Source organism: Triturus cristatus, chromosome 8 (genome assembly GCF_964204655.1).
Source record: "Triturus cristatus chromosome 8, aTriCri1.1, whole genome shotgun sequence".
NCBI classification, from domain to species: Eukaryota; Metazoa; Chordata; class Amphibia; order Caudata; family Salamandridae; genus Triturus; species Triturus cristatus.
In genome coordinates this window covers 1,181,668,656-1,181,812,834 of record NC_140591.1, presented here as the reverse complement: position 1 = coordinate 1,181,812,834, position 144,179 = coordinate 1,181,668,656, and the positions used below count along the sequence as shown (strand labels likewise).

At 48.0% G+C, this 144,179-nt stretch overlaps 1 protein-coding gene across 2 annotated transcripts; it reads left to right on the top strand.

Annotated features, from left to right (window-relative positions):
- The first annotated feature begins 37,967 nt into the window (after positions 1–37,967).
- CHST7 (carbohydrate sulfotransferase 7) lies at positions 37,968–143,372 on the top strand. 2 transcript variants are annotated; one of them, XM_085622860.1, is made up of 2 exons: positions 37,968–39,945; positions 134,017–143,372. In XM_085622860.1, exon 1 carries the CDS (start codon positions 38,507–38,509, stop codon positions 39,854–39,856), a length of 1,350 nt encoding a protein of 449 aa, XP_085478986.1. In that variant the 5' UTR covers positions 37,968–38,506; the 3' UTR covers positions 39,857–39,945; positions 134,017–143,372. The 2 variants fall into 2 exon arrangements, with proteins under 2 accessions (XP_085478986.1, XP_085478985.1); XM_085622859.1 differs by having other exon boundaries at positions 37,968–40,327.
- Positions 143,373–144,179: the final 807 nt, after the last annotated feature.

Here is a 144,179-nt window from a genome sequence, read left to right as displayed (position 1 = left end):
CCCCGCGCAGCGTTACCTCTCCTGCGCAGCCCCTGGAGCGGTCCACATCCCGCATTCTGCGCAGCCGGCAATATCAACCACACGTCTCACATGAGTACTTCAAAGGCGGCCGGCTCCTGGATCACGCCACTGTTGCCTCACATAAACGCATCAAAGTCGACTGGCTCTCAGATCACGCCGCTGTCGCTCCTGGCGGTCTGCGGGCCGATCTCCTCCAAAGCCCGCAACGGCCCGCGGATTGGCTCGGTCTCAGTCCAGCCCCGCATTAATCACCAGTAGGGGCCCTGGCAAAGCGCTCCAATCGTTGAGGCAGTGGGGAGCCAATACCGCCATGCAAAGCAATTGCGCCCGCTCCCGTGTCCCGCGTAGCTTCTCAGCGGGTAGTGCTACGGGTCGTCAGAGGGCCGCCCATACCGCCGCCGCCGGGTCCCGATCAGGGAGGGGCTGTTAGCAATCCGCTTTTCTATCGTTCGGCCCTCAGCCGGCATTACTCTTAGAATGCGCGATTCACGGCGGCCCGGCCGCCATCTTGTCTCCTCGTCATCGCTTCGCCGCTGCCTCCCCAGCGGTTCCAGTTCCGCTCCCGGGCAACAGGAGTCCTGTCCTCTCCGCCGCTGGCCCCCAACGTCAGGAGGGCCCCCCACCAGAGTCGCCGGTGGAGCGGTCAGCGTTCAGACAGGTTAATTATCAAGGGCGGCGCGGAGCTCTCGGCTCACGCGACCGTCCTTATCGGTGTCCAAGCCATGCCCCCCCTACTTTTGATGTTATAAGTAAAGCGCGGGTGCCGCGATTATACCAAAAGTAAAGAAATAGAAAAAAACATCTATTTCTTTAATTTTGCTATAATTGCGGCACCCGCGCTTTACTTTTAACATTAAAAGCAAAGCGTCGGTGCCGTGATGCTTGTTTCCTCTTCACAGGAGCCTGTGCCTGCAGCATATTGAATCTTACACAGAGCAATTTAAGCCGCACCAGCGTTGATAGAGCTGTTGATTTAGATACGAATGACATCTGTTTCGGGAAAGAAAACCGCAGCCCCATCTGCATTGTCGAGGCAAGGGCGCGCTTAGACGAAATTAAGCATGGCCACGTGACTGCATGAAAGGAAACGGAGAGACGATAACCTGAGCCGAGGTCTGCTTTATTGAGTTTGTTCAATGTCTGAAATACCACTGGCATTCCAGGAATAGCTTTTCTTGCCATTATGCATGACTACGTGTTGTTGAAAATGCCGCTATCAGACATTCCAGATGCATGGAGACCTTTCAATAACTGATTCGATATCCAGAAGCCTCCTAAAACACAATGATTGAATGTACTTTGATGAGGAGGCTATGGAGGGTGCGGTGACTAAAGATCGTCCTCATAGGCCTGCTTCCGGCACGATAAAATGCTGAGTAACCTTTTGCCATAGTTTGTTATTAAATCAGGAAAAGTAACGCTGTGGTACAGGAAAATGCTGACCATATAATTTACTAGTAATCTACAGTATTCCGAGTCTGAGCATTCTGTGTTACTGACCTTATTTTGCAAGAGTAAGGCTTCAGCCTGGTGAAAGGCAACTCGGTTGCTCCCCAAAACATAGAATAACAAGCAATGGCATAGCCAATAGGTCTCGCCTTTGGGACCTTATAAGTGTTTAGCCATGCAACAGTTGCATAACTAAACACTTATAAGGTCCCAAAAGCGAGACCTATTGGCTATGCCAATGCTTGTTTTAACTGCTGCAATCTATTGAAGCCTCACGGAGAACATCAAAGCGGCCGCGAAAGTGATCGCGATCAAACATCAAAGTAATCGCGGTAAAGCGCGACACGCGCGCCCGTGCACATGCACTGTAGCTCTAGGCTGGCGTGGTAGCACTTTTTGGAGCCCTCACAAAATGTCTCGCCAGATCAGCGCATGTGCTGGGTCAGGCGAGACCTAAAAATCCTCCTGGTGCAATTGCCTTGGGAATGGGTTGTAAGAAATCCCGCCCGTTCCATCATGATCCCTGCTCAACCGACCTACCAAGGCACAGGGGAAGCATTTAGTGCTTCCTTTCTACCAAGCAATGTCATTTCCTTCCCTCTCCCACTCTCCCCTCACCCTCCCTCTCCTACTTTGCAATGACCCATCACTCCATGCAAGTGCTAAATGTGTTAATCCACATGGGAAAGTGAATACCGTGCATAATTCTGCCCAGTAAAACCGGGTTGCACAGGTATTCCCCTTCTGTGGAAATTGATTCATAATTGCATGTTACTGGTGAGGTGTTGCCGCCATGGTACCAGTGTTTGCAGGTGATGGTTTACCAGTTCCGTGCAAGAAGTAATTGAGGCCTAAACCTCTTCCGCCTTTTTAATTCCAGTCCTCAACAGGTTGAGGGCTACTATCAAGGAACTAATCTGAAGATATAAGGGTAATAAAAATTTGAAGCAAGCAATTGGCTCTTTAACACCTCATCCATTCTCCTCACCACAGTTCGTACCCTAAAAGACTGTATTGTAGCAAGCAAAGATGGTCCTCCTGTACATCTCGTGAAATAACGACCAATGACAGAGAAGCAGTTTTAAATAAGAGTTATGCTACTGCATAAAAAGAAATGCAAATGACGTGGGGCCGGATGTACAAAGCTTTTTTACGTCCTCCCAAAAAAGTTTTACATTGTACAAAAGGCAAATTGCAAACCGGTAACTTCTTACCTAATTGCAGTTTGCTACCAAATATGTATTAATGTTTTGTGATCAAATGCCGGTCGCAAAACAGTAATACTTTTCCACCAGTTTAAAACTGGTAGTAACCCATCGGCAAAGGGTAAGGGATCTCTTGTGAACCACTTTGAGAATGTTAAAAAAATATTTTTTATCAGCAGGCAGTAGTCTCATGGACCAATGCCTGCTCTTAAACAAGCATTTGCAATGCAATAGGTCTCGCATTTACGTGAGTTTGAGCTATTGACATTTCAAATAACAATGTCTTTTATTTATTTTTTGTTTTTAAAACATATATAAAAGGCATTATCATTTACAATGCCAATAGCTTAAACTCGGGTAAATGCGAGACCTATTGCATTGTAAATGCTTGTTATACTTTCATACAGATTCCAGAGCCATCCCTTCTATGCAAATTGTTGGTGGTAAAGATCGTCCCCTTAAGACAAGCATGGTTTTGGTTTAAAGATCGACTCTTAACCCATGATCCGCACTATACTGAGCGGTTGTATTAATTAAACGCTAAAGCCCAACCTTTGTATAGCTGATCAGCATAACATCATGAGCATACAACAATGTGAAACATGGGGGGCGTGGCCAAGCTCCGAGGCAAGATGGCCGTGTAGTGCCTCGGCTCCGCCGATAACCTCCTCCCGATCAACTATCCTGTTGCCTATCCTGACATCAAGCGATAATACCTGCTTCGTGGAGCCCCGGCGCTACCTCCGATCCGGAGATACGAGGCCCGTTACATCGGGGCCTAGAGGAGATTGCGTGGCCCGGGGGTGGAGTGATCCTGGACGCCGGCGCGCAGGTGTGGCCGACCGCGGCTCGCCGGAAGCTGCCTGGGAGCGGAGGGCGCTGTGACGCCGGCCCGGGTGTCGCCCCTGGATGGTGAGAGACGCGCCCCACATCGTACGGCGGTGCTGGGGGTTTCCCCCCCCCCGTGGTGCTGAGGCTCGGCGTACCTGGTGGAGAGGGACGCTCCCGGCCCTGAGACGGGCCCGACAAGCTGTGTCGCCTTCTGCCTTGGAGGGCTCTTTTGGAGGTCCCTGGTCCCCCCGGGCTGCCGCTGGAGCGGAGACTTTCCCCCCCCCTCCTGCGGACTCTCACCGAAGCTGCGCGTTGGACTCCGGAGACGGAACAGTGAGCCTGTGTGTGTGGTGCTGAGGTGGGGGGCGCTGCGGCGAGGGACTGTTGGGCGAAGCTCCCGGCTGTGCTTCCCTGGGGACTGTGGCGCTCTTCCTGGTCGCGCCGTGCCGGGGAGACCGAAGATCCTTGGTTGCCTGATCCGTGGGGGCCTTGAGCTGAAGAAGAGTAGCGCCCTTGGGACCCGTCACACTGGCGCAGCTGGATCACCAGATATAGGGCGGAGATGGCGAGGTGAGGGTGTGGAGGCGCGGCGGAGGGCAAGGTCTGCGGGGCTGGGGGCCAAGTATCCTGTCCCTGAACTGGACTCTCCCTTACTGGGAGTGAGCTGTGGATGCCCCGCTTGCCCCTCACGGCCTCTGCGCGGCGGGGGGACGCCATTTTGTGTCACATTCCCTGCGGCTCCTGGGTTGCCCACGTTTACTGAAATAGCGCCTGCCGAGACTGTACTGCCTGGGTGCCGCCCCTGCTCCTGCCCTGCCTTGCTCCCTGGGGGATACCAACAAACGGCTCCGCAATGTCCGGCGCCAAGGGAGCCAGGGCATCCCAGCAGAGTAAACTGGACTGATACACGTGTGCGAGGGCAGATCACCCTGACAAGAGAGCGCCGGGAGACGTTGCCCAGCATGGCGCACCACAGGACCCTACCGAGCCCACAATGAAGGACCTATGGTAGCTATCACCGGAGTCCGAACCTCTATAGACACTCTTTCCTCCAAAATGACGCTAATAAGGGCTGACCTTGCCAATTACCGGGAGAGAGCGCAGCAACTCGAGACTACCGCGGAGGGCCTGGCGGGCGACACCTCGCAGCTGCAGGCTGAGGTTGCTGAACTACGGGCCTTCCGCAAATCAACCGAGGATAAACTCGACGATTACGAAGGGAGGATGAGGCGCAATAACATACGCGTCCTCCCCTAAGAGATCCCTCAATGTCCTCCTGGACATCCTTGACATCTTTGGGAGATACTCGGGTTTCCAAGTTAACTGGCAGAAGTCACTCGTATATGTCCTCAGCGGTGACACCCCGCAACTGCCCCGGAACTGCCCTATCTCGATAGCCACCGACGGTTTCAAATACCTGGGCATATTTATCTCTTTGGATCCGACACTTCGTTATGCGCGTAACTTAACCCCACCCCTGCAACGCCTTAAAAGCGACATTCAGCATTGGAAGGCACTCCCTATCTCCTTACTGGGTAGAGCGGCGCTATTCAAAATGATGTCATTGCCGCGCTTCCTCTATGCATTGCAGAACGCCGCAGATCCCGTCCCCAATTCATACTTTGGGGAGATAGAGAGCTTACAGAGGGCCCTACTCTGGGGAGGCAGGCCACGCATAGCGTTATCGAAGCTCACGCTGGGCTGGTACGATGGCGGAATTGGGCTACCTGACATTAAGAGATATTATTGGGCAGCGCATCTAATTGCTATTAATCATGGCACGTACGGCCCCCCTGATGCCCCGGGATTCCGTATGGACCGCTGGCTCCTGCCCAGCGGACTGTACGGTCGATCATTGTACTCCACTCCGGGTAAACTCCCCCTGACAGGGCCTACCAAACACACGATCAAGATATGGCACACTGCGACACAGTCGCTAGGATGGGCCAACAGATTAACCCTCTCTACCCCGCTCTGGGATTCACAAAAACTTGGATACCTGGGAGACTCAAAGGGGTTTGACAAGTGGGACTTGATCGGTATCTCCACAATTGGTGACCTTTGGGAGGCGGGGGGAATAAAACCATATAGTGCTTTGCAGACCCAATACTCACTTGCCGACACCGAGCTATTCAGATACCTCCAGGTCCGGCACGCACTGCGGGCCGCACTGCCAGGAGACGTCTCACCACCTGTTAGCACCCCCCTGGAGGATAGACTCCTTGATGGATACCTGCCCGAGCGGGCCATATCTCTGACGTACAGAAAGCTGATCAACAACATGCAGGACCCCCTAACCTTACTGAGAGAAAGATGGACGGGGGACGGTATAGAACTAGATGACGAGGGATGGCAGACGGCGATTTCCTCCCCTAAAACAGTTGCAATATCAGCAAGGCTCTGACTAGTGCAACTTAAAGTATTACACAGGATATATCTAACTGGGCCGCAGCTTGTGCATATGGGGAGACAAACTGATGGGTCCTGCAGACGGGGATGCACCCAACCGGGTATCTTTATACACATTATATGGCACTGTGGGATCATTCAGGAGTACTGGCAGAAGATACATTCGATTCTTAGTGAAGTCCTCGAGGTTGAACTCCGGCCTGAGGCTCCCAGGTGTCTCCTTAATATCTGGGAGCCCACGGACCTCAACGCCTATGCCGTGCAATGGGTCACACTTGCCTGTATGATCGCCAAAAGAAATATTGCACAGCGCTGGGGGGCCACGCAGGCACCCAAAATCGCGGAATGGAAAAAGGACCTTGATTGGTGCATGCAACGAGAAAAATCTGTTTACATTGCGAGGGGATGCCCCCGGAAATGGTCTAACATTTGGACCCCTTGGAACTTGTACCGAGGTGAAATATGTGCCCCACCCAGACTGAGTGATCCAGATGTCTCCCCTTCCCAGTGACTCCAACGGTAAAAGTAGAGTGTGTACTGATGACACCTTGTGTATGCGATTACCTATGTTGTACCTCTGTGAATCTATGCCTTGTTGTTGCCGTGTTTCTAATAAAAAGAGTTTAAAAAAAAAAACAATGTGAAACATTAAAACCAGCCACCATATGCGACTGTGAATTAACACTATTTACAGCAGGAGAAATTCTGGCCAGATATAAATTAAATAAACGCAGAGTACACAGCCTTGTTTTAGGCAATTGTTTTTGGAATTTTTTTTAGAGGCCATCGTACCATTGCCCACCCTGACTCTTGTCCAAGTATCTGTGTGCAGCAGTTGGTTGGCTCTCAGGGGTAGAGAAGAAATTCTCCAGTTCAACAATTTTAACCATAAGATGTTTCTCTGCACCGCAATAAAATGCTGAGCGAAAGTCTGCGTAACACAGGTGTAGCTTTACGAGCGGTACCTTGACTGTTAAATTATTACGGCTAGCATCTGAACATTGGTAGTTGTGCCAATTCCCTTAATAAACCTTTTCTGGTACTTCGGCATCACTGAATTGGACTCAGCCCAGTCCGTTTATTCAGTTCACAGACATTTTGCAAAATATTTAGCCTCCCCATCTATTGGAGCAATCAGCCTATAATTGGATGGTAAAGAGGTTGGACCAGCTTTATGAATTGGAACCAGTATTTCCTCCCGCCAGCTGTCTGGAATCACTTGGTTGTGAAGGATATACTCAAATAAGGTGACCAGCTTATCTGCCCAGAATTGCGGATTCTCCTGGTAAAGCGACTGTGGAAGACCGTTGATAATTTTCTCCACTTCTCCCAATGAGATCGCTTTGAGTGAGGCTTCCCCCCTCCAACTTTAAAGTAGCAGCTTTGGTGGATCCTTTTTTGTATCAGCACCCCCATAACTTTCCTCTAAATAAGTAGACCAGGAGGCTTCTATGGATTATCAAGGTGGAAGGAAACATCCCCGGAATAAGTGGTTGATTCACCAACCTCCAAAATTAAGGGAGGAGAATTCATGCAGAAAGAATAAAGTGGATAGATAGAGACACAAAACACAAGTACAAAACACTCATGCACCATCCCCCTTCTTATCACAACACATACACACACACCCACACTAAACACAACCAACAAACCAAAGTACCATAATCATGCAAGCTGGCCAGGCAAACACAAGAACAGTACATGGGTGCCCACAACAAAAGTGTGAAGGAGAACCATCCAATCAGAGAAAAAAAAAACAGGGTGTGGGCATGGAAGATAGCCACACAGAACATAGTAACAACCATAATAATAGCAAAACTGCCCCCAACAACACAAGTTGGGGTGTGATGTGTGGAAGGCACTCCACATGGAACGAACAACACTTCCAGCGCAAACCTTGTAGTGCATGGAATGTATGAAAACGGACCATAAAGAAAATATGCACTTCCCCCAACAACAAGTTGAGGTGTGATGTGTGGAAGGGACTCCACACGGAACCAAAAACACTCCCAATACAAACCATGGCGTGCGAGGGAAAACACTTCCAACGCAAACCTTGACGTGCATGGAATGCAGAGAAAATACAAAGCAACCAGGAAATAAGAAGCAATAAGGTAAGAACATAAGCACTTCCCCAACAGTAAGTTGGGGTGTGACGTATAGAAAACACTACACAGAATCTAAGCAGGCGCACATGAGTTCACTCAACATGTAAAGAACGTCCCCCAATGCAAAATAGGGTGTGAAGTGTAGAAAACACTCTACACAGAATCTAAGCAGGCACACAAGACTCCACTCGACCCGTAAGGAACACCCCCCAACAACAAATGGGGTGTGATGTGTAGCAAAGACTACACGGAATCTAAGCAGGGGCCCAACACTTCACTGACCACGTAAAGTACAAGATCTGTAAAATAATATATGGCGAAAAGAAAGGCTCCTAGGACATAAAAGGGTGAGGAGTAACAACAGGAAGTAAGAGCAACAGCATGTAGTCATGTATATATAAACTGCCCAGAACATCAGCCCATACAGAGGTAACTTAATCATCCACAAAAGAAAAAACACTGGAGAAGAATGGGGAAGCAAGAGAAACCATGAATTAACTTGTGAAAACAACATAGGCAAACTGCCCATAAACGTTTATTGCAGATTGCAGGCTGAAGCTGAGTTGACTCCATATAGCGCAGCAGGGAACATTTTTTTTTTTTATTTATTTATTGGAAATTTTACATAATATAACCATCAGAGATAACAGTACATCTTTGGCAGAATCATATAGAATACATTGTGGCCAGTTAATAGAATATCATGCAAAGCAGGGTAGCAGTAAGATACAGGTACATCCGAAAGCAAGTAAATCATATATTTCATGTATTTGGAATGACTTTAATCAGCAGCGTTGGTCAGCATATAGGCAGTGAAGGGGGCCCAGATGTCCCGTGGGCGTGACGCACTCGGTAGTTCTTCCGTATAACAAGTGAGCTGATCACGACAGTATGTTATGTCCTGTAACCAGTGTGCCAATTTAGGTGCAGGCCGACCATCCCAGTGCAGTGAGATCCTACGCTTTGCCAAATGTAGCGCCAGCGCCACAAATTTACGATTGGTAGACTTAACATGGAGTACATGTCCTAGCAAGCAGATTTTCATAGTACATTCAATTGGTTTGCCCACCATTTCCGTTAGTGTTCCTGTGACCTCACCCCAAAAAGCTGCCACCTTTAAACAGGCCCATGCCAAATGCTGAAAGTCTTCGTTATCGGCCCCACATCGCTTGCAGCAGTGCGAGTCTCGCAATCCGTACTTACATAATTGTGCTGGTGTATAATATACCTGGTGGAGATACTTATAATAAATATGTTTAAGATTGCCATTCGGACCAAACTGACCCGTTAGCCGGCAGCACACCTCCCACTCCTTTTCTGTTAGCGGTTGTGGTAGGATAGCATTCCACTTGGCCAGCGAGCCTACATCCACGGATCCCTCATCTTGTTGCGAGGCAGTATACAATCGTGAAACCAACTTTGCACTAGTTTGTGTGGTGTATAGAAATTGCAAAGCGCCTAACGCCAGTGGTTTGTCCGGGAAGCTGGGATATAGTGATTTCAGCGCAGCCCTCAGTCTGCTGTAAATGAAGGTCAACATAGTGACGTGCTCCCTGTCCCCCACAAAATCCTGGAGGTGTAAAAACCGCCCACTTGGAAAGATGTCGCCCATGGTGCGGGCCCCAACTGTGTGCAACGCTTTAAGGGATCCAGCCTCACCCGTCACCGATATACCTATATGATGGACTAGTGTCATCGCTGTCGTATACAATGGTAGCCTCTTAGCCCGGCGTCCTAGTTCCTGCCAGGCATGATACGTACATTTCCCTGTGCCTATTTCATCCCTTTCAAGAACTGTAGTATTATTTACTATCATTGCCCTAAGAGGGATTGGGTGGACTGCACCCGCCTCCACCGCAACGTGCGGCGTAAAAGGTGGAGCGTTCTGCCAGTAATAGGCATACTGCACCTGAGCACACAAGTAGTACAAGTGCATGTCAGGTATAGCAAAACCTCCCATCTCATACGGTCACGTCAGTGTCTCCCACCTTATCCTTGGCTTCTTGCCCCCCCATGCTAATGTAATCAGCAATGACCGTAGTCTGGTAAAAAAATGTTGTGCGAGGCGAATAGGAACATTCACAAAGAGATATAAAAATTTCGGTAGGACCACCATTTTGATAAGTGCAACTCTGTCTGCGAATTTTAGTGGTAGCCTAACCCATCGTGATACCTGTTCTAGCCACGATATTGCTGCACCATAGTTGGTACTGATAACGACCTGAGGGTCTTTGTGAACCCAGATACCCAGGTATTTAACTGGCTCAACGGTCCGTTCTAGGGGATAGTCTAATTCAACTTGTGTAGTGCTTTCCGTCAAGGATAGTACAACTGATTTGTTCCAATTTATGGCGAGGCCCGAATACCATTCAAACCGTACATATTCTTGAATTAGTCGTGCTAGGAATAACACCGGCTCATGCACGTACAGGACCATGTCGTCCGCATACATGGACACTGCCAATGGCTGCAGTAAAAAACGTAAGGCGGCAGCAGCATGCCTTTGTCGTAGTATGCAGGCCAACGGCTCCATCACCACCGCGAATAGCAGGGGTGACAGCGGGCACCCCTGCCTCGTACCTCGTTTAATGAGTAGCGTGCCTGACGTATGACCGTCTGGGGCAAGAGCGTTATGATTAATGCCTTACGAAGCGTATCTGGGAGCCGCTGCTGTTCATACGCTTCGGCAAACATGGCCTGTAAGTGGGGCACCAGCATATCCATATACTCCTTATAAAACTCTGCCGGAAGCCCATCCGTTCCCGTAGCTTTGCCGTTAGGCAAAGCAGTGATAGCATCCCTGATCTCATCAGCCGTCAACGGGTGCATCAGAAAGTCCTGCTGTCTCTTTGACAGCCATACCAGAGCAATATCATCCAGGTACTTAGCGATATCTCCCTCATCAGCCGTTTGCCTAGCACTATACAGATCCCTATAGTGTTTTACAAATGCTTCAAGTATCCCTGGCGCATCACAGTGAACTTTCTCTCCCTCTACAATAGTGTGCACCATGCAACTTTTTGTCCATGGCTCTGTAATCCTGCTTGCTAAGGCGCGTCCAGACCGACCCCCTTCCCCATAGTATCTGGCCTTCCAGTGTCTAGACATATGCCCCACTTCTTGATCCACCAACTCATTGTATTCAGCAATTTTAGAGCGTATGGAAGCCAAGATAGCAGGTTCCTGCCTCTCATCATATTACCGCTCTAACTGCACCAGGTCCAGTTCTAGCCGCATCATGGAGTCCCGCAGCGACCTAAGCACTCCAGCCTGTAGGCCTATACACACCCCCTTATCGTTACTTTAAAGGCCTCCCATACAATGCCTAAGCTCTGCACTGATCCCACATTCTCAGTAAAATAATGATCAATAGCTTTGCGTACTCCTTCCCTAAAGACCTGATCTAGTAGCTCCGATGGCTGTAATCTCCACTGGAATTGGGGTGCCATGTATGTGGGTATGGACATAGTAAGCTGTGCCGGGGAGTGATCGGACAGTGTACGAGGAAGATGTGCAGCTCTAGTGATCCAGGCATTGACATCTCCGGTAGTCAACCAATAGTCAAGACGTGACCACGAGTTGTGAGTGTATGAGTGACAGGTGCCCTCTTGTGTTGCTGGGTGCTTTAATCGCCAAACATCCAGGAGACCCAGAACTTGCATACCATTTCTAATCGCTTGTGCAGCTTTTTTAATGGCAGGTTCTGCAGTGGTGTGCCGATCTAGTGCAGGGTCCAGTACCTCATTGAAATCCCCCACACTTATATACTTTGTTCCAAAGCTCTTCATAGAAGCCAGGGTCATCTCCGTTTGGCCCATATACATTAATTATGGTGACTAACATTCCGCACAACTTGCCCTGTATGATTATCTAGCAACCATTAACGTCAGCATCCTCATAGGTACTAACAAAGGGGACGTTCTTTTTCATCAAAATCATAACCCCTTGGGCATAAGATGAATATGAGGAGGCAAATCGAGCACCAGCCCATTTGGTGGCTATCGATGACGCAGCAGCTTTGGTGAGGTGTGTTTCTTGCAGCAATGCCACTTGTATAGCATGATGATCAAGATACGCCAACACTTGTCGTTTTTTTTTGGGTTGTTAAGACCTCTGACTTTCCATGTGATCCAATTCAGTTTACCTTCAGTTTGCGACATTTGCACTATTTAACTCAGTGTACACTATGATCGCGTTATACTGTTTGCATGCACAGACTACCCACCAGACCTGTATTCTGCTTGGAAAATTTGAACCCTGAACATTCCCCCAAAAGTCCCCCCCACCCACCCCAGCATCCCAATCACACTGGGGAGCCCCAAGTTACTGAACATCAGAACTAAAACCTCCCACCCATCACTCTGCAAGCGGCTAGTCCGCTCACAACATGCAGTTTCAGTCAACAACCGTGTGGGGTGCACCCTCATGGAGGACACCAGCTGCCCGACTACCGCCTCAGTGTAATAAGGGGGGTCAGGGCGTGTTCTGAGCTCTCTCCACAGCTCATCCCAATATGACAGGACCACTACCAGCACCTCCCAAAAGATCCCACAGGCATAGCACATCAAGTTGGGACTCTCACCGCACTGTTGCCCCACAAATTCTGGCCTAGCATTGTTGCCTATCATGTGCTCCATGACTGCGCAGGTACCAAAACAGTGCTTTACCTCAGGTGCTCAATGGCAGAATCGAACTAATATGTTAGTGATCGGCATTGCCCACATCCCTCAATGCACTCTCACCATGGTGCATAGAGCATACACAAACTTATCATTAAGATAGCGCATCAGAGTTTGTGAGCTAGAGAAACATCAAAAGAGAACAAAAACCTCATAGGAAGGTAGCAGGAGGCTCAATTATCAACGCAGATACCAGACTAGACAGGTCCGCTGCCGATTTCGTCAGTCCTCGTTGTCAGCTTCATCTCCAGCCTCTCTTGCCGTTTCCCTGCGTTCAAGCTGCTTTATGTAGTGCATAGCTTCCTTCGGAGTTGTGAACAGTCTGGGTTTACTGCCATGATGTATCCTGAGCCGTGCCGGGTATAGCATGGCGTACTGTATTTCCATTGCTTGCAGGTGCTTTTTAACTGGTTGGCATTCCCGTCGAGCCTGCTGCAGCGCTGCTGTGATGTCCGGGAAAAGCTGGACCTCAGTGCCTTGATATTTCGTAGTGCCCATTTCCCTCGCCATCCGGAGTGCCACATCTCTATCCCGATAGTTGAGAAGCTTAGCTATTATCGGGTGGGGAGGAGCCCCCGAAACTGGGCGCGGTGCAAGGGATCGGTGCGCCCTCTCAACCACTAGCATGTTGGAAAAGCTCTCCGCACCAAATAGCGTCTTAAGCATGTCTTCGATTCACAGCTCCATTTTCCCTATATTGGTGGACTCGGGCACCCCAATAATGCGCAGATTGTTGCGTCTGGACCTAGCTTCCAAGTCCTCATTCTTCGCATGGATCACCGATAGTACCTTCTCCATCTGTGCGCAGGATTTGGTGACACTCTCGACTTTGTGCTCTGGGTTGGAGTTGCGCTGCTCCGCCTCCGCTATTCGTACGCCGTGTTTGTCCAGCTTGGACGCCATGTTATCCATGTGGAGGTTGAATGCATCGATTTTACTATCTATGGCCTGCAAACTTTGCTGCATGGCAAGCATCATCCGTTCAAGTTTACTGGTGCCACCAGCCTCCATATCTATCTCCGTGTCCGATGCTGCTTGCGGAGTAGATTTTTTAACTCGCTTTTGTTCAAAGGACAGTTTGGGTTGCACTTGTTTATCTGGCTTGCCCATCTTGGCGGTGAACCTGCTGTGCGTAAGTGATTATTGCTAGTGCAAGCGCCTATGTACAGTCACAGTCCCCTTGTTATGACACCTTAAGGATCTGTAGGTAAGTAGCACGTAGAAATGCAGCTTGCGCTAAGGGGAGAGAGCGATGTATGACGGTCTCATAAGCAGGGTCACCCAAGGCACCGTGATCCTCTTGGGTATCGTGTGTTTGCGCTCCTTTTCACTGCACCTCCGTAGTACACCGCCATATCCCCTGCTGATAGCACTTTGCACCAACACCCTCAAGTATATGCCACTAGTGACAAAATGGCCGACAGCCTGTTGACAGATTCTGCAGATCAGCAAGCAAAGTCCTTGTTCCAGCTAGCATGCACCCTGACAGTGAGGAGTATACACTAAGGCCAGTCTCACCGGAGAGCCCCGTCAGCCCACAGATGCAGTGGTCATCCAGCGCCAGCATCCGCCGCAGCCCGTGCTCAATCTCCAAAATGGCAGGTGCAGAGCAGCCCAGCACCCCCGCCAAAGGGACAGCTTTAGCAGCAGAGCAGCAAAGCCACGCACATCCCGGCAGCGCGATAGCACCGTGAATCGTCCTTTTCAAGGTTGGTAATGTCTTTACCCCACTACGGGCACCAGGGCAGCCCTCCGCACCACTATGTTCCCGCAGCAGCACAGACCCCAGCACCGGCCACGAAGTCCACCAGCGTCGGAGCCGGGCCGCCGCTCACTCACCCGCAGAATGTATGCCGCCTCAGGACTGCGCACAACGCCGGCAGCGCTCAGATCCGCAGCTCCGCCACGTCCCGCTCCACACCGCAGGCTCGCACGCTGTCCCAGGCTCACCGCATTCCTGATATGTCACCTCCTGGGTCGTGATCAGCTCCAACCGCTCAGCAGCACATCCCGGTGGGCAGTCACAGTCACCACGGAGCCCACGCCGCCATTTGCTCGCAAGGACACGAGCGAAAATCCCTCAAGCCGGTTTTCAAATCGTAGAGCGCGACGATACCTCCCGCTTTCAAAGCAAGAATTACACAGTGAAAAAAAGAGAGAAAAAAAGGAAAAAAGGGAAAAAGAAACAGAACAAGAAGGACCCATATATATAAATGTATCAAAAATACAAATGTATTACACTTAATACATATTAAAAACACTGGAGCTCTATACAATACGTTGGTACAAAAAAATAATAAATACTTTACAAACCAAAATAGGTGGCAGACATAAAATGCGCCACACAAAAAGGAACAACATGAAACAAAATAATGTGTCTTCTATTAGTTTTCAGGCCACATGTGCGTCGACGGCGTTTCAACTGCTTTGTTACTATGCGGTCATCATCAGGACAAAGAGAAATCAACAGAGCATCCAAATTCTGTGTAAAGAAAAAACATACACATATATATAAATATTTTCAAGGTCACATAACAAAAGTACGCTTCCATCATTGAGAAAAAGGGAAAAGAAAAAAGAAGAAGAAAAAGAAAAGAAGAAGAAAAAGAACCAGAAAACGTCCCAAGTGAAAAGTGATCTTAAAAATTCCACACCAAAGTAACACAAACAAATGATTTTGTTTGTAAAAGTGATATGTACCTAATTTTCAAAGGCACTCCCACGTTGATTTAAATAAAATCAGCGTTTGGATCAGGTTCCAAAAGATATGCTACTATTTAAAAAAATCGGCAATTACAAAGCTGCACCAAGTCTGTCAGTTAAAGGGACAGTGTTACTAGTTTGAGAGACACTTATTGGATGTAAATTATGTCTGCACCTGGTATAGTTATACAACGGAAAAAAGATTAATTTCATGTACTACATCTGTGGGCCAATTGTTCCCAGATCGTATCGCACGGTCGATAATTAAATTACCAATCAAATTACACTGCCATAAAGCTGAAAAAAGAGAGGCAGTGCGTCCAATAAAATTTTTGTCACACAAGCGTCATGCAAGGAACGCAGCACCGGATGGCTCAAATACATTCGTTCATGCCGACGTCCGCAAGAAGGAATCCACTGCACCAGACAGGAACGTGAAAAGGGAAACCACAGTGACTTCATTGGACAAGGGGGGCTTGGGGGGGGGGGCAGGCGACCGCAGGGAGTCCCCACCCCCGGGCAGTTTGGGAGGGGGCCTGTGGGGGGGCGTGGCTGGCCTCGCGCGGCTATTTTCAAATTTGGGCTTCTTTTTGTAGCCCAAGTATAAATACTTTGGGCGCCTGCTCCCGGCCACCATTTTAGGTTTGGTGACCAGGTGGCTGGGAGCTAGGCTAGTGGTGTGTTTTTTGTCAGTGCTTTTAGTGGGTAATTGTCTTGTTAGCGATGGCGTCCCACGACTATCGAGTTCTTGAGGCCCTCCGGCTCTTGTCTGAGGCGGGCCGGATGGACCTGGTTGTGGGGGAAGTTGCGGGGCCGTCGCGCCCTACGCGGCAGGCCTCGGCTGGAGTAGCGGCAGCAGTGGCCGCTTGCACCTCGCCGAAGCGCGCGAAGCAGATGTCGGTGAGTGAGCGGGGCCGCCCGCGTTTGAAAAAGGCGGCCCCTGCTCGTTATGGCAAACTGTGTCGGTCGGGTGTGTCGGAGGAGGCGGGGGGGCGGGTGTAGCAGATAATGTGGCTGGGCTCGGGGCGGGTTTAGCGTTGACAGCAGCGCGTCGGTGCCGGAGGCTCCTTTATGTAGCGCGAGGGAGGGGGGACGCGTTCTGAGTGAAGCCAGGTCTGCAGGCTTGGGGCAGGAATTGTGTCAGGAGCGTGGGGATGTTTTTTCTGTTAGGCCAGCAGATAGTGAGGTGGGAGACAGTCGTTTTTTCGCTAGGAGTTTTGGTGGGCTTGAGGCAGGGGCAGGGTCTTCAAGGGTGCAGGTGTCAGGTACTATGGGTTTGGGGAGGTCCTATGAGGCGCGCATTTTGGACGAAGGGCACCGGGTTCGAAGAGAGGCAGAGCCTAGTAGCCCTTTGTTGTTTTCTCCTGGTTCTTCTGTGGGGGGCGCGGTTATCTCTGTGGGGGCAAGCTCCTTAGGAGAGGGGGAATGGGCGCAAGTGGAAGGGTGGGGTCCGTTGCAGGATTTGAGGTCACATGGAGAGCAGGGGGTTTTCGTGAAGTCACTATCTTCAGGTGGGGTGGGTTGGCATTCACCTAGCAAGGATGTTCAGTGGAGGGCTGGGGAAGGGGGGGGGGCAGGGGGGAGGGTTGGTTTTTGGGTGAAGGGGATTCAGCTGGGGGGGCTTGGAGGGAGAGGGTCTGGACATATTTCCTTCCTGGGCAGAAGGTGTTCGGGGTCTTGGTGGGGAGGGTGCATCGGGGTTGTCAGGCGTTCGGAGGCAGGACAAAGTGGTGGGGGGTACAGCGAGGGTGGTTTATGGGGCGAGTGGTCGCGAGCGTATGGGGTCGGGAAGTTCGCTGGTTCATGGTGAGGAGTATGGCGAGGTTTCTGCGTCCGCTTTGGGTCACGCAATGCTGGAATGGAGTGGGGATGAGGAAGGGATGGTTTCGCCGACCCCAGTGGGGACGAGGCTAGAGGTGGTCTCTCAGGCGAGGGTTTTTTGAGTGGTCTCGGGCCGCGGGTGTCAGGTAGTTTTCAAGGTCCCAGCACACCAGTCCAAATTTTTTCTTTACAGGATAGGAAGTGTAGCAGAGCAGCAGACTCGGTAGGGCGAGGTGCGGCCCATTATCGCCGAGGAGAAGGGAGGGTGAGGCCTTGCGCGGCACATTCCGTACCGGCGGGGGATCCCGTCGCGGCCAGCTCACGAAGGTCTGGCGCGACCTCGCTGGCCCCAACGTCACGACGGTCAAGGTGGACGGAGTTTTCAAATAAGATGGATTGTTATGTAAATCAACGAAGGGGGGAGGACCGGCGAGTACAGTCGGCTCCCCCGCAAGGTGGTTTTAAGGCCGTGGAGGCCGGTTGTGGTATTGCAGGGTCTGGTAAGGCCCGTGTGGTGGAATTTGCTGAGGAGAATTTGCAGGTGGAAGAGCCAATCCTGCTCGATTATGAGGAGGACAGCCCGGAAGAAGGGGAAATACGGGGTTATGAGGAGGGGGGACACTCATGTTTCTCGTGGTTTTTTGCAGGTTTCAGGTGTGGCACCCATTAAACAGTCTGTGGTGGTGCAATCCAAGCGAGAGCACGGCCCGTCGGTGAGGGCTCATCCTCCAAGGGATTCTTCTGAGAGGCCGGCGAGGCGGTCGGAGTCGGTCCGCACACCCTCTTTAGAGCCAGGTGAGAGCGCTAAAACACAGGCCAAACCTATTATGGTGTCTGTGGGGTCTGGGGAGGACGGGGGAGGGGGTGTGTCGGAGGGGAGATTGTATAAAGGGAAGTATGTAAAAGATACAGGGGTTGGCACGGGAACGAAGGGAGCGGTTCCAGGGGCCAAGGTGGAGAGTGGGACCAATACAGAGGCAGGGGATATTAAGGAGAAACCACAGAGTAAAGAGTTGAAAATTAAAAAGCTTCCTTATATGGGGGTGACTAAGCCTTTATGTCACTTAATGTTGGCAACAAAGGAGCGTATATGGAAGGGCGAATATGTGGAGATTTTGAAGCTATTACACAGGGAGGTGAGGTCTAAGGAGGGCTCTAAGGAGGAGGAGTATGAATTGGCTAAGCGCCCTAAGGTGCCGCTGACAATTGAGAATTGGACGGCGGCATTTCTAATTTATGCCAGCGTTTACTGTGAGAAGTTTCCCGAGCGCTGCGTGGCCATATTTAAGTATATGGATGTAATAAGGAAGGCCCAGATTACAGGTAATGGTTACGCTTGGGCACAGTATGACGAAGAGTTTAGGGCTCGTATGGCTTGGGATTCAGAGGCAAAATGGGGTGAGCTAGATACTGATTTGTGGCAACATACCATGGGTGCAGCGCCAGGGGGTAAGACGATTTTTACAGCTAGTGGTCTGCCGCTAGTTTATCGGCCCTTTCAGGGAAAGCCCACCCGGGGTGGGGTGGGAGGCTCAGCCGCATCACAAACTGGAGTTGGGGCATGTTGGGATTTCAACAAAGGCTTATGTAGACGGGAATTTTGCAAATACCGACATGAGTGTTCTAAGTGCGGGAAGCGGCACCCTCTCGTCAACTGCTGGGGCGTTAGACCATCAGGCGGACAGCAAGGGCAGCAGGCAGGGGCAGGGATGTCTGGCAATGCGCAGCAGTCACAGGGTGGACGGGGGGGCAGGGGAGCACAGGGTTCTGGGCCAAAAGGCTCCTACGCCAATTAAATTGGCTCAGCTTGAGGAAGCATTGAAGGGCTACAGGAATTTAGAGGCAAGACAGACACTTTTGGATGGTTTTAAGTGGGGTTTTCATTTGGGGTACCACGGGCCCCGGCTGAGAAGGTGGGCGGATAATTTGAAATCCGCACCAGAGCACAAATTGGTGGTGCGTGAGAAATTGAGTAAAGAAGTGCTTGAAGGGAGGATGGCAGGCCCTTTTGGAGAGTGGCCAGTTCACAATTTGATCATTTCCCCTATTGGTGTGGTGCCTAAAAAAGAGGAAGGGCAGTTTCGGCTGATTCAACATTTGTCATGGCCAGAAGGGTCGTCAGTCAATGACTTTATCGATGAAGACGCTGCTTCGGTGTCATATTCCTCAGTTGACGTCGCCATGTCACTTGTGGTGACCACGGGCGCAGCTGCAGGCATGGCAAAGTGTGATATCAAGTCGGCTTTTAGGCTGCTCCCAGTTCATCCGGACGATTGGCCTTTGCTGGGGATACAATTTGAGGATCAATGGTATGTGGACAAGGCGCTACCAATGGGTTGCTCTGTGTCATGTGCTCTTTGTGAGCTGTTCAGCACTTTTCTACAGTGGTTTTTCACGAATCGCTCTGGTCACAGATTGGTCACACATTACTTGGATGATTTCTTTTTTGTGGGTTCCCCGGGCTCCTCGGAGTGCCAGTATGCTCTGGACTCCTTCCACGAGCTTATGGAGGAGCTGGGGGTGCCGTTAGCACCGGAAAAGACAATGGGGCCTGATACTGTCATCTCCTTTCTGGGTATTGAGCTTGACTCAGTTGCAATGCAGGCTCGTCTGCCTGAGGATAAGAAATGCAAAATGTTGGCCTTGCTGGACATGATGTTGTCTAGGCGGAAAGTGACGGTGAAGGACATCCAAGTTTTGTTAGGTCATTTGAATTTTGCCTGCAGGGTTGTAAGGGCGGGACGAACTTTCTGCAGGCGCCTGGGCCGGGCTTTGGCGGGCCAGCATTTACCTCACCATCATGTGCGTTTGTCGGCAGGTGTAAAGGAGGACCTGCGCATGTGGTCCTTTTTCTTGCACTCCTTTAACGGAGTACCACTGGCTAGAGACGAGGATGTGCAGTGGGATGTGCAAATGTTTTCGGATGCAGCAGGCAGTGATGGTTTTGGTATTTACTGGCAAGGACGATGGTGTGCAGAGAAATGGCCGCAGGATTGGAGGAATGGAGGGCGGAGCATTACCTTTTTGGAGCTTTTTCCACTCCTGGTCGCTTTGACCATTTGGGGCAAGGAGCTGGAGCATAAGAGGGTCTTGTTCCGTGTGGACAACACGGCAGTGGTGCAAATAGTCAACAGGCAGTCAGCAAGGGATGAGCAGGTTTTGAAATTGATGAGGGTGTTTGTGCTGGGCTGTTTGCGCTACGACATTTCATTCAGGGCTTTGCATGTGCCAGGTGTGGACAATGACATTGCGGATGCTTTGTCTCGTTCGCAGAGGGGGAGATTCCATGGGCTGGCCAAGGAGGCGGACAGGACACCGACCCCGATGCCGGAGCACCTCTGGTCTGTCGGCAACGTAGGGTATTTCAACTGGTGGTAGGTTCTTTGTCTGCTTTCACTCGTGCAGCGTATGCTTTGGCGTGGAAAGAATTTTTGTCCTCAGGAGCTTGTAGGAGGGAGGAGTCGTGGCGCAGTTCGGAAGATGTAGTTCATTTTATCCTGGACCTCATTGAGAAAGGTTTGTCTAGAGTCACTATTGCTGGGAAGCTGGCGGGGATTTCCTTTATGGGTAAGCTTTTTTGGGGTTATTCCCCTTCTGCTGGGGAAATAGGACGCAGAATGCTTGAGGGCTGGGCTAGGGAGCGGGGTGGGACCATTATGTCCTGTTTACCTATTTCCTGGCAGACGTTAGCACGTTTGTTGGAAGTTTTGTCTGCTGTTTGCAGGGATGATTTCGAGGCTTCATTGTTTGCTACCCTTATGGTGTTTATGTTTTTTGGGGCTTTTCGGGTTTCTGAGCTCCTCGGGACCAAGGTAAAGCGGGGCATTTGTTGGCAGGACATGTTCTTCACGGACACAGGTGTGAACATTTGGCTGTCCAGTTCAAAAACGGATCAGAGGGGCGTTGGAAAGGGGGTGTGGTTAGAAGCAGGAACCCCCAGTTGTACTTGTCCGCTGCGTTTGGGGAAGCAATGGAAGATACTATCAGGAGGAGATGGGGGCGACTTGGTTTTTAAGCATATGGATGGGTCACGCGTCACAGACTATCAGCTGCGTATGGTTTTGCGCAAGGGGTTACAGCGGATTGGTTTGGATGGGGCCCAGTTTGGGACTCACTCTTTTAGGATCGGGGCAGCGACTGAAGCGCATAACCGGGGTTGGTCTCAGGGTGACATCATGCGCTTAGGGCGTTGGTCATCAGACTGTTTTCACAAATATGTAAGGGCGAATGCAGCGGAGGCACATGCGTCAACCTCTTTGGTGTGAGTCTCATTCTTGTTTTTCTTTTCAGGTTCGGTGGCTGGGCCCCACGCTAAGGAATTGACGGTGTGGATTGTGGGGCATTCCTTCGTCAAGTGGGCACATGTACAAGCGTGCAAAAGTTATTTTGGGGGAAGTTTGGGGTTCAATGACAGTCTTTTTCGGATCATCTGGAAAGGAAAAGGGGGTATGCTTTGGAGGGAGCTTATTCCATGTTTAAATAAAGCCATGGTGAGGGGACAATGCCCTGATATTCTTTTGATACATTTGGGGGAGAACGATCTTTGCGGTGTGAAAGGGGTGGTCTTATTGCGTGCCATGAAGAGGGATTTGGCTTTGCTGAAGGAGCGCTGGTCGGGTTGCCATGTGCTCTGGACGGAATTGGTCCCGCGGAGGGTGTGGAGAGGGGCTTTGAATCCCAGAGCTATTGACAGGGCACGGAAGAAGGTGAATGCGGAGATTTCCAGGTTTTGCCGCGATTTGGGTTTTGGGAGAGTGACACACAGGGATATTCGTTTTGAGACGGTAGAATTTTTTCGGGGTGACGGGGTGCATTTGTCAAGGTTGGGCATGGACCTTTATTTGTTGGAAATTAGGGAGGTTTTGTCCCGGTGTTTGAACATGCAGAATCATGCTCGAGGAGTTTAAAGCTTTCTTTTGTTGGGGGGCAGAAAGAGGGGTGGGTGGTGTTTCCACCACCCCTCTCTTTCTGGGTGGCGGGGGTTATGGTGAATTTTGGACAGTTTTACCGGAGGTTGGTGGAGTTATGTTGTTGAGTTGGGTTATCGACAGGGAAAGGATAGGTTGGTAAGTTTAGTTCGGTGCCACAGTTTGGGGGTCGATAGCTGTAAAGGGGCAGGCAGGGGAGTTTGGTTAGCGGAAGGTTTGTATTTAGAGATTGTTGGTGGGGTTATACAGGAATGTAATGTTTGATATTGTTGTAATGTTGTAATGTACGGGCGGGGGCGGGCTCGAAGGAATTTAGGGGAGGGGGGGGGTTAGGTATGTTATATTTAGTGAGGTCTAGTTTTGGAAGGCGTTCGGCCAAGGTTTTAAAATTGTAATGTGCACCTGTTCCAATAAAGCGGCCTTTTACACACAATCTTTGGTCTGTGGCCTGCTTTCCCCCCCACCCCTCCCTCCCAATGGAATGCAGGTAAGACTGCGCGCGTTGAGTGTATGCGCTGGGTGGAAAGCTTGTGCCGTTTTCAAATTTTGCACAACAGTTTAACGGCTCACTCGCGGCGTCAAACTGCCTCAAGAAAAAGTTGCTTATGCCACCTTCAACAAAACTGCTCCCAACATGAACAACAGCACAGCAGCACATTGAACACAACTCGCTATGGCAAATCCATTACAGCAGTGAAAAGACGCTACAATTTGTAAGCGTGAACGGTACATGCAGGCAAATCCTTGTACACTGAAAACAAGGCTCACCTCCAACTGTCCCATAGACAGCTCCGTAGCAAAGCTACCGCAGGGTGACACCGTTCACAAGACCGAGTACCAGCAGACCTGGGTTGGGGTCATGCCATGTAGAACCCACAAAATTCAACTTCTCTTGAAGGACACCTCCTCTGGGCTGGGCCGGACTGGGAACCAAAACTGGCCCTGGCAAAGAGCTCGGCTGGCCCCACTGGGAGGGGCCGAGCTGTTTGCCAGGGCCAGTTTCGGACGATTTTGTTACAGGACACGATTTTGCTGCAAAATCAGCCCAGTAGCAAAAACGGCCCCCAGGGGCCCAAAATCGGCCCCCACCCTAGTGGCCCAATGGGGAAACGCCCAGTGCCCGCTATGGCCAGTCAGGCCCTGCCTCTGGGCCACAGCAATAATGAGGTAGCAAGTCCAGCAAGAACTGATAGGCAGCAGAACAAGCAGGAAGCAAAACGGTAGAAAATGCAGCAGGAACTGGCAGGCAGCAGGACAGGCAGGGTGAAAATGCAGCAGGGGCTGGCACGTCCAAGTTGGGGCTGACCGGTCTTGTGGTCACTGGTGGGGCTGGGGCTGCCAGCGTCTTCAAGAACATCCAGTCACTTAACACTTGTAAGTTGTAGTCCAACAGGTGGCACATGCAGGTTCTTTCTTTTCAAAAACTCGCCAAAATATGTTGTAATGTAAGTAGACTGGTCCATGTAGTATCTTCAGGTATCTTTATTCGGGTAAGATGTTACAAGATGAGAGTCCCACCAGAAGCTGATGCTCAGCCCATCACCAACTGACTCTCACACACATGAACATTCCATTCACCAACATTCTCTCACACAGTCACCCAGGCTGAGCAGCAGTGTAACAGCGTGGTAGCATTCAGGCCCATTTATGATTCTCTTAGTATTAACTGGTGAAGGACAGAGGAATAGCTTCCATTTACAATTGTAGCTCTCTTCTTCTTGCCTGGATTGACTTCTGTACAAGTGCTGATGTTTCTCTTAGCCTTTGCAAGGATATAGTCATGCATTTACCCTCTTTTTACTAAACGATGCATCACAAAGCATTAAGTTTGCTCATCACCACATCAAAGTCATCACTCCCTCTTGTCGCTATTGTCTTTAAAGATGTCACTGTGGCTGGACAGAGCACAATCTGCCTGCTTCCGTAAAGTTTTTCTTTTACCCTCTTCCACTTCGCATGTACAAATCCGTAAGGAATTCAACTTGACTTCTCAAAAGTTGATACTTAAAGCACGATACATAGCATTCTGTCTAAAGGCCAAACAAGCACGGGAGAACTCATTAAAAAATTACATCTGGCTAATGATAAATAAATAAACCCGGGTCAACCTGGCATAATTATCTTACGCATTCTATTGAATCATTGGAAGCCGGTGAAATATGGGCTGCCCCTATACCCATACCGGGGGCAGCAAAACTCTTAATAAAACAGGCTAAAATAATGTCAGAGGTCAACAAAGCAACAAGCTTAACAAGCATTGGCATAGCCAATAGGTCTCGCTTTTGGGACCTTATAAGTGTTTAGCCATGCAACAGTTGCATAACTAAATACTTATAAGGTCCCAAAAACGAGACCTATTGGCTATGCCAATGCTTATTTCTGTTTATTACTGCTCTGTAGTAATGACGGCGCACGGGTGCCACCATAACTACATAGAAGTAATAAACAGGAAAAAAAAACAGGCTCACGGAAAACATCAAAGCGGCCGCAAAAGTGAGGCGCGCACGCCCGCGCCCATGCACTGTAGCTCTAGGCTACAGTGGTAGCACTTTTTTGAGCCCTCACAAAAAGTCTCGCAAGACCAGCGCATGCGCTGGGTCAGGCGAGACCTATAAAACGTTAAGCATGGAAGCTGAGCTTTAAAACTATACAACAGCAGAGGCTTACCACACTATCTGTCATCTCCCATAAAGCCAATGATGAAGCGCCAACTGATGAGGCTACGATTCGGCTTGATCCCTCTATTGGCATACAAGTATGGGCAAGGCTACAAAGAAATTTCATCCACACAGCGCCGTGCCTGTGGGCGCAAAGCAGAAACCTTAACTCATATATTACGTATTTGCGAGGCACTGCGCCCTTTAAGAACCTTTTGGCTTCGACCCATCTGGCGCATTTTGAACATTCGGACTTGCCAGGATGCCCTGGTGGAATGCTTGAAGGGAGATTCAGCACAGTTGCCGGCGCACTTGTTGAAATTTCTAATGGCCGTTAAGGACATTTTGGCCTCCGAAAAACTCATAGAATCACAAAGCTCATAAAACCACTATCAGTTTAAATTCTTTTTAATGTAAATGATAAAAACTTTTCATATCAAAGCTTATGCATTTTATTCTGTGTCTTAGTATTTGTGATTGCAATGATTTTAATTAATTGTGCAATAAAAATTCTATTCTATTCTAGTCTATCACTCCCTCTTGTTTTTATCAGGGTCTGGTTTATGAATCTCCTCCCCAGCATAATGAATGAGCAGCGAGCCCTTCACATCCGGATCAGCCTGAGCAACTCCTTCCATCTTGGGCACCTGTCACAAGAACCACGTGCTTGCTTCAAGGGGCCTTGAGGTTTTTGCTTCAGGCGGAAATGGGGAGTAGGTTCATAAGCCTCATTTCCCATTTATTATACTGTCATGTATATAGCTCTTATTACTCTTATATGGGACACTGGAGCACAGAGGCGTAGCTAGAGCTTGTGGCGCCCGGGGCTATCCCTCAGATTGCCGCCCCTGGGGAGGGGGGGTTGCTGGGGAAAAAGGACGGCGAGCACTTGAAAGAGGTCCGAGAGACACGTAGTATCGCCGCTAATAGTTACCTCGAACATGCAAGTTCCATGCACATACATGACACTGTTCAGCGATCCATCATCTACAGCTGACATTAAATGACCATTCATCATGGTCCCCCCATTAAAGCAGTGCACTTTGTGATCTGCATGGTACATGTTCTTTGCAGCAGGCACATTAACCCTCTGTGCTACCTTTACAGGAGTCAACCCTTCCACTAGACAAAACTCCGATCTCTCTCTAGGAAGAACATTAATCACCAAAGTTATCATGACATTTTTATTGTTTCTGAAAATTGCTGGAGGCCAGGAAGGAGGCAGCAAGTTTTTTTTAAACCATAATATACTTGCAAACACTACGCACCCACCCGAAATAGGTACCCAGTGCGGTCACACCGTTCGCATCGCCCTAACCTGCTCAAGGTTCATGTGACCTCAGTGACAGAGTCACAGCGACTGGATTACTGTTGCTCTAGGGCAGTGGTTCCCAAACTTTTGACTCCTGAGGACCCCCACTGAGTCACCACTGAAAGCCAGGGACCCCCAAGCAATTTGTAGGATTTAAATTTCAAACATTAAAACAGTAATTAAAAAAAAATAAAAACGTGTGCACACAAAACAATTACTCGAATTACTAAGGATTTCAGGGGCATATTTACAAGTCCCTATCGCCATGGGAACGTCACTTTTAGCGATGTTCCTGTGGCAATAGGGGCTTCGCCTTATTTACAAGGCAGCGTTAAGCCACTTATTGTGGCTTAAGCTGCCTTGTAAATAAGGCCCCCTATCACGCAATGCTTAGCGTGAAAAAGGTGGGCAGTGGGAGTTACAGTGGGCTTTTAACTCCAACACCCATTGATTTTGACGCTGCCCTCTATTTACAAGGTCAGCTTAAATAGGAGACAGCACCCAAATTAAGACCATGAAAAACCTGGTCTTAACTTTGCGAAATGAGGAGAAATGCCTTATTTCTCCTCGTTTTTACTTTTTCCAACGGAAAAAGCAAAACACCTTTGATTGTTTATGTTCAGGAAGGTGACCCTTCCTGCACATAAACAATCTTTAATAAAAATGACGTTTTGTAACTTCCATGTGTGCTGCATTAGGCAAGTAAGTGAGGAGCAAGACAGAAAGGGAGGGAATAATAGGAAGAGAAGGGGGGACAGCTGCCAGCACAAAAAAGAAGAGGACATTGCCCGAGTCCTATTCCTTCTCTGCCCATCCCCGAACGTCCACAAAAGCAAGCCGAGCCTTATCTGAATGCCTTTGTCCTCCCCCAAAAAAGTGCCGCCTGGGGCGGACCGCCCCAGCCTAGCTACGCCACTGCTGGAGCACTTGCCTACAGTGGCAGCACACTACACAGTGTAGGGCGTGCGTTAGAAGGGTGTTGTCTTTTATTGTTCCAAATTGGGGCGTGTTTTCGCGATGACCGCTGATATGCAGGCTGACCGACACAGTCCCCGCAGGGGACCCTCATAAGAGGGCGGCCCCTTTAGTGCCACAAGATGGCACACTGGGCAGCCTAGTGTTTTGGCCAGAGACCCCTCTGGGGTCCCGTGTGTCACTACCGGCCGGTGGGGGGTCAGGGAGAGGTATATAGTCCTCCCCCACCCCCCTGGTGGCCTCTTTGTCCCCTCGCCCTGACGCCAACTGGACGTCTCCCGGGAGCTGCTGCACATCATGCGGTGAGTGCATGCCATTGCCCTCCCCCAGTCCGAGCTCCCCATATAGGGTTGTGTCCAGGGCAGGGCGGCCCATGCATGTCTGCGGGCTGCCTTGGGGGGGTTTGGTCAGCTCACAGGCGTCACAGGCGTCTCTGCCGGGCTGCCTCCGGCCCCGTGTGGGGTCTGTGGGAGCTGGGTTTGCTGCCGTGGAGAGCCAATGCTCCGTGCAACCCCGCCCTCCCTTCTCCAGCGGGTAGTAGAAGCAGAGGCCCACGGGGACTTTCGCCACGTGGTAATTAGTGGGCCCGAGGGGGACTGCCCGATGGGGAGCAGGCACCGCGAGGATCCCTCCCCCGCCAAGTTCCCAGAGTGCAGCAAGGGATTATTGCCACTTAGGCCATAGCTGCATCTCATAGGACCAGTGTCCGGGCAAGCGCTAGCGCCCGCCAACCGGCCCGTGTTTCACCATTGACCTCCCCCCAGCACAGGGCAGGGAGGCCCGGCCTTTGTTGCGGGCTGCCTTGGAGGGGGGTTGGTTTGCTCCCGGGTTTCATAGGCGTATGCGCGGGGTCTGTGGGCGCTGGGACTGCCGACGGGGAGAGCCATTTGTGCTTCCTGCTATCCGCCCCTTCCCCAGCCCCGGGTGGTGGAAGCAGAGGCCCACGGGCCATAGTGCCACATCCTCTCCCCCACTGAACACCATACTTCCCCACTGAGAGAAACTCGCACTGCCTTCAGCTATAACCTAATTGTGCCCACTATAAACACTTGGATGTGGCTCAATTCAAATTATGCACTTGATAAGAGTAATATGCTGCCTAAAAATAAAAGTTAAAGCAACCACTCATAGGGAATGCAAGATTAAGTAAAGTATGTGAAATGTAAGCAGAAACAACATGGTTACCTTAACGATCTCTCACTCACTATTCAGAAATCAGCGAGTGGTTTTACCTGAAAAGTTAAGGACATGACTAGAGGGCCCTGAAGGGAACCGTTTCAATGTCCATTGCTTATATCCTTACAAAACGTAAGCAGTATGGTTTAAAAAGACCACATCCATAAACACAGAGCCATGGTACACATTTTGTTTTCCAATCCACCCATCAACCAGGTATTGCAGTCCCTCCAGGAATGGTACACTTTCCCACTTGGGAACAACAATGCTGTTCAAAGAAAGACGAGAAAACAAAAGTAGCGCTTCACTGGCAAACTCTGTAAAGTGATGCTGATGGATTTGGATGTAAATAAAACCAATCTGGCCACTTTGCAACCCCTCTGTCTTGCTTTATTTAGTTATGTATTTATTTTTCATATTTAAAACCTTCTATTTCTCTCCATCCCGCTGCACTTTGGAATAGAAAAATGTCAGAAAAAGGAATTTCTCGCAAGAGTGTTTTTCTTTTTTGGGTCCATTTCACAGGGAAGCAACTAAATGAAAGAAGAAAAGATGGGTTGTGAACGTTTCTTCAAGTCACGGTTTTCAGTAAGTGAGGAGCAAGACAGAAAGGGAGGGAATAATAGGAAGAGAGGGGGGGACAGCTGCCAGCACAAAAAAGAAGAGGACATTGCCCGAGTCCTATTCCTTCTCTGCCCATCCCCAAACGTCCACAAAAGCAAGCCGAGCCTTATCTGAATGCCTTTGTCCTCCCCCAAAATAGTGCCGCCTGGGGCGGACCGCCCCACCCTAGCTACGCCACTGCTGGAGCACTTGCCTACAGTGGCAGCACACTACACAGTGTAGGGCGTGCGTTAGAAGGGTGTTGTCTTTTATTGTTCCAAATTGGGGCGTGTTTTCGCGATGACCGCTGATATGCAGGCTGACCGACACAGTCCCCGCAGGGGACCCTCATAAGAGGGCAGCCCCTTTAGTGCCACAAGATGGCACACTGGGCAGCCTAGTGTTTTGGCCAGAGACCCCTCTGGGGTCCCGCGCGTCACTACCGGCCGGTGGGGGGTCGGGGAGAGGTATATAGTCCTCCCCCGCCCCCCTGGCGGCCTCTTTGTCCCCTCGCCCTGACGCCAACTGGACGTCTCCCGGGAGCTGCTGCACATCATGCGGTGAGTGCATACCATTGCCCTCCCCCAGTCCGAGCTCCCCATATGGGGTTGTGTCCAGGGCAGGGCGGCCCATGCATGTCTGCGGGCTGCCTTGGGGGGGTTTGGTCAGCTCACGGGCGTCACAGGCGTCTCTGCCGGGCTGCCCCGGCCCCGTGTGGGGTCTGTGGGAGCTGGGTTTGCTGCCGTGGAGAGCCAATGCTCCGTGCAACCCCGCCCTCCCTTCTCCAGCGGGTGGTAGAAGCAGAGGCCCACGGGGACTTTCGCCACGTGGTGATTAGTGGGCCCGAGGGGGACTGCCCGATGGGGAGCAGGCACCGCGAGGATCCCTCCCCCGCCAAGTTCCCAGAGTGCAGCAAGGGATTATTGCCACTTAGGCCATAGCTGCATCTCATAGGACCAGTGTCCGGGCAAGCGCTAGCGCCCGCCAACCGGCCCGTGTTTCACCATTGACCTCCCCCCAGCACAGGGCAGGGAGGCCCGGCCTTTGTTGCGGGCTGCCTTGGAGGGGGGAGGGGGGTTGGTTTGCTCCCGGGTTTCACAGGCGTATGCGCGGGGTCTGTGGGCGCTGGAACTGCCGACGGGGAGAGCCATTTGTGCTTCCTGCTATCCGTCCCTTCCCCAGCCCCGGGTGGTGGAAGCAGAGGCCCACGGGGACTTTCGCCACATGGAGTAGGGGGCCCGAGGGGGACTGCTCGTTGTTAGCAGGCACCAAGGGATTGGCACATGGCCAGGCAGAGCTGTGAGCTTTGACTTTCACTCTGGTGAACAGCAGTGGTGAACACTTTTCACACACTTATGAAAAGTACCCCCTGACTCATAGTGATCTGTGTCTCACTGGACATGGCTAGCTCCCGCCTTCCGGGCCGTGCTCCACCGTGCCTAGTGGCACGCCATCTCCTGCGGGATCATGCGGCTGGGGGACAGCGTGGCAGCGCGGCCCTCCCGTTCTCAGCCCATCCGGGTGGGGGCTCGGAGTCTATCTCTCACAACCATCGGTTTGGGGGGGTCAGCCAGGGCCGGCGGGGCTCTGCCTCGCGGCTCCTGCCTTGGCAGCAGGGTCGGGGGTAGGCATCAGCAGTGGCCAGGGCCGGCTTTAGGGCGGTGCGACCAGTGCCACCACACCGGGTGCTGGCTTCCTGGGGGCGCCGTGTTTGAAAGTTTCATTATGCTTTTGAAGCACCTGCTGCAGCGTTTCTTTCCCCCGGCAATTACCAGGCCTCAAATAAATGTCAAGATAACTCGGGTGATTAATTATCTTCCTGGAGAGAGAGATTGGCATTTTGTTTAGTTGAAGTTTTTGACTTCGGTGGAGTGCAGAGGGTTGACGTGCCTGCTGCGGGGAGCGTGTGCCAGGTGGGTTACGGAGTGCGTATGATGTGTGCAGATCGACGGGTTGCTGCTTTCAAAAGAGACTTCCTTTTGTTACTTGCAATTTGTAACTTGGAGTCCTGATATGGAACAGTGAGCTATTGACTTTCATCCTGGACCTGCATACATACTGCAAAGTATACATTATTAGAGCATTGATTAATGTTGCAAAAAGGGTTAAGTTGGCTGTGGCGCTGTGGCGGTTAGGAGAAGTGGGTTGAGCTATCTTACAGGCCTCCTGGTGGCGGATTCCAGTCTAGTCCGGCAAGTCCAGTGCCTGGCAGCGTTTCCACGTCCCCTCTGCCCGCCACTAACTTGGGACAAGCTTTGTCTGGGTCCCTGGTACCGGAAACAAAGGGAGAAAATTATGTCCCGGGGGGGGAAGCTTACCAGGCTCTTCCGCGGCCCACGTAGGTGTCAGGAGCTTGCACTTCCGTCCGGCAGCGGATTTGGCCCCAGGGCCAGAGTCACTGTAGTGGGTCCACAGGAGCAGAGGGAACGGGTTCAGTTCTTAGGCATCAGCTTCTTTCGATTACTCGGGACGAACCACAAGTTATATCCTTCATAGCACACCTCCGGTAAACCCCTGCCGCATGTGCGGCCTAGCGGGCACCCGAGGCCCTTCTGCCTCTGTGCTGGCTCTCCCCCTTTACTCCTGGGTAAGCGCAGCCTGGGATGCGGGCCTTCTCCTGAATATCTAGCGTTGTAGGTCCTTGCGATGCCCTGCGGCCCATGATGTCCAGACAGTAATTTTACTTTTGGGGAATATAGCGCTGCTGCACCCTCGTGAGCGGGGTACCTGGGAGGCTGCACACTGGTAAACTGTATTAGTCAATCCATGGTCAGTCGCGACCAGTGCAGCTGCAACGTCGTGTGCTGGGTAATGAACTATCAATTGGTGAGTACTTGGCGTGGTTTGTTCGTTCTGCCGGTTAGAGCGGACCTCCGGGGGCGGTTGATAGTGAACAGCGCAGCTGCACCAGCAGTGTATTTCGCTATCCGTGTTTATCCAGAGGCTCCGGTGGCTTCCTTGGTGTGGGGATGTGACAGACAATCGTAACTGGCCGATGTTAATGAGGCGAGGGGGCGAGCAGCTGATGGCGATTGGGCAGCTGCACCGTCGTTTGGATGGTTGGTTCGTCCCATCGCTCGTGACTTGATTTGGTGTTGCTGCCGGTGCACTGTGCAGGTGCACGCTCCACTGGTCGATATTAGTGAACTGTGAGCAGCTGAGGGCAAGTAGTGTATGCCCACTAATTTCCCTCTGCACTGCCTCAGCGCCTTGAGACCCTCATGGGTCAATCCTGATTGATAGTCAGGAATGTTTTGACTGCGGGTCGTGTAGTGTGAGGATGGGGCGTAGGGCGCGTAACCTATCCGAGATCACAGTGGAATTCGGCAGAGGCGTCCCTGTTGCTGACTCAGTCAATTGACCTTCCCTCTTAATCTACTTGGGTGGCATGGGCCTAGCAGTGGTCAGTGCCCCCCCTCTGGAATTCGCATTGTAGCAAGGATAGACGAAGATCCATTTTGTCTCGCCGGTTTTTGCAGCACTTAAGCTGGGCCGATGGTTTCTAGCGCTTGGCAACGGGCACCTGCACCTATGACTGTTGCCGCGGCGTGGCACTGTTTGTGTGGTTGTTTGTGTACAGGAAGTCACTCTGACTTTGCTGCCACCACATGTGGTAACCAAGTACTTGGGCCTAAGCTTGTAGCCTGTGACCGACACTCACAATTTCTTCTATTTCCCACAGTCCCACCCGATATTGGTGGGCTTATAGGGATCGGCCCCTCAGATCCTGTGAGCAGCGTGCATAAGGGATCCTATCCCTGAAAGCAGACTGCAACAAATAAAGCAAATCAAAGCCGACACGCTGTACACAAATTGGCAACAGGCAGTGGTCAGGGGCCTTGCACCGGGGTACGTCCATGGGGTTGGTTATCGGCAATTGTATAATGCGCAGATTTGACCCAAAGGCATCGGTGTTGCAGTATTTTATCAAAGCTGCATGCGAGTTTGTTGAGTACGTTTGATGTTAAGTTATCGTAACAAATGCTGAGGGTCGGCTGGCGATGCAGAGGTGACTGGTATTGCCTGGGCGCACATTGATTAATACTTCCTCTCTGTTGGCTATGCACAGCCATCTTCAGGATGCTTGGGGGGCTCTGGCGCATTTTAACACTGCATTTTAGAAGGTTGAGGTCAGAAGAGCATTCTCGTGCACAACAGCACATGCAGTAGTATATTCAGTTGCCCTTGGCAGAAACTTATTTGGGGGCCCCTTTGGGAACAGCTTTGAATTTGATACAGTCCAGCTCTTTCATGCCCACTTCGGGAACAGTTACTGATGGTGCACGGGCATACCCTTCCAATTTCTAAATGTGTTTCCATGCAATATTCGGGATGGTGACGTGTTTGCAATACGGTAACACAGCAGCGGCTCACTGATAGTTATGAAATAATAGGTGTCTCTACCAACTAGCATATAGGAGGTTCTGTTTGGATCTAAAAGAACCTTTTAGTGATGTATTAGGGTGGAACACATGGATCAAGCGGCGCATGGTGAAGCTTTGCAGGGAGGCATACTGGGCTCGGTAATCGGAGCACTGTGGGTCGGTAGTGCGACCATTGGTGTTAGTTTTGCTCTCACAGGTTGAGAAGAATAAAAAGAGACTTGTACTTTGTGGGCGCCAATTTGATAAGGGACTGTGTTCTTCGCAAGCACAGGTGCCACCTGTCCAGAATCGTTGCATTTTCAGTTTACTACTACACGCCATATTGGGCCTGTTCACCTGGTTGGTGTCCTGTGCTCGAGAGGGGCAGATTTCGGGACTCTCGTCCCCAGGTAGGGGAGGGCAGTGTTCTCTCTAGGTGCAGCTGCCGCTTTGGGGGGCCGTGGAGAGCAGCTTGATGATGGCACCATGGGTCAGTGAGTGGTGTGCTCGGTAGGTGGGGAAGCCGGCACGAGCCGGTTCCCCCCTCAGCGCAAGGGTGTACATTACGCAAGGCCTGTAGTTTGAAAGCGCCCATCTCCTGTACTTACGGTGCCAGGCTGTTCAAGCTGACTGTGTATAGTTGTGATACTCTGCCCCATCAGGGCTACGTCAGTCTTTACCATAACAGGCACTTTGACTCTACTTGTTTAATCTCATTGGACACATGTTGGCACGTAATGGCCATGTAGGCGATACATATGTACTAGTGGTTAATTACATGTATCAAGTGGCAAATTAACTCAAGCATATGATACTAGCAGGCTATGTGTATGTATCCACTTTAATAGGGCTCGTGGGAGTGTATTACGTAACCAAGTGCAGCCAGCAGAGTTGTTTTCATCAGCTATTGTCGAATCCCGTTCACCTGCTGTGCGAAGATATACCTGGACACGCTAAACATTACGACCCATAGGCAAAGCCTAAGAATTTTCCACAGCAGCAAACCTCGTGCTGCCAGGGGTTTCTAATTTTGATACTCATGGGCAGACTGCAGCATGGTTGGTATTCGCCGTGCTGCTCAGAACCTGTCAGTAACAGGTGCTTGAACTCAGAACCGACTGAGTTATCCTTGCCCACATTAACTTAGTTGTCATATCAGCTACCCAGCGGATGTGTATCACTAGAGCGACTACACATGATTGTGGGCGTTATTGATGCTCAAGTTAAATGCTTAAGGAGGCTGTTGTTTACCAGCCCAAGGAGGGGGGTACAATTTTTTCACTTACCCCGGTATGTTTATCAGGTGGCCCTTCAGGGCGAGGGTTTCCTTATTCCGTTTAGATGACGGTAGATGGTTGGAGGGGTCCCCAGGCCAAGAGGTATCATACCACACCCCTATCACAAACGGATGAAAGGCAACTAGTCCTTTAGGATCCCTCTCTTATTTTGTACTCTGTCAAAATAGTGGACAAAGTTACACCCGATATGCCAGGCAACAAAGCCAATTGGGGGCCTTCGTGGTCTTAGGCAAGTAACCAGAAGCATCAAAGCCAGTAGTACTAGCTTACAGGTATATGAATTTTGATACACCTGGACACTGGCCACCAGCTTAACTGTGCATCATTCTCCCTCAAGAGAACAGGCATTCTTTGAAGCCCTCTTCCATCGAAGGCGTCTATTTAATTTGATGACACTTCTTGATCTGATATATTAGTACGGATCAGGGGCAGAGTAGTCGGACAGCGTTTGTGGCTTGCCACACAAATCATAGCACAGCACACATGGGAAGATGCACGATAGACATACAGTCACACATACCAGAGGGACACCATTCATTTGCTCGATACAATTCAACAGAATTGCCTGCGCAAATGTCTGGTCGATGCAGCAGAGCAGGTGCACTCTGTACTCAAGGGCATGCTACCAGTTGCTCATGTGAGACAAAAACACCTGCACTATAGCCAGTGAGCCAGGTATTTGCAGATGTTGCCATCTAACTAGTGGGTTGCGGTGCAATAAGCTGTGGGGAACATGGGGTCATAGCATAATTTGGATATAATGATTAAAGAATGATTGTTTTGGTGTTCCCACTGCTCAATAAAGGGCAGGTATTCGTACATGTTGTTCCCCCTCCTATACGTCAGGTACTCGATGACACCAGTACTTAATGTCGCCTATCCCATGGCAGGATAGTCACCAAGGGGCGGACAGGCCATTGGCATGCCTTGCCAGGACAGTGATAGCCACTCACACTATCTGGAGCCGCTAGGGAGGATATATGTTGGAAACACAGACTGGGGTGCGCTGGGCCCATAAACCCCTCACCAAAGTTGCGAGGGGCATCATGCTGTCAGGTGTCTTTGAGGGATGAGCAAGGGCATTAGTTTGTGACAAGGCATTTGCAGGGATGCAGAAGGGTCCCAGCGGATCCACCAAAGGGACTGCAGCGAAGCACGTGACACAGAACGTGGTAGTTCGACAGCACTACAGGTGTAAGTATCAAGGGTCACAGGTGGATAGCAGGGACTGAGCATCTGTGACCAGTTGAAGGTTCAGCAAGCAGGGTGGGCTGAGTAAGTTGTCAGTCCACGAAAGGGTGCAGTGTCGAATAACGGGTACCATTCACATATTCCCTCTAACCTGTTTTGACACCATTACTATGTTCACCAGGGAGCAAGCCAAAAGAACTGTAAAATTGTCTGGTCAGTGGGGCGAAGTAATGCACCCTAGAAGAAGACCACAAAGACCACAATGTGCAAATTAGCAACCAGTTGGGGACAGGTGAACTTTTGTGGTCTGAAATCACCCCCAGCTCCCGTGGCAGGGAGCTCGGTTGGGGGAGGCCATGGAGCCTGCGCGCAGAAGGGTCATCTGCACTATGCGTTTATTCACTGAGCAGAGGGGATTTGGCTTCCTTAGACATGGGTTGCTACACGCCAAATTCACAGGGTGCTTTGAGGACAATGAGGAACATCTGTCCAGTTTAGCATGGACCTGTTCTTGCTGGATAGGGGGAGAGGCACCATAAATAGCTGAAGATAAGGCCGCTACTTAAGGCAAAAGGATACTGCTTCAAACATTAAGGCCACATTTTGCAAATTAAGCAACCAGTTAGGGACATGTGAACTGTGGTGGTCAGAGATCACTCCCCGGCGCCTGTGGCAGGGAGCCCGATTTGGGAAGGCTATGGAGGCTGCGCGCAGGAGAGTCAGTTGTGCGATGCGTAATTTCAACAAACAAATGGGGTTTGGATTCATAAGACATGGTTTGCTTCATGCTAAATCCGCAGGGTGTTTCAAGGACGATGGGGTACATCTCTCCAGAATAGGCATGGACTTGTTCTTCCAGGACCTAGGGGAGGCCCTGGAAATAGCGGGATGTAAGTAGGAGCGCCGGCCTTGGTGGGGGGCCCTGGCTGCGACGGTCGCCACACCCAGGGCTGTGGCGGAGTTACATGGCGATCCAGAGGCGGAAAGGTACTCAGGGGTACCCTCTTCAGGAGCACAAAGGGTGCTGAGGCCGAATATCCCCAGGAAGTCTGTGCGGTGGACCCTGGGGTGCCACGGCGCCCCATCTGTCCTACGGGCGGTTGGAAACCTGTACAACCGGGGGTCGCTTGAACGCTCCGCCCCTCGTAGGGGGGGGCCTGAGTTATATGGTGGACCAATGTTTCACCAGAAGTGAGAGGGGCTATCCCCTCACCACAACCGCTAAGCACCGATTGGCTAAGACCACGATGCAAGTTGGCCCATCAGGTGGTAGGCCGCGAGGGGCGGCTTGCCTTTGGATCGCCTGTAAGATAACCCACCATGTTGGCATTATTTGGTATGCTAATAAACCTGCAGCAATTTTCTCCACCAAAAAGTTGTCTTGTCTGCTTATTTATGCTATCTGCATGTTGCTGCGGGAGGGCTGGTGAGTGTGGCGGATATTGGCACTATGATCTGCACACTCTAGTAGTTGTTTTATCCTGCAAATTCTCCCGGCCTGGCAGATGTGTGCGTGCGGGAAGAAGAGACAGAACATCGAATGCACTGCTGGTTACTTCTTCTTAAATAATGCATTTTAGTTACCAATGAGGAAATTGCTGACATATTGCACAAAAATAACTACCAGTGTCAACATATGAATGCAAGAGTGGTTGGGACTAATAAAAATAAACATGACTGTCTGCACTGACAATTACTTCAAATGAGGTAAACGAAACGAAGCACATATCTAAAAGGGGAAGAAATGAGACAGATGCAAGTACTCTCCCTTCTGGAGAGCCACAGTCCAAAAGGTGCATATTTTCCCGAGTTGTCTAATCCTGTGAGTTGACGCAGATTTGGTTCTTTCTAAACCCCACGCACAGCCGGATGTATTCTGAAGCGAGAACCGCTTATTCTTGTTAAAGTTTTATGTAGACTTGGTGGGGGGAGTTATTTCGGTGTAAACTTTGTGAGCTTTGTGTAAGGCGTTGGCAGGAAATGGGACCGCTCAAGCAGCGGCACGAGGGCAGAGAATGGCACAAGTGAACGTGCGCTGACAACAACATCACGCCAGCCGAGGAGCTCATAGTTGACACGATCTCGCCCGAATGCAAAATGCAAATTAATAATGTCCCATCTTCGGGGAAAGCAAGAGGGACTCGGAGTTTACTGGGAGGAGCCATTGTGGGAGCGCTCGCGATGGGCGTGTGCGCGCGGCGGGAGGAGGAGCGCGACTCCGGAGTGGACGCAGACCCTGGAGGAGGCAGCAAGTATCAACATTCGAACGAGGGAAGGCACGCACAGCTGGGGAGGTGGAGGGAAAGCACAGCCTGGGGACAGGGAGGAGAGCTGAGCTGCTGGGGAGAAGAAGGCAGCCGGAGGCGCCGCAGAGACTCTGGAGGAGGCTGGGTGTAACTCAGAAAAGCAGAGGAAGACCCTGCAGGGAAGAGGCGCACCGGCCCCGGGAGCAGGGCACAACACTCACAAGAGTCTGCGGAGGAGGGCGCTGCCCTAGAAGAAGTGACAACATTTATGTCGCGCGTGCCAACATTTGGGAACACGCAAGAGAGATTTTGGTCCAGAACGAGGGAAACTAGCGTTTGCCGACCGAGTTGTTGTGGAATATGTGACGTCTTGTATGGGATAATGTGAAATACAGTCAAGTGAAACACGACGAGTATGCATCTGCGATGAAGTTTTATTTTGTGTTGCATTTTTTGGACTAGAAGTTCTCGTTGAACTCCCTTCTTAGCACCACTATTCCTGCCCCAAGCAGGCTGCGAGGAAAGCACATATGAAGAGGCGGCAGCGCAAGTGCCTGCTGCTTCTGACCCTCTACAGCCTGTTTCTATTGCTGCTGCCCTGCCTGCTGGGGTACAGCAGCTGGTGGCGGGGTGGGCAAGAGGAGGACCCCCTTGTCCGCCACTGCCCACCCAGCCTCGAGGGCAGCCTGCCTATCTGGAACATTGAGGATGGAGAGGGGGCAGTGCCCCCAGGTGGACGCAGCCAAGAGAGCGTCACAGGGGACCCGAGTCAGGGGCCCGGGGAGCGCACCAAGCAGCACATCTACCTGCACGCCACCTGGAGGACGGGGTCCTCCTTCCTGGGTGAACTCTTTAACCAGCACCCCGACGTGTTTTACCTGTACGAGCCCATGTGGCACCTGTGGCAGGCGCTGTACCCAGGAGACGCGGAGAGTCTGCAGGGCGCGCTGCGGGACATGCTGCGCTCACTCTTCCTGTGTGACTTCTCCGTGCTGCGCCTCTACTCCCCCGGCCCGCGGAGCCAACAGACCAACCTCACCACCAACGACATCTTTGGCTGGAGCACCAACAAGGTCATCTGCTCGCCTCCCCTCTGCCCCAACGCCAGCTGGCCCCGCACCCAGCTGGGGCTGCTGGACGGCGCTGAGTGCCGGCGCGCTTGCCCGCCGCGCCCACTGCGGGAGCTGGAGGCCGAGTGCCGCCGCTACCCGGCCGTGGTCATCAAGGACGTGCGGCTCATGGACGCAGGGGTGTTGCTCCCGCTGCTGCAGGACCCGGCGCTCAACCTGCGCATCATCCAGCTCTTCCGCGACCCGCGGGCGGTGCACAACTCCCGGCTCAAGTCCAAGCAGGCGCTGCTGCGGGAGAGCGTGCAGGTGCTGCGCAGCCACCACCGCGAGGAGCCGCTGCGCCGCCTGCTGCAGCCGCCGCCGCGGGCCCACGGGGGACCTCAGCCCCGCTCCGAGACCTTCCTCAGCCGCGCGCTGGAGGTCATCTGCGAGGCCTGGTTGCGGGACCTTGTCCTCTTCTCTTCCTCGGGCCCTTACCCGCCGCTACCAGAGGCCCTGCGCCGCCGCTACGCTAGCCTGCGGTACGAAGACCTGGTGCGGGAACCTGGCCAGCAGCTGGCACGCCTCCTACATTTTGCGGGAATAGCCCCCATGCAGGAGCTGGAGAAATTTGCACTCAATTTGACTCGTGGGCCTGGCTACCCTTCCGACAAACCCTTCCTCATCTCTGCTCGTGATGCGCGCGAGGCCGTTGGCGCGTGGAGGGAGCGACTGAGTAGGCGCCAGGTGGAGCAGGTGGAGGAGGCCTGCCAGGGTGCCATGACGGTGCTGTCCTATGCTCGAAGCCCTAGGGAGGGCACTGATGATTGAAGGGCAGCCTGGCACGCGGGGGTGAGAGGAAGGCGGCAGTGCCATCTTCCGGGACTTCAGAGATACTCACCCCCTCAAAGTACAGTCAAGTAAGCACAGAGTCTAGCCAGGGGTTGGGGAAGGAAGGCAGGCCTTTCACGTCGACACCCAAAAGCTGGATTTGGTGCAAGTGTGCACAAATATAGACTTTTTTTTATACTAACTTTAATCTTAAGGAAACATCACACCCTCTGGTTTCGCTTGAAGGGCCTTGAAGTAGAGTTCTCAGTTGTGTGATTTACAGCAGCACAAAGGTAAACAAAGAAAACGTTTTCTCAAGGCTGATAATAAAATAAAAGCCGCAGTGAGAAAAGGTTGTATGACTGTCTTTTAAAAACAGTGTAATAGAGGCCGCATGCTGACATGACTCAAACTTGGAATTTAGTATTTGAATCTGGAACACAGCTTTTGCACGACTCACATCAGGGTAGGGTAAGTTATGTTTTGGATTGAGATTTTGAATAACAGAACCCTTGGTAAAACTGGATTGCTTCAGGGATTAAATCACTCCAACTGCCTTTACAGTACAAAGTGCCAGGTAGTGTTGCTATTAAAGAGTAATATCCGTGTATCTGGCAAATTTTCCATCAATGGAAAATTTGATCTTTGGAAATACTTATTGCACGAATATTCAAATTCAGTTGAGCACTAAAGGTAGAACTTCACCATGGCACAACGCTAGAACAATGTGCACTGTACAGAATAGAGTACCACAGATCTTATAATTAATAATATTTACAATTGGTATTGGTGGTCTTATTGGTAACACATCACTCTCTTTGTGCATTATATACAAGCATCTCAATATTGGTGCCCCTCAAGTTTAAACATCTACACCCCACTACCTAAGGTGTCAGCCCGCTGTGGCCCAAATGAACCCAGTGGTAATATCAAAACATGAATATAAACCTCGGCACTCTAGTCAATTTAATGTTGATTCATAAGTATTTCTCCATACAAGTCAATTTGAAACACCAGCAAACAAAGTTTTTTTACTTTCTGTTCAATTTAATATACATATGGAACATATAGTTTTAGCCATATATTTAGAAGCAGTAATATTGTATTCCAATGATGGAAAACTTGATACAATGATCCTCCTTTCAGGCGTTGGACCAGCAGCCGACACGCGTTTCGTTTTAAAGAAACTTTTTCAAGGCTTCAATAAATAGTAGACTAGTTCCAAAAGTATTATATGGCTATTCAGGTCTTGTATTTGGGAATTATCAGTCCCTATACATAATAGTATTCTTATCCGGAACGAAAATTACGCCCCATATTTTCAAATAGATCCAATAAAAAGTTGTAGATTAATAAGCGATGAATGTAGGGTTATGAAATGCCTCTGTCAGTAAGCCTTCCTCCATGTAATGAGGCCGTTCTGTATACGTCAAACAAAAGCCTTTTTGTTTGATGATTCTCAACTACAAGACCTGAATATCCATATTTTGGAACTACGTCTACTATTTATTGAAGCCTTGAAAAAGATTCTTTGAAACGAAACCCGTGTCGGCTGCTGGTCCAACGCCTGAAAGGAGGATCATTGTACCAAGTTTTCCATCATTGGAATACAATGTTACTGCTTCTAAATATATGGCTAAAACTATATGTTCCATATGTATATTAAATTGAACAGAAAGTAAAAAAACTTTTTGTTTGCTGGTGTTTCAAATTGACTTGTATGGAGAAATACTTATGAATCAACATTAAATTGACTAGAGTGCCAAGGTTTATATATATGTTTTGATCTTATAATTAATGGTGATATAGCAAACTCACTTTTGAGTTTGGTGCCTATTTAATGGCATCCTGCCTTGGCTCACAGACTCTGACTCCGCCATTCCATCTCCCAAAACAGGAACTATCCTTATGTTCAGTATTGAGATTACTTTACCACTTTGTTTTCATCTTGCTGGTGTTACAGTGGACAACATTTTGATATTTCCCCCTTGTACATGCAGTATCAACTTTTCCCTCTTCTTCTAAGTTGGCTCAATCAGGTGGTGTAAATCCCTAGGCTTCTGTGTGATAGATATCAGGTTATGTTACTTGGTTGGTTGTGGAATGTGACATTGGGCGGTTAGAGCTGCAGAACACCGAAAGGGGAATATACAGTTTGTGAGAAGCATACATTTGATTAAGCAGTGCAAGTAAACGAGACACAGAATTTAGCATTATGGTGTATGTTTTATTATTTTTTAAGAAATTTTCAATTTGTTTACTTCTAATATTAGAAGAGTTTCTGCCACGCACTTGATATTTTTCTCTCCCTATTCCGAGATGAATGCGTTTGGTGCAGCGTACAGCTGTGCTGCTTTTTTGTTGGCTCTTCCGGTCGGTCTGCGGTCAGAATGATTGCATTACATTAATAGAGGCAGATGTTGTGTTGTTGTTTAGTCCTATCAGATGTGCGGAAGGCAGATAATGTGAAACTCCCCATGGCTGGTTCTCAGAGGCTGCATGCTGAGAGGGGATGTGCGGTGAGTAGTGGGATAAGGGATTCAATATTTCTGATCCCAGATTTCACTTTTTCATACAGTCAGCCACCTTTTGTTTGGTGAGAGGAATGTGAGGTCGTGGTAGTTGGTTGTGTTGGGCTACTATAGATCCCTTGCCTTCAACTGAAAAAGGGGGAGTGAAGATCGTTTAGAGGCCCAGGAGGAAGGAGGGTCTGGTGTAGTATTTGCTGGCTTTGCCTATTTTGAAACCTTGCCGCTAGAAAGATATGGTCGCCTACAAAGTCTTTTTATTTTCTGATTTTCATTCACATCATAACTTTCTGTAAAGTGAAATATTAGGGAGTATTTTAAAATGGCCATTCAGGAAAAACTCTTGATGTGAACATTTCCCCATCGCCTCTAGAAGAAAGCCCTATTTTGCTTGGCCTTTCCTTTCACATTTTCCCCTTTTGTGGCTTTCGCTAGTGTATAGAATGTGTATGCGTGTTGCAACATTCCAATCAGCACATTGACAAACCCGTGCCACTATGCAAAAACTAAGTTAAAATCCTGCCTTCACTACATATTGAATAACCTAAGCAGCCACCCCCTGCCTCTTCCCCCATAAAAATTCTTAAACATATCCCCCTAGAGCACAAACCCTCATCACACCAGTCTACACCAAACATCACCACTTGGTTCCAGTGGCATAGGGTGCACAAAATCCACATCTGGGCCATCCCGTCCCACTTAGGGTGCCACAGGCAAGTAAATAAAAAATCGATGGATGGAATGCTTGAACTAATCTCTGTCACTGGTAATTTCTTGGGGCTGCATCCCTGTCCATTATTTTGCACCCCATGTCACCTCAGTTTGGACCCAGCCGTATGTAAATCGGTCTTGACCCTGCCCCAAAAGGAACAGGCCAGCCAAAGAGCCAAGCCAAGTTCTTCCTGAACAGGAACGCAAGCAACCAAATACCTGTTTCACCCTTATTACGGCTTATCAGTTGGTTATAACTTGTTTTGGACAGGGCCAAAACTGATTTGTAGAAGGTAGGCCTTTGTCCAGAATGGCACAGTGGGAAAAAAATTACGGTCTGAAATGCAGCCCAGAGCGATCGCCAGTGGCTGAAATTAATTCAAGCATTCCTTCTATCGCATCTTTGTTTATGCAAATGGAGGTACTTAAAGCCTCTAAAGTATTCAGTTTCTAGTGAAACTTAAACATCTCCCCCATCCAATCTACTGACTTTCCTCTTCAAGAGAGCCCCAAAAACCACCGTACAGGGTAGTCTGTTATCCATTTCAGTAGAAATTATTCGAATGGCTCCTTTGAGTAAAGGTTCTCATAGTACCAACTTGGTCTACTCAAGCATGTTTTTTTGTCTGGACCAAACCAATGCATAGGAAGCAAAAATATGTGTGCTTTTGGCCTAGGGGAGAAAGCAAGTGAGATTAAACCACATAGAGGAATATGTTTTCTTCTGTGGCTGCGGCCTCTCCGGCTAAACTTGAACTTTACTCTTAATATAGTAGCGAGCAGGTTGATGTTTGAGTCACAGTGATTAAGCTGCCAAAAGACGCTGTGGTTGAGATGGTAGACTAAGGATGAAATGTACAGTCTCTCTTTTGAGTGAGATGGCGCAGCCAGAAACTGCATCAGTTGATATAAAGTGTGAAAAGGCTGCTTTATTGGGACAGGTGCAAACTTCAGATAAAGAAACCCGTGGCGGCATGCCAACAAACTAAATTAAACCCGCCATCGTTAAACATTGAACAACCTAAGCAGCTACCACCACCTCTCCTAAAGAACTCTTAAACATGTACTACTAGAACACAATCCCTCATCACTCCTAGCTATACCCATCCAAACATCACCACGCATACTCTAAACTTGTTACCTTCCTCTTGACTTCCAAATTGTCCACCGTGCCCACGCATCTCAATCTAGGTCTAATAGTAACCAAGTTTCTTTGAAAAAACTTGAAATCCTGTCCAGCAACCACCTTTTCACCTGCTCATCACCGACAAGAAAACAGATTACAAACCCCAAGAAGCAGCAAAACCAGTCTCACTAAAAAGACCAAATAAACCAAATCCCACCTCAAAGGCAAACCCTTGGAAATCACAAGCATCGAGTCGGAGGGAGGGAAAAGCTTGCACTTTCCCTGGTGGCCGGCGTACCTGACTTCAAAGGAAGAGCGGTCAGTCCTAACTGCCCGTCCTTTGAAATTCCTACCCTGCCACCCCGCTCAACTGGACCAGGGCCCCCACCACCCCACCTGGTGGTCACTTAGCCACACCACTTGCCCAGAAAGCCGTGGGGAAAAGTGCTCAACATTTTTCATGGCCTTCAAGATGGCCAACCCTTTTAACTTCACTTAATCGTTCTCCCCCCAAATGAATAACCGAAACGCCTGGACATGGGGATCCTTTTGCCAACAATTCGAACTTTAGCAATAACTCTTGCCAATGCATACCACCTTTTCCAAACCACTTAGTTTGAACTCTGATATTATCAAAAACCAATTGTTTTCCTAACTTTTGTCTTGCCTCTTGAGGCACCACCCTCTTTACGAATGAGTGCCCACCAATCCAGGCCTCAATATGCTTTTGTCAGAGCCCCGCAACACAACCTGAAATGAAACAAATGACCGCTTTTCTCTAAGTCCATTTAATTGTAATACTCAACAAGGCTTTTACAGGACGCATGTAACAATCTGACCTCCAACGCCCTAACCTCTGTATCTCCGCTTGTGACCGTCCCCTCAGCTCAGCTTCAGTTGCCATCCCCATTAGAAACAAATGCGTACCATAATCAGCTAGATGTAAGTGGATCAGCCGCAGTGCCTTCCACATGACTCCCCAACACCTGCGACCCACCATCATGTCTGAAAGCCACCCCCACCCTCGCAACTCCCCTCCACCACTGTAATGGACAAAGCCGCTCATCTGGATAGAACTACAACTTAACACATCTTCCTTGCCCCCTCTCTTCAGTTTTCAGCTTCACTAACCCTACTTGCACAAACTAATCCCCGTCAATTAAGTCTTTCGTCCGTAAACACTCCTTCCTGAACCCCACAACCTCAGCCACCCTAAAAGCCCCGAAAAAAGACCCATACCATAATAACAGAAAAAAAGAAAGTACTCCTGCAAATCCGTACGGACATTTGGATGGGCCTCAATCAATCTTTTTAAAACGCTCAATGTCACAGGCCTTCTCACCTCACTTCTATCGCCCCGTTCACGCTCCCTACTTTACCATATCCTTTTCCCCATTTTACCAGCTGACGGCTCATAAGCTAGCAGAAGAATCATCAACATTATAAAGTTTACCACATCTGCCCTTCACTGCGCCCTCTTCTACATTCCTTCTAGCCCTTAAAGCCATAAACTCCAAATATGCTCAGATACGTACCTGTTGGGTAGAGTCTGACAAAGAGCCGCAGATTCATTCCGTCAAGCTGCAATGCCCTGGAACCATTATCATCTTCTCGTCCGTCCCTGGTACTAAACTTTGAGGGGAGAGTGTTTTGTCCTTACCTGGAGTTGCCGCCAGTTGGTTCATCACCGCCGCCAGTCATTGGGGGAGATGCGCTGGTCTCGTGAGAGGAGGACGGAGGCCAGAGACCACAACTCCCAGCACCCCAAGCGGCGCGCACGCCACCCACGCCACCAGTTAGTGCCGGGAGGCGCACAAAAGAGGCACAGGGCTCCCACACCACGGGCCTGTCTGCGCCAGTCCTAGACCGGATGAGGCTGGGCTGGGCCCCCCCCCTTGGTGTCACACTCGGATGATCGACTGTGGGACAGTGAGAACTCGGCAGGAAACTCTAAGGTCAGTGCACTTACAATCATACACTGCTTGCTTCTCCCTTGAAAGCCACTAAGATTTTTATGTACTGTGGAGGACTATTCCACAAGCAGTCATGGGCAAACGCACCCCCCCCCCCCCTGCCTAGTGAAAGGTCCCGGCACCCGGCAGAAAGCTCCATCTGCACTTTTAACCGCTCAACCGACCACAATTGATAAAATGCTCCAGCGGGCAATCAGAGCAGTGCCTAACGAAATCGAGCGCACCGAGTGACGCCTCTCCTTGACACCGATTCTATCCCCAAGTCCAATTCCACCTAAACAAGGCAATAACAACTGCTCCAGACGTATCGTCTGTCCCCATAGGGCCTAACATAATCGTGCAAAAGGATGCAGCTCCCACTACCAGACTGTCCGCCCCGCAGAGCCAGGATCCAGTTAACCCTCAACAGAGGCCTCTTCGTTGCCCCCTCTCCGAACCTGTAAACAGGCCAACACCGATCACTTTAGACCCACCTGATCAAAAAGAAGCCGAAAATAACCAAGAGGCCTACAAGAGGACCCCACCACACACAAAACCAAGGGAAATAAAACCCGCACTACCACGCATTGACTTGACTCCAGCCTCCACTCCCTATGTTATTGTATTAGCCGGAGTACCTGAGCTGGAAAGAGGCTTAGGGGGAGACATTCTGAACTTAAAAACAAATGTATTTATTGGTTAACTAAATACAGGCCTCTTCCTTATCAAGAACAAAGCAAAATCTTACTCACTCGTAGGGTAAGCTGGCTGGGGTGGAGGCGAAAGGACATACCTGAGGACTGTGTTGTGATCAACTTTAGGGACACCCGAGCAGTCCAACACATCTTAGATTGGGGTTACTCTAGGGAGACTGGGGGTATCCTCTCCTTGCCCCTGGGATATTTCTATCTCCCCAGGCAAATGCCGGACAATGAGGGAAACACGGCCAAGGGCTGGGGGGCGAGTGACCAGAGTGGTGCCAGGCTGAAAATAGGCTGGGAATGTCCAATACCAATGATGTATAACATCCCCGTTGACAACAGATTCAGCTCTTTAGATTTAGTAGACTGACTAAACCCAACTGATCCCTCTAATAAATGGCCCAGTGATAAATACGAGGCTAGATTGGGATACATGCATCAGGATGGCCTCTCGCTCAAGGATGAACACTGGAAGAAAAAAAAAGTTTTGGAGCACACCAATGAGGGTAGCGTCTTAGATCATACTCCCACCCCACTTAGTAACTCAAACTGGGCTAATGAATGTAGTCCTAGGGGAGGGGTAGGGCCCAAAGATACACACCAAGCTCCACTAGAGGTAAGCCTCACCCCCAGGCCCCTTCAGCTAACTCAGTAGAACCACCAAGCACTCGGATTTTATCCTGGAACATAGCAGGTCTCAACTCGAAACTTGATTTCCCAGATTGGTGGGCATTCATAGACCAACATGAGTTATGCCTATTCCAGGAAATACGGTCGAGGACAGACACATTTAGAGTGGGCTACGTGTCATATTGTACTCCAGCAGTTCAGGGGATTAGGGGGAGACACTCGGGAGCGGGGGGGGGATGTGCACATGGGTAGGAGTGCGCTTGGGATGCAATGCTAAACAGTTAGAGACCCTGTCCCCTGACATTCCGTGTGTCCTTCTCTCCTTTCCTAACTCTATGAGGATTGCAATAATTAATGTCTACTCACGGCCAGTAAGTTATGGGCAATCCTCTCACACGCTCGATTGCCTAACTTCATTTCTCCCCACTATACCGGAGAATTGCTGGGTCATCATAGGAGGGGATTTCAGTTGTCAATTCGACCCCCTGAATGGCCTATCTACTCGTATTACAAGTGAGGAGGACTCTGTATGGTCAATTCCAGAACCTAATATTCACCCAATACGGGCATGGACTCCTCTAGTCCTACAAATGAATGCAGTTACACTTAGCTATTCACTAAGGGCCTGTAATGGTTGATTCCCATCCGATAGTCCAGGGAATTTCACTTTAATAGACCCGGGCAGGCATCAATATTAGACTACACCTTAGTAGACGTCAGCCTCTGGCATGACCTCCAGGTTTCTGGATATCAAACAGCAATACAGGTTAGAATCGCCACTTGATCACATCCAACCCCTTATGGCAAAGCAACTTTTTCTTCAATTCAGACATAGGGTGCTCCTGCTTCGAGCATTTACTAACATATGGCAGGGAACCCATAAACTTGATTGTCCAGAGTGCGATCGAGTTGAGGAAACTGAATTGCGCGGTTTTTTTTTCCCCCCGCCTATGGAAAGCCAAGGTCCTGGTGGCTGCTACAACTGTGCAGAAACATGGGGATCAGACACTACGTAGAGGTGCACAGGCTTTTTAAGCATGAAACTGATACTTATTGTGTTCACAATTTCTTGGTTCCTACACTCGATGTGGTGCATTCGTAGAGCTATTTTAAAGAAAACCCTCTCAGGAAACTCCTAGCTCCCAGCAACCTTTACATATGCTGCTATGCCATGTTTGCACATATTCATTGTATGATTATTTCTACTATAATTACCCTCCCTCTGGGTTTTTTTATTGTAAAATACTATTCGTTTTAACGTGGATTTTTTAACACTGCTACATATATCTATCGGTTTCGGTTTATAATTTATTGCACAGTTAATTAAAACCAATGCGATACAATAACACATAATAAAATTCATTAAAACTCTACAGCATAAATAATTCATCTGTGTAAGTTAAATCAAATGTCCTGTTTTGCTGAGTTAATCATGGATCAGTTTTTGGTAGTTTTTTTTCTACTACTTTTAAAAATTTCACAAATCTACAGCTCAGCTGAGGGTCCTGTGCTGAAAAGCAGGTTAGCACTACATTCTTTCGTGTGCGTACCCCCTGTAGAATGAAATGGCGTTTCAGCAGGAGCTTCCTTTCTTCGTGCAGTTCCTCACACGAGCATAGCAGGTGCAGCATGTCTTCTGCCCCTTTGCCGCATAACCTGCATAATGTGCCTGCTTTCGATCTCAGCCAGTGAGGAAGATGTAGGATGCATGGTAACAAGCCCAATCTATATCTTAAAGCACTGTTTGATTTTTTTTGTATAACCTAAGGCAAGGTAAGGCTGGGAGGCTTGTGTCAGGTATGTATTTAATACCATCCAAGCATGAGATCTTTTTGATAGGATGGCTTTATCCTGAACCCATGACTGTAGTTTGATCGATTTTTTTCACCAGTTTGTTGAGTGTTTTATGATCTACAGGGGACGCCCAGAGCCCTGCCAACCCGGTGTTCCTTATGCTTTTTTCAAGGTGTTTTGCAGCTGGTGAGTTTTGGGTCTGCTCTAGCTCTTTCCATAGATATTCGTTCAGCGTCCCTTCGGTCGTTTTTCTTATTTTATCCCAGGAGCAGATATATGCCCCCTGTCGTGCCAATAGCTGTGACCGAATTCCAAACTCCAGTCTGATCTGTGCTGGGGAGGATCGCCTTGGAAGGCTGAAGATGATTCTGTATGCCGACACGATTGTGCTGTCAAGTATAACGGCATCTCTGCCTCGGTGGACCTCACTCCCATATGTTAGTGTTGGTAACAGTTTGGCACGTATAACATGTAGTAAGGGGGACAGAGAAGGGCCGGAGAGGTTGTTATTTAATGTTTTTAAGGCAATTGCCAGAGCAGTGCCTTTGCCTCTTATGCTAGCCCTTTGTTCGCTAAATTGGCCGCCACTGTCAATCTTCACGCCTAGATATTTATACGACGAGGTGTCTTTAATTCGGGTGTTTTTCCAGAACCACGAGAACTTTCTTCTTTTTGTTGTTACTGATTGTCATTGTTTGCGTTTTCTCGAGGTTCACTGTTAAATCATTTAACTCAGAATATTTCTGGGTCGTATTCAGAAGATTTTGAAGCCCAACTCTTGTGTGGCTTATTAACACCAGGTCGTCTGCATATAAGAGGCATGGTAAATTGAGGCCTCCTAATTTTGGCGAGTGTGAATTGCAGTTGTTTAGTAGGGGCACCAAGTCCCCCAGGAACAGGTTGAACAATGTGGGGGCCAGCACGCAGCCCTGCTTGAGGCCATTATTAGTTTGTATCCGCCTTGACAACATTGAGCCGTCCCCCACCTTGATCTGAATCCAAGTGTCTGTATGTAAATTAATTAACAGCTCCAACAAGCCTTTTGGGATACCCCAATCATTGAGTTTTGTCCATAGTAGGGTTCCGATTAATGTTATCGAATGCTGCTTTGTAGTCTATATAGCAGAGGTGCAGAGGCAGTTTTTTTGTCTCTGCCTTGTCAATAAGCATACCCATCGTCAGTATGTTTGTTGTCGTCCCCACTGATTTAACAAAGCCTGTTTGATTGACAGGTATGAGAGATTTCCTCGTAGCCCATTCTTTTAGTTCTTTCAAAATTAAACCTGCGAAATACTTCGCATCGTTATCGATTAGGGCAACTAACCGATAATTTTGAGGAAGGCCCCTATCCCCTGCTTTGTATATGGGGGCAATAATGGAGCCCTTCCAAGTATCTGGCAAGATGTTTGTGTGTCTGATCTCCCGAAAGAGAGGTTCAAGTGCCGCTGCCCAGTAATCCATATCTTGTTTGAAGAGGACGGGCGGGATCCCATTTGGACCCAGAGCGCCTTCCCTTCTACCTTTCTTTATTTGCCGCTTTATTATGGGTACCAAGGAAATATAATCTGCGTCTCCCGCCGTGTCCTGGTCAATTGGGCACCATTGTAACCTATTGCCGTCGTCCTGGGCTCGCACAGGAAAAGGATTGTTCATGTTCTGATTGGCCAACAGATCTCGGTTAAAATGGTTTTCGAGATATGCTGCCCAAATTGCCTCTGTGATGTTTGATGATATCTCCGTTTTTGCAGGGTGCGTTAATGAATTTATTGTTTTCCAAAACCTTGCACCATCATTCTTTTTTATGTCCTCATGAAGGGTTGCCCAGAGTTGTTCCTCTAAGGTTCTATTTGCTTCCCACTTAAGTTTTTTTAATGAGGCTTTTAGTTCAGAGAGTTGATACAGCATCCTTTTGTTGTTGTGATCCTCCTGTACTATTCTCCTTAACTTGGAGATTGAATATTTTATTTCTTTAATTTTCACTCTGTGTGATTGAGGGAGGGTGCCTAACTTATTTGTCCTTGTGCGCAGTTTAGATTTTGTTGCATATTGTCCCAAGGTGGTAGTGAACTGCACCCATTTCACTACTTCATTAGGGCCCATGCGCTCCAAATGGTGTTGTTTTGCCAGTCCAGTCAAAAATTCGCCCATTGCGGTCGAATACTTGATCTTTTTAAAATTTTCGGTATAAATGGACTCTTTGGGGGCTGTCGAGCGCTCGTAAGTTGGCTTAGCAAGGTCCATAATGATTTCCTGAGGGCAGTGATCGCTATCTGTTTGGATCCCAATCTGATAGGATATTACGAATTGGAAAAGTGGGAGTGACATGAAGGTATAATCTAGCGTGCTGTTCGCTTTTTTTGAGTGAAAAGTTGAAGCTGGCGGGTTGTCCCCTGCAAACCTGCCGTTTAATGCCCTTATGTTGACGTTTTCTAGTGCCTCCAGTACCTTCTTTCCCAATTTTGATTGAGTGGCTATTAGTGGCTTGCTTTGTTGTGGTAGTGCCCAGAATGTATTTTGTGCCGTAGTACCTTCCTCTTGTGTTGTTCCCATAAGATTGAGGTTGAAATCCCCAGTGAGTACTAAATTCCCTGTTTTTTCCCCCGTAATACACTCTTCAATATATGCATATAACTCCCTCGCTGCTTTTTTCTTTCCTTTGGGGTGAATATAAGCATTGACCAAAATGCAGTTATTAGTTGTTTTGCCTTGTCCTGTTGTCAAAGTCAGGTTAACTGCGAGTGCAGCTGTCGCCGAGTGCCCGGTTTCTTTGGCCATCGCAAAGCTGGTTGTAGCTACATATGTTACCAAACCTCCTCTTAGATGACCATACTTAGCTAAGCTCTTTGCGCCGGAGAAGAAACGTAGGTATCCTTGCAGATGTGGGGGCTCGGCAAGCCAGGTTTCTTGTAGCGCTATTAGATCAAAAGATCGAATATAAGCTATGAAGTCTGGGTCAAGCATTTTGGATGCTTGGCCATTTATGTTCCAGGAACATAAGCGCAATTGGTCCTGCAAGTTCTCCGTTATTGGCCACTGCACTTGTCAATTGCTGTTTGTTATGGTTCTCACAAACCGTCTTTGTTCCTGCCACCCATTAGAAGCTTGTCTTCCCTGTCGTACTCCGAGAGTGAGTTCGCACGACCCTTTGCTGCCAGTACGGCTTGGCCCGACAGCACCCCTGAGAACCGAGATTTTGCTACCTTTTGTATGCACCCTCAGATTCGGGTTTCTCTCATAGCACAGTACATCCGGGTATCGTGGCTTTGTAAAGGGCTTCAGCGTGATGCCCCAGTTTTTAAAGGTCTCAGATTCCAGAAGGATCTTTCGTGCCATGTCTGCCGAGGCCCAGGTCGCCTTCGTTGCTTCTTTTCCTATACCATCCACTACTATGAATTCGATAGTCTTCAGGTCCGAGCTTACCACAGATGACAATGGAGGAATATGGGCCAATAATCGCAAGATATTGCCTCTGTTGAGGATGTCGTGGCTTCCTTTGGAGGTAAAATCCGAGATGAACCATGTGGCATCCGAAGCTTCCCCTTGATCGATAGCACCTCCAAATACGTTGTCCTTGTTTGGTGTTGCTGGCCGCTTCGTGTTGCTAGCTGTATTTGCTGGTACCCGATAGCCCTCTCGGTTGTGTTCCCATACTGAAATTAGATCTCTTCTATCATTTGGCGGATCAGAGATTACGCGGCGTGGAAGCTGTTCGTTTAAAGTCAGGATTACAGGGGCAATTGTTGACATTGTTTGGTCCACCTGTAGATATTTTGACACCGTTTCTTTGGTAATGGCCGATATTTGATTTTCGGTTAGTCCTAGATCCTGTCTTCCTGTTTTGTCTTCCCTTGGACTTATAGGGGCTTTTGGGCTTTCCATGGGTTTTGTGCAAGGCCAGATGTTAGGTATTAGTCGGTTCAAAGACCCGGAGTCGACCAATGTAGTTTTGGACCCGGAGTGTAAGGGCGCCACTGCTTGATTGCTTTGTGGATCAGCTGCTGTCTTCACTAAGGTTTTATTTGCTGGTTGGGCAATGTCATCGATAATGCCGACTCTTTCTTCTTGTTCGTGATTCGGTGATATTGCTTCAACCAGATTGCTCGAGCTTTGTTCTGCAGTTTTAATTTGCCCGAAAAGTTGCCTAAAGCCTTCACGTTTGGAGCAGAGCTTCTGTTTCCTCCCTTTGCGTTTTTTCGCTCTCCTCTGTTTGGCATTTGATTTCTGGTTTGTGTCCGCGTCGTCTTCGACACCTGCTGATAGAGGTGTTGTATTCTCAGTCCTATTTTCCCCTGTGTCCAGGATTTTCGCTACCGTTTTTTGATGGTCATGCCCACCGATCATTGTTGTTTCATCGCGCCGTTTGGCGGCAGTATCTTTGCCGACGGTGGCGTCATCCTCAGCCACCCCTATTCGTGCAGTAGACTCTTTCCCGGGTCCTTTTGGTTTGTGGCAGCCCGGTGCACCACTGCTGATCTTCTGGCTAAGTTCTGCAGATTGTTTAAGATGACCGCATAAGTCTGACATTACTGTTGGCAGAGTGGCCAGTTTGTCAATGATTGGGCCACATTCACAATCAGTGTTGTTTCTCCTTTTGGTATCCACATGTTGGTTCAGTTTACTCTGAAGAAGCGAGTTTAGTGTGCCCAGCTTCCCGTCTATTGCAACTACAAATACTGCCAGCGTATCTAACAGCGTTAGTTGGGCATCCATTTTCTCCGATTGATATTGTGCTGCGTCCACCAGGAGTTGTACTGTGTTGAGGAGACTGGGCCATGCGCTTTCTTGTCTGGCCTGAGCTAAATATGCATCCTGGTTCCCATCACACTCTTTGGGCCCCGCTTCTTGGAGCACGGGTGACACTTTGAAGAGTTGCGCTGTTTCTGGCCCCTCCGTTCCTGATGTATTTGTCTGCTGGAGGACCGTTCCACATTTTGGTAACTCACTGGTCAGCCTACTTGTGCTTAGGTCTATGGGATATGCCGCCATGAGATCCTCCCACTCCTCTTTCTTTAGATAAGAGGAGATTTCGATCACTTCTGGAGTGCAAATCTTCTGGCTTCCATCTTTTTTTCCCGTCCCTTCTGACGCCTTAGGTACTGGTGTTGCTGCGTTGTTTTTTATATCAAGGACTACTAATGAGGGTTCCATCCCCGATGACCTTGCTGGAGCGGTTTCAGGTTCCTCTTTACTCCTGCCCTCTTCATTATTGCTTATACCCTCGTGACCCTCCTGGCCTAATTCATTGCTCATGCTGACTTTTTCGGTGTTAGTGTTAATGTTAGCGATATTCTTTTCCCATTTTAATGGTAACAAAGCCGTGGCTTCCTTTGGCCGATGTATTTGTATTAAGTTGGCATCTATGGTCATCTCCCGTCTTACCGGGATGTCTGCCATCACAAGCTTTTGCCCCGTTTTGAGATTATTGCGCTGAGGTGTTGAAGTTTTTTGGGGTATTATTATAGATGTTAAGCTTTTGTCTTCTCTGCTGTTGCCGATGCTGTTGCTGTAGCTGTTGTCCAGTCGGCCCTGGCTGTCGCTGGGATGGTGGTTTAAAGTTGGTTGGAGCGGTTCGAGAGGTGACTGAAGGCCTGATACTTTGTTGATCTTAGAAAATATAATGTCACCTGGATTCTTTAAAAAGCAAAATTTTGTATAGATTTTAGGCTGAACCAAAGTTGTGTTCGTTTTTTTTCCCCCTTCTTTGCTCGTCATAGATCTTATTTGTTTGGGTGTGGTTGTAACAATATGGGCCTGAGCTGGCTCCACTGACTCGCTTGAAGCTGTTAGGTCAATTATTTCTGGAGGGGGGGACTCCTCTGTAGGTTTGGACATATCTGACTGTGCCTCAAACTCCCCCTTAGATGATTTTGTCCTTTGTTTCCGCTTATTTGGACCTCCCTTATGCGTTTGGCTCCCTCGGACCTTACCAGATCTCATGTTAGATTATTGAGCCTGGATTGTGAGGACCGACAAACGGTGGAAGGTAGCAGGCGGAAGCTGGGTAGGGGTTGGGGTGCCCCCTGACCGTGATATGGTTGTCTCAGTGGGAGCACTCTAGTCCTTTAGCTCCCCTCTCCCCTCGCACCAACACACCAATACACCACTCACCGGTTTGTCCTTGTGTGTGTTCGGTCCCTCCCGGGGTGGCTGCCCGCCTCTCCCCCTTGCTCAGACTCTGTTCCCGTGTGCCATGCACCGCAGCAGCCCCCCAGCAGGCTTTTCCACGGACACCCCGCAGACTGGAAACCAGGGACCAGGCTACCGGCTGCCGGATAACGTGGGAGGGCGGGCGCTGGTTGTAATGCTCCGGACACGGGCTCCGGGTAATCAGCTCGCTGCTGCTGATTGCTGATTGCTGACTGCTCGCAGGCGTGGAGAGTGGCGGCTAGGCTCCACTTGCTGCTGCTGCTACTGCTCGCTGCAGCTCCCTGCTGGACACCAGCGCCTCTGCGTGCTCATTACACACTGCCTGTCGCTTCTGGCACGGCTCTGCCTGGATCTGGTGGTTTTCAGCAAGGCTCTGGCCGGCCGGTCACCAGCCGACACTCCTGGCACTCCTGGTACTCCAGCTCCTGCTTGGACCGCAGAGGGCGCCGCACGGGGGCTAGAGGAGCGCTGGGAGAGGAGCAGAGCTGCTTACTCCTCTGTTCTCCGTTGCCCTTGCCCTTGCCCCCGCAAGTCCGCCCACTGTGCACTATACACTGTGCACCAAACACGCACCAACCGTGTCCCAGCTGGAGCAGGCTCCTGCTCAAGAGGAGCAGGGGGCGGCGGGGGGTGCGGCGGCGATGTTGACAGCACTGGGTAGGCTGGCGGCGGGCAGGCTGTAAGAAATGTGAAAGGGCCACAGGAGTCCGTGTAGAATGCAGATACCGGCTGTGCTTGGTCGCTGCCGGTTGCCGGTTGCCCTCAGATGCCGCGGTCGTTAGTTACCGGCCTCGGCCTCTGGAGCGGCGGCAGCTTACAGCAGCAACCTCTCCTCTGAGATTCGCGCGTGTCTGCGGTAAAACCAGGACTGGACTATATATATATCAGATAAAGTCAAAAGCTTTTTAACAACCGACAGGTGTTTTATTTACCAATGAATTGGTTATTTGTTTAAACATGTGTTACTCTATCCCCTCCTGCACTCAAGGTAGAATCTACAAACTCTGTCTTACATTGCACCGTATCCAATCATAGTATCCTGAGTTGCCATGAGGGAGCGTACTCTAGAATGTACTAGAAAACTTTGCACAACTTAGAAACGTACTATTTTTTATTATAGATCTAATGCACATAGTTTTTATGATGATATATTCTAATGTTTTCTCTTTTTATTCAAATTGGATTGTGTTTTTTTATGTGCTGTTATGGCCTGTACGGTTGAAATAAAGCTTCTTTGACTGACTGACTAAACTGTAGAATCTCGACTAAACTGTAGCATCTCTGCCACTGCGAATGAAATAAAGCATCTGCAGTGTCATTATCCACTCCCGTAATATGCTGTGCCTTAAAAACCAAATTGTAATGTGAATATTCCAATTAAAAAATCGTCAAGAGCTGCATAGCTCACAAGTCTCTTGCTCACTGCCTGTTGACAATGGTGACCTTTACCATATTGTCCACATTTAAAATCACCTTCTTTTTGGCAAAATGGTTACCCCACAAACAGACCGCAGCTACCAATGAGAGAGCTCCCATAAAGCAATGCTGCGGCCAACCCACCTTCATTCATCTGGCCATGCCTCCACGCACCAGTGCCCCTGCCAAAAAAACACCACAACCCGAACCACCTGCAGCATCCAAGAACAGTTCCAAAGACCACACTGCTTCATTTCCCCCTTTCCCCCGACAAGGGAACACTGTTGAGGTCCCTCAAAAATGTCTGCCACACTCTCAAATCAGCCTTCGCCCCTGCGTTCAACCCCAGCCTGTGATGCGGAAGTGTGAACCCCGAAAGGACTCAATCTCACCACCGACAAAATGTCTCAGCTCCACTCTCTGCCCTAAAGGCAAAATTCAAATGTTCAAGAAGCACTTGTATGTCCTTCACCTGCGCTTTCTGCTTTGTTAGCATTCTTTCTTTGCGAAGTTGGTTTTATTTAAGGTATCCAATAATTATAGGATGCGTTAAGGAACCCAACATTTGTTACATTTCGGCAGGCCATACCTACCTAAATGTACAAGGGGAAAATATATGATGTTTACTATTTCATGCTGCTTTTGGTGCGTTAAACCCCAAAATCCACATGTTATTCCCCATATACTCATAATAGGTGTTATTTATTGGGTGCAATAAATAACATACCACAATGTATCATTATTTATCTGGGGCATTAAATAACACCTCAATTCGTAATCGGCCCCATAGACGGCCACCTGGCGAGGCCTCCCATGTATTGCAATTTCCAGGTATACAGTGTGTCGGGCCTTTTCCGTTAGATGCGGTAAAGTGCTCTCCATTATTTGTTCCTTTTTACCTGCCCCAAACTCTCCCCTTGCAGCTACCACCCCGTAGTACAGCCTCAAAGACCTTGCGCTAAATTCACTCCCAAAGCACTGCGTCTCCTTCCCTATACTTAGCAATGGGCTCGATTTCATGCTGGCCTTCTTACCCTCAAACACCAATGCCTGGAGGGGCCTCTCAGCCCTGGAGGGCCACCCAGCTGGTGGTGCCTGTTCCCTCTCCTTGCCTCTTCGCGAACTGCTTATCACAAGCTTCTCTTTACTTTTGCGGGAGAGGAGGCCCGAATACCCACTGCTATTCCTCCGACTGACTGCCTCTCGGTCTGCCGCCATCCACGGCCCCATGCCTGCTCCAGCAGCCTTGGCTTGAGGAGGTTGACTACCTTACTCTGCACGCTTGCCATAGATACCAATATGCCCCACCTTACTACTGACATTTACCCTGCAGATCAGTGTGCCTGACTTCAATGGAACTAAGGAGGGGGTCAGTCCTAACTACCCTCTCCTTTGAAGTTACCAATGACAGCCCTCTGTGGTCACCGGACCACGTGGCCCGCGCAAAAAGTCAGGGGGATAAGGCTCTGGACAGTACCGGACCATTTAAAGCACTGCCGACCCCACCAGCCTCAGTTCTACCACTAAGCCCTGGGTCTTTTGTATTTCAGCCGACCTGAATTAGAAGCCGACTTTTGTAAAAGGTCTGACCTCTGCGCTGAGTTCGTCCATTTATACGATTCCCGATGTGTTGTGTGTAAGGCGCACCTTCCACTTTGAACTTGAGCCAGCCTCTGAAATAAGAGATTGCACATAGATACACTGTCACATTGAACACCTCCTCGACACCAGCCTCCTGTATTAATTACTAAACTTGTTGTCACCTAGCATGCTATTGGAATATTAGGGCTTTCCTATAAAAGAACGTAACCTCATAGAAGAATATGGCCACACATGAAACCGTGCAGTGGGTAAGGAATAACTCTTTAAGCTGGTAAAAACTCTGTTGCTCAAATACTAGCAGTAGTTCTATTGCTCAGGGTTTACTTTGGTGTTCTTTTAATGTCTCAATTATTCTCTTGCTTAAGGTACTACACTCTGGTTGTCTTACAAGCCTAACAATGGTTCTGTTCCTCAAGGTTTGCACTCAACTCTTGCAACCCAAACGTTAAGCCCTAACACACACTCCCATAAACAGTTGCTGATTGGGTTTCACTCAACCAATCACACTAACCTATACCTGTTTTCTTCCTTTTGTGTGCAGGTGGACTGTGCTTCCATCTTTATGCTCTGCAGCCATGTTACTGCGCACGTGCTGGAGAACTTGGCCAGCTTTTAAAGCTATTTGTGTCCAAAATGGCTGTGGAACTCTTGCGAGACCTCTTAAGTCTGCTCGATTCAAGATAGCCACTGTAGACTTAGAAAACTGCTGTCCCACCAGTCTCACTCTAGGCCTGAAACACTTAATCATTGTGGTTCCAGAATTGATGCTTTTATCAAATCTGCCTCTAGTTGTAAAGCTTCATTTTGGTATCCAAGCTACTTCAAAAAAGGCTGCTTAACCAGTCTTCAGTGCAGGTGCAGCCATTTATTCATTGAATTTTTTTCTTTTCACATATTTTATTAAAAATGGTTTCATGAACATCTTGGCGGTTCTGTTACAGGGTTAGCAGAGGGGTTTCAGGCACATTTTATACTTCGATATGTAGAGACGTGTAAGTCCCATATGTTTAGCTAACCCCCCCTGACGGTAGTTAGAGAAGAAGAGAAAGAGACAGGGTGAGAAAGGGGATAGAAACAAGGGGTGAAAGAGGAGACTGGCAGCGAGAGTTAGTTACATTTCTTAACTATTACACCTGACATTCTGTGACATATGACATCCTGCGGCGTGATTGGCAAGTGCAGCCATGACCCTTTCCAAGATATTTTTGTTGACCATTAATCTGGCCTTTTTCGTGCTGAATTCTGCAGTTCCATTGCTCTTTAAATTTCAGGTATTACTATCAACCAATTAAATAGAACTGTAATTTTGACCGTTGAAGCATTTCTGTTAATTGTATAAAAAGCTTCACAGCGACAAAGGCTTTTTGGCACAGATGAAAATTGAAATAGGCTAAGACTTAAAATTGGACATTACTGCTTCACTGTGTGAAATGCGAAGCTGTTCAGCTGTTTGTGTAAGATACTAGAGTTGAATTGCAGCCTTCGACGGGCTCCCACTAGAAAACTGGACCTGATAAGGGGTTGGGGGCTTGAGTATATTTTTTGTGAATATGGGTGATTAAAACTGGGCCACCAATAGATTTGTGCTGTACGGGATGTTTTGAATTTTATCCCATAGCTTATTAGACGCCAAGATAGTTAGCTAAGGGCCAGAGACGTGTGAAACTGCTGGGATAAAACTCACAGTAGGCTCTGCGGCGATTAAAACGTATGACAGACAGACAGCTACCTCTTAACAGCTTTGTGTTGTCTACTCAATGATTGCACTACACCGTTTTGTTAAAATATTACTAATTTCGAAGTTGTACGAATCTTACAAATTTGTATGTGCACTCTGTGTGCATTTCTACAGAGTGGACTTGTTATGGCAAGAATGTATCTTGCAGAAAAAGACACAAAGTCTCTGACTACAGCAAATAGTTGAGAAACTGAGCATAGTAACTTGTTACAAGGAAATTCCCACACCTGATTGACTTAAACAATTACTTTCAGTAACATTTGGGAAAGGTGTATTTTAGCAGAAGACTTTACTGTTAACAAACAGGCATAACAGCCCATCCCCCCTCTCACGTACAAAAACGACTTCCAGCGTAAAAAAGTGTACGAAGTTATTTGACTTTAAAAGGGCACATTCAAACTTCGTGGCAATAAAGATGTTTAAAGGGGTGGGAAAATAAAATTGCGTTACCCTGCGATCCTATTCTTGTGAGGGAGATCGAAGCCCAGGGAGTCTGTAAGTATGGAGTAAAGCACAGATGGAAATATTGCATGTTTTTAAAAAGGATAATTTATTAAATTAAGTAAATGAAACCGATTATTTTACAGGGGTAGAACTTAGAGGTATCACATTTAACACTAGTGGCATAGTAATGCATCTAAAAGGCACAATAAATTAAGTTCAGTCATACCGTGAAAACAAATTAGGAGAATTAAATATTGCTGTCGACACTATTGAAACACAACTAAGTAATACCCGTTTTGTGATAAAAATTATGAGTACACCACATATAGAGAACCCCAAACAAACACTAGTAGAGTGATAAAGGACAAAAAAAGAGCGATCAATGACCTATCCATCAACTTGAAGCATAATGACGTGCAATACGACAGCCATCGTGGAATTGAGGAAATATGAATTTTTATGATCAATTGTGTCCCCTATCTTAGACCCCAACGGCTCCATGTACATGCTACAAGTACATGTATGTTCCCTCCACTTCCAGCGATGAAGACGCAAATACATTTGCGTCCAACGTTAATATGTCCTCTTTCAGATCCACCATGAATGGGTCGAATATTCCGTTCCTAAGTATGCATTGCCACCGTCTTTATATGGTGCACCTTTCACGTTTTTCAGCTCTGGCAAGTTAGGCCCTGAATTCTGCCATCGAGCTTTTCCTGCTTTCTGCCTCTGAATGCTCCAGCCTGGACCTGCATCTGTATCCATGACCTTTGTCTTACTTCCTGCGCGGCTAACGGTGCCTGGCCCGGCCTGTTGCCTGCCAAGACTGTATTCAGCCTTCAAGTTATCTGCTCCGCTCCTCGAGAAATGCATTCCTGTCTAGTAGTTTAGGTAAACATCCACCCAGCTACAGAGCAAAGGGCCCGGCCTTACTGTCTCCGTGCAAGTAATTCATAGCTCCTGTTACCATGGTAGGCCCATGCCCCCTCGCATCTCATGTAGACACGTAGACACTTATACACGCACTAGCAGTCAGTATAGGATAGCCTCTGCCCGAGGGACCTTTCCTTCCAGATAATACAGTTCCTTAAACACAAGATATTAGATACGATTTGGGATTAGGTTGTTCTGACATCCCAGACTTCTGTCTCCTCACGTAGGGCTAAATGTCAAGTCCCCTTCACCCTCCAGTTACACGTCAATCACACGTCATGCTGCTGCACGCGCATCTCTGCGATGTATTTCTGCTGACATTGCAGGATTCTCTTATGGATCCACCCACCTGTGACATCCTCATAATGACGTTTCTAAGTACACGCCCATTGTAACGCCTTTTTCATTACGTATGTGTACGTATGTGTACTCTTATCTCTCCTCTCAACTGTTACGCCTTCTGCACCTGCCTTACTGAAATGCATTGACTATATATATGATAACCTGTCAAAGTATGCGTTATCCCTTCCCGAACCTTCGTGGTGACGGAATCCGATTGCCTGGTTCGAACCAATTCCTTTGTAAGGAATAAAACCCCTTTTAAAACCTCTAATATCACGGATTCTGCCTCTTATTTATTCTGAGTTATCCTTATTGAACTTTACCGCATAAATTAAGTACAGGTAATTAAAATTTACCACATAATTGGTTCCCGAATAGGGACTCCTCCCCCACCCCACGCGCCGGAGGTGCATTGCAGACCCGGTCTCCTGCCACAGCCGGACGGACAACTACGCGTACCTGCAGGATTTCCTGTACCTCCCTCAGGCCAACGGAGGTGACTGAGGCTGCGATCAACACCCAGACGAGGCGGTGAGGAGTGCGGAGGATCCCGACCAGAGCCTAGCTGAGAGAGCAAGATCCGAGGTATACAGAGGCCCACCAGGTTCCGAAGTTCCGAAGTATCCACGTCACGAGTCGAGTCGAGTCCAGTCTGGTCTAGTCCAGACCAGAGTTTCCGAGGCCTTCTGTTCCGTTCCGTGCTTCCCGGTGAGTACCGTTGCTGGGGACGCATCTAGACGTGCGCATTGGTTTGTGCCGGTCAAGACGGGTGTGGGTACACAGACCCGGTCTGCACTGTTTTAGCAGTGTATCTGTACTGTTTAGCAGTACATCCAGTATTATGCAGTTAGCTAGTTTTATTCTAATTATCATTGTTCGTTTTAAAATGTTTTAATATGTTTTAAATGTCGTGGTATGAGTGATTGTTCGATCTTCATTACTGTGTTTATTGTATTAATTGTGTTCTAGTCCGAGTCAGAATCAAGTAGCAAGGTTTAAGATGCCGTTCTTTTCAAAATTAAGACAGATAAAAACTAGAAAAGGGATACTCGAGGAAGCCGTTCCCATTCCACCTAGGGACACTCCAGGGTACTTTATGTACCATAAACATGGCCTAGATGCCGTATTATATCTCGATTTGTGGGTGGACTACACCAAGGATTTAGCAGAGAATCAGAGATGGCCCGCTGCTGGGACATGGGATGCAGATTGCATCATGAGAGTAGAAGAAGCATTATGGAAAAAGAAAGCCAGACAGTCACAGAAAGATGCCATTGAATTATGGCGTAAAGAATCGCATAGACGCACAGAAAAAGCACTCAGAAAAGAAGAGAAAAGTAGGGAGGATTCAGACAAAGCCCAAGAAAACGTATTAATTGAGGAAGGTATCCGAGCAAAAGCAGAACAAGTAGACAGACAACGAAACACTCTTATGAATGGTATGTATCCTCTTCTGGCCGAGGGTTTACCTAAGGCCACCCTGGAAGTACCGAAAGATCTGCCACCTCCATTGCTTCCGACTAAATTGCTCCCCAAGACCGCAAAGGACATTTTCCTTTCTTCCTATTTAGACGATGTAGCCCCCGAATATGTTAATGCTCCGCCGCCACGCACACCACCTGCTAACGGCGCTCGACCCCGAGATAATCTGCCCCCACTTCCGCAGCAACATACTCCTCCTTCCGTTCCAAACCTTCCGCCCGTTCCTTCACTCCTTCCTGCATCTATTCTTCCTACCTTACACCCAACGAATCCTTTTGGACCTGGCACCTCAGGAGGTGCGACAGGAGGTTTTCATACGCCACCACCAACACATCGATTGACTTATAGGGATTTAGCACACCAACGTACACCTCAAACAGCGAATTACGACATACTTAAAGAGCCTCTTACAGACTGTAGATATGATCCAGTGCCCGGTAAAGACGACAGAATGATGCTATCATCAGTACGTCTACGACGAGTTGCGAACTATTTAATGATACTACCAGGAATGGTTGATCATCTAGACAAAATATATCACTTTGTCCAAACAGGGCAAGGTCCCGAAAGTATTGGCGAGGCCATGGCATACCAGAAAGTGGACACGCAAAAACTGTTGTTACGCTTCTTCATAAACTGCCTGATAAGAAACAGAGATAGGCCTAGTGTAGACCCAGAAGAAATGAAAGCACTTAACAAATGGGGTCAGAATATAGCAGACGGAAAACATGATAAACAGAATAGTATAAAAAATATGTACCGAAGGATCCGAAAAACAGTAGAACAAATACGTGAAAGAGAACAGCCTGAAAGAGAACTAGATGCAGATAAGACTGAATCCTCGGAGGAGGAGGAACAACCAGAAACGACAACAGGACAATTACAATTACCAGCTAGAGAAATGATAGCTTATGTAGGTAAGGGAAGATCATTTAATAATTCAATGCGTCCGATACGTCCAGAAAGTAAGAGAATTTTTCAAGCAGCCATGTCAAATCCAAAGACCCCCGAACACTTATTTCAGGCTACTGATAAAATACTTCAAGAACGAATGGGGTACCATGTACTCGATTCTATGGATGAACAAGAATTAGCCAGGTCAGCAGTACAATGGGCTGACAGTTCTGATAAATATAGTGATGACGCGCTAGTACACACGTTTTTGAATCTTTCACCAGACGAACAGCGTTTAGCTGGTATGTACATGATACAACACCTCCTTATATTGTATAAAGGCCAACACTCCGATCCTGGTCCCCTACCTGATATACTGATAGAACTACTCATGAAGAAATGGAGAGGTCTAAGTACCGATCTAATTAAAGTAATTCTAGAACATCGGCACAGATACAGTGCCTTCCTGTGTCCACAGCTTGATCCAGCTCCCTCCATGGAAAGAAAAATGTATTACATAGACAGACAGAATCCCTTACGCGAAGTGCACCCAGTTAGAAATGATGATAATACTTTTAGACGCGTGTTTGTGTACACGCCCATAACTAAAATAGAACTATTGGAAATGAAAAAGTTAGTGCCTAGCCATGACAGAGATCCAGCAGGTTTTCACCGTGAAATAAAAGACATGTTACTCATGGGTGATTATACCTATCCTGACATTATGAAAATATTAAAAGTATTATTGCCTGCCGGTATTTACGAGAAACTCAAAGAAAAAGAATGGGAGGTGGGAGAGCAAAAGATTGATTGGACTGCATTAGAAAACGAAGAAAATACCCGAACTCCAGGCCTAGGGCTTGGGGACAAAACTAAAGCGTTACCAGGATTGTTAGTACAAGTATTGCCACGTTTATTAACTACGAAAAAGGAAGACTGGGGTGCAATCTCAGCCTGCAAACAGAAACCCGATGAAGACACTAGTGATTTTTATTCCCGATTTGAAAAATGTTTTGGTATTAATAGCGGCCTGAAAGCAAGTAGCGATTCATATCCACATCTTTTTGTAACAAAATTAGTCGAGAATTCCCTGCCCCAGGTTAAGAACAGAGTATTGAAATTCGAGAGCACTTGGCAAGCTAATACCCCGTCACAAATGTTACAAATGTTACAGTACCACCAGAATAGAATTAGAGAAGAACAAGAACACGAACAAAGACATATGAAAGATACGAAAATGAAAATGCTCGTTGCTCAGTCAGTTCCAGCTGACGGTCATAAAAAGGGTGCGACACAGTCCAGTAATTCAGCGGCTCCTGTTAAAGGGACATGCAACTATTGTAAACAGCCAGGTCATTATATACACGATTGTGCAGTTCTGAAACACAATATCTCTACGGGTAAAACCAAGGAGAGACCGCGTCCACCTAGACAGGATCAGATCCAACCACAAGTACCTCAGAATGTACAGCCTATGCAAGCTTCGCAACAGGCCGTAGCAGTACCACAGCCACAGCCTAGTGCCGCAACACAAAACGCGACACAACAGATGTACCAGTATGCACAAAATGACTATCCCGATTATCAGCGATACACATGAAACAGCCTAGAGAGGGAGGTTGGCTTGCCTCTTATTGAGGTTCCCGTAGATCAAGAGGGTCCTTATGTACATAGTGAAGTATTAGGGAAAGACAGAAAGTTTTTAATTGATACAGGGGCAAGCAGAACAACTATAAGTCACGACGAGGTTCCAGGGGCACCCCTCTCAGGCTCACAGAATGTTTCCCTTGGATTTTCAGGAAAGCCTATTGTTAACGAAGTATCGCAACCTCTTCCTCTTGCAGTTGGTCCATTGATACGGACTACAGATTTATTGCTTACAAAATCATGCTTACAAAATCATGCCCAGAAAACTTGTTAGGTATAAAGACACTGAAAGCTCTAGGAGCTGTAATATGTTGTTCCCCAGAAGGGGTACGATTATTTTTGTGTGACTTTAAAGGTCACTACGTATTGAAAGATATAGATCACCGGTTACAGAATGTCCCTGCACATTTATGGGCACAAGGCCCCACTGATGTAGGTTGTATGCACATTACACCATATCGAGTCACACTCAAAGCAGGAGTGGTATTACCACGAATTCGACAATACAAGTTACCTCCAGATGCTGTAGTGGCTTTGCTGCAAATCATTGACGAGCTCATTGCACAAGGAGTGGTTGTGGAAACCGACTCCAATGTATGTAATTCTCCTATCATTCCAATTCTTAAACGTACTGATCCAAATGCGCCCCCAGTTTATCGATTAATTATTGATCTGCGCGAATTGAATAAATGCATTGTACCACAGTATCCCGTGGTTCCAGATATCTCTTCATTATTGACAGCTATTGATTCAGAAGCAACGTTCTTTACTGTGATTGACCTCAAGAACGCCTTCTTTAGCGTCCCAATCGATCCGGAAAGCCAATATTTGTTCGGATTCTGTTTAAATGGACGAAGCTTCAAATTTGCACGCGCACCTCAAGGATTCACAGAAAGCCCCAGCATCTATAGCCAAGCACTGAAAAGACAACTTGACAGTATCCACATGCCTGTTAACACTACCCTGCTTCAGTATGTCGATGATCTACTGATCACCGCCCGAAGCGAGCCCGAATGTGAAAAAGCATCACTGACGGTTTTACATTTCCTGGCTGACAAGGGGCACAAGGTGTCCCCTTCGAAGCTGCAATTCTGTGTTCAGCAAGTTGTGTACCTTGGGCACTTGCTGTCCAAAAGGGGGAGACAGCTCACACCTGACCGCATCCAGTTAATTGTAAACATGTCACCACCCAAGACACAAAAGGATGTGCGGGCCTTCATAGGCCTCACCTCGTACTGTAGACAATGGATTCCCCAATATGCATTTCTAGTAAAGCCACTCATTCAGTTGACAACCAAGGAGGCAGCGACATCGACTGTCCTCCCTTGGACTCCGGAACATACACAAGCTTTTGAAGACTTAAAGAAAGCCTTATGTCAAGCACCTGTTTTAGCGACACCATGTTACAGTAAGCCTTTTACACTTTTTGTTACAGAACGCGAAGGTACTGCCTTGTCAGTACTCACTCAGGAACAAGCAAGTTCACACAAGCCGTGTGCTTACTTTTCTAGCACATTAGATCCAGTAGCCCAGGCTCTGCCTACGTGCCTGAAATCAGTCGCAGCGACAGCTTTAGCGATCAGACAAAGCGATTCCATAGTATTAGGACATCAATTGATAGTGCAAGTTCCACACTCCGTGGAAGTTCTTTTAAACCGAACTCAGACTCAGCACTTGACTATAGCACGACTGACAGGTTATGAATTGACATTGTTTCAGCCACACATAGAAATCAGACGCTGTAGTACATTAAATCCTGCCACACTTTTGCCATTAAGTGGAACAGACCCATTGGCACATGATTGTATTGAAGTCATTACTATTACGACGAAACCCAGACAAGACTTGACAGACATTCCATTACCAGATCCAGACCTGACACTTTATGTGGATGGTTCATGCATGAGAACAAGTACAGGAGAGTTAGTGGCCGCTTACGCAGTCACGACAGACACCGAAGTTATTGAAACGAATTGTATTGACACCTTGTCAGCTCAAGCAGCAGAGCTCATCGCTCTGACACAAGCCTGTATTCAAGCCAAAAATAAGAGAGTTAACATATACACAGATTCACGTTATGCATTCGGAGTTGTACACGACTTCGGAGTCCTCTGGCGAGAGAGAGGTTATTTAACTTCTCACGGTGCCAACATTCAACACGGCCCCCTCATTCAAGCTCTGTTAGATGCAATACATCTGCCTACTGCGATATCTATCATGAAGTGCAAGGCACATACAAAAGTCACCGATATCATTTCCCAGGGTAACGACCTGGCAGACCGAACAGCTAAGCAAACAGCACAGAATCGGACTCATGCAACTGACTTGACAAAGACAATAGTTCCGACATCGACACACTGCATGACAGTTAGGGATCCCGCCCTTGATGTAATTGACATACAGACACATGCTACACCAGAGGAAATCAAGAAATGGACTGAACTAGGAGGGATCCAAACAGATCAGGGATGGATGACGAAGGGAAAATCTACATGGTTTCTCCCCGACTCCATGGTTCAAGTTATCATTAACACAATACATAGTCCAGCGCATCTAGGAGAGAAAGCTATGTTAGACAGTATTCGAAACATCTGGTTCAATAAACACTTACGAGCAGCAGCCAAACAGAAAGTGCGTACTTGCATGATTTGTTGTCAGTTCAACCCAGGTAAAGGCATTCCTGTAGAGCAAGGTGGATTTCAACCTCCCGATCACCCTTTTGAAGTCCTCCAGATGGATTATATCCAGATGGAACGTTGTCGAGGATTCAAATATGTCCTCGTAGTTGTATGCGCACTTTCCCGTTGGACAGAAGCATATCCAGTCTCAGATTACACTGCCCCGACCACTGCCAAGCAGCTGGTTCGTGAATTCTTCCCACGGTATGGTTTGCCCCGTATCGTGTACTCAGATAATGGTCAACCATTCTCATCCGAGTTAATGAAACACATTTCACTCCTGTAGGCTATCAATGGAAATTCCACTGTGTCCGGCATCCCGAGGCAGCAGGTCTCGTGGAGCGTCATAATCAGACTCTGAAAATACGACTTTCTAAAATCTGCAGAGAGAAAGGCGTCGACTGGATAGTAGCTTTACCAGTTGCGCTCTTTTACATGAGAATGATAGCACATTCTCGAACAGGGCTATCCCCGTACGAGGTGGTCTTCGGTAGGCCACCAAATATGTGGGGGACGCCTATACTTCGTAAAATCACCGATGTTGATTGTAATATGCTGACAGATTACCTTGCTTCCTTGATGTCTGCACTACAATCTTGCCGTTCACAGGTAGCTGCAGCCTTTCCCGACAACACCGAGGTGAAGCCCCATGAAGTGGTTCCCGGAGACTACGTATTTATAAGAAATTTCGACAGGAGGAGCCCGCTGGAGCCTCGCTGGCAAACGCCGAAATTAGTACTCCTGACCACGAGGACAGCAGTGAAGATTGAGGGTCGCAAGGGTTGGCTACATTCGAGCCATATCAAGAAATTTCATGGACTGCCTTCTGATTTGAACTCTCAGCCCTACCCTCCTCCACAGACTGACTCAAAACTCCCCCTGGTCGAGAAAACTGCTTCCCAGGAATATAAACTGAAACTAAGGTCTAGCAAGTCAGACAATTTAATTGTTTAAGTCCTCTCCTAAGTGAATCGGTTAAATTAGTCTCTGACATGTATCCTCTAGACCGAAACAGAGAGAAAGATAGACAGAAACAGCTCAAGAAACGTGCATATTGTAAATTACTTCGTAGTCACTGTATAGTGACATTATTGATTATGTTTTTTCTAAATCTTCTGATTATTGCTGCAAGTATACTGTTGCACATATACTACCCTATTTTCAAGCGTGCACATTCTGCTTCCGATGTTACTGCCGAACACTCTTTTAGCGAATTACCTCCACATGAGTTGCCCTACAGACTTGCGCTACGCAACAACACATTCATTAGCATGTTACATCACTCCCATCAGGCCAACAACGCTACAAATTGTTGGATATGTGGCCGACTCCCTCCCTACCAGAAATACAAGGGAGTTCTGCCCCTCTTTCCATATCCATTCACACGCAATGGTTCCTGTGGTGCATGGTTTAGTTTGATTAATTCTTTGGATTCAAATACCGTCGTTTACCAGGGCAACTGGGTATGGGGAAACCTGAACTTAGTTTTGCTTAAAGCCTACTACCCTAACAAAGAGGGACTTCCCAGAAGGACAGGAACTGATCTAGAAAATGAAGTATATGGATTAGGTAACTTTACACTTAACCTCATGATTCTGAATGTTGAATCCGAAGCTGCACCAGTCTTGCCTGCTATGTCCGTATTACCAGTCAAAGGTGAATTATGTGTAAGAAAGAATGGTACAGTACACTTGGGTCATAGTAAATGTACTACTGTGATCGAATTCAGTGATCAAGGCAAGTCTACATTTAGAGCTTCCCGTCATTCCTACTTCATTTGTGGTCATACCGCATATATACGTTTACCTCTAGATTGGGATGGTACCTGTTACATTGCATTCCTTCTGCCACCTGTTTTCCTAGCCCCTCCTGATTATCATAGAAATACCCATCTAGTACACAATAGACCCCAGAGAGATCTCCCGATTGTCGACTACACTGAAACGGCATGGGAGCAATACACAGACTTCAATAAAGGTCTCTTCCCCTACATAGGTGTTGTCTCTAATAGTAAACTGATACGCAGATTAACCAGAACCCTTGAAGCAGTAGTGAATGAAACTACCTCTGCCCTAGGCAACTTAACAGAGGAGCAGTCTGCGATGCGGATTGTTGTTCTCCAAAATCGTCTTGTCCTTGACGTCATCCTGGCCGATAGGGGCGGAGCCTGTAGAGTCATCGGATCGAGCTGCTGTGTTTTCATTCCAGAAAACGCGCCATCAGTATATAAAGCCATAACTCGTCTTCATAAGATTGCAAGTCAGATACACCAGAATCCAGGCACCTGGACGTGGTCCGGTTGGTTCTGGAGTGTGTTGTCAGCCTGGGGATGGAAAGTCCTATCCTTCCTAGGTATTGCCCTTCTCATAGTATTCAGTTGCTGCCTGTGTCTACAATGTGGGCCAGCGATTTGCGGCCTGTGTGCCACATCATGTATTCCACATTCAAGTTCTCATTCAAAATCCCGTAAGAAGAAAGAAGAGCAAATGATGTTACATGAACAGATTGATGGATTCCTGAGGATCGATATCTCATGAAGGGTCCGTAGGGGACAAGGAGGGAATGAGGAAATATGAATTTTTATGATCAATTGTGTCCCCTATCTTAGACCCCAACGGCTCCATGTACATGCTACAAGTACATGTATGTTCCCTCCACTTCCAGCGATGAAGACGCAAATACATTTGCGTCCAACGTTAATATGTCCTCTTTCAGATCCACCATGAATGGGTCGAATATTCCGTTCCTAAGTATGCATTGCCACCGTCTTTATATGGTGCACCTTTCACGTTTTTCAGCTCTGGCAAGTTAGGCCCTGAATTCTGCCATCGAGCTTTTCCTGCTTTCTGCCTCTGAATGCTCCAGCCTGGACCTGCATCTGTATCCATGACCTTTGTCTTACTTCCTGCGCGGCTAACGGTGCCTGGCCCGGCCTGTTGCCTGCCAAGACTGTATTCAGCCTTCAAGTTATCTGCTCCGCTCCTCGAGAAATGCATTCCTGTCTAGTAGTTTAGGTAAACATCCACCCAGCTACAGAGCAAAGGGCCCGGCCTTACTGTCTCCGTGCAAGTAATTCATAGCTCCTGTTACCATGGTAGGCCCATGCCCCCTCGCATCTCATGTAGACACGTAGACACTTATACACGCACTAGCAGTCAGTATAGGATAGCCTCTGCCCGAGGGACCTTTCCTTCCAGATAATACAGTTCCTTAAACACAAGATATTAGATACGATTTGGGATTAGGTTGTTCTGACATCCAAGACTTCTGTCTCCTCACGTAGGGCTAAATGTCAAGTCCCCTTCACCCTCCAGTTACACGTCAATCACACGTCATGCTGCTGCACGCGCATCTCTGCGATGTATTTCTGCTGACATTGCAGGATTCTCTTATGGATCCACCCACCTGTGACATCCTCATAATGACGTTTCTAAGTACACGCCCATTGTAACGCCTTTTTCATTACGTATGTGTACGTATGTGTACTCTTATCTCTCCTCTCAACTGTTACGCCTTCTGCACCTGCCTTACTGAAATGCATTGACTATATATATGATAACCTGTCAATAAAGTATGCGTTATCCCTTCCCGAACCTTCGTGGTGACGGAATCCGATTGCCTGGTTCGAACCAATTCCTTTGTAAGGAATAAAACCCCTTTTAAAACCTCTAATATCACGGATTCTGCCTCTTATTTATTCTGAGTTATCCTTATTGAACTTTACCGCATAAATTAAGTACAGGTAATTAAAATTTACCACATAATGGTATAGCAAAAACCAAGCAATGGCCGTCGTGTTGTGCGGGATTCAATGTGACTGCATTCTTGGCAGTATCCCAGATAGCATTCCAACGTGGCTTCCCGCCGCTCCTGGCTTCGTCAATGATTGTGCTACAATATTTCAAGTATAGGCAGGCTTTAAGTGGGATGAACAATTGTGTGTGGGTCTCCTAAAGGAGCATGGCCTATGTACTTGGAGGCGTGGCTTAAACAGGATAAAATTTGATTGTGCGAAACACAATATCCTGGAAAAAACTACCACTCTTAGGGAATGCATGATTAAATAAAACGTATGAAATTGCTGACGTGAATTACTGTAATTTTTTTTCATTCATTGTTCAGAAATAGATCCGTGTTTTTGCCATTATGATATGATTGCTAGCATTGAGACCAAGTGCTGCGACAAAGTCCGTGGTGGGGTCAGTGAAGTTGGTGCATAAACCCGGTAGTCTATAGAGGAGAGTGCTGCTTGGGGTGTAGTCGGCTGTGACATGGAGTGGGAATGAAGGGTGTTCCATATTGGAGGATAGTGTGTCTGTGGTGCAGTTGATGGTGTTCTTGTGGAGAATAGTGTTTTCGCCTTCAGGATTGTGAAGTCTGCCTTGCATGTCAATCTTTTAGCAAGGGGAAATGGCTGTGGTGATGTCAGGTGCTGATGCGTGGTTCACCAGGATTCTGGGAGGAAAAGTAGGTCCGGGGTGTTGTCGTGCAGCAGGTCCCAGATCTCTGGGGCCTGTTTGATGAATGTGTGGGTGTTGAGGAGCATTCATATGCAAGTGTGGAGTGTTGTGTGGGTGGTTGCAGGAATGTGAGAGAATGGGGCACTATGTGTTGTCAGTGCAGTGTATGCTGGGTATGGATAAGCGGATGAATAAGCTCCCTCGGTGTTGTTTGATGTGGCAAGGAGAAGCATTCGAAGTAGCGACCAGGGTTGAGGGCACAGAGGGTCGAAGGAAGAGGACCAGGGTTTCTGGCGCGGGGCACAGTCCAGGCACCGACGGGCTTGACTTTCCTGCCAGAGCTGTAGCCACCATTAAGTAAATTCAGGGAGGGGAGAGAGTGATGTCCCTTCTCTCCAGGTGGATGACAGGAAATCCAGTGACGTCACCTCCTGTGTAAATGGTTGATGGAAATGAATCCTTTTGAATGGCTTCTTCTAAAGACCGTTTTGGAGTGAAACCAGTCATGTCACTTGCACACAAGGAAATTAACAATTGTGGATCAAATTAATGGAGACTGGCAGATAGGATCTCAAATTAAGTTAGTGATCATCAGACAGTATTATTGGTGAGGTGGCATCCTCTTCTCTCCAGAATGCATTTTCTTTTCCTCACTGTGTGTTTTTACATAACGTGTCCCATAGAATTAGGCAATTTGCTCGATTGAATCTTTTGGAATCCAAATAATTTCTACATTTACCATTCATCAATGGCCTCTGTGGCCACCTCCATGTACAAGCCTCGAGAAATATATTCGCCCACTCACTATGGCAAATTAGATTTTATAAAGACGAGCTATTTTTAGGGCCTACTGGCCCGGTCTGGTGAGAGCTCTATCTGGCAAAGAACAGGTGTTCTGTTAATTTAGAACGTGAATGAGCAATAAAGATGCCTTTAAATCTTGGTATTATCTTGTCACATTTGCTGTGTGTTCAAAGTCAGGTTAAAGACAGAGCTTATGTCTTCTTACAAACTGATGGCTTATTTTAGATTGGCGCTTACTTTCTTTTCTTTGACTGCAAAGTTAGAGCATTTTGCAAAGTGAACTGTACGACAATCGTGCTGGGCACACAACATTTAAATAGCTTGTAATTTAACTGTACAAATCTTTTAAAATATATTTCAGTAGTTAAGAAAACATTTTTTTTAATTCTTACTCTTGCGTGAGAAGGAAACAAAGATTTTAATAGGATCAAAGCAAATCCCAATACTTTAATTGGGTAATGTGCAAATAATATTTGCTGAAACCCATTTTCTTACATTATCGTTTGTACGCTATGTAGTTTTATCCGCAAAACTGCATGTCGTGAGAAGGTTTTTGTCGCCATGTCAATGGAAAATGTCTGTCTGTAAATGACCATTTGCTACCACTTCATGCTCTAAAAATATATTTATTTTTAAAGGGAAAGTTTTCAAATATGAACTGATAAACATTCCTGCCCCTCTCTGATTACAATGCTATTAGTGAACTGAGAAGCAAGTCAGAGGTCATGTGCACCCTACATGTGGACTAGATTTTATTTTACATGGAGATACCGTTTTGACTATTAAATCAATCACACACGTTTTTTTGTAGAGCATACATGCTGAATTTGTATATTTGAAGGTGTATGTGATAATGAAGAAAAAGGCGATTCTATTAAATAAAATATTTGTGTAGGATCACACAATTGAGACAAGTTTATGAGTCGAGGGCATTACAGTTAGGTTGAGTAGATTATTCAAGTATTGTATTGTATTGTATGGAATGCTTATATAGCGCGGCTGTCACCCAACGTGTATCCTGGCGCTTAGAGACCTGATGAATGAAAAATTAGGACAGCAGAAATCGACTGAGCTCCTAATCAGGAGGCTTACTTCATAGTCCTGGCAAATAGCCAGGTCTTAAGGTCCTTCCTGAAGCCCATCAGGGAGTCGGCTTGCCTGATGTTTTGCGGTAGCCTGTTCCAAAGACATGCTGCTGCTGTACCAAAGGCTCTACCTCCCATCCTGGCCATCCTAACTCTTCCAATAGAGACCAGACTTTGACTGGCGGATCGAAGAGATCTTCTGGGCACATACCAGGAGAATCTCTCTCGCAGAGCCATTGGGCCCATGTTATGTAGAGCCCTATATACCATGCATAGTGACTTAAAGCTGACTCTGTCTCTGATGGGTAGCCAGTGGAGGTCCCTAAGAGCCAGAGTAGCAGACGAGCCGCGCTGTCTATTAAGGGCCAGTTTGGCCGCCATGGACTGGGCTCTTTGCAACCCCTGCAGGATGTCACTAGACCTGCAGGTCTTGTAACATTTTTCAGATTTGTTTTAACCCTGATATAGGTGGATGTGAACTCTTAGGACAAACCCATGGGAAGCACGTTGTTTAACTTGCATAAAACCCTCAAGGTTAAACCAGCAGAAAGATTGTGGGATCTTGGATGGTGTATGTATGCCCTGAGTTGATGATAGTGGTCAGTGATGATATGGCGAGACATTCCACACAACACTGTTTTCTCTGCTGCTGGTGAAAGGTGGGGGTGCCCACCAATGGGAGCCCTTCCTTCTCAATCCCCACCAGTCAGATTTGTGCAATGAGGAGGTAGCCCTCACCACAGTCTGTATATTATTTATGCTCTCCATCCCAGCTTCTAGGAATAGTAGACACACAGTTGATAGTATTATTCAATAAAGAGAATTTATTGTGCAATGTTCGTAAATAAAACTTATGTATCAGAATGATGGTAATTATTTAGTAATCTCAACAGTCTTAATATAAAACATGGTGAACATTAGAAATATCTTGAACATTTCACATCACACATCCCCATTTCCTCTATTAGACTAGTCTAGTCCAGGAGTCTCCAGGCTTTTCTGTAACAATAGCTACTTATAATCAAGAAATATTATCCTGAGCTACTAATGTTGTTAGTGTTGTAATAGTGACTACATGAAACAAGTTTATATTAGTGGCTTCCCTATGCAAGTTTACCAGCCGTGCTCCACCCAGTGCAAAGCAGCATTACCAGCAGTAATGTAAACAAAGGTGCTGTTAATTTGGAATGTCTTTACATAAATAGTAAATAATAGCCACAGCTGCAATACTTGTGGCACTAAGGTAATATTAGTTAGTCTCCCCCAACGCCATGCGATTTATCACTCAAATATTAGCTTTCAAATTATTTTGGAAATTCAACTATTTTTCTGTAGACATCGTTTTATAAGATCAGAAAAAAAAATCATCTCAAATACACACTTTTTAAATTTGGCATATATTCCACCAAGCAAACCGTTCTAAATTTATAGGCTGTGGCGCACACAGGCTAGCTACTGAGGCAACAGGAGAGCTATCAGTAGCTCATGAGCTACCCATCAGAGAAGGCTGGTCTAGTCCCTACCTCATATCTTCATTTGTTATCAGTCTCCTAGTTATTGTATTGGCTGTATGGTTATTAGAATACCCTAATTATATGCCAAGCAATGTAAGCATCCCCACATATCTTAAAACGAGATCAGGTCTGCAGTTGAATAGCAAAACATGTAACGTTATTGACATTACTTAACAAGTCTTGCATACATAAAAAAATCTTCTGAGTCCACTTCCCACCTTCTGCTATCAACACAACACGTGATCCGTTGAATCAAGTGTATATCAGCAATACACCATTTAACCCCCATTGGATACGTGTAGTAGTTCTATCAATCCCAACTGTCCAAGATATTGTGGCATAGACGAGGACATTTTGCGGCACAAAAAAGGAAATTTTTTATAGCATTTATTAGTTTAGTTTTAGATTTAGGTTTAAACTGAGTCGCCTCGGTAGGAGATATATGAATGGCCCCAGCGTATCTTTACACCTATGGGAATGTACTGTATACACACTTGTACGTATATACCCACACACCTCTATCCTCTCTGTGTCTTCTGCAACAAAAACAGTGTGTGCTTCCCTTTGCCAATTAGTTTTAGTGTGTATAACCACCTGTACACAATAAAAGTAGTTTACAATGTGTGGGTGTTAACACTAAAAGCACCGTGTAATTGCTCTAAAAGTGAGTGCTGTTCTTTTTCGCAAAGGACACTGTGTGAATATTGCGATGGGTTGTTCAGTACCATCAGCACAAAACTAGTCCTTAAGTGGCACACGTTACCAATCTGTGGAGAACAGAGATATATATCTGTTGTAACCTCTGTGATGTAACACAAAGTGCTTAATAAATGGTATGTGTAACTAGAACAACAATTGTACATAATACAAGTGAACCCAAAAATAGCTTGTACAGAGGGAACCTTTTGATCTCAAAGTTTGCAAGGTATAAAGAACTAACTTGATTCATTTAGATGCTTTTGCAAAAAGCTGTAGAATTTTTTTAACCAGACAGTTCTAACAGTTTATTGTTGCATTTTAGTGTTAAATCTCCGATATCTTCCTGTTAAAAGGAAGTTATTTATTTTTATAACTTTTTCTATGGCATCACATTTTCTATGCACACCACACATATTAACACTGAGTGTATTTAATAAACAAGTCCTTGTTTGTTATAGTTTGAGACTGCATATAGACCTTATCCTGTAAATGTGGGGTGACAGGTCAACTTCACAGGTGTGTGTATGTGTGTGTGTGTGTGTGTGTGTGTGTGTGTGTGTGTGTGTGTGTATATGTGTGTGCTCTTTCTCACTCTTCTCCTTCAGTCTATTTTCATCAGTGTTCTGTAGTGCACTTCTGCAATGCAGGATGAGAATCCCGAGTCATCATAACTCCCCTCAGGAACAACAGGTCATAATTGTCAACTTGCCTTTCAGAGGGGCACACAGGCTTCTGAGGTCAACCGTGGTGGTTGAGGTCTTTTACTCCTGCTGTCCCAAGGTCCCACCTACTAGGGATCCCGCTCAACTGATCCGAGTACCCCTTCTGTACTTGACTCTTGGTGGTAGCTGTGGTCGAGCAGTCAAGGCTTCCTCAAGGGGATTCCAATACATATCAGTGAACACAACTCTTAACTCAAAATACAAAAAGTACAAACAATAAATTAATGTCGTGCCAGATACTTGCTTTTATAAGAAAATTTAGTATTTTAGTTCTACTTCTACGCATGGAAAGAGATGCGACTTTCAAATGCAACAACACAATAGGTCGGGCTCTAACAGTTGGCAGGTTAGTCCTTGTCCCACCCTCCTGCATGTAACGTGTTCAGGGTTATTCCCTGTTCACTGGTGGGCTCATCAGGGAATGCAAACTATCAAGCCGTTCTCAAGAGTTCTCCCACCTGAATTTATAGGAACTTAGTCAAAAGTGTTAATGGTGCCGCAGCACCGTTAGCAGCAAGCAGGCAGGCAATGGTGCTCAAAGGGAGGTGATCTTAGTGTCTTGGGTGATGTCCCCTCACCCAGCAGTGAGTCTAGCAGGCCGTGGCCCCTAGTCCTGGTCACAGGCAAAAGTCTTGCAGGGCTTCCCCTTCTCGCACAGCCTGTTTGGCTGCTTGACAGATGACACATTTGGACAGGGGGCAACCAAACCGTGCAGAACAGAAAGCAAGAATCAGCTTTCCTTTATGCGTGAAGCATCGACAGCACACAGATGCATATCAGGATTGCTACTTGCAAAGAGAATTGTCGGCATTATGTAAACAAGAGAACACAAGATAAAATGAATCAGTGGTTCCCTTTTTTATTTTTAGCATGGCAAGTTTGCCAAAAAATAGCTATCGTGCACCCCGTCCAACTTCATGGGGAAATCGCAATTCGAAAAAGTCTGGGGTGTCTCTTGCTGCACTCTTCAGGCAGGCAAATATTGCCATTTGTATTTCCTTCCAAGCCTGATTTGTGCAAGGCCAAATAGCCACTCTAATCATTGCAAGTAGTCCGTCAGCTGTCAATGAATGGAAAATGTTGGTTCTCTGTATTGTTAGTGCAGCTAATGTCAACTTGTAGCTCTGAAAATAATATCCAAAATTAATATGGCGATCTCAGGTTACACAGTGTTAACATTACCATTCAGAATGTTTGTTTCCTAGGCATTAAAAAAGAGACACACGTACCTCTACAGAGTAAGTGCTCTAATGTTTACATGCAATTAGGCCTGACCTTTATGTAACCAGTATGTATTACTAGGAATGCCCTCCCACAAACGCACATATTTAGGTAGGTACTCGTGTTCGCTACTCTACCACAAAACTCAGAATGTTGTGATTGGGCCACAAACAGTGCTTGCATCCAATCCAGTTATATATAACCTGCTTGACATGAGGGGTCAAGTGTATTTTTCGTTCTAAACATATCCCTAAGTTAGGGTTTTGACATTTACTTGTGTAATGCTGCTTTCACCATTCATATGCAAAATCTTGGTTTACATGTAAAAAGAGTAAATGGCGTAGCGGCTCCTGGGGCTGAGGGTGCAAAGGGAAATTGATTGTTTCTGACACCTGGGAGTGATGGCGACCAACACTGGGGAAAAGCAAATGCAATACAATGTTAGAAGGGTTCTTGTTGCCATCCAGGCTTCTAATACGGTTCTGGAATACTTTGCTGCTATCCCTCATGGACAGAATTGCGGTGTCCAAGATGGTGCTGCTACCCTGTTGTTTTTACTCTATTCAGAACTAGCTGTGCTCTTTACGGGCGGGAGCTTTTCACTGGATAAATACGCTTCTCACCTCGCTCCTGTGGGCTGGTAGACCGAGTCGAGTAGCTCGAATGAGGTTGATGCGGGGTATGAGGATGGTGGTCTTGCGGTGCCCAATCTGGAGTTTTATTACTATGCGCTTACCTACAGCACGCAGTGCAATGAATGATAGAAGCGGACAACTTGGAGAAGGCTTTGGTGGCGGGTATAGTGGGGATCGGTAAATCTGTTGGTTGCAAATGAGTGTGCTACCACTTCATGGTTTAAGAATGTATTTATTAAAATTTATCGTTTTTAAACATGATTTGAAAAACATTCCTGCCCCCGCCCTGATGACAATGCTGTTAACGAACTAAGAGGCAAGTCAGTAGTCATTTGTATCCTATATGTGGCTAGATTTGTATTATGTATGGAGCAAAGGTTTAGTCAGATATATCAAACAAAAGTGTTTTTTGTACAACAGACATGCTGAACTCGATTTATTTGAAGGTGCTCTCATATATGATAAACCACGAAAATGGTGGCGGAGTGAAGTAAAATATTTGCCCAGGATCGCATAATTTGAAACCAGTTTATCGGCCAAGAACATTATAATTAGGCCAAGTAGATTATTTAAGTCACTACACCCTCCGGTCTAGTAACATTTTTTTGATTTTACGATGCCTGAAGCAGATTTGGGTGTCCTTTTCTGAGAATTGGGGGCATTGTTGACCTTCGGTTTTGGGGGTCAACTTGTCTCCTTGATGTGTATGGCGCTGCAGGCTGAGGTGGTACATGGGCAGTCAGGAGTTCAACACGCCTGGGAGGAATATATGGTAGCCCCATTGTCTAACGCGGACTAGACTAGGATCTGCATGCTATTACTGTCTGTGTCTTGAAACACCCACTTTAAAGTGATCCACTTCAGTTTAGTGCACCGTATGTATATGACCCCAGTGAAAATGCATGGGTTTCGCTCAGAGCGGTTGCCTACTTGCCCGCTGTGTTTGATGAATGTAGACTTCATGTATCTGGCATGGGACTGGCCGAGAGTGGGGGCCTTCTGGTCCGTTGTGATGGCTTGGCTGCAGTGTACCACTGCCTTGGCGTGCGAGCTAGTCCCTCAGCATTGTTTGTTGGGAAATGTTGCCCAGCGCTAGAAGCGCAAGGTGGTGCACCGCTTTTTGCAGCTGGACCTGGTGTTGGCTAGGAGGTGAGTTACCAATGCCTAGATGGAAGTGAGGGCCCCCATCGTGGACCAGTGGGTCTATGATGTCTTGGAGTGGTCGTTGGCTGAGGAACTGCAGCTCTGTCAAACACGAACAGATGCTAAAGTGTAATCTGACTTGGTGGTCTGCAGGGATTTCTACAATAGATATCTGGGGGACGGTTGGGGGGGGGGATATTCCAGCAGATGGTGCTGCTGACAGCGAATTGTCTCTTTCTGATGGATATGACTGGGAGCATAATGGGTAAAATATGTTGGTTGGGTGTTGTACCGTGTTCGATGTCCACATTGATGCTTCTGTGATGTGCTGAACTATGTTTGTGGTCGTGAATCTGGAGTGTGTAAGACTGTACTGCCATAGTTCTCAGTACGACTCATTGTTGGCAATGCTAATCTGTTATTTGTTGTTTGTAAAATTATAAAAGTTTAAAAGTATAAGAGTGAATGATGTGATGTGGAATTCTGACATTGATTGGTTGAGCTGTTGGCATCCTACGTCGGGGATCAAATTTAGCATCCACCCTATATTCTTTGAATGTCCTCTGCTGTTTTCACTGATTTGGCACAGTGTGAAGTAAGTTATGTCTTTAAAGGTACCCATTTTCAGACTGAGACTATCAGGCAGTGCAGTTGAGAGGATGGAGTAGGTGTTCTCCGCACTAAAAGCCAGTCGAATGGGGAGTGAGTTAGTGATGCCATTTCCTAGTAACAGGATCATCTTTGTGACCTCTATCACTTTTGATGACAAAGAGTGATCCTGTTTATCGCCTGGTTGTATGCTATGAATTGATGGTTTGAGAATGCATTGTGTTTTGTTCCCAGTGAAGCACACTCGCACCACTACTAAATAAATACACACATAATGCTAGGTCTAATTTCTCATAAGTCATTTTCTCTGTGTTTTTACAATTTTCTTACATTAATCTGTAGATTTGAGGACTTGATCAAATTTGGTACTCATCATTTAGTACTACTAGTCCTCGGAGTGTTCAGTTTTTCCATTCGTCACTTGGTAGTCACTCCGGGAGAGTGAGAGAGAACCTCAAGCCAGAAAGGACCTTCTTGGACAGGTGACAGCCACCAGCAAATATGAGCGAGCCCCTGCCCTCTGCAACACTGCTACCTTTTCTTTAAACATTACAACCATTGGATGGGCATATGCACTGGTATTATTTTTTCACGCCGGGAACTTTGACAAAGGCGGTATACCATAGGCAACGAGTTGTGTCAGAAAGGGGAACTACAGTTGATGAAAACTTACCCCTAGATGCAGTGGGGAGCCATAACGAATGACTTGGGCTACCACTTTTCATCCTTCATTTTAAGGTTGGAGTCCAGGGAGTACTGTCTGCCGACCTCGAGCCCTGATGAAATTGCCGTAACGAAGTAAAGGCAATGAAACATGTTGGAACCTACATAAAAGGGTCTGCAACATGCAGTTGTTTTTAAATTTTGAGTAAGCTCACAAATTGGAATAAAATTGAGACTGGGTGGATGTGAGTCTTAACTCAATTTGTAATTGATGAAATACTTTCACTTCACGGGATCTTTTCTTGGACATACATAAGATCACCATTTACATCTTCTTTATTTCTTTCTACTGGACACAATTTTCTTTTCGGGGAGAAAGTCATCAATGATGAGAAGATGTGGGCACACTGGTGAGAACCTACCAGAAGCCCCAATGGGGAAACGCACGTGAGGAACTTTCTCCCCTTCACTCACATTTTTTTGCATATAACTTTTGCTTGTTTTCATACACCTTCTCAGTAGGGGGGGTATATGTAGATGAAGATGACTGATGAATATGTTTTATTTTAATTTAAAAAAATTGGGCATTTAGGACTAGATAAGACTGGTAAATGTTAAAAACCAGCAGTTGGGCTGAGGTGGTGGCCCCCCGACCCTGGTTCTAGAAAGTAACTCCGTGGAAGCCCCCTTTTCAATCAGGTCTCTGTTGTTTATTGCGGTTATTGAGTGGAGGGCGACCTGATGGTAATTTTTCCCTCTTGAGCCCCTTGTTGTTGTGATATTTTTTCATAGGCCTTTCCTCACTCTCGACACCCACCTATGTAGCCTAAAGTGTCTTTAAATTTCAATGTGAAACTGAGTTTACTTACATGTTCGGTTGTTTCCCATGATAAGTTTTCTAAATAATTGGGTTGCTTCTTCTTTCTGCAGATATTTAGAATGAACGGCTAACGTGTATTTTAGTATGTGGCCACCTCTTGGGATAGTTCCTGTTTTAGCACACATCTTTTGGCTGGCTTGGTTACTTTTTTCTTGTAGCTATGGCTACGTTTGTAATTGCTTTGTCTTTGTGTTTAAGCAATGCGTTTCTCCCTTGCAGGCTAGACATTTTAGCATTTGGTGCCAGAGACGTGTGCTCTTCTGAAAAGTTAAGAAAAGTGTCTTCCATCCTGGACCTCTACACAAAAGGAGCAACCCCAACAGAGTAGGCAACAGCCCTCACAGGACATAGTGGCACCATAGCATACAATACTGGTGGAAGAGAAACTGCATGGCAGCATTCTTTAAAAATCTCTTCGTATGAACTTCTGATGTTTTTAAAACCTGTTATTTTATTATAAAACCTGTGGATACGTATAAAAAAAAATACCAGGTAATGGGGGAGGTGTAGTAGAGTTTCAGGAATTTGACACTGCTACTTTTCAATTTCGACTGGGATTCTGGAAGCACTTCAGGCTTCTGTTCGCACATCTCTAGAGATGCCTGAAATTGAATACACCTGGGTACAGTGATTAAAGTGGTAAACACTTAGCAGTTTGTACCGTACGGTGCAGGTGGTGATGTAAGACGATAGGACTGTAGAGAATAGCATAGCAGGTAATAATCTACTCGCGTCTGACCCTGTCCCGTGGGAATCCTGCTTCTCGCTGTCGGTTGTCGGGCTTAATGTGAACCGGTAGCTGCAGGTAAGGTCCTCTGTCAGTCGCTTGTGGGGACTGGCATTTATTTTTTCTCACCAGACTTTGCCCCAGAGCAAGAAAGAGAAAAACACAAAAGAGGGAAATACGGTGTAAGAGAGAGACTCAAAAACAGTAAGAGAGAAAACAAGCATTTGCAATGCATTAGGTCTCGCATTTACGCGAGTTTGAGCTATTGACATTGCAAATAACAATGCCTGGGGAGGAGCCTAGCGCTTGACCAAGATGGCCGCGTGAGCTTAGAGCTCCCGAGACCCTCGCGCCCTCCGTCGACTATCCTGTCTCTAATCCTGATGGTATGCATGGCATCGTGTTGCTGAGTTGTCAGGGAGGCGATTGATGCTACCCGCGGTCGGATCGCCCATCGGGAACCGGACTTACGCCTGGCGGAAGATTGCGGCCTATCTCCCGGGGATGCCAGGGGCTAGAGTTGGCAGGATGCCCGGCTCCTAGTTGATCAACAACGGCCAGGCGAGGTGTGAACAGTCGGACGGAGGTCCCCGCTCTTTCACTTTCGATTTCGTTCCCTTTGTCTGCCCGGACACTGGAGAGCTCAGGGTGGCTTTATTACCCCAAGGACGCTCGGCGGGCTACTCTGGCAGCATAAGGCAGAACTGCTCACTCCTTATTCCTCTCCCTGAGAGGGAACAGTCTTGACTGCACTGGACTGCCTGGAGTCCATTATGTCGGGCAAAGCAGAAGGGGATCGGCTGAAGACTAAGTCTACCAGGCGGGGAACGTATACCCAAGTCAACAGCATGGACCGCTACGCTCTCCAGAAAGCATCACCGAGTGGATCGAGCCAGGCGCCGGATGCCCAGAAGGAGGACTCGCCTGTGACACCGGAGCTCTCCCTACAGGATGTCATGGGCGCGCTCGACGGGATGCAGACCTCGATGGGGAGACAGTTCGAGGCCCTGGCGCATAAGGTGGATGCCATCCTGGTGGATGTCAATCTGATCCGCTCGGACCTGGGCAAGACGAACGAACGCGTTAAGAACCTGGACATCAAGACCACGGGCCTCACTGATGATGTTGCGGAACTGCAGACCGAGGTCCGTAAGCTGAGGGCCGAGAGTGACCTCGTCGCCCGCCGGCTGGAGGACTTCGAGAGCCGGGCCAGGCGCAACAACGTGCGCGTCATCGGGGTCCCGGAGTCCTCGGATGAGGCTTCGGCGGACCTGCTTGTTGAGGATTTGGTCCTTAATCATCTGAAGCCTAGGGGCCTTGGAAAGTTTTTTGCGGTGGAAAGGGCCCATAGGGTACCGGGCGGGCGGCCCAAGGCGGGTGCCCCGCCGCGGCCGATTGTCGCCCGGCGCTTTCATTTTCGAGATCGGGACGCTATCCTGCAAGCATCGAGGGTGACGGGCCCAGTTCCCTTCCAGAATGCGTCGGTGAATTTTTATCCGGACTTCACCCAGCAGGTGCAGAGACAGAGACAGAGCTTCCTGGGGGTGAAGCGGAGGCTTCGGGAACTGGATCTGAAGTATGCCATGCTTTTCCCTGCCAGACTACGGGTGGTGCACGAAGATCGGACATTCTTTTTTGACTCTCCTGTTATGGCCGACGAATGGCTGGACGCTTTGCCCCGGCGACGGACGGGGGACGACACAGCCGAGCATGGAGACAGTGGCCGGGATGGACAGGGCTGATATCTCAGAGCCGGCCTGACTTGATTTGACTATACTTGAGAAATTGAACAGAGTGCAGTAACTGTGGAGGGTTGCGGGAGGACGAGGGGTGCTCTTTTCCTCCCTTAGGGTACTTTTTGTAGACTTTTGGTTTTGTAGGGCGACAGGCACACTGCAAGTTGGGGGGGCTTTGTAAGCTGCAGCAGGGGTGCAGGGTGGGGGGAGTTTCGGGGATTTGGAGTTTGTTGTTGGGGGGTTTATTTCTGCAAGGCACGATGATTATCCTCAGGGCTGTTCCATGGTGGCTCCTCGGGTGTGGGGTGGGCCTCTATCCGTTTGAGGATGGGGGTAGAGGCTTAAGTGTTATAAGCTGGAATGTTAATGGTTTGGGGGATCGCATCAAGAGGGGGATTGTTTTGCAATTTTTGAAACGCTCAATGCCAGATGTTGCCCTGCTGCAGGAGACGCATCTCATAGGTAATACGTGCTATGCCCTGAATAGGAAGGGGTATAAGTTCATTGCACACTCGGGATTCTCTTCTGGGTCCAGGGGAGTGGGCATCCTAGTTAGAGCATCGTTGCCTCTTGAGGTGGACTCCACCATTGTTGACGATAGGGGGAGGTTTGTGGCGGTGGCGGGGCGGTGGGAAGGAAGGACTTTGGTTTTGGTTTCGGTTTATGTCCCGCCGGCCCTGCAGGCCTCCACATTTGCTGATCTGGGCAGGGCTTTGCTGACTCTCCCGGGGGGTATGCTGGTAGTGGGAGGGGATTTCAACGCTGTGGGCTCCGGACTGTTGGATAGATACCCGCCCAGGGACACAGGGGGGGCTCAGAAATGGCTTCCAGATTTCCTAGACACGTTTGGTCTGATAGACTGCTGGAGGCTCCGGCACCCCACACAGAGTCAATACACGTTCCACTCCGGGGCGCATGGTAGCCTCTCCAGGATTGACTACCTGCTCACTCTGGCCGCACATGCCTCGTTGGTATCCGAGGCGAGGCACATGGCACGCGGCATCTCTGACCACTCGCCAGTGTGGATCCGGCTGGATCTAGGTCGGGAGGGAGGAGGGAGGGTGGCCCCCATCAACCCATGGTATTTCCGAGACCCCAAGATGCGCAGCGCCCTGGTAAAGAAGGTAGATAATTACTTCAAGGACAATCTGGGAACCGTGGACTCGGCGGTGTCGCTGTGGGAAGCTTTTAAGACCGTGCTTCGGGGGGAAGCCCTCTCCCTGGTGGTGGCTGCCAAGAGTCGGAGGGATGGCGAGGTACGGCAGGTAGAGGAGGAGATCGCGGCCCTTGAGGGGGCTATGGAGGAGGGGGTTACAGAGTCCTCACTGCATGAGCTTTGCTTGAAGCAGACGGAGTATAGGGACCTGGTGACGAACGCCGCTAAGACCCTCAGTAGGGAACAACAGGGCCGCCTGTATGATGTTGGTGATAAGGCAGGGAAACTCCTGGCGTGGTTGGACAGGAAAGAACGGGTCAATAGAGTGGTGCCAGAGTTGACGGGAGAGAGGGGAGAGGCGATTGTGGAACCTGAGGGGATTGTGAAGTGTTTCGCGGAGTATTTTCGTAGGGTTTATTCCTCTGTGTCGGACAGGCCGCCCGAGGACTCGTCGGATCTCCTCCGTGATATCGAGTTGCCCTGCCTCTCTGACATAGATAGTGACGATTTGGATGGTGACATAACGGTTGACGAGGTGGCGGGGGCTATTCGCGCGTTAAACTCGGGTAAGGCCTCTGGACCGAACGAATTGCCGATCGATCTGTACAAGCTGTTCCCGGATAGGGTCGCCCCTCACCTGCGCGCCATGTTCATGGAGGCGCGGGGGGATGGGATCCTTCCGTTGGATCAGCGGCTGGCGTCGATCGTGGTCATACATAAAGAGGGTAAACCCCGAGATAGGTGCGCCTCCTATCGGCCCATTTCACTCCTCAACGCTGAGCCGAAAATTCTGGCTAAACTCCTGGCGACCCGTTTGATTAGGGTACTTGGCGACTTGGTCCACCCGGATCAATCCGGCTTCATCCCGCACCGAAACACAGCATTAAACCTTAGGCGTCTTCATGGCGTCATCGCCAGGGCGGGCACGCTGTGTGAACCGGTTATTGTGGCATCTCTTGATGCCACGATGGCCTTTGACACGGTGGAGTGGGCATACTTATGGGCCGTGCTGGCCAAGTTTGGTTTTGGTCGCGGTTTCGTGAGTTGGGTTAGGTTGCTGTACGAGGGACCGCTAGCGAATGTTGTGGTGAATGGTCGGGCATCTACTCCGTTTCGGCTTGGTAGGGGTACTCGGCAGGGTTGCCCCCTGTCGCCTCTGTTGTTCGCCCTCGCCCTTGAGCCGTTGGCGGCGTGGATACGTTGGCACCCGGATATACGGGGCCTTCGGTGGTCGCCTGATCACGAGGACCGTATTTCGCTTTATGCCGATGATATCCTGTTGTATCTTGCCTCACCTAAGAAGTCACTTATAGTGGTCTGTGACGTACTCGCATCGTTCGGTAGGAACTCGGGGCTCGTTATTAACTGGGGCAAATCGTACTTGTACGTTCTTAGTGGCGAGGTCCCACCGATCCCTAGAACATGTTCGATACAGGTCGCCCAGCAGGGTTTCGTGTATTTGGGGATCTTTATATCCATGGACCCTGCTGTGCGCTACGAGAAGAATCTGCTCCCCCCCCTGGCACGCTTGAGGCGAGATGTTGAAGGTTGGCGGAGGCTGCCGCTCTCCCTTGTTGGGCGTGCGGCCCTGTTCAAAATGATGTCTCTTCCCCGCTTCCTCTTCGCCCTCCAGAACACTTTGGACTGGGTACCGGCCAAATACTTTCGGGAGGTCGAAGGCCTCCAACGGACGTTGCTGTGGGATGGGCGGCCGCGAATAGCTATTGCAAAGTTGACGCTCCCGTGGTACGATGGGGGCATTGCGCTCCCAGACATCCGACGGTACTATTGGGCCACGCAGCTGAGCGCGATCAACCATGGGTTTTATGGCCCTGCCCTCAGCCCTGGGTATGCCATGGACAGGTGGTTGCTGCGTGGTGGCAACTACTACAGGGCGTTGTATTCGCGGTCCCTAGACTCGTTCCTCACGGGGCCCACAGGTGTGGCGGTGCGTGTGTGGAAGATGGCGACTGACTCGCTGGGCTGGAAGGATAGGCTCACCCTCGCTACCCCATTGTTTGAATCGGAGAGATTGGGAAGGCTCTGGCATACGAAGGGCTTTGATAAGTGGGACCTGATAGGTATATCCAAGGTGGGAGATGTGCTGCACAAGGGGAGGGTGAGGTCCTTCGAGGAGTTGCAGACTGAGTATGAGCTGGGGCCCTCCGAGTATTTCAGGTATATCCAGCTGCGCCACGCCCTCCGATCAGTCCTCGTGGAGGGTGAGAAGGTGCCGGAGTCCTCTCCCCTTGAGGACCGGGTCCTTGATGGTCATATGCCCGAGAGCACGATCTCGCTCATATATAAGAAATTGATTAACGTCCGGGCAGACATGCTTTTGGGGCTGAGAGAACAGTGGACTAGGGATGGCCTTGAGTTGGATAATGAGGACTGGCAGTCAGCGGTTTCTTCTCCTAAGGAGGTTGCGATCCCGTCGCGTCTGAGGCTGGTGCAGCTTAAAATACTGCACCGGGTGTATGTGACGGGGCCAAGGCTGGTCCACATGGGATTCTCGGAGGACGGCCTGTGCAGGAGGGGATGTGGAATGGTGGGTACTTTCCTGCACATTATTTGGGAATGTGGTGTCATTGTGGAGTTCTGGAGGAGAGTCCATGCAGTTATGGGGGAGGTGACGGGCATTGCTGTGCAGCCGGAGGCGCGGTGTTGCCTCCTGAACGTCTGGGGGCCCACTGACCTCGATGAGGCGCAGACCCAATGGGTGACTCTGGGTAACATGATCGCTAAAAGGGATATCGCGCGATTGTGGGGCTCCTCGGGACCCCCCACACTGACCGCGTGGAAAGAGAACATGAACTGGAGCATGTTTAGGGAGAAGACGGTTTATTGCTCCAGAGGTCGCCCCCGGAAGTGGCATGCCATCTGGGGGCGGTGGAACCAATACAGGGGGGGGAATATGTCTTGCCCCGGATCTGGAACCTCCCGAGGAACAGCTTTCCCCCTGACCTTCTTTCCAGCACAGTTTGGTTTTCATAACCGTTTTGGGCCTCTGCTGTCCCCCTTCTTCCTCCGTACACTGTCTTGTAACTAGTAGATGAGTGGGGTCCGGCCTCCCCTGGGGGCTTTCACCATGGGCTTTCAATGTTCTTGCCTTGCTGGGGTTTGTTGTGGGTTTTTTTTCTGTGTTTACCTAAAATTGGACCTTTGCACTACTCTTTGTACTGTACTGGGGACACATCACTGTATCTAACTCTCAATGCTGCCGAACCTTCGGGCTGTCGGCTGAATAGCTGTGTCCTGATTTTTGAAATAAAGGTTTTTCAAAAAAAAAAAAAAAAAAAAACAATGCCTATTGGCATTGTCATTTACAATGCCAATAGCTTTAACTCGTATAACTGCGAGACCTATTGCATTGCAAATGCTTGTTTTAGAGTTTGTGGTCAGCTTTGATGACTTTAGTAGGTGAGTTTTCAAAGTGCTGCTGAAATCTGGCGATTCGCGCGTGCACGCTCGCGTGAACACAAGCGCTAGGCCAGCCAGCAGCACTTTGAAAACTCACCTATACAAGCACTGGCATAGCCAATAGGTCTCGCCTTTGGGACCATACAAGTGTTTAGCCATGCAACAGTTTATGTTGTTGCACCAAGGATATTGTGCAGCATAATTAAATACTTATAAGGTGCCAAAAGCGAGACCTATTGGCTATGCCAATGCTTGTTTTCTTTACTGACGTTTAGAGTAAAACCACCATTGGGACACTGATGGCCTATACACGCCTCCTCTGTTTCAAGCCTGATCAATATAGGCTAGAGAGGTGCTTCACGTGCTAGGGATAACGGCTTTTCATGTTGCCCACAGAATCGATAGTGTGCTGCATATGGCTAATCACTTATAAGATACCAAAGGTGAGACTTAAAACTATGCTAATGCTTGTTTAAGACGTGTGCCCTGTTAACGGTTACGGGATATTGAGAAGTTTCATTTTGCATGTCGTATGCTAATAAATGTATACGTTGGTTACAAGATCGTAGTGTGGCCTCTTCTTGTGCATGTTCCCGGGCTGAATTGACGTAAGTATATTGAGTCAATTCATTTAAGCGACACGGCACGAACGCTTTCATACCTTGGAATTCTTTTTCAAGGTGAAAAATAATCGTGTTCCCGTTTACAGGACATCTTTAAAAAAAAAAAAAAAAACACACAATGCTACAGACCTTAATGACGTACCTAAAGTGATGCACCTTTCCCTACAGTATGGCCGCCTGATTTGCTGATGCGCTCAGCGGTATAACCAGTACGCGTCCTAGCGTCCTGTTGACGCACACTGGCACGCGAACGGCCCGTTGTTTCTGTTGCTCACAGCGGAGGACGTCAAGTTGAAGGCTGCGATGTTGCTGCAGAGCCCTGAGTTGGGCCGTCCTTTACGGCTGTTGCTCTTTAGCTTAACTCTGAGCGCAGGTAGGAGTTGGGGGCCGTTCGCAGTCATTCATTTTGGTCAGCCACATAAGTTTATTTCAAGCGGGTTTGTCGTTTTGTAAAGGAATGCATCATTGCAGCCGAGTGCTCTAAAACTATTTTTAAGCTAAAGATACGTTTAAGCAGTCGTTATTTTTATGACATAAAAGTGACCTGCTGTTTAATTTATTTAATTAGGTTTGCAAGCTATAGTATTTGCCTTTCTCTCTAACTTTGAACCTGCGTAGCTGTTTGGGTTGCCGCCTTTCCTAGAGAAAAATACCGGCCCCTTGTTGTTGTTTCGAGAGTCTTCAATGGAGTGATGCTTCTGTTGGGTTTTAAAAATATCGCCCCACCGCATTTCCATTAAAGGTACGTGGGTTGCGAACCTTTGTTGTTCTAAAAAGTGGGTTGTGGTTCGAAAAAGTTTGGGAACCACGGCTCTATGATGATCTTGAGTGATCTATATATGAATTATGGTAAAACGAAAACCTCCAATGTAACAAAGGCGAGACCTATTGGCTTGCTTGTTGTACGGGGGGCGGCGGCAGTGGCGAGGTGTGTGCGCGCGCGTTAGGCAGCCGCGGATGCGGTGAGGGGGGGGGGGGTCGGCAGCGGTGGGGGTGTGTGTGTGTGTGTGTGTGCGTCTGCGCAAGCGCGTCCACAGACCCCGACCCCAATCGCTGCGCGTGCCCCGGTCTGTCTCCCTTGAGAGGCATCTCGGCGACAATAGGTCTCGAGAGCGAGACCTAAAAAGGATGAACACGAACCTGGAAGATTGAGATGGAGATATGGACTGCCTGGTGGTGGATGAAAAATACAGGAGGTAGAACGGAGACTACGCAGCATTGGCGTTCGGTGGCCCTGAGTTTCGGAAGTGCCAGCCTTTCGCTTCTATGCAAAAGTTTGGGCACCAGCACTTCTTCTTTTATAAATCAGGCACTGGCAGTTGTTGCCTCTGCTAAAACCTACATTAAACTGGTCAGTGCAACATAAAAACTGCATCTTGCGTAATACCCTTAAGCGTGCACTCTCGCTTAATGGTAGCATATCCTCCTACCCAGGTGAAGCTTTTAAAGTGACTTGATGATCGCATTTGCCCTCCTCTGGGACCTTAGCCTTGAGGTTAAAGGTTGAAATCTATTTTTGGTTCCTTCTAACCTCCTTTTTTTTTTTTTTTAAGCAGGTTATGATGTTCCATTTAAATCAATGGGTTATGGAGAAGCATCACCTGCTTGATGAAAATGACAAAGCTTATATTTACCAATAGTTTTCATATTTCTATTTTCAATCGTTTTAACTGAGTTTTTTAGCGCACAGACTTTAGGTGGGCATTCCACCAACAAACCTGTCAACAAAGTCTCCCTCTCCCCACCACCCCCAAACCTACCCTCCCATTTCTCTGTCCACTTCCATAATTAGGTAAGCTATTTTAAGTCCCTTAAGATCATCATATGGGTGTCCTTCTGGGCCTAAAAGTCCAAGAGTCTGCAATCGCATCAGCCACTTAATTCAAATATCTAAGGACCGGATCACATTACTTTGCAAATTTGGCTGACTTGTCCTTCAGATATACCGTTTTCAAATTTGTAACCATTCTTTTCCTCCTGAGGGAGGAACAATGCATTTGTTACCTTTTAACTTGCGACCAGAATTTATTTTGTCTGCTGTATTTATTGACATTCTCACAGTTGCTTACATTTTTATTTTTTGCTGCTATTTTCTGCCCCTTTACAGCAGAAATTAGCACCTGGAGCGTGCATGAGCACCCACCATTGGGGCTGCAAATAGTAAATAAGTATTGTTAAAGCCTCTATGCCTGGCCCTTGCTTGTGTGCAATGTTTGAAATTTTGCAAACATAAGAAACATGCAAAACAAATTGAAAGTATTAAAAAGAGTGACCCATCAGCCTAGGCTCACCAGCCCTGGCCATGAAGCCCATGCCTTTTCAGTCAGCTGTGCATCTGTGAGCAGGTACATTACTGGTGCACTCAGAGCAAGACCGCAAAAAAGTGAAGTGGTCCGGCTTAATGCTATATGTGGATGAACATTGATCAGACCAATGTACGAAAAAGTCTGTCTGACAGACAAAAAATGTAGGTGTTTTTATTGTGAATATTTTGTAGAAACATTGAGGCTGATGAGGCATATAACCTATCTGAAGACCAGACTTAACGAGCATTGGCATAGCCAATAGGTCTCTCCCTTGGGACCTTATAAGTGTTTAGCCATGCAACAGTTGCATAACTAAATACTAATAATGTCCCAAAAGCAAGACCTATTGGCTATGCCAAGCGACCATGCGGCCGCGAAAGTGATCGCATTCAAACATGAAAGCGGTGAAAGTAATCGCGGAAAAGCGGGGCGCGCGCACCCGCGCACATGCACTGTAGCTCTAGGCTGGCCTGGTAGCACTTTTTGGAGCCCTCTCAAAAAGTCTCGCCAGACCAGCGCATGCGCTGGGTCAGGCGCGACATAAAAACTGCTGTCCAGCGGTGGCAAATAAAATAGATGGAGTTCAAAGAAGTACCCTGTATTGCACCAAGCCAGATAAGAATCCTTGACCTTTGGCAAATACAACCTCGTGAACCCACATACATTGTCTATTCCTGTGTGTCACAGTACTATGACTGGATCAGCTTCAGTTGCCCAAATGCAGCCTCACAGCCTACACCCAGATTAACGTCTGTGTACATTCTCACGTGCCGGTGTACTATTATCCTGTGCTAAAAAAAAACAGGTACAGTCTTGCAGCCAGTTTATGGATCCTGTGTATGCAAAGTGGCCACAAGGCCACCTATAGGTTTTTTTATCTGAAAAACCTAAATTAATAAAAGATCTAAATATGGCCATGCAGAGTCTCCTTTCCATAGGTACAGTGTGCAAATGCATGTAAACTAATGCATTTCTATTAATAATTGGCTTTTCCATCTACAAGTAGTGCCTGAAGATATGTTTTTCCTATGTGTATAATTGAAGCAATGTTTATTATCTAGAACACTGAAGGCATTAGGAATTACATCAGCGATGAGATATTTGCTGACATTAAATATCACGGCAGCAAAGCATCACAAGTTCACCAAACTATTCCTCTTCTCCACATGTATTGCTGATTGAGGAAAAAAGTCTGGTTGCTGTGGGTGTGCAATGCCAGGATTAACTTGATATTTGTAAGAAAAAGTACTAGTTGATGGGGTAAGTACACTCCTCAAGTAGTAATCACAATCCTTTTCAGGGTGAGCCCTTAAAGTCACTAAATTAATCTGAGTTAAACCCCCTGATAGCTATTGCACAGAGCAGACAGACTTAACTTAGAGGCAATCTGTAAAGTATCTGTGCTGTACTAAACCTGTTATAAAGTTGAAATGCAAAACAATAAAAATCCCAAAACAAATTAGAAAAATACTGTAAAAATTTAATAGACAAAACGACAACAAAAGACTGAAAATCCAATAAGGGAAAACAGAGATGAATTTTTAAAGCTTGAAGTAGGAATAGCGCCATGAAACACAAAATGCCAATGATAGTCAATAGTCCCGGTAGACCTGAACCTAGGTACAATTTGACGCTAATAGCAATGGAGCATGGATGAGATACACCAACCAAGTTCGCCCTGGTCAAAGATTTTACCTTCTGACCTTTGTCCTTAAAGTCCCAATCCAACACAGCCATATTCTTTTAAAATCCTACCAGGACCTCAGGAGAGGCGTTCAGAGACTCACTGGGTGTAAGGCAGAAGCCAATAGCAGGGTCCAGGTCATGTCCAGTTGCCGCTGGTCTCTTGTGGTTTGTATCACTGTAGCTTGAACAAGGGGCAGCCTTGTGCACCTTGGATTCCATTTCTTTGTCCAGGGTACAAGTGGAGGAGCAGGTCCAGTCCTTAAGGGCTCTTCTCCGGTCTCAGACAACCGGTTCAGTCTTCATCAGATGTTACACAGGTTCAGAGGTGTTCTTAGGTAGGTCCCTGGAGATGCCACATTTATGCATGAGCTAGTGGGAGGGAATGTCCTCTGCGGATGCTCTAACCAATCGCGTAAAGGTTCAGTGAGCCAACCCTGGACATTTTCAAGATGGTAAAACTCTTCAGCTGCATTAAACGTGGGTGCTGAGGGCTGGAGTGTGTGTGGGAGATGTACCATGGTAATCTTAGTGTCCTCCTACATCTAATACTAAAATCAAGTTTGAATTAGCCGTTCAGAGTTCAGCAACCAGACAGTTGATAAACAAAAATTGTTTTGGCATCCTTTTCCCCTCTTTTGTAGTGTGTCCAAAGTGACATATGTAAACCCAGCAGACCTGTCAAGCGGGCTTTGTCAAAAAGAGGCCTAGTGTGATTGTGACTGGAACCTGCTTAGCTGTAGGTGGGGGGAGACAAACGAAGGACCTTTCCCAGGTGTCAGCTAATATTTGCCTGTGACAGGATAGGTTTCTTTCAATTGCTCCCCAAATTTTATATGAAAAACCCCAGCAGACCTGTCAGGCAGGATTTGACACTTGCATGTCAAAAAGATGCTCCCGGTCCCACCCTCCATATTTTTTCAGGTTCAGACGGGCCATCTCTGCCAATTCAGGCTAGCCTGTTTGTTCCGGAGAGTGTTTCACACCTATTCAAATGCTAAGTACTGGCTGGCTGAAATGAAAGATGAAAATGCAGCTAAGCCTCGGGGGTCTTCAGGCAGTGAAAATTAACTTTGTAAAATTTACTTGTTCTTAATAGTTAGTAAAAATCCAACTTTGCATTGAATTGGAATGTAATAACTTATTCAAATTGTTGTATAATTTTTCTAGAAAGTCCAATTCCTGAGATACAGTATTAGTTTTTAATATTGGCTCCCAGTAGTTTCCTATGGAGCAGCCAGCCTTGCTTCAGTGAAAATAATTTTTGGGGCCTTTTCACTCTGAGAACATGTATAACATTACACTTTTACATGTACTACTTTTAAATACCATGCACCCTGTCTTATGGACAATAAGGCCTACTTAGTGGTGACTTATAAATATTTAAAAGCTTGTCAAAAGGGGTCATTTTGCTAGAATTTGCAGGTTAAAACTGCACAGCCAGGCTACAAATTGTAGGCATGCATTAATGTTTTCATGTCACTGTAGTGGATTGGTCAAAGGGTTCTGCAGTTCACTAGTGACCTTTAACTTGCAGGCCCTGAGTACACTTTACTCCCTATACTAGGGACGTATAGCTAATTTAATTATGCCAATTTTACTATGTTGAAAGGAGGAGCACACGCACTTTATCTCTGTTTAGCAGGAGTAAAGTGCAGAGATGTACCGCCAGGAAAAATATAGGGGCCAGCAAAGTCGAAAAATTCACTGTGACCATGCGGAAGAAAGGCACATTCTATACAATGCTGAAAGTAGTATCTAAAACCTCCATCTAAAAATAAGGTCTAATCAGATATGCATGGCTAGTGAGTGTATTTGCAGATGGCTTTTCTATCCATATGCATAGAAGGTGTTAGATGACCTAACCCAATTCCTTTTACTTACCACATCAACGTTCCACATCATCGATGACTTCACTCACATCAGAAACAGTTGCTTTATTCCACATCTGTTTGCTGACTTTAACTCAAGAATTAAATGGAGTATCAAAAGCACTAAAATGTATTTGACAAGATTTTTTTTAAGCACCTTGCCTGACGTATTACAACATGCTGCGTATTATTTAAATCTAGTTGTCTATTACTTTTAACACATGGTGGCTTCAATATCAATATTTTGCCCTAATTAGATTTTACCTGTCCATTCTGGGCGTAGGTCACAGGTGGGATAGATGTTCTGTAAATTAAAGATTTAGTTTTTCAGAAGTTATTGCGAGACCTGGTGCCAGAGCAATGGAGGGTCCTCAAGATATCACTTCTGTTTTTGGCAAGTTCCATACGCACCTCTTTCTAAGTTTTAATAAGGAGAAAACAAGGCATCAGTAGCAGTCTACTGTTTCAGCCACCTAAGCTGAGTCATCATTAATGAGAATGACAGGAATGCTTGAAGTTCAAATGTCTAAATGCATTTTACAGAAGGTCACTGGGCCTTGGAAAGCGCGTGGTCTGGAGAATTATTGGCGCTCTACATCGTCCCTATTTTCCTGTAGTGATGGCCCGGAGTTGGACTGGAACATCAATGATTGTGTAGGATGATTAGTTGTAGTTTGGGAACAGCCAGGTCCTGTGGCCTTATTGAACATTCACTGGTTTTTGATTTTCCCATCTCACTTGGCATTCTGCTCAGTCCTTAACCCCTTCAGCGCGGCGCGGATTTCCGCGCCGCGCTGAAGATTCCGTGCGCGGGCGGGGCCATGACGGAGCGGTTCCGTCATGCGCACAGCGCAACCGACGCACGTGACGGAACCGCTCCGTCACAAGCGTCGAACGGGTTAAGGTTGACCAGAGAGGTCTCTTTAGAACAAAGTGTTGAAGCTTGTCCTGAATAGAAGGAGAACCCAAAAAAGCACGTTTGATGGGCAATGTGTAAGGCCTTAAATTCTATATGGCGATCGATGGGCAGCCAGTCCAATCCTCACAGCACTATTTCTACTCCTAATTTATGCTTTGATGGAAACCTTGATCCTTTACACTGCCGATTCTATAATCTCAATTTTCCAGTTGTTCTTCAAAACCTAAAGTTTGACTTTCTTGGTACTCTGAACCCTATTTTAAATCACCTCCCCACAATTCTACATCTACACAGTTTTGGCCCCTCACCCCCACTTCACTATACGGCTATTGGAAAAAGATCTCCCCGATAAAGTGCCCCTACTACAGGGAGCCCGTTGGGTATTGCACCGCCGACCCAACAAGGAGCTGCCCAGATGATGAAGCATGACACCTGAAAGGGTGTGTGAGGGCATTACAATCCAAAACATGGATCCCCCACTCATAACCCCCGATGGGGTTGACTTGGTTCCGGCCTCCCTGACTCTTATACTTTTACACTGAGGAACAGCTTAACCTTCATTTTTGTATCTTTCCTTCCCTTTGTCACACCCCTGGAAAACAGACCCATTACCATGTCCTTACACAGCTCACGTTTTCAGATGCTATTTTTTTCTTTTTATTTAAAGACTACAACATTCATTGCGTGCTTTCCACCCCTCCTTTCTCTCTCTGGCCCATGTGCATCTCCCCAATTAGCCCAGCTTTGTCTTCTTGCTTGTGTGCTTTCTCCCTGCCAGCTCCAGATGGCTGACTTTCGTACCATTGATACCCGCACCCCATTATGGCGCCTACAAAATGACACTGCACGGCAAGTTGTTTTTTTAAAAAATTGCATTAGCCAAGAGGCACATCATCTGGAATACTGAGCCATATGCCTAAAACCATTGGCAAAGCCCGTAGGTCCAAAAGGTGAGACCTCTTGGCTTTGCCAATGCTTGTTTTGCCGTCAGCTACATTGAAGTGTATGCAGGATAAAGCCCAACACCTCTGATACCCCAACATGTTTGTGTCTGGCATGAGTCCTGCAGTAGCAGGAAGGGGTCCAATCCTGTTTCTACACCATGGCTGTCTGCAGTGTGAGATCTGAGTTCCGCTTTCTTGCAGGTTTCCCATGCTCTGGGAGAGCAGCAGGAATCTGCCTCTCTGGAAGATGGATGTGGATGAGCAAAACTGTTTGCTGGGGCTTGGAGGGAAGTGATAGGGTTCCACTGCGCATGAGTGCTGCAAGATGGCCGCATACCATTGAGGCTCCCCCGACTGAAGGACCTACACCATCGCTCGTCCTGACCTCCCATGGGCTCCCCCCCCCATCTTATCCTTCCTATCTTCTGCTCTACTGAGGCCATGCACAGTGGTGATTCAGTCCAGGCAGCATTGCTGAGTGGCTGCGCAGTGGGGCTCCTACCCGAAAGCCGCTCTCACCAAAGTTCTTGGGCGGATCCATGGGCACACCTGCCCCAGTGACCACCGCCTGCTGGGGCTGTCACCCCGGGGGTGTCCAGGGGTGTGGTGTGACAGCCATCCCCCACCCATGCGGTGCTGCGAGCCGGGACTCGGTCACAGCCATCTTCTTGGGGGTGGGATCGCAGTGGCCAGCCAGCGCTTCTCGCCACATGGCCCTGACAGCCCTGCAGATCACTTGTGCCCACCCTGACTGTCTTTTTAGGTACTGGTAGGCTGCTGTGGCCCCCTTCTGCTGCCCCCTGCAGTGCCAGAGACTGCTGACACACGCGGCTGGGGCCCACTGACTGGGACTGCTGCCATCTACTGATCTGTGTCTCTGCTTCCCTTCCTGATCTCTTTTTTCCTCCTTTCGTATTTTGAGTTTTTCTGTAACTTTTTCACCTTCTGCATTTTCGTTTTTTGTCACTTTCTGCTTACTTTCCACTCTTCCCTCCTGTCGCATTTGTGCCTTTTCCTCGCTGTGTCCCCGCAGCTGCTTGTCACCCGCAGTCCCGCCCTCTCCAATGTAGCTTTCCCCTTTTCCCGCCTCCCTGCGGTTCAGCCTTCCCTCCCTCACAATACTCAATTGTCACTGCAGCGCGGCCATCCAGCGGGTGCGCCGAAGGTGCCACGACAGCTCCCAGCACCACGGATCCTGGTCCTCGGACCATCCACCGCTACTACGCCAGCCCCCTCCAAGCCCTCAACACTGGATACCATACCGCCTGCTGCTGCCGAATGACACCCAGGGCCCGTTTTCCTGCTGATACTGCTGCTGTACCTTTGCCTGCCAGCGCACACCAGCCCCAACCACCGCACGGCTGACGCATAATGGACAGGACTTGCTCCGCTGTATCCTGCTCAACACATGCTTCCTCCACAAACACTCCCTGGAGATCTTAGTCCTGCTCGACCCCATCCACCCTGACATTGCCTTCCTTACAGAAACCTGGATGAACTCACCTCTGCCCCAGACATCGCAACTGCCATTCCGGTTGGCTACAAGATCATTCACAAGGATTGCATCAATAAACCGGGTGGAGGCATCGCCATTATGCACAAAAGCACCCTCCGCCTCACCACACACTCAAACGACGATGCAACCAACATGGAGCACCTCCACTTCCAGGATTCAGACCAACCCGAACACTGCCCTCCACGGCACCCTCATTTACAGACCTCCCGGACACCGTCCACCCTTAAGTGACTTAATCATCGACTTCATCGCGCCCCACGTTCTCGCCTCCTCAGACTACATTCTCCACGGCAACCTACACTTTCACCTGGACAAGCCCAATGCCAAGAACACATCGTCCCTACTGGAAAAACCTTGCCACCATCTGACTCAGACAATGGGTCACCTCTCCAACCCACTCAGCACGACATACGCTTGACCGCATCTTCTCCGCCAGCGATAACGTCTCCTTCAGCCACACCTCCGAGCTGCCTTGGACCGACCACTGCTGCGTCCACTTCTCCTTCACAAACCCACAGTACACCACCACTCCCACCGCTAACCTTGCAGAAGCTGAAACCAGGTCATCGAAGAACAGCTTACCACCACCTTCAGCAAAATCCCACCTCTGACATCCGCGGATGCTAAAACCTCAGCTTGCAACCTCCACCATCAGATCACCAACTGCGCTGGCACACTGGCTCCCATCAAGAAAGTGCCAGGCAAGCCACACGCCAAAAAGCCAGCTGGTTCTCACCCACCCTTCATGAGTCCAGACGCACCTGTGGACGGCTCAAAAAGAGATGGAGGAGCAGCAAGACCCCGGAAGACCAATTAGCCTTCAAAACGGCAATATCACCACCTCATTAGAACAACAAAGAAAGCAGCTCTACAGGTAAGGCTCAACACCAACGCACACAATAGCAAAGAACTTTTTGCCGTGGTCAGAATTTGACAAACCCAGCACAGGGACAGCAGACATCTCCCCCCCCCCCCCCCCCCCTAAGACCTTTGCAACAACCTCTGTGCCTTCTTCCACCACAAAATTAAGGAGATCTACGACCGCTTCCTCAGCCTCAATACCCAAGACCCTCTCACCCCATTCGCTACCACGTCACCAGACCCCAGCAGACCCTGGTAAGCTGGACTCCCTCACCACTGATGACATCCTCAAGATCATGAAGAGCATTCACTCAGAATCACCCTCTGACCCCTGCCCGTACCACATCTTCAACAGAGCTGGCACCTCCATTGCCCAAGCTCTGCTGCACCATCAACTGCTCCATCATGTTCCCAGAAGATTGAAAACGCGCAGAGATCAACCCCTTGCTGAAGAATCCCTCTGTCGACTCGAAGGACCTCAAGAAATTCAGACCCATCTCACTGCTCCCCTTTCCAGCCAAGCTCATCGAAAAGGCCATCAACTCCCAACTTTCGAATTTCATCGAAGCAAACCATGTCCTGGACCTCTCACAATCCAGCTTCTGAAGCAATCACAGTACCGAGACTGCCCTCCTCGCTGCCACAGACGACGTCTGCACGCTCCTCGACCGAGGCGAAACTGCAGCTCTCATCCTCCTGCACCTCTTGGCCACCTTTCCACCGTCTCCCACCGCACATTATGCACAACACTCCTTGACACCGGTGTTCGCGAAAAAGCACTGGAATGGATCCGCTCCTTCCTCACTGGCAGAACACAGTCAGACTACCACTGTTCTGCTCCGAACCCACAGAGTTCAGCTGCGGTGTGGCTCAGGGCACCTCCCTGAGCCACACTCTTCAAAGTCTACATGGCCAATCTCGCAGCCATCGTCGGGAACCACAGTCAACATAGTCTCCAACGCCGATGACACCCAGCTGATCCTCTCCCTCACCAACGAACCCACAGTCGCCAAGAACAACTTCCATGACCGGATGAAGTCTGTCGCTACCTGGATGAAGGAAAGCTGCCTCAAGCTAAACTCAGAGAAAACCAAAGTCCTCATCGTGGGCTCCACCATATTCGCCTCGGACGGCTCCTAGTGGCCTGCAGATCTTGGACCCACAGACCATGCACGAAACCTCAGCATCAACTTGGAATCCTCGCTCACCATGAACCGCCAGATCAATGCCGTCTCATCATACTGCTTTCAAATGCTACGCCTACTCTGAAAGATCTTAAAGTGGATCCCCACGAGTCCAGAAAAATGGTAACCGACGTACTTATCAGGAGCAGACTTGACTACAGCAATGCACTCTACACTGGCATTACCCAGAAATGCCTCAAGAAACTGCAGAACATCCATAACGCCTCTGCCAGACTCATCTGTAATATTCCCTGCTGCAGTCAAATCACCGGCCATCTGAAATACCTCCACTTGCTCACAGTCAACAAAAGAATCACCTTCAAGCTCCTCACCACGCCTACAAAGCTGTTCATGACACGGGACCTGCATACCTCAACCACTGCATCGCATTCCACGCACCCACTAGAGACCTCCGCTCCCTCCCCATCTGGCCCTGGCTGCCATCCCACGTACCCGCAAGACCAAGGCCGGGGGACGATCCTTCTACCTTCCAGCAAAGACCTGGAACACCCGGCCTCTCCACCCAAGGCAATCACCGTCCCTGCCCCTATTCAGGAATGACCTCAAGAGCTGGCTCTTCGACGGGACCACAGTGCCTGCAACAGATCATCAGTCCCCCCCCCCCCCTTACAAGTGGGTAGTTGCACTTCACAATTCTTTTGATTGATTGATAAGGCCGAGATTGTTCGCTGCTTTGCTTCCCCTAGAGATCCAGAGTGGTATCAGCAAGTGGGCTTTATACATCCATACATTGTGCTCTTTGGAGCATCACTTCTTCCCACGCACCTCCTTAACATTAAAGAGTGAGACTCCTTCTGCTCCTAGAACATGTGGCAACTGATGGGAAACAATCGACTAATATCAATATGCCAGGTTTACAGCAAAGTACACTGCATGTATGCACAAAAATGGAAGCACTCTTAGCCAAAGCAAGGATATCTTAAGCTTCCTTCAACTTCCTGGCCTGTGTTCATGTAATACATATGTGTTGTCTCCCTAGTGACGCAAAAGAACCAATAGTCTAAAAAGTAACAAACGCAAGCCACACAGTGCCCGATATTGCGCATTGTGGGTATCACCGCTCTTATTTTGAATTATCAGACTCTGATTCAGAGCGAGAAAAGAGAAGCGATAGGTAGGTGAGAGTGACAAAGGGGTAACCTTGGGAGGACTAAACCTGCAGAAAGCACAGGGAGTTGGAATAAAGAGGCATGATGTGGAGTCCAGAGGTTTCAAGTTGTCTACGTTCATGCATGCAAGAGTATGTAGCTCATCCACTCCAGGTTTTTGTTTCACCATCTAGGACTAGTAGACCACCAGCCTAAAAACAAAGCAAAAATCGTGCCTGGATTTGGGAATCTTGAGAGTTTTATGGGATCAACACTGCAGCCTTGGTATTCAGCAACCCTGGCATTTGCCTGCCCCGCCCAATTCTTATTCATTAATTTATATATCTATTTATTCAAATTAGGCTAATGTAGCCCTAATAACAACTGACGCACTATGCTGTTTAGCTTTTGCTTCCGTTCCACAAAAAAACTTTATCAGAACACATTTATAACCAAATTTTCTTAAAATGGGCCTCGTGCCCCAAAAGATAAGAGAATGGGATTTCCATAGAAGTGTAAAGCGGTTTTTGTGTCAGAAAAATCTGAGCCTCAAACAAATGCGATTTTGGGGAGTGCTGTCTGTCGTGGTGCGAAGAACTACTGTGTTTGTACTACAATAACCTGGTCCCACGTCATTTGCTTTACTCGCCCTTTTCCCATGAGTTCTGGATTTAATGTTGGTACAAACCTGGAATTACTCGGAGTAAGGATTCCAGCACAGCCGGTTCTATGTTTCTTTCACTAAGGCCTTCCCTATTGGGACTGCAATACCTACTTTCCCAAACTATGCTTGACCTTACCTCTGCCTTTGGACTTTGGCCTAACTCTAAGGGGCTCGTTCTGCATCAATATTCCGCCCCCACTTTCGTATATCGAGGTGTAGACAATTTTGAGGTGCATGAATACTGCACTGCTAAGAATTTTTTTTCATTTGAAATGGAGTCTAACCACGTGAATTCTTGTTTCCAAGTAAACCTTTTGAGGAAACAAGGAAGTCCTACTTTTCCAGCGAAAGTTGTAATCCATAGTTGGCCAGTAATGTTCTAAATATGTTTGGTAGTAGCAATTACAGACCTAATCGGAAATTGCGGGCCATTTTAAATGATGCCTACATATCAAAAATTAATAACTACACTACCGCCTGCTTCTAGCCAGCAGTGAAGAATAAGGTTATCAGAAATTCGTCACTCGGCTATATGAACTTGGTCTGCTGGGCATGCTGCCACACCAGGCTCTTCTCTTCCAATTCTCATCACGAACACAGACATCACATCCCTTAAGCGACATGGTTCAGCTTCCCTTTTCCAAAAATAAACAGGAGTTTGTTGAAGCTGCTGTTACATCCCCCCCCCTACTCCCCCCCCCCCAAAATGCAGTCCAAAATGAAACGGAATTGCATTCTTGGGGTTGTTGCTGAAATTGACTTGTTCAAATCAAGAAACAAGACTTGGAAGTGATCCAAGGCAAACGTTGAAACATGTCATTCCTCCTCTGGAGACCAAAATAATTGCGCAAAGTGGTGAAGAGGGCTGCCAAGTGTGGCTGCTTTCAATGACTCACCAACTGCTGAGCCAGAATTTAGCAAGTCCTGGAGATGCACGTACTGCTTGATAAATTATCCGTTTTCAATGCATAAATCTATATTTCATTTTTGTCCCAATCTACCTCCACCAGTAGAGTCCAATGTGATGGACGGTAGGACCCTGGTTAACCATGGTGCACAATTCTGCACAGGCAGCAGTCCAAGAATTCTAAATGATCTGTAACAAATGCTCACAGGGTCAATTTGCTCATTCCTGATTATTAGCATCTATGGAAGGACTTGGGTTCCCAAATCTGCAATGTGCAGGACACTTTGTGCTGCAGCCCTTTCCTTCCATACACAGAAGCTGGCGCCTCTCAAGCTTTGCCAGAGCTCGTGTTCAGCACTGCTGCTGCATGAGGGGCATCCCACCCTGCCGTTCAAGGCTCCTAGCCCCACCCTTGCGTGCTTACACCAAATCAAATCATTGGAGCTTTTGCCTTCAGCCTGCAATAGCAGCCAAACAAATCCACCCTTTGGAACTCACTGAAAAGAAAGACCAACCAGCGTCAGCACCAGCTGCAACAGGGCACTGTGATGTAGTGATCATCACTGCAAATACAGTTGTGCTTTATACAAGCAGCACTCTTGTTAATCACCCTGCAAAGAAAGCAAGATAAGCACTTCAAGGAAGTGTGAACCATCACCGACCCGCTATATTGAATTCCACTAGCACCACACCTCGTTCGAATTAATTTAGACATGCAGGGCACCGTTTAGATCAGTAGGGTCCAACATAGATCCAAGAGGGCAAAGCCAAGTCAGGTTTTAATGAAAACCACCAGTATATAATTTATGCCATTGAGCACCACCAGCACTTATTTCATGCGAACAAAACTCTTTGCCACCTCCTGCACTGTCCTGGTCTGGCAGGTTCAGTCCTTGTTTTCTTTTCACAAAGGAATATGGCAAAAGGAGGACAAGCAATGCAGTTATCTTTCTTTCATCATTCAGTGTACTGGTTCCACTGTGCTATTTCCATGAATCACAGCAGTGAAAAAAGGCATTGGCAAAGCCAAACGGTCTGGGTTTATTATGCAACGCATGCATTATTAGCACTTTAAGGCAAGAGACACAGGTGAGAGTCAGCATGACTGGAAAGAGGGGGATATAGATGGAACATAGTCTCACGAGATGTGGACGCAGAAGGATACATCCAAAAGGCAAATAAAATATTAGGTGAGAGTTGTATACTCCATAGGGCTGAGCCGAGATATAATTGACATGGTTTTAAGCCAATGTCTGAAAGAAGCTGGTTGAAGAAAGCCAGTCTTTGAAAACTGTGAACCCAAACCTCTCTTAATATTTTGATAGCAGTACGTCTGTGACTTTTGCACTTTCAAAACTCAGACCTAAAAAGAACTGTTACTGCTTTGCACCACAACACTCAAAATGCAGACCGTGAGCATTCTGCACTCCAGCCACCAGACCGTAGAGCTGGTGTGACAGGATGGCCATCCAGAGAGGGTTGGGGGGCTTTGCCTCCCCTAATGATGCACCCTTTGACAAGTAAAGCGGGGGAGTAAGTTTCAAGCAGATTAAGCATTGTATCTCAGCCTGAGCCGTGGGGTCAATTTATATTGTTTGGGTGATGCGTGGTGAGGAATAAGCCAGTGCAGCCCTACTTATTGTAATTGCACTTAAATAGCGCTTACTACCCCTTACGAGGCATGCAAGTGCTTTATAACAGATAGCACCCTACTCCATAGCCCAATGTTAGTGGTTAATCAAGCGGTTATTATTTATCATTGTAAATTTGTTGGTTATTGGGTTAGTCTTATGCTCTTAGGAAACTGAAAAATTTCCTCCATTTTCTAGTGGAGATGAGTTAAGTTATTAGGAGGTATGTGCAATTGTAAGAATAAGTTAATGTAAGTAGAAAAAATGAGTGAAGAAATAGGGTGGAGGAGGTTAGATATTGTCAGATAGCAAGGGGAGGTTAAACAGAATGAGGCATTGTGAATAATGAGAGCGGGATGGGTAGGTTAGGAAGGTTTGCTCTTGCTGAAATGGCTGCTCAGGAGCGTTTGATTTGTAAGGAGAGTTATGGTTGATTTACTGAAGTTTAGTTGAGCGGAAGCATGCGTTTGAAATAAGGTAAATTCAGAGGCACTAAACCGTGCAGAGGATGAAGCATTAGGAGAGTAGATAGAGCGGCAGGAGAGAGAATATTCACTAGCTATGTCAGGTTATTTTCATACAGTGTTTTGGGTATGTTGAGGGGGTGCAATTGGAGGAAGTAGAAAGAAAGTCTGAAAGGTAATTACCTGCAGGTAGGTGATATAAGTTGCTCTGTTTGGCTGTTGGTGAGGTTGATACTGTCTTTTCTTCATACTGAACATTATTGAAATTGTTTGACTTTGTATTTGTTGGATTACTCACTTATGTGGTATGTCTGGATAGTGGTTTATTAGGTATGTCTTAAAATTTTGAGGAGTTGACAGTCAACGGGGTTTACATTGATCATACCATTTTGTGTTTTGAGTTTTTTTAAATATCATTTGTTATTTGTTTTCCATTAACTGTTATCCATTACAGCCGTAGAGATAGACCTCAAACAAACCATTGACCATCTCATACATATCCGGGGATAACACACAGTACCATAGAGTCCTGCCCCCCACACGGTGGAAATACGCACTTGTTTGAGTTTAAGGGATTGTTTGTTAAGTGGTTCTGCCGAGTTAGCAGTTTCTTTATCTTAGAGGGCCTTGGAGGGTATTTGTCTGTAGGGAGGAAATAAGAATGTGAGGATTCTTTATGGGTCAGATTAGGAATAACTAGGTCTTAACCAACCTTCTAAACTAAGTGATTCTGGTCTTTGCAGATAAGGTATTCCAAAGTTTAGTCGTTTGCATGGGTAAAGTAAAACCATCAATGGTTTTCTAAGGAGGAATTAAGCGCAGTGCCAGTCTTGAAGGTAGGTTTATGGGTTAGGAATATTTTGTGATTTATGCTCAAATGAATGTTCGTTATTAGCTCTGCAAGTGATGCACAGTCGTTTGAGAGGTGATTTTCGTGCATTTGGGAGCTAGTGTAGAGCCTTCATGATAAGAGAAATGTGGGTTTGTCTATTTACATTTAGAAGTACCCTTGCTGCTGAGTTTTGGATTCTTTGTAGCCTCCTGATAGTTGAGAGGAAGGTCTGTGGCATAGTCTTTTTGAATAGTCCTTTAGCTTACTCAAGGTTTGATAATGAGTAATGTTGCTTGTACCTTTTTGAGAAAAATTCAAGATGTGGAAAGATGCGTTTAAGTGTTTTCATTGTGCAGAAAGTTGATTGGGACAGCCTCTCCACTTGAGTGTTCATGTTCAAAGAAAAGTCGTAAGATTTTTCACAATTGTGGTTGTGTTTCGTGGGGGTATCCGTTCACTTGGCTAGAAAGATGATGTTTTTCCAATCACCGCAGATCAGTATTTCAGTTTTTGAAACATTCAGCTGGAGGGGAGTCCACTAAATCCATTGTACTTATGGCTATGTTTTAGGTGTTAAGTGTTGATGTTCCTAGGTGTTTAGGGTTTTTCTGTTTGAGAATTATCTGTGTAGTGCCTGCAAGTAGCAAGTGAGTTTAAAACTGTTTAAGATTTAGTAGAGATTTCATGTACATGTTAGAGTAGAGTTGAGGTGATAGATCCTTGTGGAACTCCTGTTTTACACAGTAGGGATTTGAAGAGAATCCCATGCATCTTTGTGTTTCATCACCCCCTCCAGTACGGCCTTCGATGCTAGATTCGAGAGCTGCATCATAGAGCCCTTAGTGTCTCATAGGCCGAGGTGGCTGCAAACGCCACCTACACCTGTGAGAAAGCAGAGCATGCAATTCTCAAGAGGAGGGCTCTTTGGACAACTCTGGAAGGCTCCTGCGACCCCCAGCATTGCAAACGGCACGTGCTGTTCCATGATTAGCAGTGCAGCAGGGCTTGCCTGATGCAGATGTGGCGAGGTGAAGGAGTGGAACATACTAGCAGCTGAAGAGGTAGCGATGGAAAGGGAAGAGGTGCAGCAGATATCAAGCGGCCTTCAGAATCACCGCTCCACGATTGCTTAATCTGGAGTCCCTTTCATAAAACATGGATATAGCATTTACACACACACAAACTGTGCCACTGGTCTGTGGAGCAAAATCTACACAATTTCAAACACCCAAATAAAATAAATAACCCAAGGATTATCTCTGTTGTCAAAGACTTAGCATGGGGGGGGGGGGGGGGGGCGGTGTAACTGTTTTTTCTTGTTCGGTCATTTCCATGTAGCTTCTCAGTCTCCGAATAGGTCTAGAAATCTACATGGATTGGGCAGGATGGAAAATAGAAGGAAGTGGAAGGAAGGCGTGAAAGGAGATGATTTATATATTTGAAAAAGAATAACGGGGCACGTCGTAATGTGTACTCGTGTTAATTGAATTTCCTGCAAAAACATAAGGCTTTTTAGCCAGCTTCTTATGGAAATTGCGTTAAACGTTATCGTTTGTGTCTATTTTTTTTCTTTACAAAAAAAAAGTTCCTTTGCAGGCCGTCAAGAGGTCGTAGTGGTGAAAGGTCACTCAACATTCCTCGAGTTTACTAATGGGAGGGGCCCGGGACGGTTTCTCTACTTTGCTGCCCAAATAGGAAGGGTAATCACTACAAAAGTGTGGAAATGTATCCGATGCTCCTAATAGCAAGCTTTAGGGGCAAGGGGGGACGTCGTAATTGATATTGCAAAGAGCTAATGAGTACTGACTGATTCTGTCAGTTTCAGGAACTTTTTTTTTTTTTATCTGAGTGACTGAACGTCAATTTTTTCCTAAATTGATAAATCTGCCATTGTATCGCCTAAATATGTTACTGGCAAGAGGGAAATATAGAAATAAAAGTCAGGAGAATGTAATTTCTCTATTAACTCACACAGATATAGAAGTGCGGGCAGTTTAAAGCGAGAGAAACCTAAAATGACTTTTTTTTTTTTGCCTAAAAAATAGGGCCTGTTGGAGGTTTGTGTTATGTATTATTATTATTCTTCATAAATATGTTTACAAAATTGAGATAAGATGCAGTCGTTCTTAGTAACCATGTTCAGTGAACTTTCTCAAGTGCCCTATTCCTGGCTCTGGATGTGAGACAGACGTCTTAGCGTTTCAGCTTCACCAGCGCCACTTCCCAGCTGTTGAGGCAAGATAAGCTGGTTTAAAAAAAAAAAAATCACTTGTGCGGAGACAGGATAGACATGATGCCGAGAGCGTTCACGAGATAACCCTGCGCGTGCTACCGAGAGATACTGCTAACAATGATGAAGAGGCGTTTATGAGCAGTCCACGAATGAGTAATGTGACCTTTCAAGCCATATCCCGCTCGCTACACACAGGAAAAGGTTCTTGAGCCCTCAACAAAAAGAAAACTGCCTTGAATTTCTGACCTCTGCAAAGATCCTAGACTCCCGAGTTGCCATCACACTGCCAAAGCAATAAGACCCATAAAAGAGCAAGTGACAGATCGTTTTTTTCCCTGGGACTACAGTATTTTTGTGGTCAAAAAATTTCAAAAATTGTCAGTATCTATATGCAGAGATATTACACGATTCATGCTATCCACTTACGAAGCTCCTGACGTTGGAATGTATGCGCATAAGTACGAATGTATGTGCATAGAGCACCTCAGAAAAAAAGAAATGGCCCCGGGCTTCGGCTCGCGCTTCATTGCACACGTACGATCATACTCTCGAGCCTGGCCTGCTGCTGACCTGTTGGTTTGCCATCCTTTTATGATTTTTAAAGAATCAATAAAAGTATTTTTTGACTTTGACTTGAGTCACTCGTGAACAAACGAAACACAGCCAAGTCCAACCTCGAGAAAACTTTTATTTATTTATTTATTTTGAAAGTCTTATAGAGCGCGAACAAGATCCTTGCGGATATCAGAGCGCTTTACATAACAACCAACTGTAAGTTGAAACAAACAATAGTGTGCAGGTCACAATCATAAAAAAAAAAACATTTCGTGCAGGAAATCGTAGGAGGATTAAGCAAGGTAGTGCATTTTAACACTTTGACTTTGACACCAGTTAGTCAGAATTGTTGCAACATTCATATAGTACTTACTACCCCTATATGGGACGCTGAAGCGCTTGCCTACACAGGACCTTAAGTGCTACAGGACTGTACAAATGCATGTAGCGCAACATTTTGGACATAAAGTCTGTTAATTCGTAACCCTATTTGTTGAAGTTCCACCACGTGTTAGAAAATGCCTTTATCTCAAATTGTTACAAGTTTTTCCCCATGTGAAATCTACTCATCCCGCAGATCCCAGTAGACGCTCAACAATGGGTATTTTTCATGCATATTCCGAAACTCAATAATAATCCGTTACCGCTGATGAAATGCCAAAATCCAACAATCCGCTAAAATCCAACAATCAGCTAAAGTCCGTTATGCAGGCCTTTTGTTGCATGTACCGCACAATGGTCATTACACCACATTGTGGAATTAGACAACGCGGGGTGCATGTGGTTAAAAAAAAATAAAAAAATGCAACACAGAGTGAGAAGAGGACCATCATCAAACCTAAAACATGCATTGGCAATGCCAATAGGTCTCATCTATGTAAGAACAATTGGCTTTGCCAATATGTTTTAGCCATGTTGTACACCAGTGAGGGTGCTGTTAGCATGGCTAAAAGTTAGTGGCATAAAGGAGAGTGGATTGAAGTGTCGTTAAGTGGAGAGTCTTGGAGTAAATTAGTGTTATGGAGCGGCATAGAGTGGCGTAGATTTGAGTGAAGGGGAATGTCATGGAGTGGCGTGAAATGGAGTGAGTGGCGTAGTGTTGTGGAGTGAGTCGTGAAGGGAGAACCGGGTCGTAAAGTGGAAGCGTGTAGAGTGTTGTAGAGTGGAGTGGTGTAGGGCAGAATAGAGTGTTGTAGAGTGATGTAGAGCGGAGTAGATTGTTGTGGAGTAGTGTAGTAGAGGGAAATGGCATAATGGAGTGGCATGGAGTGGAGTAGTGTGTCATAGAATAGAGTGGGCTAAAGTGGAAAGGAGTGGCGTAGAGTGGAGTAGTGTCGTAGAGTGTCATAGAGTAGAGTTGTAGAGTGGAGTGGAGTTTAATGGAGTAGAGTGTTAGAGTCGAGTATCATTGAGTGTAGTGTTGTAGAGTGGCCTAGAGTGAAGTGAAGTAAAGTACAGTGGTGCAGAGTAGATTGTCATAGACTGCAAAGGTTGTGAGTAAAGTAGTGTAGAGTGCATTGGTGTGGAGTGCAGTGACGTAGAATGTAATGGCATAGAATGAAGTGGAGCAGGGTGGAGTGGCGTAGGGTGGAGTGGCGTAGAGTAGATTGTTTCACAATAGAGTGAAATGGTATAGAGTGGAGTGCTGCAGGGTAGAGTGCCGAGGCGTAGTGTGGCGTGAAGTTCAGTGGCTTGGAGTAGAGTGGCATAGAGTGCAGTGGTGCAGAGTAGATAAGAGTGGCGTAGAGAGCATCGGAGTGGAGTGGGAGTAGATTTAAGTGGTGTAGAGTGAAGTGGTGCAAAGTAGATTGGTGGAGAGTTCAGTGGAAGAGAGGCCAGTCTTGCAGAGTAGAGCCGTAGAGTGCAGTGGTATACATTAGAGTGCACTGGTGTAGAGTAGAGTGCAGTGGTGAAGAGTAGTTGGCGTAGATGGCAATGGCACAGAGTGCATTGGTTTTGAGTAAAAAGGTGTACAGTGCATTGGCGTAGCATGCAGTGGTTCAGAGTAGAGTGGTGTAGAACTCTGGCGTAGAGTGTTGCAAAGTAGTGTGACGCAGTGTAGATTGCAGTGGCGTAGAAGAAATTGTTTCAGAGTAGAGTAGAGTGGAGTGACGCAGGATAGAGTACAGTTGCGAAGAGTGTAGTGGTGCAGAGTAGAGAGGCATAGAGTGCAGCGTCTTAAAGTGCAGCGTTGCACAGTAAATTAGAGTGGCAGAGTGCAGTAGAGTGCACTCTACTCTGCACCACTAATCTATGCCAGTGGGGCAGAGTGGCGGAGAGTGCAGTGTTGCAGAGTGCAGTGGTGCAGAGTAAACTGGTGTCGAGTACAGTGGTGCAGCTTATAGTGCAGTGGTGTGGAGTGTTGGAGAGTAGAGTACAGTGGCTTATAGTGCAGTGGGTGAGCGTAGATTGGTGTAGAATGCAGTGGCGTAGAGTGGTGTGGCGCAGGGTTGTTGGCAAGTGGCGTAGAGTGGAATGGCACAGAGTCGTGTAGAGTGCAATGGCATAGACTGGAGTATTCTAGAGTGCAGTGGTGTGGAGTAGATTAGAGTGGCGTAGAATAGAGTGGCTGAAAGTGGGGTGTTGCAAATTAGAGTGGTGTGGAGTGTACAGAGTGGAGTGATGTAGAGGCGTAGACCATTGGTGCAGAGTAGAGTGCAGTGTTGCAGCGTAGGCTGTCATAGAAGGCAGTGGCATAGAGAGCAGTGTTGCAGAGTAGAAGAGTGGCGTATAGTGCAGTGGGGTAGAATGTTGTAGAGTATAGTTTCAAGTTTATTATTATGAATGAATGAATGAAAAACGATTTATAACGTGTAAACTAAGCCCAAAGGCATCAAGGCGCCTAACAATACGATCAAAACACAGAAGCCAGCTTACGGGTATGCCTTCACAAAGAGCCAAGTCTTTAATGCTTTCCTGAAAAGGGGGGCCGAAGGTTGAACTCTAATTTCCATGGGGAGAGCATTCCAAAGCTTGGGAGCCAAATAAGAGAAGGACCTTCCTCCCCACCTAGCTCCCCTGAAACGGGGCACAGATAGCAAGTTCTTTTCTAAGGAACGGAGATTTCTAGAGGGGACATAGGGTACTAAGAGATCCTTGACCCCTCCGGCTCCCTGGCCTGATATCGCCCCATACGTAAGGCTGAGGATCTTAAAGGTGATCCTGGCAGAAATAGGAAGCCAATGCAGGCTCTTCCTGACAACAGTAGCCGAGGAAAGCCTCGGGGCGTCCGTCACAAATTTGGCAGCCGCGTTCTGAACAATTTGAAGTCGCTGCACCAGACCCTTGTCTAAACCAGAGTAAAGGGCATTACAATAGTCAAGACGTGAAATCACAAGGGCAACCACAATTTGTTTACGCGCAGGGGGAGCAAGATAATGTTTTATTTTTCTTAAGATTTTGATAATGCCCCAACAAGTAGACACCATTCTGTTTATCTGTAGGTTCATGGAGAGAGAGGGATCAATCAGGACTCCCAGATTGCGAGCAGAGTCGGTGGGTGTCGGACACAATCCCAAGGAGGGGGGCCACCACTCAGCCGACCATAAGTCACTCTTACCACCAAAGACAAGAACCTCAGTTTTTTCACCATTCAGCTTCAAAGAATTGAGAATCATCCATTTAGAAACTGCCTCCATGCAGTTTCTGAAGCTGAGAGCAGAGGAGTTGCCAGGGTGTGAGAGGGACACCATGATCTGGGTATCGTCCGCATAGGAGACCACATCCATCCCATAAGATCTTATTAGCTTGGCAAGTGGGGCCACATAGATATTAAAAAGGGTCGGACTAAGAGCCGAACCCTGTGGGACCCCTCTTTGATCCAGAATAGAGCCCAGAAGACTCAAGGCCGATCCTTCCACCCCCATCTCCCTCAGACGAGATGTCAGAGTCACAGGGGATAGGGTATCGCAGGCTGCTGTCAAGTCTAATAGGACCAAAAGAGTAGTATGGCCCTGATCCACCTCCTTGTGGATGTTATTTAGCACAACTGTAAGGGCAGACTCCGTACTATGAGCCCTCCGAAAACCATGCTGGGCCTGATCAAGTAGCCCATAGGCATCCAGAAAAGCCATCAGATGTTCATTTAGATGGGTCTCAAGCATTTTGGCAGGTGCCGGAAGCAATGAGATGGGTCGGAAGTTCTTTAGGACTTCAGGATCTAGGGTAGGCTGTTTTAAGAGAGGCTTAACCACCGCCCTCTTCCACACGGCCGGATACACACCCTCATATATTGCCCTATTCATAATGTCCAGAAGGGGGGGCAATAAAGCTTCCCTGCAATCCTTGAAGACTTTGAGAGGGCATGGGTCCAAAGGCGAGCCCGACCTGGTTTTGCTCAGCAACATATCCAGTTGGGCTAGGGCAAGCGGAGGAAAGCTAGACGGACTCGCCTTAGCGTCTGATTTTCAGTTCCAACGTCAGGTGTAACAAGAGTGAAGGGGGGTGGGGGGCAGAGAAGCCCTTGCGATTCCAGGGCAGCGTAAATATCTGCTATTTTGGAGTGAAAGAACTGAGCAATCCTATCGCAGAGATCTTGAGAACTGACAGTAGGATTAGGAGTTTGCAAGATACACAGAGAGTCAACAATTCGGAAAAGATCTCTGGGGGACGAAAGAGTAGTTGTTAACTTGGCGAAGTAATCCTGCTTTTGTTTGATTACCTCCGCCTTGTACCTTTTAAGAGAAAGCTTATGTTTCTCCCTTTCTTTGGAGTCCCAACTCGCCCTCCACAGCCTCTCCTGTTTCCTACAGCCCTGCCTAAGGCGTCTCAAAGAGTCAGTAAACCAGGGGGCCGATGGACTCTTCCTAGCCGAGTAACGTAAAGAGACGGGGGCCAAAATATCCACCGCCCTACACAAGGAGGAGTCAAATTCACAAGCCGCCACGCTGACATCTCCGACATTAATGATCTTGCTATTGGGAATCAAAGGAGCCAGGGTCTCATTTGAAATCGCTTTGTAATTCCGCTTAGGTTCTCTTCTACTGTGACTATAAGACCTAGAAATAGCAGGGGGACCCTGAAGCTCCAGATGATCGGACCAGACCAGAGGAATAGGCCGGCCCGTCGAAATCCTAGAGTCATTCGAAAAGACCCCATCCAGGATGTGACCAGCCCGATGAGTGGGAAATTTGACCAATTGATTAAGGCCACACGCGGACATAGAATCCAGAAGGGAGAGAGAATCCCTGGAAACAAGGTTATCCAAATGAAAATTCAAGTCCCCCAGAATGGTCAGATGATCACAACCAAAATAGGGTTCTAAAATATTGAGGAAATTCTGACTAAAGGCAGTTCTGGGTCCAGGAGGTCTGTAGATCAAAATGCCCGCAAAGGGAGCAGAGAGAGCAGAAGTAATTACAAAATGTAGGGCCTGAAAAGAATCTGAAGGAGCAGACAACGGGGTGGTGCAACAGGAATGCGAGATTTGATGTAAAATCCCCAGCCCACCTCCTCTACGCCCCACACGATCCAGTCTTACGAGAGCATAGCCTTCAGGGATGGCGTCTATAAGATCTGGACCGGAGGAGTCAGAGGCCCAAGTTTCCGTTAAAAACACCCAAGAGGGTTTTCCACCCGACACAAACTCGCTGAAGGCTATGTTATTTTTGACTAATGATCTAACATTGATAAGGAAACCCCTCTCAATTATGGCTGTGGAAGGTGCTTCAAACGTGGTAATGGACTTAGCAGAGGGGCCGGCCAAGTGCGGCATTATTTATATTACTCAGTTAATTAAAACCATTGCAAAAAGTCAAGACACTAAAAAGCATGAAATAACAATACATTGTCAAGTACAATTAGGACACTAAAAAGCACGAATAGCGGTACAATGTGAAATACACCATAGTTACAATTTGCTGTATGTGTTTTACCAATGCTGCCAAGTCATTGTTCTTATAAGGTGTGCCCCACACAGATGAGCTTTGACACATTTTGATTTTATAACACAATTTTCTAGGCGGGGTTCCTAGTGTCCATATTTACGTCATGTTGGAACTCCGCAATGTAAAATAAATGTGCAAAAAAAGCAGAGACGTTTTACTGCAAGGAGTGCAAAAACAGTTACCAAAGTCCAGATAAAGTGCATGCTGGAGATGGTCTCTCTAGCTTACATACCCCCTGCAGCAGTAAATTCTTTCCCCAAATGTTTAACTTCGGGGGTGTGAGCAGGGTTCAGGGCTGGTCTATCCGTGTGTCAAGTTCATTCAATACTTATTAGTGGCAATATGTAGCCTGGGCAGTTTATTCAGTGGGTGCTGGCCCCATGTCTATGTAAACATTTGGACACTATTGCGTAAATTCACAAGGATTGGCATGGCAGGTAGGGGGTAAGTGGGATGTGCAATTGTCTGTTGTACAAGAAGTGCATGAGCAGCTGATGAGTAAACCAAGCTTCTTGGGGCAGGTTCCTGCTAGTGCTATCTTTGCTGCTGAAAGCAGCAGTATTCAAATTAATTAAAGTGCTGGGTGTATGCAATGATCTATGGGGCGAAGGCGCCTGATAGTGTTGAGAGGGGGTGTCCAGCCCCGGCAGGGTTGGTAGTGCCGCCATTTTCCTTTCCACTCTTTTGTGGAACTTCCCTAAGCTACAGTTCAATTCACGGGTCTACTCGGGCGAGGCAGGCTAGCACAGCCTGCTTCCTGTGTATATTTGTTTTTGGTTAAAAAATGCTTTTAAAAGCAGTCTCCGTTCCAATATCGGTTCTTTGCAGGTGCGTATTAGGTGAGGCAAGTCCTTCACTCCTTCATTGCAAAATTTGCTCCTGCTTGGGCCTGTGTTTCTTTGCCACGAAGGTAAGTGCAATTGTGATGGGAGCAATATTTTAGGGATTTCTTTTTTACACTGCCACTGCACCCTACGTCAAGATATGGTTTGGGCTAAAAATGGAATGATTATAGAGGAGGAACCTGTGAGGCCCCGCAGAGGGGACTGGAGATGGACCCGGCCGGGGTAACGCACGGTTAAGTGGGCCGAACATGGAACCGACAAATAACGTGAACGATATGGGGCTTGTGTTACAGCGTGGCGATATCCCTGGACGGTAATGTTTGTATAGTAATTGCAATGTGTACACCTGTCATCAATAAAAAGATTTATAAAAAAAATAATATGGTTTGGGTTTGGGTGTTCTGTAATTCTTCGGGAGGGGTTCTTTTGAATAAAGCTGCCTTGTCCTGTAGCATGGAGAGTGACTTAATGGTTTTGCTCTCCAGTTTTTTTAAGCGCAGTCCGCTGGTGAGTCTCTCTCACAGTTTGCTTAATCCGGTTTTAGTTTGGGGCTCCTTGAGATATTCTCTGACTGCGCAGGAGTCTCTGGTTTGTAGTTATTTCCATAGGTGGAAGTTCAAGATATTGGAGGCTGCCTTCCTGATTCTATTCCAACAATTAATTATGGCTCCACAGCTAGCAAAGGTTTGCCTTTTGAGGCCAAATTCCAACCTTATCTGTGCCGGTGAGGTGTTGGCGAGCAGGTTTAAGATCATTCTGTATGTTTTGGTCAAAATTTTATCCACGTTCATTGCATCCGTCTCTCACAGCTTCGCGCCCTTTAGCTATGGTAGGCATTAATTTTGCATAAATTATGCGAAGGAATGGAGCATTGGTTAGGTCAGATAATTTCTTCCTGCGTTTTTTTAAAACCGACGGCTAGTGCGATTCCTTTCCTTCTCATTGCCGCCTTCCGTGGGGTGAAGGACCCAGATTTGTCACTAATAATTCCCAGATATTTATATTCTTCCACCGTGTCGAGCTGCTTCCTGTCCAGGAAACAGCGCAGGCGGCTTCTCCTTGTGGCATTAATTGTCATAGATTTTGTTTTTACAAAATTGATGGCTAAGCCATTTCCGCCAGAATATTCCTACACAGTGATGAGTAGGGGCTGTAGCCACTCCTGGGTGCAGCTTGTTAGGACCAGATCGTTGGCATAGAAAAGGTTTGAGAGAAACATTCCGCCTAGTTCGGGAGTGTGCGAGTTATTGATGTTTAGCTATAGTGTTAGGTCTGCAAGGAGGCGGTTGACGAAGGTGATTGCCAATACGCACCCCTGCTCCAGTCCTTTGGTGGTTGGGATGTGTCTAGATAGATGAGATCCTGTGCTCAACTTGATCTGTACCCACGTCTTAGTGTGTAAAATGATTAGTAGGCTCAAAAGGGCAGATGGGATGTTCCAGGGTGCCAGCTTCCACCATAATATCTCCCGGTTGACGTAGTCGAAGAGTGACCTGTAATCAAAACACAAATGCAGTGGATGCCTTTTTGTTTTTTTGCTTTATCAATCAGGACTGATAGGGCCATTTTGTTTGATTTGGTGCCAGTTAGTTTCGTGAAGCATGTTTGATTGAGTGATATAATGTCATTCTCTGAGGTCCAGGCTCCTAACTCCTTGAAGTGTACCTGAAAAGTATTTTGCTTCATTGTCAATGAGAGTTACAAGACAGTAGCATTTAGCAGATGTTTTATCACCCCCTTGAAGATGGGCGATATTATCGTCCCTCTCCACGAGGCTGGCAATGATCCTTTTATGCAAACTTGGTTAAAAATGAGTGCACATTTTCCCGCCTAATACGCTGAATTGAGTTTATAGAGAGCCGAAGATCCCTTCAATTCTGCCCATTGTTATCTACCTTTTGGTTTGTTCAACATTTATAGGAAAAGTGCTTGTGAGCGGGCCTGCTTTTGCCGGAAGAAAAGAAGTTGGTATGCAGATTCTCCCAGGTGTGTGGCAATTTCTGCGTGGTGTCAGTCGTTCCTTGTTTCAGGCTGGGTGCTCCCTCAGGGGCTAGCTGATTAAAGTGGTCGGTCAGAAAGTTGTCCCAGGTTTCCCTTGTTGGGTGCAAGCTAATCCCACCCCGGCCAGAATGAAGCAGTCTGTTTGATGTGCCCCAGAAGCAAGCGCTAATATTGTTCTCTACATCGCAAAGTATTTTAGCCCTTAATGTATCGCCCTGCTGTCTTTTTATGGTCCATTTCAGTTTCTTTAATGAATTTTCGTTTGCCCTCCGAGGTATTTGTTGTTGGGCATCCCCTGGTCTTTGGTGGAGGTTTCTTATTGCCTTGTTTACATCCCTTTTGAGCGATTTTGATTTGCTTAAATTGTGCCAGGAGATAAACCTGTGTTGTCAGCTGCTTTGTGTTTGGACCCCTGCTCTTACTTGAATTGCAAATTTCTTAGCGAGCCCTTCTGTGAACTGCTCCTACATTATGGCATTAACAGATGTTGATGAAATTTGCTAAAGTAATGCCTTTGCTCAATCAAGTAGGCAGTTTATGGTTAAGGTGGAAGCTTTGATCCTTTTGTTGTTGATGGTAAAAGTTGGACCATTCACTCCCATAGACTGGTGGAATTCTCAAGTGGCTGCCAGTAAGGTCCCTTCTTGGGGGAGATAGTCGCTGACCTCTTTTTTTTTTTTTTCCACCAACATGGAATGAAGATACATTAGGTAGCGCCTGGATACCCTATTGAGTGATTAGCCGTGCTTTATAATTTCTTATTGAGTAGTGGTAAGGTGACAAAGGTATAATTTATTGTGGAGCTGGAAGAATTTGAACGGTACGAAGCGGCCGGCTGGTTGTCCCCTGGGAAACTTTGATGAGGTGCATATAGTTTTAGATGTTATAAATTGCCCAGGAGTGGTTTGCTAGTTCTGCTTAGTCTGTCGGTTCCATTCCTTCCTCGAGTTGGTATGTTGCAGAACGAGAATTTCGCTGATTTCCGTTTGTCTCCAGAGGAGGAGCCCAGAAGATGAAGATTAAAATCTCCCGAAACCACATGCTCTGTAATCTGTTTTTGTTACTGGAACCTTAAGATTTCTTCCACCAGTTCTATGGAGTCCCCCAGCTTTCCCTTGGGATGTATGTAGACATTGATAATTGCGACCTACCTGAGTTTTGGCTTTCTGCCATTTAATTGGAATTCTAATTGCGTTTTTGGCCAGTGTGTTGGAATGTAATACACTGCCTATGCCTTTCCTTGTTGTAGAGATGTATGTCGCTAGGCCACCCCTCGGATGGCCATATTTTGCTTCTTCACAGGCTGGCACGGAGAAAGTGGGTGGAAAGGGTCTTCAAGCCATGTCTCCTGTTGTAGAATAATATCAAAGGATTGCAGGTATGTTAAGGCTTCAAAATCCGATGCTTTGCTTGCAACGCCATTTTTTTTCCTAGAGCACCGGCGAGGGAGTGAGGAGTTCTGGTCATTGTGCAGTTGTCCGGATTTTATCACAGGTTGCACAGAGTGTTGTTTATTGCTTGGAAGAGCAATCGCCAGTCTCGATCAGAGCACCCAAGTGTGTGCATTTGCGGCCCTGTCGGGTTACTAGGAGAAGCTCATGGTGATATGCTCAGGGCTCCCTAATGGACTGAATATGTAGCAGTGGGTGAACAAGCATTATCCTTTGTTCGGACATTGGGTAATAAAGGGAATGGTACCGTGGTTGAAAAAATGGCCTCAGCCTTATTCCCCATTTCCAGAGAGTTGACTACTCGTTTAATACTTTCTGAGCAATATCGATCAATCTTCAAGTTGCTTTAGTTGTTTCATTCTCCGCAGTGCTTTCTCATGATAAATTCTATTGAGGTGAAGTCAGTTGACTTTAAGGACACCAGGTTGGGAAACGAGACAAGTAGCCATAAGATGTTACCTCTGTTCAGGATGTCATGTTTCCCTTTGGATTTATAGATAGATGAGAATGTTAAAAACATTTTTGGAAGTTTGACCAGTTGGCTCTCTGTGTAGGTCACCTCGGTGTTGCGCTGGACTATTGTTTGCTAGGAGGGCCGGTATATCGTAGATTGAAATACGTGCTGGTTGATTTTCTGACAGGACGTTGCCTTGGGGTCTGCTGTGTGGATTTGTTTGTGTTTTACGTGGGGGTTTTCCCTTCTTGTACCTTCCCACGCTGGTAATAGCATGCTTCCTTCGGGTACACTTCTCAGTAAAGTTCTTAGCGAGTTTGTAGCTTCCAGAGCAGTCCCTGTTGTTGTACTCTGTGTGCCACCAGGCTGTGGTGCCTCTCCTCTTGCCAGTAAACTGGTTCCAGCTCTTGAGCTCAAAGAAGTCCCGCTCAGGCAGTCAGAGTTGTTTGTCTCCCTTGTGTTGGGACTACTACAGCTCTGCTCCCTCAATGATTCTCAATTTTTTTCTGGCCTTATTTCCTTGGCGACGTTCTCTGATCTGTAGCTGTCCGAGTTGACACCTTGTGGTGATAATTACAGATTCAGAGTTGTAGCATAATCCCTATCCCTACAGTGCCTTACAGCTGCGCTTAAGAGGGGACATTCTGCAAGGCGATTGGTTATGTTGTGTTTTTTTATTCCGACCTTTTCTCCATTGTTTTCATCGAGCTTGAGCTTTATTGTTTTGCCCTGCACCCAGAGGGGTATTTGGAGGATTTACATTTGTACTAACTGTGGTGTTCTCCTGCCTATTTGGGCATTCTGAGTCAGATTTGCAAAGCTTAGTATTGCGTGGTTACGGTCTGAATTTGTTTGGACCAGGCCTCCCGCAGGTAACGACTTGTGTAGAGTAGTGTATGTTATCCCTGAGGTTCATGGATGTAGTCCAGAGCCAGTGCTCGTGTTGTTGGATTGGTGATAGTTGGGTTGATAGTTTGCTTTATGTCCATAAGTACTTTGCTCAACATGGGCAGGGAGGATTGCTCTTTTAGGACTGGAACACAAGAATAGTTTTGTTGTTATAACTATGCTTCGGACTATGCATGTTTAATGAGATTGTTAAAGTCGTACAGTTTCTCGTCTATGCCTGCAACATTGGTTGCAGATGTGTTGTGCAGTTAAATCTGAATGTTCATTTTATTCGACTGTTATTGTAGGGCATCCACAGTTAGCTGCATAGAAGTTAATAAGGATGACCAGGCGGTCTGCTGCTGACTCCGGCCCCATGGACACTTTGCTTTATTATCAGCTCAGGGCTGTCTGCAGGAAGCTTCACCCTTCGTTCCCCCAACCTCCTTCCTCGATGGCCACTCTCGATCTCCTTTACACGTCTCCCTCCCAAAGAAACTAGTCACTAAAATCTACGCTCTCACGCTAGCGGCATCTTCCATCTCTACTGACAGTGGCGTGGGAAGAGGACCTAGGTGTTGAAATCTCCCAAGCTGCTTGGCTGTATTGCTGTACTCAGATTAAACGTCTCTCCCCTAACTATCGTCTGCGCCTTATCCACTTTAAGTATTTACACAGGCTCGATCGGACCCCTGTGCAACTGCAGAAGATGGGACTCGTTGCCAATGATAGATGCCTGCGCTGCTCTGCGCCAACGGCTGACTTCTCCTATCTCGCCTGGCTGTGCCCCTAGGTCTCTGCTTACTGGTGTGAGGTCTGCGTTGTAATTTCTGAGATCACCTCGTCGCTGGTCCAACCCGACCCTCTGCTTTGCCTCTTAGGCTTTGTTAAATTTTGTCCAGATTCCTCCCGTAGATTGATTGCCATGCTGCTTGTCCTCACGCAGCGCAGGGTTTCCATATGTTGGGGTCGCAGGCCTGCACCTAGGGTGGCCCTTAGGCTGGAGGATGCCTCCCGTTGCCAGACTCTCCTGTCCGTATTCTGGGACCTAATGCCTGCCTGATCCCGCCCACTTGATATATATAGGGACCGCTTGTATCCTACCTTCTGAGTCACAATCCCCAGCACCCGGCGACCTGTCCCGCGCTCTGCGCCGGCGCTCTGCCCGCAGTGGCCACCGGTGAAGGTCAATGAGTCTCCTCCTCTCTGCTCCCACTCCCCCCTTGTTTCTCAATGTCTTCCCTCTCCACACATGGTGCCTTTCACGGTGGTTCCCCTTTATTGTTCTGGTGTTTCCATTAATTATTTCATTTATATTGACTTTCAGTGGTACATGTATGAGGTAACCTTCGCTATTCCCTATCGTATAGCTGTGCATATTATTTTGACATGGTGCAATTTTGTAACTTTGCTGTGTTCAATCCTCAATAAAGGTTTTTGAAAAACTATAAAAATAAAAAAAGGATGACCTGGCGGTACTTGTTTCCATGTCCTCCTCTCTCCCTGTTTTAGATTTGGTGACTTGTGTGCTGCTTGTGGGGGAGATGCCCTGTGCATACAACACTATCATGTCCTCCCATTCTTGAGTCATAAGGTAGGAGAGGTCATTTGATGTCACCTAAGCGTCCTTTGGTTTTTATTGATTTTGGTGCTCTTGCTTGGAAATAGTCTTGGGACAGCTTATGAGTTCTGTTGCGGGTGATAATGCAATGGACTGGCTTTGTGCCATTAGGTTTCAGATGGCTTGATAGTGGTACTGAACAGGGTGAGACCTTGCCTAAAACCATGGCAGCGATAAGGTTCCTGTAAGGACTTTGCATTTCTCCTTCTACTGGATTTTTAGGCCCAAACATCTTTCCCCTTGGGTCAGTGGAATAGTGTGGGCCCATGTCTGTGGTTGGCTCACTTGTCGTGCATCCTTTTTTTTTTGATAAACTTCTTTTTATTGTGTTTTGCGGCATAAAGAACAATATCAGGAATAATATACAGCAGTGCAGTGAACAAGGCATCAGTATCTGCAATCAGGAAAGCATCAACAGGCAAGTGCAAAAACCCTCCCGCCCCCTCCCATCCCCCGTCCCCCCCCCCTGTGCACCCACCCTTCAAAACAGGCCCCCCAACCATTTCCCCCATATCTTGCGAAATTCTTTTGGGCAGCCCCGTGCAGCGTATAGCGACCGCTCCTGAGCTGCACACCAATCCACCCCTCTACTCCAGGTAGCCACTCTGGGCGGGTCTGGCTGTGACCACACCACCGCTATGTCTCTTTTAGCCACCATAAGGGCAGTGGTGAGGAAGTACTTCTCATTGCGGGACCCGTCCATCCCGTCCATGATGCCCAGCAGGGCCATTCTAGGCTCGTGGGGGACCTCCCAACCCAGGACCTCCGCTAGATCGGCCTCGATCGCTGCCCAGTAGTCCCCCAGACGAGGGCAAGACCACACCATGTGGAAAAAATCTGCCGGAACCTCCCCGCAGCGAGTGCAAGAGGCGTCCGCGCGGAGGCCCGCACGATACAGGCGGTCCGGGGTCAAATAGGCAGTGTGGAGGTAATAAAGTTGGATAAGCCGCAGCCTAGCGGAGGTGGTAAGCGATCGAGGGCCCATAAGGGCGTCCCTCCAGTCCGCCTCATCCAGGGGTCCCACCCAAGCCTCCCATCGCTGCTTTAGCCCGCTCCAATCCACCGGTGTATTGTTAATTAGGGATTTATAAATGCGGGATATGCCCCCCCTCCCAAGATACCCCAACATCACCTGGGCCTCAGGCGGACTATGGGAGGGCAGTCTGGAATCTAGAGGGACGTGAGCCCGAACCGCGTGGCGCAATTGAAGGTAGCGGTAGAATTGAGAAGGCTGCAGCGAGAAGCGGGTCCGAAGCTCCTGGAAAGAACACATGCGGCTTCCACGCCATATATCGCCCAGACAGGAGATACCGAGAAGATCCCACTGCCGAAAGCCCGTTAGTCCCACCACCTCCCGCAGCCACGTCCCGTGCCAAAGCGGAGTGAGTTGCGTGGACGTCCCCGACCATCTGGTGTGTCGCAAGGCCGCGCGCCACGCGAGAAAGGGAGCCCGCACGACGCCGGGGAGCGACAGGGGGATCGTTGTGCCGTAGAGCATGTTTTGGATGGAGGGGAACCCGAGGCAGTTCACCTCGAGTCGATAAGCCGGGTCGCCCCAGCCCCCTGAGAACCAATCGTGGACCACCAGTAGTTGGGTGGCCAGATAGTAGAGGTAGAGGTTGGTCATGCTTAGGCCGCCGTCGTAGGAGGGGACCCTGCAGCGGTCCAAGGCCAGCCGAGGTCGACCACCGCCCCAAAGGAATTTGGTCACCATCTTATCCAGGTCCCGGAACCACGGGCGCGGAAAGGGGCATGGAGTGTTCTGCAGCATGTAAAGAAACTTGGGGAGGATCATCATCTTATATAAGGCGACTCTCCCTAGCGGATTCAAAGGGAGGGCCTGCCACCGGAGCATATCTGATCTGGCTTTGTTTACTACTGGAGCCACATTGAGTGCCCAGCAGAGTTCCGGGAGGAGGGTGACCCAGATCCCCAGGTACTTAAAGGAGAGTCTCCGGAGGGGAATATCTGATTGCCAGTCGAAACATTCCCGCGACGGGTGTAGCGGGACTAGAACAGATTTTTTTGGGTTCAGATGGAGACCCGAAGCCTGGCCAAACCGATGGAGGATCCGGCGGACCCGGGGCCCCGAGGTCGCTGGGTCGGAAAGATAGAGGAGGACATCGTCCGCGTATAGGGCAATCTTATCGGGGGCCACAGCTGGCCATTCCCATCCGCGAAGAACGGGATCCGCGCGAATCAGCATTGCCAGGGGTTCCATGGCCAACGCAAAAAGGAGGGGCGAGAGCGGACAACCCTGGCGCGTCCCCCGACCTATGGGAAACGGGCGAGAGAGAGCCCCGTTGACCAACACCCGGGCCCGCGGGTGCGCGTACAGGACCGCTACCATGGCACGGAACCGGGGGCCGAAACCCATGCGTTCCAGGACGTCGGCCAAGTACGCCCATCCCACGGAGTCGAAGGCCTTTTCAAAGTCAACCAGAAGGAGGGCCAGGTAGGGAGAAAGGCGGCCGCGGTGCGCCATCGCAAGATGCAGGCGCCGCAGGCAGTGTCTGGTCCCCCGCTCCGGCATAAAGCCGCATTGATCCGGGTGGACCAAGGAGGCAAGCGACGGGCGCAACCGCTGTGCTAGGACCGTAGCATAGATTTTGAGTTCGGTGTTGATAAGGGATATCGGCCGATAGTCAGAGCAGGACCGCGAGGGAGGCTGAGTCTTGGGGAGGGCAACTATGGTTGCCGTGTCCGTCTCGGGCCGGAACGAGCCCGTTTCCACCACGGCTGCAAAAAGGTCCCGAAGCCTCGGGGCCAGCATCTCACGATAGTGAGCGTAGTACTCCTGGGGGAACCCGTCGGGTCCCGGGGTCTTCCCAGGTGCCAAGCGGCCAATGGCCTCCTCGATCTCTTGCAGCTCGATCGGTGAATCAAGGGTCTCGGAAACCTCGGGCTGCAACCGCGTAAGTGTCACCGCGGTCGTCCCCAGCAATTCCTCAAGGGAGAGCGTGGACGGCCTGCGGCGGTATAGCTGGGAGTAATAGTCAGCGAACGCCTGGGCTATCGCCACCGAGGCTGTGTGAGTACCACCCGCTGGGTCCGCGATGGCCGGAATGATCCGTCCCGCCCGGGGATAGGTCGCCAGCCGGTGGAGAAGAGTGCCGTTTTTGTCTCCCCACCCGTAGACCCGGGCCACCGAGGAGCGCCATAGAATCTTCGCCGCCTCCAGGGAATGGAGGCGAATCTCTTCCCGCAGGAAGGCCAATCGACGAGATCGGGCGGCATCGTCCAACTCCCCCAGACCGCGCTCTAATTCCACGGCTTGGGCTTCGCATTCCGCGAGCTTCTGGGATTGGGCCCGCCGTTGGCGCTGCAGATGCCCCTTAGCGGCGCCCTGGACAGTCGCCTTGCCGGCCTCCCACAAGACGGCAGGGGAGGTGACAGAGCCCTCGTTATGGGAGTAGTAGTCGGCGATTTCGCCCCCGACCGCCTTCCGGAAAGCCTTGTCGTGGAGGAACCAGGCGTTCAGACGCCACATCGGACGGGCAGAGAGGGGTGGGGGACCAAGAGCGAGGAGCACAGGCGAGTGGTCCGAAAGGCCCCTCGGAAGAATGCGTACATCTCGCACCCCCGCGCAGTCGGTGGATGGTACGAAGATGAGGTCGATCCGGGCATGGGAGTGATGGGCCGCCGATGTGTGGGTGTATTGGCGTGCCTGTGGGTGCCAGATCCGCCAGACATCGCGGAGGCCCTGCGCTTCAGCCCAGGATGAGAGCTGTTTTGCGCGGGCGACGCGGGACAGGGAGACCGGGCCCGTCGAGTCCAGGGGAGGCGAGTAGACGGCGTTGAAATCTCCGCCGAGAATGAGGGAGCCCGCCGGAAGTGTCGGGAGGAGACCCGCCGCGTGGGAGAGGGCCGACTGCAAGAGGGATGGCGCTGCATAAAGGGACATCAGGGTAAGGGGTCGCCCCTCCAGATTGCCAGAAACCACCACTACCATACCTTGGGGGTCCAAATGCACCCGGGACAGGACAAAGGGGAAGGACTTGCGGAGCAAAATGGCCACCCCTCGGGATCCCCGTACAAAACCGGAATGCCATACCCTGTCATAACCGTAGCGGCCAAGGAAGGGGCAGTTGTTACCCAACAGGTGAGTCTCCTGGAGGAGGAGTACATCGATCTCAGCGCGTTGCGCGTATTTGAGGACCGCCATACGTTTAAAACGGTCCAGAAGACCATTGACGATCCAGGATAGTATGCGCATGGCGGCCCTAGGGACAGGCGGGTCAGCCATGGTCTAGGACAGGAGAGGGGGCCAGTAGGGGCGCGGCTGAGCAGGCCCCCAGAGAGGAAGGACAACGGGACATCGGGCAGGAGAGCAAGCCAGACAGCACATGATGCCTTAGTACAACAATTAAGAGGGAGTCATCCCCCACCAACAAAGTCTTCCCAACGGGGAAGAAACAACCCCAAACCAACCCCAAACCCCCCCCCCCACCCTACACTTCGAAAACGGAAGCATCTGTCGCCCGAACCAAATGGAAGAACCACCAAGCTAAAACGCTCGGGCTTGAGTGCTAGTGGACCCCTGAGACCGATAAATTCAGACCTGAGTTACCTGCCCTGGCCAAGAGCAACACTGATAACGGGGCATTCCATCCCCATCCAGGCATCCCCAGCCCCCCCTCCCCCCAAAGGAAGCAAAGAGAGTCAAATGTTGGGGCTGCGAGAGAGGTCCGAAGAGTCCACCAATTCGACCGGCTGAGTTGCAGGGCCCGTGGGCCGGGGCGGCACGGTCCGCCGTCCATCTGCCCCGGGACTGGCATGTGCGGCCGAGGAGGCAGAGGAGGCTCTCGACCCTCGGCGTGACCTTCTCCCAGAGCGCGTGGTGATCACCTCCTCCGCTGTGCGCTCCCGGGGTAACGTGCGGTGCCGCCGACGGGTCTTCGATGTCCGGGGCCTTCCTCGTCCCCTCCGCATACCCATAGGCGAGCCGCGTCCAGAGCACTGCAGGGGGTGCTCCTCCGTCAACCAGGCCCAGGCCGCCCGCGGGGTATCGAAGAACAAAGTCTTGTGCTGGAAGACGACCCGGAGGCGGGCCGGGAACTGGAGCTGATACTGGAGTCCCAGAGAGCGCATCTTTTGTTTCACTTCCGTGTAGGAGCGGCGTTGCTCTTGGACTTCGCGGGTGTAGTCCGGAAATATCATGATTTTGTGGTTCTGGTAATGGAGGGCGCCCTGGCAGCGGGCCTCGCGGAGGATGGCGTCCCGGTCGCGGAAGTTCAAAAGTTTGAGGATGAACGGCCGGGAAGGCGCACCTGGGGGCCTGGGGGCCAGGGAGCGGTGGGCTCTCTCCACCACGAACGAGGGAGATAGGCTGTCCGCCGGCATCCAGGACCAGAACCATCGCTCCATGAAGTCGTCCGCTCGGCCCGATTCAACTCCCTCCGGAAATCCCACTAAGCGCAGGTTGTTGCGCCGGGCGCGATTTTCTGCATCCTCGACCCGGCGGTGTAGTTCCTTAGAGTGGGTGGTCAACTCCCGAACCTGGTCCTGTAGGTGGCGGATGTCGTCCTCGGCGGTGGAGATCCGGGATTCGGCCTCGGAAATGCGGGCGGTGGCATTCCGCAGATCCTGTCGGAGAAGAGCAACGTCCACTTTGACCTCTCCCACCATGCCCTCGAGGGAGGCGCGGGAGGAGTTGATGGCCTGCAGGATGGCAGCAAGGTCCGTGGCAGGGGCCGGGGCCGGCGCGGCCGTGGAGCCGGGCCCCTTGTCGGTAGTAGTAAATTTGTCCATCCTGGTTTGGGTGGCCCCGGACGCTGGCTTGCTGGCCCTGTCTTTGCCCATATCTGTGGCGGCCGTCCGTGAATCAGGGCAGCGAGCGAACGTCACACCCGCAGAGCGTCAGGGGGTGCTCGAGCGGACAGGGGCCCAGCACGGGGGCGGCGGGGGGAGCCCGCGGCCGGACAGGGCCCGACACGGCCGGCCCCAGTGGTCAGCCTCCGGCAGGGTCCCCAGCGGGGCAACGAGTCCGATCGCTCGCCTCGGCCGTGGCCGCGAGCCTCTCTCAGCGAAGCAGGGTCCAGCTGCGCAGGCCACAGTCCCCGGGCGGCGGGTCGTTCCTCAAGGGCACCGCCGCCGGGAATCGCCAGGGCCAGCCCTCCGGGGCATAGCCCACCTCTCCAGGGGGGACACCTCGCCCGAGCGGTCCCTCCGCCACCCCCAGGGGGGGGGGCACGGTGTCGCCTGTCGACTCGCTGGATCCGGGGCCCCAAACGACGATGAGGGGGGGGAGGGGAGTGGGGGGGAAACAGCAGCGACACCCCCCGACCGCCGATGTGCGGCCCGAAGCAGCGAGGACCCCTCCACCCCCGGGACCGGAGGCCAGTCTCTGAGCCGCGGGGCCGGGGCAGCGCCGCAGCCAGGAGGAGAGGTTGTAGAGAGGGAGGGGGGGGAGCGGGGGTACGGGTCTCCCCGGCCGCCGACGCACGGCCCGATGGGGGGGTCTCCCCTCCGCCCCCGACCCCCGCAGCCGCCCCGGTGAAGCGATCCTCCGCCGCCGCACTCACCGCCTATTCCTGCCCTCAGGCTCCGTTCGGGGGGGGTCCCAGCACAGCACGCCAGGGGGCCTCGGGCTGCAGCCGCGAGGTAGGACAGCACCCAGCCGGTGCACCAGCTCTCCGCCGCAGGCCTCGGGACACCAGGGCAGGTCCAGCAGCGTTGGTGGGGGAGAGTGGGGGGAGACTGGGCCCCGGCCGTCGACACCCGGCCCGAAGGGGAGGGCCCCCACCACCTCCAGCCCCACAGCAGCTCAGGTCGTCCCACCAGGGAGTGCCCCACTCACCACCCGGCCTTCCGTCTGGCACCACAGCCCGGAATGGGCCCCACAGCACCTCGCCGCCGGCCACAGGATCCCAGGTCGGGGCCCCACCGAGGGGGGGGCCGCCACTGCCGCAGCGACGATCTCACCGGGCCTCCAGGATTCCCAGGCCCAGCACCCTCGTGGGCGCCGCGGTCTCGAGTAGCCGCGCGCCCGCACCCAGCGTCAGGGATCAAAGCCGCCTCCCGCCGGGCGCCGACAACAGGCAGCAATCACAGCTCCGGGGGGGCGGTCGCGCCCCAAACTCGCACCAGGAACAGCCAGGCGGGCCCGGGCCCCAAAACTGCTGAAATCAGCCGGCCAGGGCAGGATCAGGCGAGGAGGAAAGGATCGGCGGGGTCTCACGGCCGGAGCCTCACGGCAGAGCAGCCATGTCGGTCAGGCGCCACCTAGCGCTCCTGTCGTGCATCCTTTAAAGGGAAGCCTGTAGTTGGATTAGCCCTCTGATTCTTGTGGTAGAGGGGTCTGAGTAAGCTGGCTGGAGCTTGAGAAACTTTTTTGGCTCAGGTCAATTTTGCTTTCGCACTTTTCCTTCTTTTGAGTTGATGACTCTCCATCCATTATGGCAGTGGGAAAGTTGGTTATTACTCTCTTCGCCTACTTTCTGTCCATGAGCTTTGTTTCTGGTTGAAGGTAGAGCTCCAGGCTGGGGCGGAGCCCGATTTTTGGAGTAAATAATTTCTGGTTGTAGCAGGGTCTTTAACCCTGTTAAGCTCTCATTGCTAGAGTAGCGTGCCTATCCTGCATCCTTCAAGAAGCTGAATTTAGTTTAGATTTTGGGTTGGTAGCTGTGAAATGGAGGAATAGGGGTGTAGAGGCTCTCTTGGGAACTGTAGGTCCTGGTTAGTAAGCCTCCAGGCTGCTCATTTGACCCCTTTTCTATAGGGGCTAGTGTCCTCAGCAGTGCAGGTAGAGCGCATTGGTTTGAGAGATTGTGCAGTGTTTTTCTTCTGGCTGGCCTGCTTGGAATGGGCTTTTAGACCTAATTTGATTAGAGGCCAGTGGGAACCTTGCTCAGACCTTCGGGCGCTCAAATGAGGTGGTGCTTAGCAAGTGGAGTTTCTTCTCAGAAGGCCACCCTCCGCAGGTATAAGTGTCAGCTCTTTGGTGTAAACTCTTAGTGTTGGGTGCTGTGCCTTTAAAAATAGTGCCTGGCTTCTTAGTAGCAGAAAAAGTCGTGGTCTCCAATGAAGCAGCGGTGGTGCAGCAGTGCTCCCAGGAAGGAGCAAGGATGCAAACTGCACTGGGACCTGGCACGGTTCCAGTCCTCTGGCGTGGTTGCCCTAGTGGCGTCTGCACGATTTGGTTGCACTCGCCTGTAGACTAGCTTGTGACTTCATTCTCACTCACTGCTGGGGGAAGCTGAAGGGCGTGAGGCGGGCTCGGAGCAGATAGAGGGAGGTCTTTCTGTTGCCGGCTTTAATGCACCTGTAGGTACAGCAGTGGCTGAGACAGGAAAGTGTAGAGTATAGTGCCATAGAGTGCAGTGGTGTAGAGTAGATTGGCGTACGGTGCATTGGTTTCGAGTAAAGTGCTGTAGAGTGCATTTGCGTGGAGCAGAGTGGCACGGAGTGATGCAGTGTAGGTTGCAGTGGGGTAGAGTGAACAATTGTTCAAGTGTAGACATTTTGCATTCTCAAAAGAGAGGAGGGAGGGAATCCTCCTACTCACTGTGTTCACCTAACAGCTGTTAGCAGGGCATTGCATTACACTGGACTCGCAAAGTCACCCTAACTTCAACAAAGGATTAATTAATTTTTTGGGTTGTATGTAAAAATATTGCATGGGATATAACAACCTGTCATAATATCCTAGCCTAAATAACAAGGATCAAGATCTTGAGATGGTAAATATATATAGGTCAGTGTAGATTTAACTATTCTTAACTCTATATCTACGTACCTTGAATGTATATGTAGTATTGTCAATATATACATAAGTAGGTTTATGTATAGGAAACTTATGCTTGGCTATATTTAGTTCCCTTGTTGCTATTTTGTATGGTGTAAAAGGGACATTGTGGGGAGGGAGCAAGCCGTGACCTTGGACCACTATGTGTTCCCTAGAATGCCAACTGCTTGAACACACAAAGGGCAGCTTCCGCTTTGAGAATGGTTCCTGTCTGCCCTTCACTGACTTATGACCACAGAGCATTAGTACTTTCCTGTGAAACTCGTAAGAGGGTGCTGCATCATTGAAATCCCTCTTCCTTGCTACTTGTAGGTTTGAATTAAATCCATTAAGATTTGCAATAACAATACCCGGCTTATTGGGCAGATGAATGAAGATGTAGGATTTGACCTGGCGGGCAAAGCGATTACATTTTATTCAGTGATTTGTAAAGAGTTGATCTGGTGACATATATGGGACCTGGCACTTTAATCTCTGCAGTCAGAGAATAAAACCTGAGTTTAAAATTTTTTTGAAAAAACCTTGGTCAAAAATAGTGGCTTTCAATGAAAGATATATATATATATACGTATACATATATATACGTATATTAGTCCAGTCGCTGGTTCTCTCGCGACTGGACTATGCTAATGCTATCTATTTGGGGACCTCAGCAACTACTATAAAAACTCTGCAAGCTGTGCAGAACTGCGCAGCTCGTTTACTTATGAAAGTCCCCAAACTGTCGTCAGCAAAGCTCTCAATTCGATTGCTCCACTGGCTCCCAATCCACGAAAGGATTGTGTTTAAGACTATGTGTTTGGCACATAAGTCCATTCACAACCTGGGCCCTCCCATTTTGGATCCTTTTTTTCGTCGTCATCATTCGGTTAGATCTCTTAGATCTAACCAACGCAATCTGCTTGTTGTCTCCAAGGTCAGGCTGGCCCGCATGGGCGGCCGTCTACTCTCGGTCCAAGCAGCTAAAGAATGGAATAAACTCCCTGACAACATCAGGCATGAATCAAATTATATCGCCTTCAGGAAGCAACTAAAGACATTTTTGTTTAATAATATCCTCTAATGCTTGGTAATGTCCTTGGGTCTGACAGCGCTGGGATGCTCTAGGGTAGCCATGCGCTATACAAGAAGGTATTCATTCATTCATTCATTCATTCATAGAAAAAGGCACACTGACTTTGGGAATATTTGGTGGTCGCACAACACGATGACCGTGTTAAAGTAGTTTCTGACGTTTCTAGCGTACACCTCCAATAGTGACCGAAGTGCAAAATTTACCAAAATACGTCCATTTTAATAAAAAGTGCTGAGGCGTGGTGTCTACCGCAGATGTAAAGGTGAATGAACTAGGGACATGAGCCTCTTGGTAGGTGCGTAGACATCAACAAAGTAATTTTCCGCAAATAGGGCCTCCAAATGGCAAGCGCTGCCCTGCGTCCTCATTTTAAAGAAACAGGTGGTGCAAACTTCCACACCTGCTCGAGGCGGAGTGGAATTTCCGCTAGTACACTGAGGATTGGACACTGGGATGGACTGCAGAGGGTGCATGGGGGTGAAGGGATGTTGGGACCGACAATGGCTAACGCCACCACAGCATGTCTAGGAAGGTTTACTTGATTCTTGGGTGATTCCTGTGCATGGAGATGTTCTAAGGGGTGAATGCTATATAACTCACGCTGAAGCCGATGCTGTAGGGAAATAACTGTATTTGTTTCTTTCTTTATCCAGGTAAAATAAATACTTTGCACCGAGGCATGGTGTCGTCACCAAGGAGGAAAAGACATACGCTGACAAGGGCTGAAGGAGCACGTCTTCCAGGCAGCGAAGTGGACGCTGCGTGTCACACGACCGCGCAGCTGCCGTATATTTCTGTTCAGAGAAGGAAATAAAACCGGCATCTGCGGTGGTTTCTTCACAGTACTGTTCCCCACACCGTGGAGCAAGCAGAAAATCCCATTTGTGAATAATTTGTCTCATGCTCGCAGAGACGTGTGCTTCTTGCATACTTTTTAAAATTGTGCATCTCGGCTTGCCTATTACCTCAGAGCACAGCGCACAGCGCACCTGGAGTTTGCATACTAGTTCTCACGTGACTTCTGCAGAAGCTGGTTGCAGTCTTACAGGCAAAGAAACAAGGACGAAGTCTCTGAAAGCATCTTTCTATTTTAAACTGCGCACAGTATTTATTTCCTAGAGATGCAAATTTTAATTGCAGTGGTGTATGCATCCGCAGGGATTCTTTTTGCAGCTGCGTGTTTTCTACTGTGAGGTGGCTGCTTGCCACGCATAACCCCCACACTGATTGGCACAAAGCCCGACTCTGAGTGTCACGTTTAAGCATTCCCTGGCTGACAGTCGCGACTTGTATTCACTCTTCCTTCAACTATTTAGCGGATCTTCTTGTACGTCACAGAATGAAATACACTGGTGCGTTGCTCTGTGGTCATCTGTAAGCCTTCAGCTGTTTTCAGCTTCATGCGTGGTATTTAACAGTAATTTAAACCACGAGAAACATTTCACAGGTGTATCCTAAAATGACATTTGAAACTAGCATTGCTGAGACACACACATCTAATTGGGACCCTTTGGTTCCATAGTCGCATATACAGTATGGACGCCTTCATTCTGAGGCCTGTGATGAGTCCAACATGGCCGATTACAGCTGTGTTCATGGTATACGTAGTGCCCCAGGGATGCAACGGGCTTGTGCACCCACTTTGTGGGCGCCCGGGGCATAGTGGTGTTACAGAAGGGACGGCAAACGCTTGTGGTGTCCCTTGTGTGATGCAGAGCACTGGCCCCGGGTGTGTAAAAACTGCACAGACCTGAGGGTTTTCGCCTGCCCTACATTTTTCCAGGTTAAATCTGGCAACAATGTGTGCAGGGAGAAAACTGGAATACTCTGAAAGGAAAGGAAAATGTGCAATATATATTGCTGCATTATGCTTCAGTCCAAGCCGCAGAATTCAAAATGGGGAGGTAACACTAACACCATACCTGCATATACGAAACCCCTCAATGCAGCATTTGCCGAGGCGAAACAACCTTCCAGTGGTATCCCAAATTTCGAATGAGACTAAAATGCCCATTCCCAACATTTTACAAGTGAATGTAGCAACTGGCGAGAGAGCGAAAGTCCGGTGGAAACAGCTAGCTTTATTTTGGGCATGTGAATATATCTAGTTTAAAATTGTACTGCTCTTGTTAAAAATAACGTTGAAAGTGTCTCACTCGCTGCATGGAACACTATCACCCTGGTGTGACAAAGATAGCAGTTTCCTTTTATTCAGTCGCGCTTCTTTATTTTTTAACGAAAGCCAATACTTTACACACTAACCGCAGAGAAGTGCGGAAACCCCTGCAGTTATAATGTATAAAAAGCGTGATGTTATCATACATGTAGGGTGTCATTCCATGTCTGAGTGTCTATAAAAGCAATAACAGGCTAGAGCGAATACCAAAATAACTTTTTTAATTGGACCAGCCTTTTCTGTTGGAGCATGCTTTAATAGTGATTGCTCACCCTAGTTAAAATGCCAACTTGCTGCAATATAATAGTTTTTTTTCTATTTTCCTGAAGTCATTGAGAGCAGAGCCCTTTGCACGATAACCCATATTTATAAGGAAATGGCCATGGTGGGTCTTATTTTGGCCACTATTAATACACTTCAATTGGGTGGCAAGAAAGATACTACTAGAATTTAGGTGTCCTCTAATCGCCACCCTGTGGGTTCCTGCCCCCACTGCAGAACCGAAAACGACTTCTCGTCTTGTTCAGTTCAGAGCTTTAAATGGTAGACCCCACACGTGGCGACAATATGTACATGCACACGCTTGCTTCCCTTGAAAAGTGCGCAGGGTTGTCAGTGGAGAAAAATTATGTAATCCTTACACCTAGTACAAAGATGAGAATCCTCTCTTTTTCTGTTCTTTACTTAAGGTTTTTAAGTTTTCCTGATGGTAGCCCTGATTTACAAATATGACCACCACAAGGTCAAGCATGCCCGATTATGACCTAGAATATGAGCAGGTTGGAATAACAGTCTTGCTGGAGAGACTTCAAGGATGAGAGTATCTGTCAGAGAGACAATGCACAGCCAATTCGAAATACATTAAAATACAATAAGTCCTTGTACCTTGTGAGATCATGCCTGGACCAGCAAGACTCGATGTTGTATCTGCTCATGGAACTGGAGGTTGTAAAAAATAAACACAGCACTTCATCCTCTGGAAAATGGACATGATGCAACAAAGAAGGTAGATTTCAGGCAGGTCCAGCTGTGGCAGTGCTTGTTTTAGATTGCATTTCCTTTCCACAACTGTGGAGACAAAATTGTAACTAACTGCCAGCCCCATTGCATGTCCTTTCCACAACTGTGGAGACAAAATTGTAACTAACTGCCAGCCTCATTGCATGTCCTTTCCACAACTGTGGAGACAAAATTGTAACTAACTGCCAGCCTCATTGCATGTCCTTTCCACAACTGTGGAGACAAAATTGTAACTAACTGCCAGCCTCTAATTAACTCGGGTCACCACTAAAGAAGAAAATATATTAGCTCTTAAGAAGCTGGGTTTTGATGTTGCAGAACGGAGCTCTGACCCCATGCTATATCTGTCTATATCCCATGACGCGTTTCGGCTGTTTAGCTGCCTTGCTCACGTACATGGAATACTGATGTTTTACTCTTTATTATTTGTGCAAAGAAACAGTAACCGAAACAGGACTACACCCAGGTACAGATGTGGGTGCCATCTTGTAGTGGAGAACAGTTTAACAAAGGTACATCCAAAGTGCTTATAGGATATGTTTTAAAACATCAACAATACTGTGAATTTGTACATCATAATCTTTGCTGGCTGAATCGGACATACTGACACAAGGGTAATATTGGGTGCCCAGTAATCATAAAGTCTAGCCACAGTGGACACATTATGGAGGTGTGTTATACTCTAATGTATCACATCTCTGCACTACCCGGAACTGTCCAATGTGAAATATTGCTGATTGGTCAAAAAAGAAAAGCCAGGGTAGTAAAACATAGTCAATCCCTGACTGGCACAGTGTAAACAAACCTTCCTCCTTCCTATATGTTGTTTGTTGGTTACAATAGTCATACATGTTGACCTAACAAAACATGGTGGGCTAAGAAAAACTATAATCAAACCCCCAGTTGGTCATGTTTGTCCCAGTTAGGGATCAGAACACAAAAGTAATCTATACCCAATTGTTGGTACTCAACACAAAATCTCTGCGCCCTGATAGAATTACACTTCTTATTTGAATAATTGTGATTTCCACTCAATAATTTGGCTAGACTCGTACGCAGCTATAGCATGACTCATTGTTCTAGCCTGAAATTTGACTATTTTCAAACCCGGGTGGATTTATTTCAGTTGGTAAGGAAATTGAAATTAAAATAGGCATTCACCTTAAAGAAAGACATGTGAACAGATACTAACACCATCCTCTATCTAGGAGAAGGGACGAATCAGAAAACTGGGGATGCTGACATGCTCTTACTCCTTTATGAATTGTAGCAGGGGGTGGGTATAGAATCCAATAAAGTATAGGAATTTCTAGCAACTTGGGACAATTTATGACGGATGTTTTATGAGTAATTTGAAACCCAAATCACATTATATGCACAATCTCCCTACACAGCTATTGACACTTTTTGTGAAAGTACTAAAAGAGAACATAAGAAACTTAGAAGGATTATGTTTAAAGAGAAGGACAACCTATCTCGGAGTCATAGGAAGGTATTGGAAAATTTAGCAAATTGCAATGATATAGTGATATGGCCTGCTGACAAAGGTGACAGTATGGCGCTACCTACCCAGCAGGCATAAAGGGATGGGTAGTATGTCACCCTGACAGCCTGTTATTTTTCTCTGCGACTGCGGTTTCTTTCCTTGTCGGTCAGAGGGGAGTGTTTTTTTGGTGTTATTTTCTGCTCTAGCGGTGCTTGATTGTTATTACGTTAAGGTCCACACTGCCCTGCTCCAGCGGGCACAGGTCCTTCTCTTGTGGGTGCGGCGCACAACGTCCACTTCCCATGCTTGTTCCCTTCTTCCTCCCTGTGTTGCCCTGTAACCTCGGCGGGGGCGCACCATTTCTTCAGAGGTGCGGAGCGTCCCCTTGGGTGTCACTTTTCTCCCCAGGGTCCCACTGCATTGGTTAATGGGGCGGTCCTGCTTCCTGCCTCTTTTGGCTCTCGCAAGTTTGCGAGAGTTAGGTTGCCATAGATACCGGTGGGTTGCAGGAAGCGGTCTCATTGTGTTTCTACGTGCTGGCTATGGAGTCCTCATTGGATGGTGCTGCGGGGGTGACTACTTCAGCTGTGCTCTGCTTGCTTATTAACAAGGCTGTTAAGGCCGCGTTTCAGGCCAGAAAAGCCTCCTGCTAAAGTACCAAGACCCTGTGCTGGATCTAGATGGCCCTGAGGATGAGGAGGGGCAGCGTGGTCGCTTTGTTCAGGGAGCTGAGCTCTCTGGTCTGTTTGATCATGTATGGGACAATTTGAGATTGCCTGCACCTGTGGAACAGGTGGGTGAGGATGATTTCTTTACCCAATATCAGCAACCTGACCTGGGCTCTTTGCCTTTGCACAGTGTAGTTTGCAAGGTGCTGGCCCATGAATGGAAGGAAGTTGACAAGGCAGCTTTCCCACGTTTTTTGGCCAAACGCTATGCATTGGAGACGTTTTCGTAGGAGTATCTTCAATCTGTTAAGGTGGACAATCTGATGGCTGGTCTCTTTTCCCAGGGCATGGTGCTTTTGGATGACGCCCTTCCTTCCGACCCAGTGGATAGGAAGGTGGAAGGGGCTGTTAAGAGGTCTTACGCCACCTCCAATTTTTCCATCAGGGCTACCATCTATACTAATTATATGGTTCAATCCCTTCTGAAGGATTTCCAGGGCCTTGTACAGCCGATGTCTGCCATTTGTTGTATAGCTTTTAGCTCTGATGGAACTCCAGGTCTGCCATTTGTTGTATATCTCTTTCGATAACCTGCGTTCTGCTGCAGCGGCATTGGGGGACTCAATTGCAGCTCGTCCTCTTCTCTTGATGCTGGCATGGAGGGCTGATGCCTCCCAGAAGTCTGTCCTCATGAAATTGCCTTTTGATGGTTCGAAGGTGTTTGGTCCCCACCTTGAGGAGATGGTGAAGCAGTTGGATGAAAATTGGAAGCCTGGTGGGTCCCGTTCGCACTCCCAGGGGGTGTGGTTTTGGTTATCGCCACGCTTTTGCTTTTCCTCTGGCTAGGGGTGCTGGCCAGCCCTTTCGGGGCAGGGGTCATGGCTGGGGGGGCCCCTGGAGGTGACCAGTCCGGGTCCCAGTCTGCTGCTATCTCGTCAGCTCTCTCTTCAATACAGTGACTATTGGCCTTTTCAATTGGTGGTCCTCTTCGCTTCTTTTGTCACCAGTGGGAGAGTGTTTCGGATGCTTGGGCAGTTTGGCCAGTGTCCTCCAGTTACCAGTTGGGGTTTTTCTCCCGCCCAGGTGTTCAAGGAGACTCCTCTGCCCCGGAATCCTGTGAAGTGGGCGGCCTTTTTGGAGGGTGTTCTGCTTCTTTTGGAGAAGGCAGCGGTCATCGAGGTTCCACCTCTGGAGTGGGGGCTGGGATATTATTCCATCCCTTTTCTGGTGAGGAAGAAGGACAACGCGGATCTCCCCCCGTGTTGTACCTGAAAGGGGGTAAATCAGCACATTCTTCATTGCCGCTTCAAGATGGTGACCCTGCAGTTGATCCTACAGCTGGTGCATCGGGGGGCTTCCTCACCTCCATCAACCTGATGGACGCCTACCTGCATGTTGCCATTCATCTGGCGGATCAGAAGTTTCTGGGCTTTGCTGTGGGCTCGCGGCACTACCAGTTCCAGGTGCTTCCTTTCAGGCTTTCCTCGGCGTCAAGGGTTCTTGGTGGGTATTCTTCATTCTCAAGGTATTCAAGTTTATCCATACCTTGATGATTGGCTGATTGTCTCTTCTTCTGTTTCTCAGGTCGTGGAATCGAGCTATCAGAAATGTGAATTTCCATGCTTACCAGTGCTATACTTATTACCTAAGGTGCACAAAGACAGCAAAAATCCACCTTGGAGACCCATTGTTTCTTCCAGGGGCGGACGGACCCCTGGAGAACACTTAGAAATATGTGGATCGTTTTTTGAGAAAGTGTCATGGCGTTACCTTCTTACATAAAACAACAAAGATTTCCTTACCAGAATTGAAGGTATCATTTGGGAGAGTGCCTACCTTCTTATGATCCTCAATGGATGCGCAGTATACACCAGTACTACCTGTAACAATGCTATACAAGTGTGTAAGTATTTTCTTAGTGCTAGGCCACTACATTAATTGCCACACACTAAGATGCCTATGGAAATGATTACATTTTGTCTTAAAAATAATATCTTCCTTTTGATGGGAGGAACTACGATGCGCACTTGTTTCGCTACCTGTTTTGTAAATCTCTTTATGGTCTGGTGGGAGAAAGAGGTGTCCAGGGACAATTGAAGAGATTAAACATGTCATTTATATGATTTATGTTTATTAATGATATCTTTTCATGATATCTTCATTATATGGCAGGGATCGATTGAATTGGTAACAGATTTTGTAAACCAACTTAGAGAAAATATCCTGAATTTAGATTTTACTTTTGAAGTAAGCAGCAACAAGATAGTTTCCTGGATGTGTTGGTGGAAGTACAGGGTGACACGCTAAAAATCATCTTGTACCGGAAACCAACATTAGGAAATAACTTGCTGCATGCTCTCAGGAGTCACTCAGAAACCTTAAAATGAAATATTCCATATGGTGAACGGCTGAGGGCAAAATGCAACAGTAACACAGAGGTTAATTGACTGAAAGAACAAGAAAACTTGCTTCCTAAATTTAGGGAAAGCCATTACCGTAAGTGGATTCTAAATAAGGCAGTTCAGAGAGAGAAGGACAATAGTGAAGCAATACTATACAACATAGATGAGGACAAAATGAAAGAGGATGAAAATGAGACCATCGTCATTACCACATACAATGGACAATCAATGAAACTGGGTCTGATTATGAAAAATAATTGAATTATAATGAAATGTGATAACACATTGGACACAATCATTAATGACAAACCTGGGATCACAGACAGGAAAAGCAGTTTACAGGGATAGGAGTGTGAAACAAGAGTACCACCTCTAATGAATTCAATGGATTTTTTCCGTGTGGCAAATGTAAGGCTTGCAAATATAGTAAAATCACTAAACCGTACCCTTTCCCGTATAGTAACCGCTAAAAGGAAATACCCCAATTCATCACATGCAGCTCCAATTATGTGGTGTCTGTATTAGTCTACCTGTGTGGGAGGAGATATATTGGTAATACCATTCATCCGGCTACGAAGATGATTTTGGAGCACATGGCGCAATCGATAATAATGACAACCACTACCCTATAGCTAGACATTTTTTGAATATGCATTTTAGAGACAGAAATTTGTTGAGATACTATGCCATTGAAGAGGTGAAATTCAATAGGCGAGGTGGCAACAGAGTCCTTCTACTCGGGAGGAAAGAGTCATCGACTTGGAGACTAGACACCCCATGGTTTACATACAGAGGAGCAGCTGACACTCCATTTGGGGAAATAGGGACATATTATATTGGAATGTTCTATTTTATGTATGTACACCAGTGAGCATGTAGATTTGTAATCAATTTTTGTCCTTTCACACAGGTAAAGACTCTCGAACCAGCGATGGAGATCGTTGCATGAGAGGTAGTCTAACTGTTCATGGTTGTAGAACTCTACCCTGTCTTCTCTGGGACACTGGGCACTGAGTAGAAATCAAATTTAGATAAGACATTTTATTCCATCAAGATGCTGAGATTTTGAGTTGCATGCCATCAATTGGGTGTAACTTACTTTAACGTTTTGACCAACGGGCAGTTAACTATAGTTTTTCTTAGCCCACCTTGATTTATTAGGGCATTGTGTAGGTCTATTGTAACTAACACATATCAACATATAGGAGGGAGGACACTTTGTTCACACGGTGCTCATCTGGGCGTGACTAGGTTTTATTTCCCCTACCCAGGTTTTCTTATAGGACCAGTCAGCAATATTTTGCATTCGATTGTTCTGGGTATCAGTGTACCAGTAGCATGAAGAGGGGATACACTAGTGTCTAACACTTCGCCATTACGCTTTACAAATGCTAGACTTTATCATTAAGGGGCAACCAACGCAACCCTTGTGTTAGTCTGTCAGACGCCGCCACCAAAGATTGCACAGTACATATCCACAATATTTGTGATGTTTATAACATGTCATATACACATTTGAATGTTTTACATATACCTTTGTTATACAGTTACCCACTACAAGATGGCACCTAAATCTGCTCACAGGTGTATCCCTGATTCGATTTCTATGTTTTTGTGCACACAAAAAAAGTGGTGTAACATCAAAATGCCATGTAAATTAGCAAGGCTGAATGACAGGCAAAATGCGTTGCCAGTTGTAACGCATGAATTGTAAATAAAATGTTCTTTGATGGAACATCTGGTGTGGACGGAGCGCGTACTTTTAAGGATTGTAATTTTCAGCGATTTGACAGCCAGTGAGCTCCTCCTGGAAACGCGCTACACCCCTGCAGGGTTAGAAGGCACTTGGGAGCATTTGTACACTGAGCTATACATACATATTTGGCCAAACGTTCAAGAACAGGGAGCTAATTTTTACATAAATGGTTATCAAAGTGTATATATTTATGCTTTAAAAAAAAAAAAATAGTTGTTCGAGCTGTACAATCTCTTAACATATTTTATATTGTAATTGGTTGGCTTGGTTTCCATATAATGAGACTTCTAACACACACACACAGATGGAATTACACAAACTTTGCTTTGCATATATTTATGTATTGTCCTTCTGATAAAGCATATTTTTATTTATTCAATTTGTATTGAAGGAGCCCTGACGTGTTAACCAACTGCCTTTTGTAAATAACAAATGTACATATGCTATAGGTCAATGTGTATGTAGTAAGACAACATTTTTCAATAAAATAATTTATACTGTTGACTGTGTATTATTTAAACCGTTAATAGTAATGATACATGCATAGTTTTATTTACATATGTTTAAACTCAGGTTTAGTAATGGGTATAGTTTTTAAGTGAGTTTACTTACATGCCGAGGACTTCACCCCTTAGGGTGATCAATAATGTAGCACTGGAGGCAGAAACTAGAAAGATTTTATCTAGAAACTCATTGTCTACTGTGGGAAATGGTGTTGTCAGGGTGTCTGAATTTCACCTCTCAGTATTTCTCAAGGTGTCTAAATAAAGCCATTTCTGCTATAACATATTCAGGTACTCCTGAACATCCCCAGGGCTTACCAGTCTCCTGAAGAAAGACCGCTTGACAGCTTTAACCTAATCTCATGATCTGGGTGCTCCAGCAGAAAGGGACCCGCATTGCCCCACATGGTTTGTGCTCTAACCCTGGAAGTGTATAAAAAGGGGAGGGGCCTCATGGTTAACCACCCTCTTACTCAGCAGTCACAAAGCACTGGTCAGTGAGCAAGGAGATTGCCAGTGTAGTAGAAATTCACTGTTCTTGGAGGGTGAAACAACAATGGCCTGGAACCTGCTAATCTTGTGGTCAGCAATCCAGTAAAACGAGACCTCGTTCCTCACTATTCCAATATTGATGTAGCTTATTTGTCCTTTTCTTCTGCTTGTTGGTCTCATTCGGCCTATGCCACAATGCTCTGATTGCAGGCTATGTATGAGTTGCATTGAACACTTTTCAGCAACTGAACTGCATTCTTATTGTGTCATTTGTCTGAGGAACAAGTATATGATGTACAAACTGGCTGTGTGT

Excerpts from the sequence above, each read along its gene's own strand:
- CHST7 (XM_085622860.1), top strand. The coding sequence starts at position 38,507 with ATGAAGAGGCGGCAGCGCAAGTGCCTGCTGCTTCTGACCCTCTACAGC.